Below are 141,730 nucleotides of genomic sequence, written 5' to 3' on the forward strand. Positions count from 1 at the left end.
TATATTTTTATAAATTAAAATATTACGTACATTTTAGTATATTAACTAAGGGGTTATTCGTTATTGTTTTCTATTTCCAGTTTTAGATTTTTTGAAAACCAAAAACAAAAATATGAAAATTAAAAAAAAAAATAGTTCCTAGTTTTTTGTTATCGGTTTTCAAAACTTACCTTTTTGAGTTAAGTATAACTAATTTTAAGTTTATTCTTCTCCTTATATCATACTAGCTTTTTATGCACGCGATGCGTGCGATGACATTTTTAGGCCTAATTATTACTAAGTAGTAAACAAAAAGAAAATGCAAGTTAGTATTTTAAGTTCGTTCACCTCCATTTTGTGAATAAGATTCTTTGAAATACAATCAAATAGTACTCCTTCTACATTTTGTTCTTTCTTTTACAGTCATTAACTCTTTGCATTTAAGTAGCATTACAGTATCTCTATTCTATATGGGAAGAGAGGGGGGACACCAAAATATTGAAATCCTATTTTACCCTCACTAAATACAACAAATTACATCCAATAAAATAAGAAAAAGGAAAAAAATAAGGGAAAAACAAAAAAAAATCAATAGAGAAACGTAGATCTTCACATCAATAACTTCTCCAATATCAAAACTGTATTTTTTGAAAAGCACAAACCATTATTTAGTGGGAAAATCCCATGATTAACTGCTAATATGCATTATGTAGTTAAAGGCTCCATAATCTTCTTCTTCTTTGTTCCAAAATTCATCATAAAACAAAAAAACAAACAAAGTATGATAAAAATAATACTTTCTTCTCCACTCTATTCCATAATCTTCTTCCTCTTCCACAATTTTGTTGCTCTACTTTTACCTCTGCAGAGTCAAGAGACATTGATTAAGAAACTCTTTGTGAAAAATAATCAGCTAATTCCATTGATCTAATTTTCTGGCATAGATAACTCTTCCCCAACAACTAATCTGACATTGTTTGTTTGGTATGAATTTACCAAGAACAACAAAAAACACATACATCAGGTATTAAATTATAATATAGATTTATATAAATTTTATAATGTAAAGTCCAAATGATGGATAGTAATTTTTTTCTGTTTGTTATAAGATTTGCTACATACTTTACAACAAAGAAATATATGATTGATAGTCATTTTTGTGTATATTTTGTAGAGGACAAAAGCAGAGGAAAATAAACGACCAAATATACTCAAAACATATCGCCACTCAAAAGCACTTGCAGAAACCATTAAAGAGGTATTTATTGACTATACCCCATTTGCGAAGCTTTTTTTTTCCGGAAATTAGCAAACAACTAGAAAAATTAAAGCATTAAAATCAAAACTAAAAAAAACCGGAAGTAAGATTATGAAACTATTAAACATTCTGAATTTTGCTAGAAATATTCCGTGATTAAACATTGTATATTCCTATACTACACTTCTATTTCCTTCATGTACTCATATTTTTTAAGCTAGAAATCAAAACTTTGGAAAATTAAATGAAAGAAGTTAAATTTGGGGGATCCCCAGATGTATAAAAATCAATATCTTAATTTCATAAGTTAGCATTTTCTACAGCAATTGAGGTTCCCAAGCGCATAAAGATCAAAATGTGAAAGAAAAAGTTGGTATTGTCACATGCAAAATAAAAAAAGAAATTATTTTTCAAACTCACCTACATGGAACGAATAGAAATTTTAATTGTTAGAGTTCCTATCAGGAGCAACCTCAATCTTCAGATCTTCAGAAATTCTGTAACTATTGATATTGGGGATAGGAAAGAGGGGGCTAGCCCCTAAGTCGAGAGAGAGATGGTGGGAATAGAAGGAGTAGGAGAGAGAGAAGATTAGAGTAGTAGAGAAGAAGTGTTAACATTTTATTTTAACAGGAATCTCTATAATGGTAATTACTTTATAAAGAATCATGATTAGTTATATTCATACACTATTCTTTGAAATTTTTTGAGAACTAAACTTCAATGATAAATTAAACATATTTTAAAGGGAATAGAGTAATCAGTTAATTTGATGTTGTTTTCATAGATCTCTACAATAGAGATTTACACCTTGATTATCTTCATACATTATGATACACTGTTTGTGGGAATATTATGTTTTTAATGACTTGAATTGTTCTTCTTTTTCATTTTTTTTAAATAAGCAATTGTTCTTTATCCACAACTTCTTTAAATTTGAAATGAAATTATTATAATTTGTACATAACAAGTGGTAGAGGATACCAAAAAATAGAAAAAGAAAAATAATTATGATGAGGATGATTAGTCATCAATCAATATGGACGTCTATTTAATCAGTCAACCCAAAAAAAACATACAAATTCCTTTCCCCATTTTAGTAGATAAACTACAATAGTAATAATAGAGATTAGTCTTAAATTATCCGAATCATAAAATAAAATGAAGATATTTTTCTCCAACAAACTTTGAAAATAATATTTATTAAAAATTATTCATAAATGTAATTATGCAATTAATTTGACATAGAAAATGATTTCGTGTAATACCCCGAATTTTCAAAGATTATTTTATTATTATTTATTAAGATTTAATATTATTTTCGCTTAAAAATTATTTTGTGATGATGAGATTTCATTTGTTAACTATATTTATTAAAATAATAATTTATTTTAACAAGTTTCAACTAAATCATTTACTTATTATTCATTTCATAATTAAACTCTTTATTTGTTTATGGATACCCTTATCCAAGTTGCCACCCATGTTGTCCATCCACATTAGTAATCCAAGCTCAAACATTAGTCCAAGTCCATGTATCATTTACCAAAAAGAAAAAGGTAAATTAGAACAAAATAAATAAAGGAGAAAGTGAAAATCAGTTTTTCACCATCCTTCCTCCGTCCTTCCTCTCCTTTCAATTCAACAGTAAATTAATTAGTTCAGCAACTTGCAATACTTGTCAGTAAAAATTTAATCTACCCAACTAATATCATATTTTAGGGGATAGCTTCACCTCCCTACACCATAGCCTCCATTAATGGGGACTTGATCAAGCTTAAAAATTTCTGACCAAATCCCTCTATAAATAGTGACTTCAATCTCATCAGATTCCTCAAGCAAAACCACTTCAAAGGTTTACTTCACTCTCTCTCCCTCTTTAATTTCTGAAATTCTGATTTTTAGAGATAAAATAAAAATAAAATTTCAAAACCACCGTTACCACCAACCCAGAACCGCCGGAAAAACTTCGAACCACCAGAAAATCCGACCACCCTCGTTCGCGTCGTCTGCCCAGCCTGAGTCGCGCCTTCCTTCGCGCGCCCAGCCAACCCCGTCGCAGTCCCCTGCCCAGGTTGTCGCGACCCATCTGTCGCCCAGCCCTAACCCGCGACCCTCGTCCTTCCTTCCTTCCTTCCTTCGCAGCCTCTGCTGCGTCGTGACCCAACACCCTCCCTCGTCGAATTCTGTCGCCGGCCAAAACCACCGCCAGCCCAAACCTCCTTCCCTTCCTCCTCTTCGTGCTCCTCTGTCTTTCTCCCTCCTTCGTTTCTTTTTCTTTCTTTTTCTGTTTATAAAACTAATTCAAAGAATCAGTAAAAGAGGACCCCCTTCCCTTTTTAATGATTTTTGTTATTTTACTTTTATTTTAAAACTAAAGCCCATAAACTTCCTAAACTAGCTACATTAATTAAGTCAGTGTATTTTATTAATCTTTTACAAACTTGATAACGTTTTCTGATTTTCTAAATTAAAACAAGGAGTAACATAAAGTTATTTTTTTATGTTTAAAATAGTTGTTTAAGTTAATAGAATTAAGGTTGAAGTAATTTTATGAATATTTAAAATGATTTCGTATATAGTGTGAAAACTATAAAACTTTATAAACTCTCTTAAGTTCATTAAGAATTTCTTTAAAGTTATTTGAATTATTTAAATTGTTTATTTTATAGAAAAGGGATTATTTAGGAACTAACTTAAATCTCGTTAATATTGTAGACTCCGATTTCGTAGACAAGGACTATCAAGAGTGCTAGCGTTCGTGAATTTAGCTTTGGGCACGCGTCACGAGGTAATCTCCGATGTCCATCTAAACATAGATCCCGCTAGTGTAAAATGAATTGGTTACATGATTATTATGTGCTTATAAAATTTATAATTATGGACTATAATTATGGACTCGAATAACAAATGGACAACGACTCTGTATTCTGATTATGATTTATGAATAACAACGATGGACGATGTACGATATGACAACGACGTTACTATAACGTTATTAAAAATCGGTTAATGTTATTTAATAATGATACGATTATTATTATATTATTATTATTGTTATTATTATTATATTATTATTATTGTTATTATTATTATTATATTATTATTGTTATTATTATTATTATTATGATCATCATTATTGTTATTATTATCACTTTATTCATGAATATTATTATCGTTATTAATTTTGAAGTTGGAATTGATAAGAAATTGTGATAACAAAATGATTATGAATCTGAGACGATAAATGAACTCAAGTGATTGAAAATATGAAATGAGTTATTGAAATCTCTATAAATGGATTGAGATTATGATGGATTAAATATGTTCACACTGGTTTGAACAAGATGACGTAAATTGAATAAGATGACGTAAATGTATATGTGAATTATGTGATGACGTGAATTAAAAGGTGTTAATCACGTAAAGTGAAATATCGGAGGGAAATGATGAACAGGTTGCCCTGTATGAGTGGTTCAGCGACCCCTACAGGTTCTTTGGTTACTATGCTGATTATTCTGTTAATGTCTTCCTTCTATCTTGATGTGATCCAAGTAGAAGGGGTGTGCACACTAGGGACTCTGTTATGGCCATTATGATTTTCGTAGGTGGTTACAGGGTTTCGTCCCGGCCTACAAGTAGGTGGTTACAGGGTTTCGTCCCGGCCTACTATGTTGAAGTAAGTGGTTACAGGGTTCGTCCCGGCTTACTGGCGTTCTCTTTCCTCTCCTTAAATAACTAGATTAAATGGAAGTAATGATATGATTATTCAGTATATATATATATATTTGTATATGTGTTATGACTTTCAAAACTATTGATATACTATTTTACAAAGTATTTTCAACTTAAGTATTTTACGGGATGGAGTTGGAATTACTCAGTTTATCTGATTTTTGGGAGCTTGTCTCTCTTGTCTCTTTTCAATGTATTTGTGCAGGTGGGTGATCGATCGGGGGAACAAAAGGGAGATCACTTAGAGTTGTCATCCACTTAGCTTATGATTAGCTTTCACTGGAACTCTGAAACTTTTAATTAATTAGTGATGTCTAATAAACAATTTACTTAGTTGTTTTGATTAATGAATTTGAGTTGGTGTGTTGTAACTTAGCCTTGCAATTATCTCCTTGGAAACAATTGCGGCGGTAACACCTCCCCGTCGGATCGAACCCTCGTAGATCCGTTTCCCCCCGAAAACCCGAGTTTATTCGAATGGAAAAAGGGTTCGGGTCGGCGGGGGTGTTACATTTCGCATGCATAGCGTGCTTATATGACTAACTTTGTTATTATATTGTTATATTATGAATATTTTTTTCTTAGGTTAATTTTGTAAATAATTTTTCTATAAATTAATAATAAATCTAATTACGCAACTAATTTAATTCTAATAATGATTTTACACGCATATACATCAAACTCAAAACTTATATAGAAAGAGCTAGATGTAAGTATGTAATAATTTAAGTCCATAAACTACTTCGCACGCATAGCGTGCATATAAAGTTTATAATTTAATGAAAGATTATATGCTATCAGAGAGTTATAATACTTATTCAAGCTAAAGCACTTATATGGAGTTTGTATCCCTCATGTATCAAAAAACTTAAATAAATAAATGGAATTGTAGATTGTGACGAAAGGATTATAGCTACAGATGTTTGAGTATTTGACACAAAGTTCAAGTTTGAATTGTATCACAACCACAAAAACAAATATCTCACACAAAGTTTTTATGCTTTCAAATTAGTTTAAAGTAGCCTATAAGCCTTCATTTTCAATTATATGTGGCTCTTTTGATGAATAACACTATAATATTATGTTATTGTACTTTGGTATCATATTGTTGTATTATTGAAACGTCTGCTTCAGCTTTGTATGTTGTACTTTTTCAAATATTATCCCTATTTTATCTCTATTTTATATGTGAAGAGGGGTAGGACATTAAAAAATTGAAAAAAAAGTAACTACTTACTTTAATTTTAAAAAAAAAATAGAAAAGGGAACTACCTATTAATTAAAAAAGTAAAAAAGGATAAAAAAAAAAAAGCATTACAAAAACAAAAACAGTCAACAATTTAAAAATCCCTAATTTATTATATATAATTAACTATTAATTTAATTTTCTATATCCCCTAAAAAAAATAATTTTCTATGTATTTTCGTACGCATCGCGTGCATATAAAACTAGTTACTCCCTTAGTTAAACTTATCTCTATTGAAGAAAAAAAAATTAAGTCCATATTATATGTTATGTTGAATTTCCAATGGAACAATATTATAATTTGGCTAATTTATACTTTGATCTACACTTGTATTTGAAACCCATATTATAATTTGGCTAATTTATACTTTGATCCACACTTGTATTTGAAACCCAAAATTTTGAGTGACGTGTTGTAGCCTGTAGGCACATCCTTCTATAATTTTAACAAAAAATATTTCACTACCTTTTCCACTACTTGGCAACATCAGTATAATTTCACTATTTTTGCTAATCATTTTCTCTCCCCTCTCACTACAAATCTACAAACCATATTTTCAAGGAACCTAGTTCATCAAACTATACACTATACAATAAGAAAATCAACCTTTTCAAGTATTAAGCAAAGCAATAGATCTAATTCATCAAAAATCCATTAGCCGTATCAACCACTTTTGAAGGAAGCAAACCAACTTCAGTTTTTTCTTGAGTCGATTTTATAACAAAGAAAAGGTAATTTCTTAAATCAACTAACTTCAGTTTTTTCTTGGGTCGATTATCTATCATCCCAAAATTTAATCCGAAAAGTATGAATCAATTTCAGTTTTTTTCCCCTTGCCTAACATCTAAATTATGATCTCACAAACTTATATTTAAAATTTTCATCAGTCTCATATTTAAAATTATATTTGAGATAGAATTCTAAGTTTTCATAAACAATTTGATATTGAATTTTTTTAAAAAAAAACAAAAATCGTTTCTTTTATCTTGTTTTCTGATTTAACATGAAAATGAATTAAATTTAAATTGTATAAAAGCCCTTTTTTTCCATTTCAAAATTTTACAGTTGTCTTGGTGCTTAATTTCACTATTTGTTTTCGCAAAATAATGTAATTTTTTTATAAAATAGTTTTAGCAAATTAATTTAATATTTTTTTTTTTCTGAAAATTGATTTTTGCAAAAACCGTTCGCGAAAACTTTGATTTTGGTTTTGTTTTTTCAAAATTTATTTGTGAAAATGGTTTTTTTTTGCAAAAGTTATGAGCAGAATTTTTAATATTGGATTATTATTTTTTAAAAAAAAAATTTGTTACTTTTATCTTGTTCTCTCATTTCATGTGAAAATAAAGGGTTAAATTTAAGTCCTTTTTAACTAATTGCTATCATTTCCCTTTTTTCTGTTAGTCGCTACATAACAATTGCTATTGTTTTTTCAACTAATTTGAAATAACTTGGAAGATTAAAAGAATTATGTACCTTTTTGGAAGTTTGCAATTCGCCAATGGACAAATGTGTGATATCCCCGTTGAAATTTTATGTTTTATTTACAGATTTTTATGCATAGCGTGTATTGGTAAAGAATAATTTGTAAGTGAAATTTGTGAGTTCTTGAGAACAATCATTTGTAAGTGAATTTTGTGAAATTTTTTTTATGTATTTACGCGCTACTATATTAGTTTTGGTTTGTAAGTTAATTTTTAATTTTTTGCAAAGTTTAGTGATATGTGGGATTTCTTGAAGGTGATTTAGAAAGGGATTTGTAAAGTATCCTAACATAAGTGATTTGGGAGTGATGTTGAAATTTAATTTCCGATAGCTTTGTTTGAATCCCCAGTTTTGGTATTGATATTATTTTTGTAATTTAGTAAGGGAAGGGGGGGGGGGAGGAGGGTAAAATAGTCAGTTCAAAAGAGGACACCATAGGTCCCCCCTTCCCTTATGTAATAGAGATTACTTTTATATTTATAGAACCAAAAACTGGAAATAGTGATAACGAACGGGTCCTTACAGTAATAATTCAAAATTTATTAACAAAAAAAGTAAACAAAATAATTCCACAATATAGTACAAATGGCTAATTGACATGAAACTTACTAGTTTTATATGCACGCGATGCGTGCGAAAATACATAAAAAATTATTTTTTTTAGGGGATATAGAAAATTAAATTAATAGTTAATTATATATAATAAATTAGGGATTTTTGAATTGTTGACTATTTTTGTTTTTGTAATGCTTTTTTTTTATCCTTTTTTACTTTTTTAATTAATAGGTAGTTCCTTTTTCTATTTTTTTTTTTAATTAAAGTAAGTAGTTACTTTTTTTTCAATTTTTTAATGTCCTACCCCTCTTCACATATAGAATAGAGATAAAATAGAGATAATATTTGAAAAAGTACAACATACGAAGCTGAAGCAGACGTTTCAATAATACAACAATATGATACCAAAGCATACAATAATATTATAGTGTTATTCATCAAAAGAGCCACAAATAATTGAAAATGAAGGCTTATAGGCTACTTTAAACTAATTTGAAAGCATAAAAACTTTGTGTGAGATACTTGTTTTTGTGGTTGTGATACAATTCAAACTTGAACTTTGTGTCAAATACTCAAACATCTGTAGCTATAATCCTTTCGTCACAATCTACAATTCCATTTATTTATTTAACTTTTTTGATACATGAGGGATACAAACTCCATATAAGTGCTTTAGCTTGAATAAGTACTATAACTCTCTGATAGAATATAATCTTTCATTAAATTATAAGCTTTATATGCACGCTATGCGTGCGAAGTAGTTTATGGACTTAAATTATTACATACTTACATTAGCTCTTTCTATATAAGTTTTGAGTTTGATGTATATGCGTGTAAAATCATTATTAGAATTAAATAAGTTGCGTAATTAGATTTATTATTAATTTATAGAAAAATTATTTACAAAATTAACCTAAGAAAAAAATATTCATAATATAACAATATAATAACAAGGTTAGTCATATAAGCACGCTATGCATGCGAAATCATTTTCTATGTTAAATTAATTGCATAATTACATTTATGAATAATTTTTAATAAATATTATTTTCAAAGTTTGTTGGAGAAAAATATCTTCATTTTATTTTATGATTCGGATAATTTAAGACTAATCTCTATTATTACTATTGTAGTTTATCTACTAAAATGGGGAAAGGAATTTGTATGTTTTTTTTGGATTGACTGATTAAATAGACGTCCATATTGATTGATGACTAATCATCCTCATCATAATTATTTTTCTTTTTCTATTTTTTGGTATCCTCTACCACTTGTTATGTACAAATTATAATAATTTCATTTCAAATTTAAAGAAGTTGTGGATAAAGAACAATTGCTTATTTAAAAAAAATGAAAAAGAAGAACAATTCAAGTCATTAAAAACATAATATTCCCACAAACAGTGTATCATAATGTATGAAGATAATCAAGGTGTAAATCTCTATTGTAGAGATCTATGAAAACAACATCAAATTAACTGATTACTCTATTCCCTTTAAAATATGTTTAATTTATCATTGAAGGTTAGTTCTCAAAAAATTTCAAAGAATAGTGTATGAATATAACTAATCATGATTCTTTATAAAATAATTACCATTATAAAGATTCCTGTTAAAATAAAATGTTAACACTTCTTCTCTACTACTCTAATCTTCTCTCTCTCCTACTCCTTCTATTCCCACCATCTCTCTCTCGACTTAGGGGCTAGCCCCCTCTTTCCTATCCCCAATATCAATAGTTACAGAATTTCTGAAGATCTGAAGATTGAGGTTGCTCCTGATAGGAACTCTAACAATTAAAATTTCTATTCGTTCCATGTAGGTGAGTTTGAAAAATACGTTTTTTTTTTTATTTTGCATGTGAAAATACCAACTTTTTCTTTCAGATTTTGATCTTTATGCGCGTGGGAACCTCAATTGCTGTAGAAAATGCTAACTTATGAAATTAAGATATTGATTTTTATACATCTGGGGATCCCCCAAATTTAACTTCTTTCATTTAATTTTCCAAAGTTTTGATTTCTAGCTTAAAAAATATGAGTACATGAAGGAAATAGAAGTGTAGTATAGGAACATACAATGTTTAATCACGGAATATTTCTAGCAAAATTTAGAATGTTTAATAGTTTCATAATCTTACTTCCGGTTTTTTTTAGTTTTGATTTTAATGCTTTAATTTTTCTAGTTGTTTGCTAATTTCCAAAAAAAAAAGCTTCGCAAATGGGGTATAATCAATAAATACCTCTTTAATGGTTTCTGCAAGTGCTTTTGAGTGGCGATATGTTTTGAGTATATTTGGTCGTTTATTTTCCTCTGCTTTTGTCCTCTACAAAATATACACAAAAATGACTATCAATCATATATTTCTTTGTTGTAAAGTATATAGCAAATCTTATAACAAACAGAAAAAAATTACTATCCATCATTTGGACTTTACATTATAAAATTTATATAAATCTATATTATAATTTAATACCTGATGTATGTGTTTTTTGTTGTTCTTGGTAAATTCATACCAAACAAACAATGTCAGATTAGTTGTTGGGGAAGAGTTATCTATGCCAGAAAATTAGATCAATGGAATTACCTGATTATTTTTCACAAAGAGTTTCTTAATCAATGTCTCTTGACTTTGCAGAGGTAAAAGTAGAGCAACAAAATTGTGGAAGAGGAAGAAGATTATGGAATAGAGTGGAGAAGAAAGTATTATTTTTATCATACATTGTTTGTTTTTTTGTTTTATGATGAATTATGGAACAAAGAGGAAGAAGATTATGGAGCCTTTAACTACATAATGCATATTAGCAGTTAATCATGGGATTTTCCCACTAAATAATGGTTTGTGCTTTTCAAAAAATACAGTTTTGATATTGGAGAAGTTATTGATGTGAAGATCTACGTTTCTCTATTAGCAGTTAATCATGGGATGTAATTTGTTGTATTTAGTGAGGGTAAAATAAGATTTCAATATTTTGGTGTCCTCCTCTCTTCCCATATAGAATACAGATACATTAAAAAAAAAATGAGTTAATCATACATTGAAAAACAACAAAGACAAAAAGAAACAATGAGTAAAGCATACGTTGGAAAATAAAAAGATAAAGAAAAATAGAAGACAATGGAAAAAAATAAAAACAAAAACAAAAAAACAAGAGTATAGTCTTATAGAGACCACCACAGTAAGTAGGGGCTAAATGTGTAAAACCATGGAAACCACCACGATCGCATTAAACTGTGATTCTATCTCTCTCATCCAAATTATCGGTCGTTTCCAGGTAATCGCGCTGCCCCTCTCATTTCTTCTATTCTTTTTAGAATTTTATTTCATAAATTTGGTTAAATTTGTGAATCAAATTGTAATTCTTGATTACGATTGTGATATCTTAAACCTAATTAGAGAATTCGAAATGATGAGTGAATTAGGGATGTAAAAGTTATCTTTAAGTTATGTGAAACAGATGTAAATATCGTTCATCCATTAATTTCATATAAAAATTACAATTGCAAATTAATTTTAGATTTTCAAAGAGATGCATGATAGTCAATTTACCTATATCCTTTTGTTTTAGCTCTTTTTTCTGCAAACTTGTGACTTTTTCGGGCTCCTATGTACTTCATCGGCATTTTAAAGTCTACTATGAGAGCTTCTAATAAAGCTAAATAAAATCGGCCAAAATAGAGACTGAAACAAAAAATGATTACACTAAACCCTATCTATCGTAAGTTTTTCGAAGCGCCATGTTTTAAGACATTCTACCAGTTCCATTAAATAAAAAATTTATTTACATTAGCATTTTCCTGTAATATAACGAGATGGTAAAAAAAAATTAAAGTCATTGGAAAACCTGAACTTGTCGGAGTTTTTTAGAATCTCGTAATCCTTCAATAGAGGAAATGGAAGGGATGAGAGAGAGCGAGTAAAAGATGAGAGGGAATGGAAGAGGTGAGGAGGAATGGAGGGGGGTTGTAAAAGGAATGAGTGAGGGAATGAAGGGGAAAGAGACGGAAAGACCCTTGTATTTTTGTACAAAAATACAGGGTGTTAGGGCCTGTTCTCTCCAGCTTATTTTCAGTTCAATTCAGTTCGATTCAATTCAGTTCAGTTCAGTTCAGCTTTGGACAATACTTTTAGGCATTGTTTGGTTGTATATAGGAAGTCATACTTCCTAGAAGTTATTTTTTCCATGTATTTGAAACTCCTAGGAAGTGTAAAATTGTGTTTGGTTGATAATGGGAAGTAGAACTTCCTATGGGAAGCTCTACTTACCTAGGGGGACTTAGGTAAGTAACTTCCTCCATTTTGGAGGAAGTAGAACTTTCTAGGAAGTGCAAATTCCCATGATTTTGCCAACCAAACAACTTCATATACTTCTACTTCCTAGGAATTTGAACTTCCCATGATTTGTTTTGTCAACCAAACAAGGCCTTACTCTCACATATCACTATTCATTTCAGTTCAATTCAGTTCAGTTCAATTCAATTCAACTCAGTTCAGCTGTTTTATGCCGAAGAGAACAGGCCCGTAGTAGGAAAAAATAGGGCGGCGTTTAGCAAATGAGTTACTTAATGATAGAAAGCGGGCAAATGTTATTAAGAAAGAAAGAAACAGAAGGATACAAAAACGTAAGTTGTTAACTCACTACTTCTTTTGCTCTCTTTATATCTTTTAGATTTTCATCATCAAACTACCTTCTCCCAATTCAGTAAGAACTCAGATCTTTCAAAAATATGACCTGCAATAGTTCAGCTGAAGCTGCTAATGGAGGTATTTAGTAGAAATTATAATGTAAGCTTCAAACATTGGAAACTCAGATCTTTTACATATTTTAGGGAGAAAATTCAGAGCTGAAAAAATTGATAGTCTTGGGTAATGGATACTATACTGTTCTTGCTTTATTGTTCAACTTTGAACAGGGTTTTAATTTTTCTCTCTCTCTCCCACTCGTAAGAATAATATATCTTAGATTATGTGGTCCTTAGATGCGCATACGCCGTTTTTATGTGTTGATTGGAATTTGGTTTATTGTTTATGGTTGTCATTGTGATTCTTTATTACTGTGGCTGTGCAATTATGGTAATCTCATTGTGGTTCATTTCGTAATTGGATTGTATAGGTTGAAAATAAAATGTAATTATGGATATGGTTATAGTAGAGTTGTAGAAAAGATTTAATTTTGAAATGCTCTCTTTTTTATTTCTCTAATAATCTTTTGTGACAATATCAAATAGAAGCCTAAATATTTGATTAGTGCTTTGCTTTCTAATTGGTTCCTTATTTGCTATATAGGGGGATAAAATCATAAAAATGGAACAAAAAAGCTATGTTGCCGATTTTGTGTAGTCTTATTCATTGGATACTGCTGGGTTTTATTTTTTCAAGTGATGTGAAGAATTAGATCAATTAATCACAATTTTGTAATTAGCTTTTCTTCATCGTTGTTGAAGTATATAGGGGATTCATTCATTTTTTTTCTTTTTCTTTTACTTTGCTTTGTTTTCATATTATTCATGCTGGTTCTAATTTCTCTACAAAAAAAACTTTACTTGCAGAGTCTCATACTATGATGGATCGAGATGAAAGCCTATTCTAGCTGTGAATAGTAGGCTATAATATTATGGGTCTGGATATGAGGATCAAACTTGGTAACTTTCGTGTAGATATGGTCTAATTTTTATTGCCTTGGAGTTTTAGCCTCTTTCCTTTAGAAAAATAAGTTGTAACCATTTGCTTCATGTTGGAATGAGTGTCTGAAAACAGAGGCATTCGACTTACATATCTGGAAAAGTATTTTGATTTTAGACTTTCAGTAATAAGAATGAGCGAAGATTCTCCTCCTGTTCCATGGAAATGGAGAAAAGTAGCCTATGGAGGTATGCAACCGGGTTTTGATGACAATCATACCGATGACTCCTTTCTCGAGGATATGGTCACAAATGCTAATGTTGTCAAGAGAGACTTATGTAAGGTGATCCTTGATTCGGTGTCCATCTCTCAGTATCTTTGCACTGTCACCCTTGTAGTCTTGGTCTGGGCTTCCACTCTTGCCTCAACAATTAGTTTTAAATCTCTCATACTTCTTGATGTAGCTCTTCTTGTTTCCGGATTCATAGTTCTCCTTTTAACTGCAAGGATGATTTCTCTCAAACTGTTCGCCCAATACATCCTTAACATTATGTATTTCGCAATTGGGTTGTATGCATTGTCTCCAATTTACCACACTTTGACAAGGTCCATTAGCTCAGATTCCATCTTGGCTCTAACAACTATGCTTATTGTCCTCCATCTGTTTTTACATGACTACACCGGTTGCACTGTAAAGGCTCCCGGTTCCGTTTCAAATCCCAGTTTAAGTAGCAATATCTCCTTGAATGTTTCCATCATTGCTTCGGTTTTGATTGCTTCCCAGCTCCCTTCGAGGCAACTTGTTTTCGCTATCGTGTTGTTTTCCTTACAGGTTTTCCTTTTCTCTCCTTTCATTGTGTACTGTATTAAGAGATACTCATTTTCGTTGTATCTCTCATTTTCACTGGGTTTGATGAGTCTTACTCTGGCATTAGTTTATAGACTGCAAGGGTTTCTCTTTGGCGTACTGTTAAGTTTGCTGGTTTTTATCACTTTCATCTGTCCTTATTGGCTTACCAGAATTCAGAAATACAAGTTTGAAATTAACGGTCCATGGGATGAAGCCAAGCTCTGTTTTGACGTAACCGATTGAGATTGGAGTGTACTTGGGGCCAAAATTGAGCTGTCTTAGCATTCATATCATTATGAAATCGCTTTGTGTCGGATAATCATCTCAAGACTCCTAACAAATGATGCTGTTGTAATTTTAGTTCGCAGAATCAATTTTTACTTGGGTGTTTAGATGATGTCAGGAGCTCCTAGAACTTTAGTTACCCCGTAAGAGCCGTAGAACATCTGGAGGACGCAAGATTTCAGTGATTATGCATGTGCAGATTTGATTTATACTTGTACTTGTAATTTGTAATATTACTAGTTTTTATTACGGGAAGAAAGGTACTTGGGGCGCCGCATTTTGTTGGAATAGTAATATAGAAGAGCTGTTTTTTTTAGTGAATATGGCTATTCAACGAACTATCTTTCCCAAATTGTCTAAGACACCCTCACTCATCAACTAGGTTTTAATTTTTTTTTCTTCTTGCAGTACTCAAGATGTGCATTAGAGAAATTTTAAATGATCGTGAAGTAATGTGATGTATGAAAGAACTTTCTAATGTACAAAACATTACTTATGGATTGTACAAAGATAGATTTTAGATGTAAAGGATCGTTTTTGGATGTACAAAAATAGCTTTTGGAGCTATAAAATCGGTTATATTGTACAAGAGTTTATGGGATTACAGTAAAGCTCATGGATGTACAAAGATAAATCATAGATGTATAAGAAAGAAACATAATAAATACAATAAGATTACAAACGTATACTTTATGTGAGTTGTTCTTCAATAAATGAACTTTCTCATATCTTATAGGTTGAGGAATGTTTGTAATTCTATGAAGATTAAAATATGATCTCATCTAATCACGAATTCTAATATAATGTCTTCTAACCACCAGATAGTTTCCTACCTTTGTATATAGAAGATATAAAAATTTAAACAATAGAGGATAGTTGAGGCAATATAATCTACGGACATTTCTATTACAAAAAGAATATTTATGTGCAATATTTCAGTACTATGAAATAGAAGGTCATACAATTATTGTGGACCAAATAATCTCTTCAGAAGAAAAAAACAAGTTTTTCATTTCTAACAAATTAGAATTAAGAGTGATAGGTTGTGGCAAAATAGAATACAGAGTGCCCTGCTAGGTAGTGGCAACTTGGAATTAAGAATGGAAGGTAGAGCAAATATTACTCACTACCATCCAATCTTCATATCTCGTATCAAAATTTTTCCTAAAATACCAAAGTTTTTAACTGTTCTGATATGATCTTCCTTGTGTTAACTCTTTGCAGTCTGTGCCCTGTAGCCCCGTCAGTCTGTATGGACATGGACATACCCTAGTCCTGCTTATCACCACCACTAGGCTTACTCGGGCTCGCCTTAGCCTTAGGTTGGGCTATAAAAGCAGGATCTGGTTCATGCTTATCAGAAGGCTCTTTCATTGCCATGCATATGTAGAATGCTAGCATCACATTAACTGATATGACAGCAAGAAACCCACTCAGCAGCGTCTGAGAATAAGGTGATATGTGTGAGAAACCTGTAAATTATGTGTAAATTAGTACTAACAGCAGTTGAGTTCTGTATCAAAGCCCAAGGCAATGCCAAATAGAAATGATTTTTTTAGCAGTTGCAGCTAAAGCAGTTCAGCTTAAGCAGCTAAATGCAACTGCAAATTCTGATATGTTGATATGCTTGTAATTTCAGGTGCTAAAAAAAAGAATAATCACAAAATGAAAATAATGCATCCTGGCAATGGCTAGATTAACAAGTGACTAAACAACAAATAAAAGCCTAGAGTATGAAGAGCATAGGGATCTTCCTAATATATTAACACTAGAACTAATCACATGTCTGATCAGCTTGGTGGAAACAGGTTAATCAAAGTCTTGCCAGCCCCAATAATACATGTGAGTTGCACAAAAAACGAACAATCAACATGGAGTGAGGTAGAAAACGGTTAGCTAGATCCCGAACCTAATATCTTCTACCACCTCTGCTAGTGATTCATTCATGTCCGGTATGATTTATGAGTTCTTCATAATTGTTGGGGATACAAGATCACCATATCCAAGATGGCACGAGGAAAACTGAATACATGCTCAGTCTCAGACAACAAAACACATGGGGTCATCACTTCAATGAGAAGAGGGTTATCAGCTAACTGTAAAATCATGCCAAAAGATACATCTCTCTAACATAGAGATCATCTAGTTTTTCCGAGACAAGAATCATGAATCCTTTGGTAACCAGAAGCTGCAAAGTGCGGACCTAGTGAACTGAATCCTAGTACTCCATGAAAGATTCTCACCATCATCCAATAAAAAACTTTCACCATCATGTCAATCTTCACTGCTGGGTATTGTGAGCCAAATTCCAGCACTCCATGAAAGAGATAGTCAACAAGTGGACTACATTCATCATCTCATAACTGACAGTTAACCTTTAATGCAGATGAAAAGTAATTACAAGTGATTTCTAGATTGCATTGACAAACTTCTGAATTTCAACAAAATTGGGAAAAAAGTACACAAAGGAGGGAGACGGGGGAGAGGAGATTGAAAAATAATCATGCCCAACAGAAACACATTCGCTTTAGGTTCATTTCAGCGTCTTATAAAAGCAATCAATATTACAAGGAAGTACGAAATATCGGTCTCAAATTCTCAAACAGATAGATAAAGAACAAGGTCATCAGATTAATGGCTTGCAAAATCATTTGCAAGTGTCTAAACAAATTTAGAGTAACCCCCAAATAAACTGTCACATGCTGTTGCAGCATGGCTCAGATCCTAAAACAAGTAGATAATTTCCAAACATCAATGTGGGAAGAATACCATAACCAATAGCTTCTTTCCATATTTAAGATAAGTTGATTTATGCTAATAGAGATTAGAGAGATAGAAAATCAAAACAAAGTTTGAGGCTTTATTTCAAATCTCAGTGTTACAGCAAGTTTATCTGGGCCATTGCCTCTTATCTACGAGTAAATTAAGGATAGAAAGACTTACCCGGGAACCAATCATGCTGAAAGCCGTATAAGATTGCAAAAGGGAATATCCACATAAATATTGATGCAACGAAAAATTTTCTCGTCACTTCTGCAATTTTTGCCATAACCTGAGAGCAAAAGGCCATCGAGAAGATGAAGAGAATAATGACCAAATATGCTCCTCCAAGATAAGGCAAGGGCAGCAGGATGAGAGTTAGATTTACCAGTGTTACTTAAAGCACGATATGTTCTGGAACACCTGCCCAAAATGCAACAGAACCTAATTAAAAAACCCATCCACATGTTCTAGATTGTAGTTAGTGGGGGAAGTAATGAATTAATTAAGACAAAATTATCATTCATCTTGATATATGAGTTCTAAAGTTCTTCAAATGCAGCTTACGTAGGTTACCTAAGGACAAAAACTCAGATGCGTTCATGACATAAACCTACTTAAGGTTTTCGGTTATTTCTTGTGGTTTCTCCCCCCCTCCTTCATACCAAGATCTTTCAATAAAAACCCAAAAGCTTATGCACTCAAGATGACAACAAATTGAAGAGGGATACAAAAGCACACCTTTTATTTCCCCTTTTACATAAATGTCATGTTACTTCGGAGGTGCATGTGTACCTCATGAATCTGTCCAACCCACTACCCTTCACCCGGACACACACGAACCTAAAGATCGGGAGATTACCAACTCAACCAACATCTTACGCTAATCTTAAGCTAGTGGCTGAAAGCCCAATATATGATTTATCCTTAACACACTCCTTCACAAGATTCCGCATCGGGTTTGAATTGTAGGAAATACACAGAAAATTCCCATACATTGGCCAGAATAATCAAATTATTGCAATGAAAACATCCAGAAATGCTGTCAAATGAAACTTAGTACCATTTAAACCTCATAAAACCACAGCACCCAGAATCATAAGCTAGTGAAAAAAGACTAAATTTATGTAATCATCTATAGTACTCCCAATTGAAATCCAATATCATAAGATAACGTCATATATTTACCATTAAGGGGTCGTTTGGTTCGAGATATAGAATGGAAAGGGAATGAAAACAAATAAAGGAAAAGAATGGTAACAACAATGATTCCCTGTATTAGGTCTTTGCTTCAAGCTATGTAATGGAAATGGCATGGTAACGATTACCAAGTAATGGACTTTGTTAGGGGAGGGGAAGGTAACAAATTATAGGAGTCTGTTATCACTTAGTAATGGTAATGGATTGATAAAGGGTTGAATCAAATAAGAAAAGAGGGAATTGATAATTGATTTTATTTCTTGAAGTCCAAAAATAGTGAACTAAACTACCTCTAAATAAGAGTTATAAGTCCTTAAATGGGTATCAAGTGATCTCGCAATAACAACAATAAAGCCTCAGTTCCAAAATAATTTAGGATCGGCTAACATGAACCGTCATAAGAAATCGGTATCAAGTGATCTCATCAATTTTGACAATTCTACTGAATAAGAAGAGAGAGAACTAAAACATAGTATCATAGAGCATGATTAAAATATAAATAAATGAAAAAAATTCACAATAGAAAGACGGAAGAATGATTGTGTTCTTGAATTGTTTGACTATGAAATATGAATCAATCACCTGATGTGAATATCATGCAAATAATAAGTGCGAAATCAATGACATAAAAAAAGCTATGAGACGCAAATAATTGTGAAACAAACCTTGGGTGTTTAATTAATTTTGATTCTTCACTTAATCTTGGGTACGAGTAATCATAACACACGAAAAATGCAATCCAAATACTGAAATCTTGTTTTCTGGCTGTGATTTTACTGGGTGGGGGATTTCAAAAGGAATTGGGCTTGCAGCTTGCTTTAATTTTGACAAACAACAAGAAATGGCTAAATAGATAATTGTTAAATAATACTTCTTCCATTTAGAAATAGTTGACATTTCTGTTTTGTGCACTATTCACATCTTACACTTAGACTGTCTTTGATGGAAAAACATAGTCATGTGAGGTCTTCTTAGAGTTGTCTTGATGTAAATTTTTTAGTATAAACTTTTTATAATTTTTATTTATTGATAATTAAAGATAATCATACATAGTCATGTGTGAAAGTTAGAAATGGTGCAACTATTTCTAAACGGAGGAAGTACTTCATTGTTAGGTTTTGAGATGAGTAAAAAAACACTCTTTTATGTTATGTCAAACTAGAAAATTGTTTCACTTGTTTCAAAATCGAGTACTAATCTTTGTTTTTCTAAAAAAAATGGGTTACTAAATGCAGCCTACTTTACTCAATGCAGTACTCAAAATCTTCATTTTCTCTTTAACAAAAATGATCTTATTGAGAAACATAAATTGTAAAATACCTCGTTGACAAATTTGAATTTGATACTCAATGGACGATTATTCTGACGTAAACGAACTTCAATCTGATGCAAGTAATTAGTTTTTTTTTTCTTTCGTAACGAATGAAATTCGTGCAATTTTCGTGAAATACTTTGAACTGTTTCATGCAATTCTTAGAAAACAGATTACTTTATTTCGTGTAAATTGAACGACATAAGTTAACCTATTTTTTGGTGATTGTATGAAACTGATAAAACTGCTTTGTGCAAATTGTATGAAAGAAGGTAATCTATTTCATATGACTTGCATAAATAAGCAACGATTCATTTATTTTCTTATCTCCTGTAAAAGCAATGATTCGGAATGTATAGTCTCACTTGTTCATGGAGCATAATTATAAAAGAGAGAACTAGAAGGCAATATCTATTGTTTGGCAGCATAAGAGCACCATCATTGATGATTGAGAAATAAGATCATCACACTCTCTTTCAAACTTTCTCTTTCTAAAAAATAACATCCTTCCCACTTATCTCTCTTACTTTTGGACCCCACCCAACTACTTTTTCTCTCTCATCACCCAACCACCATTATACAATATTTTTATTATTTACTTTTTAATGATATGAAATATTAATTGAACTTATGCTTGAGTTATTTAGTGCAAGCAGACCAATAATGTAAAAGACAATACAATAATACATAAAACAGGACAATAATGTAAAAACTAGTACACTAATGTAAAAGGCAGAATAATAATGTAAAAAGTTGTACAATAATGTAAAAAGCAGTACAATAATGCATAAAATCAGAACAACAATGTAAAAAGTAGTACAACAATGTAAAAAACTGAACAATAATGTAAAAAACAGTACAATAATGTAAAAAATAGTACAATAATATGTAAAAAGCATAACAATAATGTCAAAAGCAGAACGATAATGTCAAAAGCAGAACAATAATGTTAAAAGCAGAACAATAATGTCAAAAGTTGTATTAAGATGTCAATTCATATAACAAGTAAAGTTTAAAATTTACACAAGTACATTTTAAAACTTTTTTATTTATTATCTGAACTTAAACATACAAATGTGAACTTTTGCATAAACCTAAACATAAACTATAATTTAAACTTAAACATAAACTAAAATTGAAACTTAAAACATAAACTAAACTTGGAACGTAAACTTAAACTAGACTAAACATAAACTAAACTCAAACATGAACTAAAATTTAAACTTAAACGTAAACTTAAACATAAACTTAAACTCAAACATGAACTACACTTAAACATAAACTTAACTTAAACATAAACATAACTTTAAAAATTTCATCATTCGTCAACCATCTTGTTAGTGTCTCAATCATACCCTCCTCAAATGGTGTTCGGTTTTCCTTTGCATACAATGCTTGCAGCAAATCCATGTTCTTATGATACTCTTGCACTTTCAAGCTCCTGGTTTCCAGCGCTATTTCTTGTTCCTTTGCAGCAACCTTCCTTGTTTGAACCTCCAACCTTTTGTCTTCTCTTTCAATATCTACACTCCTACCCTCTAGATGGATCTGAACTCTTTCATTAAATGAATTGAAACACTCAATTGTCTGACCAGACACCCCTTTAAGCTTAATCTTCGCTTTCTTAACACCATAGGGTCGTGGGTCCACATCACCTCCTTCATCACTGGTAGGTGTCTCGGGCATTGAGTCGCTTCCATTATCTCATGTTATCCATATTTTCTTATGATTTTTGGGGCGACCATGTGGAGTTTCCATTGAATTTTTGACCCTCCAATTACGAAACTTCCTCAACATTTTCCGAGCATGTTCGAGGATGAACCTACCATGTTTCCTATTATGCAATAAATGAGTTTCTTTCATAACATCATTATTGTTTTGACCACTCTTCTTTCTTGCAAGAGCTTCATCATAAAATGCAACCCACCTTAAAACCTGTGGAGCAAGTCTACTCCAACAACCTTTCACCATATCCGCATTTCTTGGAGAAAATTCGGTTGGGTTTGCTATTCTTCCTGCCTCTAAAGCTTCCCAAACTTTTCCCCAGAAGGCGCCTTTCTTTTGGCTCGTCCCAATCACCTTATCAAGAGAAGTGTTCATAAATGCAGAGATATCTTCAACATGATCCCAAACCCTCTTACCACCAGAACTTGCTTCCGCGATAAGTGGGTTTTGCGATTGAGTGTGTTGTGGTTGTGGTTAAGGTGGTTGCTGAGATTGGTTAGCTTATAGTAATTGCGAAAATGATTGAGTTGGCTGAACAAAATCATCATAACCATCAGAATCATCACCTTATTGGTATTGACCACCATCATCATCAACATCATTGTTTAGAGATGAATCTTCTTGGTATTGAGAAAATCCATAATTAAGATGAGGTTGACGATATGAAAGGTTGGCATTTTCAGATGGAGATTCATGGTAGAGGTTATCATATTGAGGAGAATAATATTGAGAATTTTCACCCCTTTGATTCATATTTATTTGAGAGGGTTGACGATAATTTGGTTGTTTTTGAGAGGGTTGACGATAATGTGAGTGATTTTGAGAGCTATTTAAGCGATTTTGCTGCTTAGGCATTTGGTTTTTTGAGCGGTTTTGGGGTTGATTTCTTATATAATTACGATGATTAGGATCCATAATTATAAGAATATGAAAATAAAAGAGCAATGAAAGAAGAGTTAATGAAATAAATTACAACAACTAGAAGTAATTAGTGAAGATGAAAAAAAATTAAGTGTGTCCAACATATAGTAAAATGGGTCTATATTTATAGAGCTCGAAAAAATAGAGCATTTGGTTTACGTTTTTTTTATTTTATATTTTTCTAAAATATCACTGTTGCAAAATTTACAACGACTATATCTTTAATGGCCAATAGTAACCCAACACGTGGAAAGTAACACAAATGGCACGCTGCCATTCGCTGCCTCTCTTCCGCGTCAGCGCTGATACGCTATAGTGGAAAGCAATTTTTTTTGGCTTTCCCCATCTCTGACCCTAACCCTAAATCTAATCCTAATTAACCTCTAATGCTAATCCTAATCACTACCTCTGACCCTAACCCTAAATCCTAAACTCTAAACCTAACCCTAACCACCCTCCCACCCTCCCACCACTCCTGCAGCCCCCACCCCTTCCCCCGCCCCCACAGCCCCCTAATCACAATCCCAGAAATCTCAATAGTTAATTTCTTAACTTCCAACATCAACTCCTTCTCCCACTTGCTAGAGCAGCTGAGCAACACCATTACTGTGATCCAGACCGCCACCATGTCGGGGACTAATATGGCTAAGGTTAGAGCTACGCGGACCACCCTGAAAAACACCCATACATGGAGAAAATCGACGGGGGTGGGGCGATGGTTGCGGAAATCGACGAGGTGGAGGAAGGGGTGCGAAAATCAATGGGGGTGGGGAATCGACGGGGGTGTTGTGGGGGGTGCGGGAGGGGGCTGTGTGGGGGGGGGGCTGTTTGGAGGGTGTGGAGGGGGTGGCGGCTGCTGGGAGGGTGGGGTGGTGGTGGGATGATGAAGGAGGGTTACAGTTAAGATTAGGGTTTAGGCTTAGAGTTAGGGTTAGGATTAGGGTTTAGGGTTAGAGTAGAGTTAGAAGTTAGGATTTAGTTAGGTTAATTAGGACTAAGACTAACGATGATTAATGTCGTTAGTCATTAAGAGTATTTGAGTGTATTATTATGAAACTTAGCTAGGGGTACCCCGTGTATTTTGAAAAGTTGGGGGATTACCTCGTGAATTTTCTGAAAACTCGGGGGTTATTTGGTTAAAAAACCAAATGAAGCATACTATGACGTGTTAAGTATAAGAAATGAAAGTAGTAATTAACTTAAACCTCAATTTCTTTTTCTAGCTAATTCTAATGTATACCAATTTTGATTTGATGGTTGAAATGATCCAATCAATTTGATATTGTAATTGTAATTAAACTCAATATCAAACATCAATATTAATTTAGATGGAAATTTTGAAGAAATAAAAAAATTCTCAAAATTATTAACAAATCTCAACCACATTATTCTAATATTGAAGGAATTCAGGAATAAGTGATTTTAAAAGAAGTCAAGCATGATAGTTAATTTGGTATTAGTCATTAAATTTTGCATATTGATAGATTCGTTAAAAATTCTGAAGTACGAGTATTTTGTACTATTTTGAGCGAAAGGTTCAGAACACACGAAGGCATTCCTAGCATTATTCTAATCCATTTGTCCCCTATTTGGGTTAAGCCACCTAGTGTCGGTGTTGTCTTCATGTTGAGGGGGTCTATACGAGTTTTAAGCTGAACTCGGATCTAAGTTTTGACTAATTAACAAAACTAACTTAATTAGATCAACTCGAATGTATTTCCAATCAATTAATCCAATCCTTAGAAAATATATTCATTCCAATTAACTTGACCCGAAATTTGACCAAGAATTGATTTTGAGCCAAAAATTGACGACCTGAAATCATATTGAATATTGAAATGAATCGATCAAACTCAAATTAGTTACAATTTGGGAATCGGCCTAATTTAAATTGGCTCGAATTCATACTCACACATGCATTAGTAAGGAAATGTTAAAAGATTTTATGGTAGATAATCATACTGAAAAACATAGAGTATTACTATGAAAAAGAGAAAGTTAAATCTTAAAAGTCTAATTCCAGCACTGATTACATAAAACATCATCTATGATATAGAATTACATCACTCCAATGTCCAAACCTTGCACTTTGCATACAAGTCTATGCCTACACATTACTATAACAGTTATTACATCTTCCCTTGTATTTTCATAAGCCATCAAATGCAGAATGCAAACAAAGATTTTCCAGCAGTCCAATAACCATTAGCAACATATATACATCCATCACCAACTGATACACCTCCATATACTTCTGATCCAGTTTCATAAGACCACAAAATAACACCAGTATTGGCATCAATTGCATATATATTACCTTGCTTATCATATGATCCAGCAAACACAACACCATTAGCAACCGTTACAGGGCCAAAGCTAACACCACTACTAGGATTCGCGGTGGTCCATAAGTTTGTCCCATCTTGAGGATCCATGGCCACCCATCCTCCAGCTTTTGTTGTTGTGTTTGAGGGCTTAAGAGTGAAGTTCTTTGCATCACTATTGGCAATGTTGGTGTAGACTCTTTTTTCATCTGTTGCTGCTCCCCATATGCCTCCTCCTTTCATACCACCTGGTCCAGCCTCCTACATGATCATTACTTTGTTAAAACAATCGAGCCACATTATCTTTATTCATCTCAATTCTATTAATGCAATATTTATAATCCTCCTTTCTAAAAAGGTCCAATAATCTCATTTATGCATATTATCAGTCACTTGTGTTCCACATCAAACTGATAGTGTGACGCTGCATATATGAATTTGTAGTAACAACTTTATAGTATGTAAGCTCAAATAGCAAAAAAAAGAGGGAATCAAAAAACATATAAACATACCGTGCTCCATATGACATCACCAGTATCTCTATCCAAAGCCCAAGCAATCCCACTCTTTTGGACAGCAACTGCAACATCCTTACGACATCCTTTCACCTCAACACTCAACAACATCGGCGCCTCGCCAAAATCAGCATCAGGATTAGGCCCTGGAGGACAATTCGGGGTTGAAAGATTCATACACTTGGCAAACCATACATCATACCCTCCTAATTGTTGGTACCACCTAATATTGCCTGTGTCTAACTCTAGAGCCAAAATAGAGTTTTCATGGTTATCTGCCTCTATGCACTCCTCTGGATGTGTAGGAGTTGTCTGATTGTTTTCCCTCTCTTGGCACGTCTCGATTCGCTCTGGAGCTGAGTAAAGGTTTCCTGTGGCAATGTAGACAAGGTTCCTTGATATATCAATTGAAGGACTACTTCCCCATATTGCTGCCCCTGCATATTCTCCTTGCTTGCCTTTGTTGTCTGGAAGCATGTAGGTTTGCCATAGGATTTTTCCTGTTTTTGCATTCAGTTTTGCAAAACTGCCACGGAATGTGCAACATTTGTCTATGCTGGCGAGTTCTTCTAGTGACGATGTTCCTACATAGAATGCCCTGCATAATTTTTTTTTTTAAATATCGACTAACAACAATTTCTAAACTCTTACTACCTCTGTTTCTTTTAGTTGCAACGATTAGACATAAAGTGTGAATAGAAAATATCTAATCGTTGCAACTAAAAAAACAGAGGTAGTATGAAGTAGGAATTATAACAAAAGGCGATCTATAATATTTTAAGAAAAATTTATCATCAACAATGTATTTTTTTTTTTTGGTAATTAAGAGTAATATAACTAATCCCATCCTCATTTCACTTCACTTATATGTTATCACGTTCTTTTTTTTTCCTGCTTGTTCATATAATTTATGTTTGTTGGTATTTGTTGAAGCTATGATGTATAGCGCACACCACATGTGAGTGTCCCACATTGATTAATTAAGAGAGATGGATTCACTTTATAATGCAAAGGGGTTACTCACTTACTCCCCTTATTGCCATATGGTTTCAAGGTGGCACGTCCTTTGTATTGTGAAGTGGACTCTCTCTCCTTGTGATGGGTGCGGCCCAGGCCCATATTTAACATGGTCACATGTGAGGGAGAGTGTTGAAGCTATGATGATGATTGTTCAATTGAGTTAGATAATTTTTTTTGTATACATTAATAAGAATATTTGGTCAAAAATTTTAAAGTTTAACTCTCAAAATAAAATAAAAAAACTATATTTTGAGATAGAGAGTACATTAATTCTTATTGTTATAACATCATCTAAATATCAACTTTCTGTAATTTTTGCTAATTAATAAAAGAGTAATCTATAAGATTGGACAAATTATTCTTTTCTATGTATGGTTGTTCATATGATCCTTTCTAAAAAAAAAAAAAGGTAAAATGGGTTAATTTTTGCCAGGTAAGGAGTAAAGACTTTGCGCTGCGTGGATTAGTGAGATCTAATCAATGGGATTATTTTATAAAAAGAGTAATTTTTGCCAGGTAAGGAGTAAAGACATTGAGACATGAAACATCCATCTGCCCGATGTCGATGCCAACCCATTTAACATGATGGAGTTTTTTTTTTATAAACGTCTCCCTGATTCTCTAATCTTTGTACGTTTATTTTTTCCTAGAAGTGGCGTTACTCTCGAAATGAAGATTGGATCCACTAAAAATAAAATAAAAAGATAGGATCTAATATCATATATATGAAGAATACAGGTAATTTTTAAAGGGTTGTATAAGATAGTCATTAATTCTAAAAGAGTAAAAGAGTAAGTATGTCTATTTAATTCAACTTCGCTACCCTATCAAATTATTGCTTCACGAATTGGAGTAATAGTACTTCCTCTTTTCCTTCAAATATTATAATACTAGCCTTCATATACACGCGATGCGTGTGTTAATTTCAAAATTTGTTATTCTATTAGATACTCAATTCGTACTTTATTTATGATTAAACTTAATTGTGAAAAATTCAACCGTAGATGAATTTAGATATATTAATTCGCTAATGTAAAAAAATAAAAAGGTTATGAGTGATTGTTAACATTAATTTTTTTTGAATGAATATTGAACAGAAAGAACAAAAATAATGAGTTGGTTTAACTGAATTAAAGACTATCAAAGGTAGTGAATGTTCAGACTTTTCATGTGCATGTTATGTATGCCATTTTTTTATAAGGTATAAAAATTTTGTCCATTTAATTTTTGATTGAAGTATTTGATGCATATACCATTTTAAACTTGTTTTAAATGGCAAGTTGGAATGAGAATTTTTAAATGATTTGCTTTTGTAATTTTTTTCTTTCCATTAATTAGATCATTAAAGGTATTTTAGTCACTTCAAAAGAGGACAGCATACCTCCTCCCTTGACTTATATAATAGAGATATCCTATGTATGAAAAAAGTCACCTATTATTCCAATAATCACGTATTGTTAATATTTATTTATTTTTGAAATGACACGTATTCTTAATATTAACGTAAGAAAAAACTCAAACCATCTTTTTACTTGTCAATCACATTTATTCGAAAATAATAATTACCTAAATTATATATTTTTTTTCTAAAAGTCACTTTCTAAGATAGTGATAATATTTTTGCAAGTTGGTTTTATAACTTATAAGAGACTGTCTACTTTTAATTTGAAATTAGACAACCTAAGCTCAATATTAAGAAGAGCACGAACAACCTTTCCGAATATAATGACTAGTTTAATTTATTTAGTAACCAGTTTAATCCATTCAATAATCACATTCTTGCATCTATTCAGTGATGATTAGTTTAATCCATTTAGAGACTAATTTAATCCATTCGGTAAGACCCTCGAGTAATTTTTTAGAATAGTCTAACGTAGTAGTTTGAGATTCAAAAACATATAAAGGAAGGGACGACTAGGTTATTACTGTAAGATGTCTAGGGACAGTGTTGGGTTAGAGTGCAGCGAAATGGGCTTATTAGAAATATATAACATTGGATTTGTTCAATTTTATATTAAAATTAGACAACCTATTCTAATAATTTTTGTGACAATGATTTATGATTGAATTTGATAATATGCTTATATTAATAAGTGATGAGATAAGGATAGAAATTCAAATCTACTACAAATAGATAGAAGTATTTCTTTTTTGTGAAACTATGTCAGATCATGCACTTTCGAATAAAATTTTGGTTTACCTGACATTTTTAAAAATATGTTTATATTAATATCACTAATCACTATATTTAACATCATAATTAAGGCATGTTATCTTCGGCATAAAACAGCTGAATTGAATTGAACTGAATTGAACTGAAATGAACTGAATTGAACTGAAATGAATAGTGATATGTGAGAGTAAGAGTATTGTCAAGAGCTGAACGGAACTGAACTGAACTGAACTGAACTGAAAATAAGCTGGGGAGAACAGTCCCTTAATGAGGTATAAATGAGTGATGCGAAACAAACAAAAAATTGAAGTTGTGTATGCACATACCCGTTATAGTAAGTCCCAGACATGGTAATAACGCTATCAGGATGATTATCAAGCCTAGTCATCCACACAAGCTTACCAGTATCTCTTTTGAACCCAAGAACAACTGAAGGTCCATACATTCCAACAATTAGCAAATCACCAGCTATAGTTGGAGTTGCTCTTGATAAAACTAAGGTCCCTTTGAATAGAATTATTGTTGAATTGAGCCCTGTTAATTGGTGTAAATTCTGCTTCCACACAAGAGATCCATCTAATTGTTTTATAGCATAAATGTTACCATCAAAGCTAGAGAAATATATGGTTTCCTCAAATATTGTTGGTGTTGCTGTTGCATAACTTTCAGCTTCGAATTTCCATATCAACTCTAGATTTTGTGCTGTTTTCGGACTTATCTTTGTCTCTTGCTCTGCGAATCGCCGATTGTGAAGGTCTCCGCCATGGTTCACCCATTTACTTTCATATCTTGGCTTCTTAAGAAATTGATATATGCCAAATTAATATGCATATCAGCATATGGTGGGCAATGTATCAATATATCAACTATAAAGACATTATTTATGAGCTCTGATACACAGACACTCTATACGGGTCAACGTGTGGCGGTTACGACACTTCAGGACACTTTCAGATACTATGAATTTTCTTTTGAAGATAAAAAGTGAATTGAAAGGAGACCGGCATAGTTTTTTTTAACTAGAAGACATATTTTCCCTCTTAACCTTACTTTTTCCTTTCAATATCTATAAATCTCTCAAAATACACCCTAATCTACTATCAAAACTGTAAAATATCGTGTTCTCTAACGTTTTCTCCGCGTTTTTTCGCTTTTAGAATTTGCATTTCTCCGTGTCTACGTGTTCCGTGTCCGTGCAACTTAGGTTATGAGAGGCAGCATATATTCTAGCTATATTAGTGGTGTTTTTGGTGTAAGTTTTTTTTGCAGAAAATACAAATGACAGAAACTGAGAACAAGCTAAGAACAGGGAGAAGCTGAGAAGTGAGAAAGATACTTACTTGATCATAAGATTTTGCGGAAGCTGAGACTAGAAAAATTGCAACCAGCAAATTAAGTAGCAAAGGAACTACGCAATCTCGTCTCAAAGCCATGGAAGATCTAATAATGTTAGTCTTGCTACGTACAGTTATATTTATAGACTGAAAAGACAATATAAATTTACATAGATTGAAAAGCCAACATATAAATTTATAATCAACTATCCCTAGATACTTTTTTCTGATTACAGGGACTAGAATAGATCTATTAATCTATACTTTATACAAGCAGTATATAATATTACTTGAAACCATTAATGCGTTGACTAGACTTGGTGTAATAATGTATTAGTAGCTCGTTATCATTAATTTGGGAAAATTGGCTTTCTTACTTTTTTTTTTATTTTAAGGAAATTAAGGGGAAATTATATTAAATAAGCTTTGCCAAAGTGGTAACACTTTGAGAAAAAGAGTCAAACCAAACCAAACAATTTCATAGTTACATAAATAATCCCAACCAGTTAACAAATGGACTACAATATTACCCACTCGCTTAATATGAGAAATAAAAAAAAGAAACAAAATCCCCATCAACCTACTAACATCATCAAAGACACGAAATAACTAATGTTTGCATGTTTTTCACAGCATTAACCACCATAAGAGCATCTCCTTCAAGCTCAAGTCTATCATACCCGAATCTGAGAGCCAACTCCACTTCACATCGAGCAGGCCTCGTGTAAGGTTGCATCCCACCTTGCTGCTACTCTCTTTGTGCCCATCATCACAATACAGTCGCTGTGGTGATAAACAACCACCTCCAAACCAATCTCCCTAGTGCCTTTAGAGAGCCAATTGTAGGCCAACTGACAATAGGGGAACCCGCATCATTCAGACATTCACAAGCTTGAATACATTCCCTGCATGCTTGTAGCTAGTACTCCACCAGTGGGGCCATCAAGATTTTCCAACACAAAAATACATTTGTTGTTATAATGGATGTGAGAGAGAAACAAATATTGAATGCAAAAACAATAAAATCAGACAACATATTTACGTGGTTCACCAATTTGGCTACATCCACGGCAGAGAGAGGGAGAATATTATATTGTGAGAATTGAGAAGAAACCAGATTACAGAGAGAACAGAGTGTTTTTCGTAGTTAAAACCCTAAGATATAAATAAACTATTTATACCCCCATTCAGAAAACGCGTTTCCGCGTTATCGGGCAGCCGCCCGATCTGGCGGTTTTTACTTCTTCCAGACTTCGTTGCGCGCCCGATTGGGCGAGATCGCCCGAGTCGTTGTTCGGTGTCTCGCCCGATCGGACGACCAAGCCCGATGGGATCGGGCGAACTCTTTTTCACTCCAATTCTCAGCACAGTTGCGGGCCCGATCGGGCGGCCTCGCCCGACCCGATCGTGCGGTCTACCCGAAACCCACTTTTGACGCATTTCGTCGAACACATTCAAGGCATAACTTCTACAAATCTCCACCTTGCCTTGAATCCTGTCACAATAACCAGAAAACCAGATGCATTGATCACAACGCCCAGAATCTCCCAAACACCAGATTTGTCCCAAGAAGACAACCATACCAGATTAGTCCCTAAGGACCCAGAATTCCCCAAGAGGGCAACTAACAATCACGAATATTAAGTAAGTCCAAGCAATGTTGGAACTTACTCTGCGGAACCGGCTTGGTGAACATATCAGCAGGATTATCAGCAGTTCCTACCTTCTTCACCTTAATCCTTGTCTCACTCCTCAGAAAATGATATCTGACATCAATATGCTTAGTCCTCTCATGATGGACTTGATCCTTTGCAGACATATTGCACTTAAACTGTCACAGAACACAGTTGCTTGATCATGATGTAGACCCAAATCACTGATTAACCCCTTTAACCAGATCCCTCCTTAGCTGCTTCTGTCAAGGCCATATACTCTCCTCAGTAGTAGACAAAGTTACAGTAGGTGTAAAGTTGCTTTCCAACTCACCACAGAACCACCAAGAGTAAACACATATCCAGTCATAGACCTTCTACCATCACATCTCCAGCATAATCAGAATCAGAATATCCTGCAACTAAGCAAGCCATATCACCTCCATAAATGAGACCAATATCTGACGTACCTCTAAGTACCGAAAAATCCTCTTGACTGCCTGCCAATGCTCCTTACCAGGATCACCCATGAACCTACTAACCACACTGACTGCATGTGCAAGATCCGGCCTAGTGCAAACCATAGCATACATCAGACTCCCTACTGCACTAGCATACGGAACCCGACTCATGTACTCCTTCTCCTCAGCCGACTTAGGTGCAAAAGCCACAGACAAATGACTATTCGAAGCACTTGGAGTATCTATAGGTTTTGCTGTTGACATGCCAAACCTTGACAATATCTTCTCAATATAACCCTTCTGTGACAAGAAAAGTTTCTTCTGATCCTTCCCTATAAATTTCCATCCCCAAAATCTTCCTTGCTGCACCCAAATCCTTCATTTCAAATTCAGCACTGAGAAGTTCCTTCAATTTCTGAACATCTGACTTGTTCCTGGCAGCTATCAACATATCATCCACATATAGCACTAAGTAGATAAAAGACCCATCTGTCAGCTTGTTATGATACACACAACAATCATATGAGCTCCTGTTGTAGCCTAGCTTCATCATATAGCTATCAAACTTCTTGTACCATTGCCTTGGAGACTGCTTTAGCCCATATAAGGACTTCTTCAACTTGCAAACACTGTTTTCTTTTCCTGGAACCTGAAACCCATCTGGTTGAGCCATATATATCTCCTCCTCCAACTCTCCATGTAAGAAAGCTGTTTTTACATCTAGCTGCTCAAGCTCAAAATCCTGATGTGCAACTACTGCTAGTAGCACCCTGATGGAAGTATGTCTGACTACAGGCGAAAAAATCTCATTATAGTCTACACCCTCCCTTTGTGTGAACCCTCTTGCAACCAGTCGAGCCTTATACTTGACCCCTTCTTCAGATGTCATCCCCTCCTTTTTCTTGAAAACCCATTTACAAGTAACAATTTTTCTCCCTGAAGGCTTAGACACAAGCTCCCAAGTCTCGTTCTTATGAAGTGACTCCATCTCTTCCCCCATTGCAGCAAGCCAATGGGTAGACTCCGTACATGTAACTGCTTCCTATAGGTTGATGGCTCATAGACATCCACCTCTTCAGCAACCTGCAGTGCATAAGCTACCATATCTTCAAACCCATATCTAGTTGGAGGTTTACCAAAATTTGTCCTTATAGGACGTTCCCGTGCCAGGCTAGGCGCCTCCTCACTAGGCGTCGAAGATGATGGTTCTTCAGAACCAATGTGTTGATGATCATCACTCTCATCATGAGTGACTTGCTGCTCCACCTGTTTATCAACACTACTACTATCTGACTTCAATGGACATCACAGTAGGATTAAACATAGAATTTTCATCAAAGACTACATTTCTACTAAGTATAACCCTTTCTCAGATGGAGACCAGATTCTATAACCCTTAACTCCATCTCCATAACCCACAAACACTCCCCTTTTAGCCCTTGGTTCTAGTTTTCCTTCATTCACATGATAGTAGACATTACAACCAAAAACTCGCAAATCTGAGTAATCTGCAGGCTTACCTGACCACATCTCATATGGTGTTTTGAGATTGATCCCAGAATGAGGTCCACGATTTATCAAATAACATGCTGTATTGACAGCTTCTCCCCAGAACTTCAGTCATACCAGCATTAGAGAGCATGCACCGAGCTCTCTCCAGAAGTGTCTGATTCATCCTTTCTGCTACACCATTCTGTGTGGTGTATTTCTGACAGTGTGATGCCTAGCAATCCCTTCATTTTACAGAACTCATTGAACTCAGACAAACAAAATTCCAGACCATTATCAGTTCGTAGCCTTTTGATCTTCTTCCCAGTTTGATTTTCCACTAATGCCTTCCACTGCTTAAAATTCTTGAAAGCTTCACCTTTTGACTTCATGATAATCAACCAAGTCATTCTTGAATAATCATCTATGAAAGAAACAAAATACCTGTGACCTCCAAAGACTCCACGCGTGAAGGACCCCAACAATCAGAGTGGATATAATCCAGAGTACCTTTTGTTCTATGAATGCCCTTAGGAAACTTGCTACGATGTAATTTCCTAAGAACACAATGCTCACAAAACTCCAGGTTTGTGACCTTATGGCCACACAGAAGATCTGCCTTGGAGAGGATTTGCATTCCTCTCTCACTCATATGACCAAGTCTCATGTGCCATAGCTTGGTCATATCCCCTTCTGAACCTCAGACGATGCAATAGAAGCTGAACCTGAGATAGTAGAACCCTGCAGAACATACAAAGTACCACGCTTGACCCCCTTCAAAACCTCCTTTGAACCCTTGCAGACATACACAATTCCACCACTCCCTCTGAAACTGAAACCCTTACTGTCTAGTAGACTAAGTGAAATCAGATTGTTGGTCATCTGTGGAACATGCTAACATTTTTCAAAGTATAAAATATCATCATGAGTCGGATCTTGATAGAGCCTATTCCAACTATCTTACAGACTGCACTGTTAGCCATCGAAATATTCCCCCATCTACCTGCTCATAAGTAGTAAACCACTCCCTATGAGGACTCATATGATATGACGCTCCAGAATCAAGAACCCACACATCACTATATGTTTTCTCATTTGCCACTAGAGCAAGGTCATCCTCAGAATTCGAATTTTCTGCTGCAACAGCAGCAGAACCAGACCCAGATTTTTCTCCTGATGCTTCTTTTTAGGACATTCCTTCTTCCAATGCCCCTTTTCCTTACAGTAGTTACAGATATCATTAGGTTTAGGACCCCCTTTAGAATTTCCAGATTTCTTAAAATTCTTTTTACCATGTCCTTTACCACCACTACTACTGGCCACTAACCCAGAAGACTGATTTTCTGTACTACTACCAGATGCCTTATGGCGCAATTCCCTAGTATGCAAAGATGATCTAACTTCTTCTAGGGACACAGAATCTTTACCAACAATGAAAGATTGCACAAAATTTTCATACGATATAGGTAAAGAAACAAGCAGAATTAAAGCGGCATCCTCATCCTCCACCTTCACATCAATATTACGCAATTCTAATAAAATTGTATTTAATTGATCAAGATGATCTCTAAGAGGCATACCTTCCTGCATTCGCAGACTGAACAGACGTTGCTTCAAAAGCAACTTGTTGGTTAGAGATTTTGTCATGTACAAACTCTCTAATTTCAACCACAGACCAGATGCGGTTTCCTCCTCCGCGACTTCAGTGATTATGTCATCTGCCAGACACAACATAATCTTGAATGAGCTTTCTCCTCCAGAACGGCCATCTCAGCGGTGACTAATCCGTTGCTTTCTTTGCCAACGGTGCCCACAACCCCTGTTGCTTCAGTAAGCCCGCATCTTGATCTGCCACAGACTAAAACAATTCCTCCCAGTAAATTTATCGATTTTGACATTCACCCCAGACATCTTTCTCACACAGATCGATAACCAAAGCTCTGATACCAATTTGTTATAACGGATGTGAAAGAGAAACAAATATTTAATGCAAAAACAATAAAATCAGACAACAAATTTACGTGGTTACCAATTTGGCTACTCCACGGCAGAGAGAGGGAGAATATTATATATTATGAGAAGAAACCAGATTATAGAGAGAACAGAGTGTTTTTTGTAGTTAAAACCCTAAGATATAAATAAACTATTTATACCCTTGTTCAGAAAACGCGTTTCCGCGTTATTGGGCAGCCGCCCGATCGGGTCGGGCGACATCTGCCCGATCGGGCGGTTTTTACTTCTTCCAGACTTCGTTGCGCGCCCGATCGGGCGAGATCGCCCGAGTCGTTGTTCGGTGTCTCGCCCGATCGCGAACTCTTTTTCACTCCAATTCTCAGCGCAGTTGCGGGCCCGATCGGGCGGCCTTGCCCGACGGCGGTACCCCAAAACCCACTTTTGACGCATTTCATCGAACACATTCAAGGCATAACTTCTACATTTGTTGCGGCAAAACCAAGCAGCCCACATTAAAGAGCTTAAAGTACGAAGTTCTTCCCGGGAAGTTTTACTCACAAGCCATTTGAAAGTTCAAACAATCTGCAAACAAGGAACTTGGGGCATTGGAGATGAGATCAGTAAAATTACTAACCTGCCATATAGCTTTTGTGTGTTAGCACGCAAAAAGGGAATGTAAATTGTTTCATTTAAATCGTACAAGTAGATGAATCACAATTCACAAATAGGTCTTGAGAAAAGCCTTTCCCTAACCGCCAAGCTTCCCTTGTATGCTCTCCAAATAAAGTGGTTTAGCTTCGACTTAACTGTGAATATTCCATTGCTTGTTGGCCACCAAAAACGTTCGTCAGGAGGCCATAACCGAGATAAGGGGATATTCACGATAAAGTTCAACGTAATTAAATGCCTATATATAGATGTACTTTATTCACTTTTAAATACGACTAACAAAAGCTAAATAAATTCTAAGTATTTTGTCAAAGTTTGTAAAGTGTGTTCAAAATTTCTAAATTGTCTAAGTTGTCTTAAATATTGGAATGTCTATTCTTACCGAGTTGTAATTAGGGTAGAAAGAATTTGTATGAATTCCTAAGACTTCGAGCTAATCTTTTGTTGAAATAGTATAAAAATAAAATGTGATAAAAGGAAATGATGGTTTGGAAACTCTGAGTTTGTAGAAGAACTGATTGATTTTATTTACAAATCTCTATTATATAAGCCAAGAGGGGAGCTATGGTGTCCCCTTTGCAAAGACTTTTTAACCCTTCATCCAATAAAAATACTTACATATTAAGATTTTGAGATTTTCCTCAATCATAGTCCTTCCTAATTTAAAATATGTTTATCAAAAGAAGTTCAAAATAGCTAAAATAAACTTTCATAAAAATAAGTGTAGTGAAAGAAAGAGTTTATGATTGAAGAACAAATTAAAATAACTAAAGCAGTTTTCAAATCAATTACAAAATCAAAGACATAAATTTTAATTTTACCTAAACTTTGAAATGCAATAATAATACCAACACCCATTAACAAGTAATAAAAATACCAAGAAAACAACTTCTTCATCAAGTAATTTTTATATCTTGTATTTACACCAAACGATATTCAATTAAAACTAATGATTATTGTAAATTACATTCTTCAAAATTACATTTAAATGAAATTTAATGATAACCGCCAAAATAATCCACGCACGCATCGCGTGGAAAGAAGGCTAGTTAAAAATACATCAACTCATAAACTAAATGTATAAGCTGATGGATTTTATGTATGAGCTAATGGATTTTACGCATCAAATATATATATATATATAATATATATATATATATATATATATATATATATATATATATATATATATATATATATATATATATATATTATATATATATATTATATATATATAGAGAGAGAGAGAGAGAGAGAGAGAGAGAGAGAGAGAGAGAGAGAGTCGGGATCCGGTGAGAATAAAGAGTTATGTGAGAATAGATAGATATGTGAGAATAAATCACAACCGTTAGATCTTAGAAACCTAAGGGCTGCGATTTTCCCAGCTCTAACAATCAAACACATCATTTTTTGGCAATTTGATCATTCCAAGCGTGGAAAACAACAACTTTCAGATAAAAAAATTGAAAACCATATCTCTCATCATGGATCGAAGATTGCACACAAAAATCTAAACTTTTCTCTTTGATCGAAAACCAAGCGTGCATGCATTAAGTGTTTGTTCGATTCATCAATTCATACAACTTTTGGTGTTACTTAGCTGCTATTTTTTCAATCATCATCAGGTAAGAAATTCTCAAATCTGAACTTTTCTCAATCTGAAATTTTGTCTCTAATCGAAATCTTGATTGTTCCAGCTGAAATATAAACCTCATTCATGGTATTATTCTTTCAATAAAAATAATTCATGGAATTCAAATTTTTAGAACTGATGTGCTTATATTCTACTCTTAATTCATAGATTTCCAAATTGTAAGCTATTTTCACATCATTCAGTAGAAAATTAGGTGTTTTAAAGAATATACTCTATGGTGATAGGAGGTGACTGGAACTTTTGTTCAATCATGTTCTTCTATATATGTCGTTTTATTCAAGTGGGTTGCACTACTTCTTTAGATGGGTAATGGATCTGAGTTTGGGCCATATACATCACTAGTACACTACATGTACATCACTAGTACATTATATGTACATTAAATCTCATATACTAAGTAACAAGGATAGTGACACTAGAAGGAGAAAAAGATATAGGGAGATAAGGAAAAGGCAATTAAGAAAAATCAAAAGAAAAAGAGGTTATGCAGCACATGTGGAAAGATTGGATACCCATAACTTTTGAAAATGCCTGTCAAAGTTTCCTACTTGATTTAAGTTAAATAGAAACTCATTTCTATTATAACTTAATGATATTTATTCTGTTTACTGGTAGCAGGTCAGTCTACTAGTCTTTGAATGCTAATTTTTTGCTTTCATATATGTTATTGTTGCCTTTTTACTAATGTCTAATTTCTGATGTCTACTTTGTCTAATGTACATCATATCCTTATTGCATAAACATCACGTGTATATATATTCCAAGGCACACATTATAATTTTTATGGTTTTCATTCTTCCTATTTCAATACCTTTTTTCATATATAATAGAATAATGTATATAGATATATATGGGAAATAAAGAACCTGAGATGCTCTATTCTTGCTTATTATGTGAAAGAATGATCTTAGTTCTTGAGTTCCTAAAATGCTTTCGGCTTACTTAAGAAGATTTTTGTGTCATATATATGTAGATGTTGTTGATGATTGTAGCGGACTTGCTCCTGCTCAAGAATTTTGTTATTAGTGCAATGTGCAAAGTCATGCTCAGCATTCATCCAAAATTAAACTGGCAGGAATATTTGTGCAATTTTTAGGCAACTCCTAAGAGTCTATTTTTGGCATGGTTTTATAGAAGACTCCAAACTGCAAACAAATTAATACAATGGAGAATAATATGTAATCATATGTTTAGTGAATGTCTATGTTATAATATCAGATTTTAGTTAGTTTCTGCTCGAAAAGAACAAGGTTGGATTACACTTTGTATTTCGGAGTAGTGATGTTAAGCTCTTCTAGGAAATATTCGTAGCCTTGGCACTTTTGCGGATTGTTTTGAAGTCCCCACTTTTGTGATCCATAATTATCCTAATTTAGGAAAGAAAGCAACATTTTTCTTGCTTCGGCTATCACATGTATATGACACGTGTATGTCCTTGCTCGTAATGTTTTGCTTTTTATAGTCAGGTATTGTTGTGTTGACCCTTTTTTCCACTTGGACTTTGTTTTTTTTTGGCAAAGTGACGTTAGATCAACTGGCAACAGATGAAGATGTGTTTGTGATAGTAGTCAGCTGCGTACGTTGGCAGCGCATGATCAGAACAATAACTGCTTTACAGCCTGTGATTGCACCTCTGGTAATTTCCAACTATTGTTATATATTCTCACATAGATTCTACGACAACTTGGAACTACTTGGTGTTTGGACTACTATGTCAAAAACCTACCACTTGCAAATTACATGTATCGAACATGACATGGCAATTATGTTTACCAGTCCTTGAATGTACTTTTACTTGGTTCACATGAATTACGGCATGATAGAGTGGAGTGCAATAGAAACCAATTGGTATACTAATCGATGGCTTGAATGTACATTAAAGATGGCTTCAATGTACATCATTGATGGTCTGAAAGTACATCACTATGATCAAACCTATGGTATGATGGTGGCTTTATAGAAGTTTACTATTGTGTTTTTTCTCAATGTATGTGGATTTGTTAACTGCAAGCCATAGCTTGTCCTATGCCACGCTCGAAGTCACCTCAACTAAGAATAGTTAGAAGCTAACATGTCAAAATTTTACTCTTCATCCTTTACCAAACAAACTGGAATAAAGAGGTGAGCGAAAAAGTTTTGATTTACTACCTTATTACACGTTTTATCTAAAAGTCCTGAATTTGGTGATATGTGCTCTTGTAATCTAAAACTTCGCACATTAGAATTAGTCAATAATATTTGATAGTATGCAGTAACCTGAGCACTTGATGCTTCATTACTTGGTTGTGACAGTTGATTACGTGGAAGAGAGGTTTAGTGTTAGACTAATGCTACATATTAATACCTAATTCTGTACTTATGAGGGGTGGTTGGCTACGTGCAAAGTGTGATCGGTCACCGATGTATTTAAATCCATATATGAAGTTTCATTATAAGCTTAAATAATAGTTGAAGTTAATTCTCGTGTAATGTTGATGCTTTGAACCACTTAGCATGTGAAGATGGTATCCTTAAGTTCTAGTCATTTAATTCCTCCCTTTAATTGTATGAATACCTCTCCAACGGACCTGATGGAAATCTCATGGTTTTTGTTGTTACTGGAAGCCGGTTACTTATGTAGCATTGTTTATGGAATGTTGACAGGACTCTGAACTTCTGATTTTATGTTTCATGGTGGTAAGTAGGAGTGAGATATAAGCTTAAGTTAGTTGGGAAATAGAGTGCGAGGAGCTGTATATATAATTGTCCCATGGAATCATAGATGAATTTTAGAGCATGGTAGACTGGTTGTAACCGCAACTTCCCCCATTCTCAATGATTTTGCATAAGATCAGGCGTATTTGGCAGCTTCTTTAATTACTAATTCCATTCACTAGCTTGATTAACTTTATTCATGTCTCAGATGCAATTCTGTCTTGTTAATTGGTTCATCGTCTTTGGCCCCCTAAAGTGTAAAACTAGTTTTCCTGTATCAAACATAATGGGGTATTTGATTAGAGGATGTGTTTTGTGAATCCTCCAATACAATTTCGGAAATGACAACCATATGAACCATGAATGGAAGTGTTTTGACAGATATTCCTCAAAGAAGGAGAATCCGTTTTTAGATGGTAAGCAATAATAGGATTTGGATAGTCAATACCCTAAGATTCTAAATCTTTCGAAAGATCAAATTGCAACATGTAGATGGTAAAATGCGATGTCACTTACTTTAACAAACCCTACGATTTGAGCTTCGAAGCGGGGTTCCCTGCATCAGATTATAAGAAATTATTATTATATTTCAGTAAGCATGTTATCTTTTTTTTAAGGAGGTAATAAAATATTAGTCTTTTGTTCTTTTTTATCTCTTTTTAGCTTGATTTATCTTAATGCAGATTTACTATATGATAATATGTTTATGCAGGGATGGGCAATATTGAAAGCGTCATTGGAGACCAAAGTTGTGCTGACTTTTGTCTTCCTAACTAGAACCATGAATTAAGATTTCTTAGCACTATTTTTGAAATCAAGGAAAGTTATTAAATAGATATTTGAAGACATTAGCTACGACAAGAGTTGTTGGATTGTAATTCCTTTGTACTTACTTATCAAATATTTGTATATATAGATATACTATGTATGAGTGTTTGTAATTAATAAAATCCTTTCTGTTTCTCTCTTTCTCTCTTTCGTTTGCTTTCTTCCCTTATTATCTCTCTATTTCTCTTAAATTGTTGGGTATGATTTCATTATCTAACTTGAGCTACTGTTACAATATATCTAAACATCTAAAGATCAAATCGAGTGCCCCAACAATACTAATTAATAGTTTGAATAAGCCTCTCCTCTCCACAAATATGATTTTATTTGGTTACTAACAATACTATGTACAGTGGAAAACCAAGAACTAGTGTCGATCGAGATACCCTTATATGTTTGGTGAAGAACAATTAACTGAATACGAAAAAGGTGCTACAAAAAAATTGCCGAATCTTGCACACACGCTCTGTAAGAGACATGAATCATTATGTTTCCTAGAGTACATCACAGTGGCTTAAAAGTACATCACCAATGACTTAAAACTACATCACCAATGATTTAAAAGTACATCACCAATTACAAATCTTTTGTTTTAGAATCTGAAACACATAAAGTAATAGCAACAACAAAGTTTGATAAACACAACTACAAGAAGGGAAATTTTTTTTTGATCTCAAATCTCATGCACAACTAAATTCCAAAAAGAAACACCCTGCATACATGAAATTCTCTGTATATATAATTTAGAGATTCTAAACTTGTAAAAGTCTAAATTTTTTTCCTTTCTTTACAAAAAATTTGGCAAATTTCTCCCAAATACATGAAGGTGTTCAAGTCACTCGCTCATCATCACCTTAGCATTCTTGAAACATAATTGTTTTGACCATCCGAAGTCATCCTTGAAGATCTTTTCTTAGGCTAGAATCCTATGAAGAAGTTCCTTTCCCCATAAACATTTTTGAGTACATCATTGCATAAATACCGCCATGAACAATATGAATATGCTCATATGATCTCCAATCTCCAACACATTTTGATTAGCTTTAGGTTGAAATTGATTATCTTTCCGGCTCTTGGATCACCACTTGACGCCAAAAGGTTAGAAAAAGTCGTAGCCTGCGAATGCAGATTATTAATGGTACAATAAACTATATTAATAAAAACACCTGCAATAAGACAATAAGGTAAGATATTAAGTATGGTTATTGTCTTGCCGACACTGAAACAAGGCACATACATAATTAATCTTTAAATATTGATCAAAGTAGGAAGAAGCAAGCACTCAAGTAACCAATAATTCTGAAAATAAGCATAGGTTGCAAATAGAACTTGTTGAAGTAGAAATTTCGAAAGGTCGAAAAACGTAAAGTGAAATAACACCGCATCGTTCCAAAGCTATTCTAAGGCAAAACTCCTTCCTGCATTCACAAAAAAAATTCTTCTGTATTTTGTTTCCTACTCAGCTATAATAAGTCAATCTGTACAAATACCAACACATCATATTTAGCTAGCTAAAAGCTAAAGACACACAGATGTGAAAGCCATATACCAATACATCACATGTACATCAAATCTTTACCACACATACATCATAGGTACACTATAAGTATATTGAATCTCATATATGAGAAATTTCAAATAACATTGAACCATTGTAATTTTCTGCAATAAAAGACTCAAAAGCACCTATATATTTTCTTATAGTGTTGCTCCATCGACAATTCAGTAATCCTAGGCACAAACTATAGTAAAAATCTAGAGCCACCAACCTCATGTTGAAGAATATTTCACCGCTGCCTTCACACAAACCTTTTCTTCTCCAAAATTAGAAACCTTTTTTTTAGCATTAACTTATTCATCTTGACTAACTTCTAGCCAAGATTTTGATATAGTATTAGTTACAGGGTAACTATTCTATCACTTAAGATGATCGATTGCAACTAGGGTAAGAAGAGTTGATTAGCTATGCATATGCATGCTACGTGGGAACTAAACAACCCCATACCTTTAATTCGGATCAGTCATTCCAATTTATATAATAGACCTGGAGTATTGATGACAGCCTAGGGTAGCAACAAATAAAGTTATATCCTTATTATGGGATTGAGACATCGCTTACTTCTATACGATGAATCAATATATAGGGATCCCATATATTTAAAGTTGTTAAAACTATAATGTTTCTCACACGATTTGATGCAGAGCAATAGGTAATGCAAACTTGGAGATTGGCCTTCAAATATCCCCAATTGCATATAAACAAACCGAGGACATCTCCATTAAGGATCATACGAGAATTCTTATTGATGTAATTTCATTCACTCAAATCTTAGAACATAAATGCTTGTCAATTCGAGAATTTGTTGGAGTTTCAGCTAATTCTTGGGAAAATATAGCTAGTCTGTATTGTTGTAAATTCTGTTCTGTGTTATTATATCATAGGGAGAACTTGTGCACCAAGAGATGCCCAATGCGAGGTTACAGAACACCAACAATTAACTCATATAAAAATATTATATCATTGCCAATAGGTCTGAATTAATTGGTTAATTATACACCAATCTTAGTTATTCTAGTCACTTAAAGTATATTGGTAGCTAGCTAGAGTTATTATAGTCCACCTGAATCCATTAAAAAAGAAAAAGAAAAAATAACAGTTTCATAAGATATGTGCAGCAACATTTTTCAGTAGCGATCTGCTTATCAAGCTTACATCCATTGATAAGATTCTAAAGAAAGAGACCTAGCATGTTATTCTGACTATTTCAAGAAAGGTTAGTAAGGAATTGAATTGCAAATATGGCACCAAGACTTAATTCGAAACTTGACTGACGAGGAGCAATAATTTTGTACTTAGAGCAATTAAAAAGGATGTGAGGCCAAAGTCATATAAATAAAGCCTACTTGCATCACAGAATTAAGAAATTCTTATCCATATCTGGATCTTATCTCATGAGCAGTGGCATCAATATTTGTGCTTCTACTTCAAAAACTCTTCCAGTGCTCTTTATCAAGTTGATGCAAATAACAACAACATAATAAGCTCAATAAGTTTACTCATAGGTAACATATTCTTGGATTGCAGAACTTATTCAAAAAAAGTGCACTCTAAATTCAAGGTTTAGCCCTTTCCCACTATTACAAGAGACACAACAGCTAGAAGCCTAGAACAATATGCCCATATTTTTTTTTGCTCCTGGTTAAACCATCTGGAGTCTCACAATCAGCAAAAAGAATGCATCATCCAACTAGTTTTTGTCGAATTTTTATTTTTATCTCAATATGACTGTCGAAACTTCCAACTTAAACAACCCTTTTTACCTTATCAATAATCTCAAGCTACTTATCAGAATATTATTAATAATCTATATTTACATTATCAATAATCTCAAGATACACATTAGTTATCCATAACTCATTATTAAATGATATAACTAATGGTGGCTGAATAATACATCACCAATGGCTTAAATGTACATCACCACTATCTTATAAGTACATCATCCATCACCACTAGCTTAAACATGGAGTCAAGCTAAAACACATAAACACCATATTACGCAACAAGTATGGAAGTTTAGAGCACTTCAACTTTTACCTTATAAAGTTCTAAATCCAAAATGAGATAAAATGAAAAACTAAAGCAAATAGGCAAACTTAGAATAATCACATTTTCATAGCTTAATTTCAAAATAACAACCTCAAATTATGAAATTGAAACCCTAAATTCTGAGATATAACTGAAAAATAGAGCCAAAAAAATACTAGTTTGAATCTTGTTCGAGCTTCAATGCAGAAGTTTGGATCTTGCCGAGCTTCAATTGAGGACGAAATTGCTAAATTGCTATAGTAAGTCGAGCTACTTGAATTTGTTTGAGCTTCAATGGAGGACGGAATTGTGGGTTTTTGCTATAGTAGGTGAAGCTACTGTATGTTAGGAAGTGATTTTTTTTTTTTGCGTTTAGTAAAATGTAATTGTGAGCCGTTTGATTAGAATGATCCAAGGGCAGAGGTTTATTCTCATATAACTAGGTATTCTCACATATACATGCTATTCTCACATGATTAAATCCATACTCTGGTCCAAGGGCGTCTTACAAAGCCTAACCAAAGGATCAGCCTCACATGCTCCCAAAGGACCCACCAGTTCCTTATTGAGACAAAACAACTTTACCATAAAAAGGGGACAACTTTCCTCATTACCAAGGTGTTCCCCAAAAGTGTTTCCTGTTTGGGAATCCCTCAACACTATAAATACCAACAATCTCATCAATGAACAGGTATTGAATTCCCACCTAACAAAACCAGAGCATCTCTCTCTCTAGACGCACTCACTTTCTCTTTCTAGCCTGTCATTAACTAGTTTTCCTTGTTTTCCAAGACTTCAATCGACAAGACTCGGGATTATATTCCAACTCGAGATTTGACTCTCACCCGTAATACATTACTGTTTTGACTAGTTTCTTACCCGAAACAGTTTGGTGCCGTATATGGGGATACTACATCTCAAAGTCACATATCGAGAGCAACATGGCACCCCAAAGGAAGACAATCTGAGCTTCTCTCTCGCGTCAACCTACACCGATTTAGTCCCAACAACCCCACGTGCTAGTCGAATCCTTGGCTATAGACGATGAAGGATCAACCCCCTAAAATGAAGAGCACTCCATCCCCTAGGAACCATCTCACTCGGCTCCCGTAACAATGGATGATATAGAAAGGATAACCTAGCAGCTGAACGCTAATTTGCAGCGAAGTTTACAGGAGCTCATAGAGCGAATCCCCCAACTAAATCAAGGGGCACCCTGAGAGATTACTCAGGCAGAAGAACGGGACATGAATGGTCTCATCGCTCACGTTCCTACCCGGGACGGCCAACGAGCGAGGAGAGAGATGTCCCGACAGGCTAACTCTGAAAGGACACTGAATTCGGACGACCGACGGATCATCGAGGAAAATCACAGGCGAAGGATGGAGCAGGATGATAATAAATTACTCAACAACAAAAGAAGAGCAGTCTGAGAAAAGACTCATCTAGAGGAACAAGCTCACTCTCGGATCCCCCAGAGGAGGAGAGAAGGATCCCCCCTCAGGTCCAAGAAGACAAGGGTCGAGGACGAAGGAGACTCCGGACACCCCCCGAAATAAGACTCCCGTCCTAATCAACCGAGGAGTACTCAACTTTATGACTCCTTTCAATCGGGAGATCATGGATGTCCCTAATTCGGGAAAAGTTTAAAGTACCTTCGATCGAGCCAATACTCGGGTAACAACAATCTTGAGGATCATATGGCGGCTTATAAAACCCAGATGAGTGTGCAAATTGGGTGCAATGCCTCTAGGTGTCGGTACTTCCCAACAACCCTCAAAGGATTGTCCCTCAGCTGGTTCTCGGGTCTCTTTCCTGGCGTTATCACCAACTTTTCAGTGTTAGAAGCATTGTTCCACCAACACTTCATCGTCGGACGCTGACATAAGAAGACAAGCATTCACTTAATGTATATCAAGCAGCATGAGCACGAAAGCCTAACTGACTATATCAAGAGGTTCAGTGAAGAGTTGTTGAAGATTTTTGATCTTCAAGATGGGGTGGCTTTCACCGCCTTAATGTCGGAACTCTGGCTTGGAAAGTTCAGATGGTCCCTGGTGGAGAATGAAGTCACCACCTTCACGAAAGCCATGAGTCGGGCTCAAAAGTTCATCAAGGCCTTAGACATTTGCAAGCCTGTCGGAGAGAAGTCAAAGAAGAGAAAGGAAGAAATCCCTTACCGGGAATCCAACAAGAGCGCAAAGAACAACCAACAACTTCTCTTGAGAGCTGCGGATAATGGCAATGATCCCCGTTTCAACAGAAACAGACACGAGATCTACCTTGACCTGAAACACAAGTCAGTATTGCCCATTCCTCCCCCATAAGAACCTCAAAGGAAAGGAGGGATCAGAGACTATGGTGTGAGTATCATCGGGAATGTGGCCATACCACAAAGGACTGTCGGGCACTGAAGAAGGCCTTAAATCACTTAGCCGATCAAGGAAAGTTGAATTGATACATCAAGCACTCACGAGATGAGAAGGGAACAAAAAATGACAGTGATAACACCGACGGATATGTCAGGTGATAGCAGGAGGCCATGGCTCGGGCGGCCCAATTGGTCGATCCTGCAAGGCTCGCCTTCAAGCAATGAAGAAGCATGTTTTAGAAATTGAGCGAGTGAAGGTGGGGTGTCCAGTTAACGTTTGGGGAGCCTGACCGGCACATTCATACCGACTCATCCACATCCCAAATCAGAATGAAGACAACTATCATATAATCTTGTACCGTGGTATGACGACCCCCTCGTGATAGAAATGAAAATCGCCAACTCCTAGGTTAAGAGGATCTTAGTCGATAGTGGTTTCTCAGTTTACATTAGTACCCTAGACTGTTTGCGCAAGCTTAAGTACACCGAGAAGGATGTTACCCGGACCAGCCAGCGACTAATAGGCTTTGAGGGGAGGATCTGTCTATCCTCTCGGGTTTGTGAAACTGGCGGTAATACTCGGGGGAGAGAGGGAAGGGAAGAAGCCTACTAGTAGACTATCTGGTGGTCGATACGCCGCTACCTTACAATGCCATCATGGGTAGGCCCACAATGAACAAGATCAAAGCGGCCATCTCGGTATACCAGCTACTCTTATAATACAAACACAGATGAAGGACAAGTCAAGAAAATATATGGGGACCAACAAACTGCCCGAGAGTGTTATACAAACAGTTTCAAAATGAATACATAGGAGGAACTTAATGAAAAGAAGAGGAAGAGAGAAGACCCTGTAGACACTCCACTGGTCTCGGGGTCTACATTTCTGAAAATCCGAAGTCGTAGAGCAACCCCAGTCGCTCAATGAGGATGAAGAAGTAGTGATCGACGAAGACCTCGGGCAGGTGTTGAGGATTGGCACAAGCCTCAGTCCCAAGATTAGGGAAAAACTCAGCAATACCTTGCAAGATTACAAAGATGTGTTTGCCTACTCCACCTCTGACATGCAGGGCCTGGACCCCAACTTTGCATCCCACGAGTTCAATATCAAAGAAGGATTCCGCCACATCAAGCAGAAACCAAGGCATCAAGGGCTTGAGAGGAATGTAGCAGCAGCTGCAGAAGTCAAGAAGTTGCTAGAGGCGTGAATCATTAAGGAGTGCTAATACACAGAGTGGCTGGCCAATGTGGTACTGGTAAAGAAGGATAGCGGAGCTTCGCGCATGTGTGTTGACTTCACTGACTTAAACAAAGCCCGTCTTAAAGATAATCAACCCCATCCAAATATTGACAGGCTAGTAGATTCAACCAACAGTCACAAGCTGCTCAGCTTTATGGATGCCAATGCAGGATACCATCAGATCCTGATGGCGGAAAAGGACCAAATACACACTACATTCTTTACAGCTATTACTACAAAATGATGTCCTTCGGGCTAAAAAACGTAGGAGCTACCTACCAACAAACAATCACCAAGGTCTTTGAGGAGCAACTCAGGAGAAACATACAAGTATACGTGGACGACATGACTGTCAAGAGGAAGAGGAGTGTGGACCACATCAGGGATCTGGCAAAAACTCTAAACACCCTACGACGCCATGGCATGAAGCTGAATCCGAAGAAATGTGTGTTCGGGGTGAAAGGGGGGAAGTGCCTCGGGTTCCTGGTGGATGAGAGGGGAATTGAGGCAATCCCCGACAAAATCAATGCAATTTTGAACATGCCCTCTCCAAGAAATGTAAAAGAAGTTAAGAGGCTCACATGGTGCCTAGTAGTGTTGGGCCGCTTCCTATCCTGCTCAGCGGACAAGAGCCTACTTTTCTTCAGAGTGCTCAAGAGGAACGAGTTTGATTGGATAACGAGGCGGAGCAATCTTTCCAACAGCCGAAACAACACTTGGCGACCTTACCCAAGCTCATATCCCCCTTGCCGAGGGAAAACACTCTACATTTATCTATCGGTCTCAGAATATGCTCTCAGCTTCGTGCTTGTGGCAGAGAGAGAAGAGACTCAACACCCGGTTTATTTCATCAATCATGCATACTGAGGGGATGAAGCTCCATATAGCCAGACGGAGAAAATAGTTTTTCCGTTAGTAATGGCAAGTCGAAAGTCGAAACCATACTTCCAAGCACACCCCATCAAGGTTCTCATCGGACAGCCTATCAGGAAAATGATCGAAAACAAGAATCACTCAACGCAGCTGACCGAATCGGTGGATCAATTAGCGGATTTCGGACTAAAGTATGAGCCTCGAAGAGCAATCAAGGCCCAGGCCTTAGCATATTTCATTAGTGAATGGAGCTCCCGACCCATTGATAGAGAAGAGATAGTATCGTGGGAACTACAAGTAGTCGGCTCTGCCACCAAATCGGGGAGTGGTGCCAGACTGGTAATCACCCCCCACTCGGGGATAAGATGGAATACGCAGTAAAATTCAACATTCTGGCCTCTAACATTGAGGCGGAATACGAAGCCCTAATCCTCAGTCTCTAGATCTGTATCAACTTGGGAGCCTAGGCAATAATGGCCAAATTCGATTTGCAACTTATAATGGGGTACGTCTAAGCGGAGTACGAGGCTAAGGAGGATAATATGAGGATGTACCTCAATAAGAAACAGATCTCATCAGGCAGATGTCCTCATTCAACATTCATCACTTCTCGAGATCGAAAAATTAGCAAGCAAATGCGTTGGCTCGTATGACAAGCTTGGCGGAAGGATTCACGCCACGAACCATCATCTGGGAAGTCCTAGAACAACCGAGCATTAAATCACTCCAAATCCACACTTTAAATAGAAAAAATACCTGGATGGAGGAAATCATAAGCTACCTACGGGACAACACGCTACCCCTGAGAGAGAAGGAAGCAGAAGCCTTAAAGAAGAAGTCGGGACGGTTCATTTGACATGAAGGGAACTTTTACAAAAAGTCCTACACTCACCCTTTGTTGAAGTGTGTTACATCCTTTGAAGGTATTACTGGCCTACGCTCAAGGAAGATGCCATTGAGTTATTAAAGAAGTGTCCGAATTGCCAACTCCACGGAGATATTCCTTGGGCCCCGACCAACCCCATTACAATAACCATACAAGAAGTTTTACGTTTTGATAAGTGGGGGATGGATTTAATAGGACCCTTTCCCGCAACATCGGGGCAAAGGAGGTTCCTACTTGTAGCCATCGACTACTTCACCAAATCGGTAGAAGCAGAACCACTTGCCTCCATCACCAACAAATAAGTTCAGAAATTCATATGGAAGAACATAATCACTCGTCTCGTTATTCCGAGGACACTCATCTCGGGTAACGGGAGATAATTCAATAGCGGGTTAACACGGGAGTATTGTTCTAGATTCGGGATTCATAGGTTGTCAGCAGTTTCTCGAACGCAGACAAATGGTCAAGCAGAGGCTGCAAACAAAGTATTGCATAATGGGATTAAGAAACCATTGGAGGGGGCCAAAGGGTCCAGGATTGACGACCTCCTGAGAGTACTCTGGTCAGCAGGAACCATAGTGAAAAAGACCACGAGACATTTGCCTTTCAACCTAGTCTATGGTAGCGAGGCTGTCCTACTGGTTGAAGTTGGGATACCTTCCGCGAGGATGATTTTCTACGAGCACGACACGAACGAGGAGGAAAAGAGGGTGAACCTTGATCTACTACCTGAATCAAGAGGCAATATCCTGCTTAGATCAATCCCCAACAAGCAACGAGTGTTCAGACAATTCAACCTTCGGGTGAAGGCCAGACCCATTCATATTGGCGACTGGATAGTTATAAAGGTCGAAGCAACAGGACTGGCGCATGTAAAGCGAAAGCTCGGGACAAAGCGGGAAGGACCTTACAAAGTCATATAGGTGATCAAACCGGGAACATACCAACTAGAATCTCTAGAAGGAACCCCGCTAGTCAGGCCTCGAAATGCAGACAAAATGAAGAGATACTTCAACTAAACAACTCTAATGTAACTTGGCCACACTTGAGCCATCATTTGTGTTAGGCCACATTTGAGCAACACTTAGTTAACCACAACTTGGGCTAACCTGCTATTCCTTATTAGAGGTGGCGGAATATTTTGTAAACCTGGCCACACTTGAGCCTACGATTTATTTTTAACATCACAACTCGGGCAACCTGCAGTACTCATTAGAGTTTGACACTATTACAATAAGTAATGAATAAGTTGGTTTATGTTATAGTTGCATCAAATGAAATAAACACACTATTACTCGGGAATTATTCTCAGGGAAATTTCATCCAAAATAATATAATTATCATTGAATAATATAATAAAAAGTACAACCTAAAAGACCTCAGGGAACAGAACTCCCGGAGTATGAAATTTAAGTACAAAAGAAGAGAGGGATCTAAGCAGCCAGAGCCTTGTCGGGGGAGTTATCAATACTACCCGTACCATCTTCATCTTTGAAGCTTTTCCTCGACCGATGAACTTTGGGGTAAGCTCCTTAAGTAGGAGTAATAGTAGGACTCGGGGTAGCGATACCAGAAACAGAAGTCCGAGGGTTTGGCTACCCCGCATCTACATTGGCTGACTAGGGGATGGCACCAGAAGCTTTAGAGGTAGAAGTTTGGGCTACCTCTTCCTTCTTGGCTGAATCCTTCTTCTGGTACACCTCTTTCTTTTTCTCCTCAGCAACACGACGGTCGAACTCAGATTCGACGTCGTTCCAATTAAGAGAGGAGTCGGGACCAATAAGGATTCCCTTGAGGCGCTCCTTTGTCTCCCTAACAGCCATGTGGTAGGAGTTGGTGGCCATTTTGCTAATGAAAGCCAACCCCTCGGGAATCCTCCAAGGACAGCGATTCCTCCGACTGCCCTTTCTTGAGTTGGGAGCAGGCCTTTTGCAGCTTGTGCCTCAAGCCTTTGGCCCTCTTTTCAGCATCGAAAAGTCAAACCTTCAGATCCTCGACCCTCTTCTGAGAAGCATTATGCTTAATGAGGACGGCATCAAGGTCGACCCTGATCTTCTTATTGGACTTCTTCAGCCATTCACCTCGTTCACCATCGTCCGAGCTTTCTCAAAAGTCTCCTTTTGATCATTAAGCTCGGTGTTGAGCTTAACGATTTCAGCCTCGTGGTCAGAGACCTGGTTGGTCAGCCTATCCACCTCCTTGGTGAAGACAACAACACCCTCCTCAAACTGAGTTCGGTGGTTGAGGACGGAGTTCATGCGAATGAAGGTCTAGAAACATAAATTAAGCACGTTAGAAATATACAAAAATACTGGATAGAAATATAGTCATACCTGATCACTTACCTCAAGCCAAGGCTCGTAAAGAGCGCTAACTTTCCCGTCGCCTAGGGCCGGAAGGGACTCATCATCAACGTTGGTATAGATCGCCTTAACAACGTTCTTTACCCTTGCCAGCTTCCGAGGCCTAGTGATAGAAGTAAAGGGCACGTTGGACCCAATCTGGTCCTCCCGGGATCACTTCTGGAGAGGCTCCTCGAAAGCGATCAATTGATCATCGAGCTCGACCTCGGGTTTCCTCTTGCTGTCGGAGGAAACACCCGAAGAGGCCCTCTCCGAGGCCTTAAACACAACTTTTTTTGATGGCCTGCGCCTTCTCCATGTTTCCCTTTAACTCCGGGAGCGGACGTGAGGCCTTTTGGCCTTCTTGGTGTTGGTGTCCTAAAGACAAAAAGGAAGAGAAATGTTAACACAAGGCGGGATCCAATGGAGGTGTTTATCCAAGAAATATGACATACCTTCGGAGGCGGGGGTTCGATATGGTCTTTGCATCGAGTTCGACCATGAGTTTGGCAGCCAAAGCAGCACTGTCGATAAACCTTTCCGCCATCGTTGGGTCAAGTCGGTGTCGGGCAAGAGATGAAACAACGAAAATGTCAAAATTTTAGTATTAAAGTAAATCCATACATATTTGATAAGGAAATTACCCTTATTGCAGCTACGACTGAATCCCACTGCTGCTAGGAACATCTCGTTTCGCATCTCATAGCGAGTGGGCAACCAGTTCGAGGGAACATAAGCAAGGTCCCTTGCTGCTGTCCTCGGGGTTGTGGAAAGATCGATTCCCACTACCGCTTCCTCCTGAGACATCTCAGGGACCGTCTGGTTAAGTCGAAATTGAGGCCCATCCTCGGGAGGAAGAATAGGGATCCTCCATTGACTACTTGTGTAGATATGGTAGAACGTCCGCCTGAACCCTTTCTTATTGGAGGTTGCGTCCCGGACCACCTTATAGCCCGCTCAAGACTAGAAGCAAAACCATCCCGGACCATGGACATCAGCCAGGCCAAGCATAAGGGTAAAAAGGTTACGCCACATGCGCATGCTCGGGGAGACACCGAGAAGCTTGCAAAAAGATATAAACCCGTTTATGGTCAACCAACTATTGGGAAGTAGGTTGGTAAGTATCAATTGGTAGGGGTTCAAGAGGTCCTTGATGAAGGGGTGCAAGGGAAACCTGAGGCCCATTTGCATGCTCTAATGGTATACATACACACACCTTACATGAGTGGTCAACACCGACTCAATATGCTTGGACCTGACGGCGAAGAAAGGGTCCTGGATCCAAAACTTGGTCCCTATATATTTAGCATTCCGCTCCATGTAATTTATAAAAATGACGTCGGGATAATAAGAATGGGGACCACCCTCGAGGTCTAAAGGAGGGAACTCTTGGCCAGAGATAGTCGGGACTTTGTCCTCTGCCTCCTCTGACACCATGACCACCATGTCCAAAAGGAGCCAGTCCAGATAGCTAGAGTTACAGGGCCTATGGGCTACATAAATCTCCCAAGTACCGGGAACCACCCTCTTATCCTCTTTGCTTAATGAGTCTAAGGGGGCTAGGCAAAGGAACTACCTCGGGAATCAAAGAAGGGTCCTCGCATGATACCTGAGTGCTAACCAAAAACCCATCAATCCCGCGAATCTCTTAGGATAATTTATGAGGTGGGGAGGCGGGATCATGGGGATCAGACTCGGGATCCATCCTAAAAGCCTACTGTAAATATGAAATATGGAAATCAAATTATTTTCTAAGGAAGAGCGTACCTTCTCAAAAAGTCACAGTCGGGAATGAACTGATATGGGCATTTAGAGGACTTGAGATCAGAGCAAAGAAAGAACAGGAAAGTGTAGAGAGAGAATGGGGAGGTATAGTAGAGAGAGAAATCACAAATGAGTGGAAGTAATGAAATGAAGCTTCTCTCCCTCTATATATAAGTACTCCCCCCATCTCTACGTTACGACAACCCCTGGACCACCTTGAACGGGCTTTAAAAATTTTGGGCTACAAAGCGAGAGGCCCTTGGGACACAGCCTCAAGCTTAAAGCCCAATTATCCCCAAGGACCAACGTCAAACGGTCAATTGTCAAAGGTCAACGATCAAAGATCAATGACCATGGTCAACGGTCAAAGGTCAATAATCAATCACTTAACACCGACCAAATATTTTGACTATCTCCAATTCTTCCCGAGTACAACATTAGTCAGAACTAAAGAAACAATAACCCGTTTATCCATGTCGGGGTTGCAACCATGGAAGCACATAAATATCCAACTTGGGATCCTCATAAGAAGGGCTCATAATCTCTCGAGTTGGATCATCATCACTTGGCTAGTCCAAAGGGCTCAACACTTAGCCAAAGAATGACTAAGTACCATCACGCCCAACTCGGGATCCTCATAGGAAGGGCTCATTAGCCTCCGAGTTGGATCATCAACACTTGGCCAGTCCAAGGGGCTTAGTACTTAGCCAAAGAAGGGCTAACTACCATCATACCCAACTCGGGATCCTCAAAGGAAGGGCTCATCAACCCCGGAGATGGATCATCACCACTTGGCCAGTCCAAGGGGCTCAATACTTAGCCAAAGAATGGCTAAGTACCATCATACCCAACTTGGATCCTCCTAGAAAGGGCTCATTAGCCCCTGAGTTGGATCATCACCACTTGGCTAGTCCAAGAGGCTCAGTACTTAGCCAAAAAATGACTAAGCACCATCACACCCAACTCGGGATCCTCATAAGAAGGGCTCATTATCCCCCGAGTTGGATCATCACCACTTGGCCAGTCCAAGAGGCTCAGTACTAACCAAAGATGGCTAATCATATCAATACCCTTACACACTCGGGGTTGTTTTGGGCGGGACTACCAAAGACCATCTCGGGGATGATTTAAGCGCACTCCTGGGGAAGGATTATTCCTTTATCTCGGGATTGCTTAGGGTCTGCTCCCGGGAAGAATGGTGTCCTTTATCGGGGTCACATAGGTCCTGGCCCCCAAAGCACTATTTCGGGGCTCATTTAAGCGCACTCCCCGGGAAAGAATTTTCCCTTCTCTCGGGATTGCTCAGGGTCAACTCTTGGGAATAAGGGTGTTCTCTCTCTCGGGGTCACGCATGCTCTGGCCCCCAAAGCACTATCTTAGGATTCATTCAAGCGCGCCCTCGGGGAAGGATTTTTCCCTTCTCTCGGGATTTTCTAGGGTCAGACCCTCCAGGGGGTTATCTCGGGATCCACCCGGTTTTCAAGGATCATACACTACTTGAAAATTGCGCTGAACAACAGCCCTGGACAAGAAGTGTCGTCTCACAGTCAGTTATCCAGCGTGGGGCTAATTATTTAGATCCATACTCTAGTCCAAGGGTGTCTTACAAATCCCATCCAGAGGATCAGCCTCACATGCTCCCAAAGGGCCCACCAGCTCCTTGAGATAGAAAACATCTTTACCATAAAAAGGGAACAACTTTCCTCATTAACAAGGTGTCCCCCAAAAGGGTTTCTTGTTTGGAAATCCCCCCAACACTATAAATACCAACAATCTCATCAATGAACAAGTATTGAATTCTCACCCAACAGAGCTAGAGGATCTCTCTCTAGAATCAATCACTTTCTCTCTCTATCCTGTCACTGACTTGAGCGTCGGAGGGGCTTTCCCGAAAAAATCCCCAGGCTAGTTTTCCTTGTTTTGCAGGACTTCAAGCGACAAGACTCGGGATTATATTCCAACTCGGGATATGACTCTCACCCGTAATACATTACTGTTTTGACTAGTTTTTTAGCCGAAACATTTCTAAATTGATATATTTTTTTGTATCATTTTATAAAATTTTGCCTTGAATGATACATTAGATATTTGTTCTTTTTATTTTCTTTGCAGATATGTTGTCAAAGTTCATAGTACTATTCACAACTTAATTGATTTTTTTTATCAAAGCATATTAAAGATAAGCAAAGGACTGATGTGATATTGATTTGTTTTGGAGGTATGCTAAATATGAGAGCTCGCGAGATAAAAAAAATGGTTTGTTTGAGTTTTTCCTTAGGAATTGTAACACAACGGGTCATATTTTGAACTTACTAGTGGGAAATAGTTTTATGTTATAGCTAAGGATTTTGCTCATTTCCTTAGTATCCCTGATATTTCTTTTAGACGTGTTGAGTGTATATCCAAGATTAAGAAGGTTAGAAATTCTAATCAGGATGTGGTAATGAAGTGGAATCCTTTTCTTGGGTTAGGGGAGAAAAATTCTATGTATTTGATATGTGAGGTACTTTTAAATAAATTTGGAGAGGATAAGGATTGTGGTGATTTATTTAAAATGATAATTGCCTTTCTTATAGTTTTCTTATTTATTTGTTCTATTGTTAATCATTTATTGAAATTGAATATAGTAAAGTAATTGGAGGATGTATATAGGATTAAGGATTTTGATTGACTCGATATATATTAGATTATCTTTGCACTTCAATTACTTTATATCAAAATAGTGATTGAAATTATGTAACTGGATGTATAGCTGGACTTTTGATTTCCTACACTCATAAAATTTAGTTTGGTGAACCTGTGTTAGAAGTATGATCAACAAGAAAACCGGATATACCACCCCAAGGCACGGAAAGTTACGCTTTTCGATTAGTTTAATTTTGCCCCTATAGGATCAACGGGTTAACATGAAATAACTAATGAGATACAATGGAGTAAACAATTCACAAGATGATCTTCTATATGAATCAACAAGAACTTTTGTGTTTGTTGTTTGTGAAGAATACTAGAGAGAAAATAAAGAAGTTTCTCTCAAGCAAAGCAAGTTTTTAAGGACATGAAAAACTGATTTTCTTTTTCCACCCCTTTATATGAATGATAAAGGTATTATATAAATATTACCCTCTTAGATTAGAGTAGTAATTGCCTTAATATCCTCTTAATCCTCTGATTAATATTTCCAATCATCATTAAAAGGATAACGTACACAATACAACATTTACCAACCGTTTACGCAAAATTTCACGCTCCGAAACAGTATGCACATCACGACCCGCGATACAGATCGCGAGCCACGACAGCGCGCTGGTCGTGACCCGAGACGGGTGGCACGACCAGTGACAACACCCTAGTCGTGACCTACGACGGATGTCGCGACCAATGATGAACTTCCCGTTTCGCTTGATGGTTTCACGTGTTTTGCGTCTTCTAATCTTAGCATACTAGACCTCCGCCTCTTCTAGTCTAGAACCATACGAACTTATAAAACCCTTTACTCTATAAGTGTTCCAATAATCCTCCTCCTATTTATAGGATAATTTTTAAAGGTTGTCCAACTTGCTATAAATCACAAACAATACATGCTCATGCATCATGGAAATATCTTACGATTGAATCTCCACTTAGTAAAAGTAACTTTACAATAATTGGCAGCGAGGACGGGCATATTGAGCTTCTTGGGGAGCACGGCCTTTGAGATCCTCTCTACGAACGGTGATGCCGCATAATATCAGGATGCTCCACGATGCTTGGTGTTGGAGCTCCAGGGAGCTGAGACATGAGCTTCATTAGACGCTTGTTCTGCCTCCCGATCAGGATCAGGCGCTTTTCCATGAAACCTTCTTCTCCTTCGCCAGGATTCCTTTCTACGTCATTCGAGGGCTCTTCGTCCTCGGGCTCCACATCATCTTCGGATTTGGCACCATCTGAATCAGAATAATTTTACATAAGAGGGATGTCATCCATATTGGCACGACGCTGGGCCTTTGAGGCTTTGGATGTCCCTAACGCCTCTTGCAGCTTTTGAAGCTTTTCCTGCGACTATGAGAAGTCAGAGGATAGACGCTCATTTTTTTTTTTTTTGGTGAACAAAGCAACCATCTTACATTACCATATTAATAATAGTCTTACAATCATGCCGACACACATCCATACAATAACTAGGGGGAGTGGGAAAGCTCCTAGTTACATTCAAAGTACCATCATCCTTCCTACAGTTTTTAGCTATTACATCAGCCGTTGCATTAAACCTCCTGATGCAGTAGTCAATCCTCGCTCCCGGGATCTGTTTCCATAACTTTCTGCAAAGGTACAACATACTCGTATATTTGTTAATGTTAATGTTAGGGCATTTTAAAAGATTAACCGCTACTTGACAATCGGAATATAATATAACATTCTTGTACTTATGACAAATAGCAATAGATAACCCAAGATAGATGGCCATCATTTCCGATAATAGAGGATCTAGAGCGAAGGACCTTCTGCTGAATCCCAAGACCCACTTCCCTAGCCCATCCCGGACCACCCCCCAGCCCAATTGGAGTACACTTACTAGAAAAGGCAGCATCCACATGGATAGCGGTATCGAAGAGGTTCAAGTCACTAGCTATTTGGAAAGGGGTTCTTGGAGAGGGGAGATCATTTGATATTCTTAACCATTCAGTGATGGCTATTAACGCTTTTTGGAGGATTTGCTTAGCGTCCGTGGGACGCCCTTTGTTAAAGCTACAGAAATTTCGGTCTTTCCAAATCTCATAACAGATATACGGGAATAGTTGGGCCCACTCAATCCCTTGCATCTGAGGCTCCATGCACATATTTGCTTTTACCCAGTCTTGAATGGGGCCACTTCTAGGTATCTGGGATATCTGGCAGTTCCAAACCGGGACAGAGAAGATGCAGTCCCGGATAATATGAATGGAGTTTTCGTACGGATGTTTGCAATGGGGGCAGGTTGAGTTGGGAGTGATTTTCCTTAATGCTAAAAGAGCCTTGTGTGGGATACGATCACAACATAGAAGCCAATGAAAAAACTTTATTTTTGGTTCAATTCTACTCTTCCAAAGCCAATTAAAGTCCACCGGGGGCCGAGCTATAAGATGCGCATACACTTTAGCCAACGAAAAGCCGGAATGATCCACAAAGGTTGGTACAAGGAAGTCCTCTAGGTCGCTATCTGGGACAGGGAGGCTTAAAATTCTCTCTCTAACAAAGTCAGGCAGTTCAATAGAGTTTGTACTAAAATCCCACTGTCCCCCTATTACCAAGTCTTTTACCTTTCTTTCCTCCTCCTCATCATCTCTCAATGGTCCCTGAATGAAATCTCTGATAGGTCCAATACCCAACCAATTATCCCTCCAGAATCTTACACGGTCGCCATTTCCTACAGTCCACACACTATTACTCTACAAAATATCCCACCCCTTCCCTATATTTTTCCACAATACTGAACCATTTTTAAACTTTGTTGCGTGATCAGCATGGATATATTTGGATTGGATACATTCCTGGGCGAGGTTCGGGGGGGGGGGGTGAGATACTTTCCACCCAAGCTTGGCCATGAATGCCAGGTTCATTACACTCTGGCTCCTAATACCCAAACCCCCGCAATCTCTAGGCGTAAAAGTCTTATCCTTTCCCACTAAATGGATTTTCTTCTCCCCCCACAGAAAGTCATTCGTAATTCGATCTAGATCCTTAAGGATAGAGGTAGGTAAGACACAGGCCTGTATATAGTAAGCGGGAATGGTCGATAGGGTTGATTGAATTAAACACAGCTTTCCGGCTTTTGTTAAAAATTTTGTTTTCCACATTCCCAACTTCCTCCTAACTTTTTCCACTACAAACTGAGTCTGGGCTCTGGTGGGTCTTTTATGCGATATCGGGAGACCTAGATACATCCCAAGGTCAAGGTTTTCCCTAACATTTATGGTTTCGTCGAATAAATCTCTATGGCTCTGGTCCGTGTTAGGAGAGAAAATCAGTTTACTTTTTAGCTCATTTATTTTCTGGCCTGACACCTGACAAAACTTCTCAAGCGTTTGTCGCACCGCAAAAGCAGTATCCTCGTCCACCCTCCCAAAGAGAAGTAGATCATCTTCAAAGAGAAGGTGCGATATTGGTACCTTCTTTCTCCCTACCCAGAATGGAGTCCATTCCTTTCTTTCACAGCTCCCAAGGATAGCTTTCGAGAGGGCCTAGAGGCAGATATTAAACAGGTAAGGACACATAGGGTCACCCTGGCGCAACCCCCAAGAATGGTAGAAAGTGTCAGACTTCCTGCCATTAATCAACACAGCCGAGGAAGCTTTCGAGACACACTCCATAATGAAGTTCACAGAGGGTAAAGACAGGTTACACTCAAGAAGGCACTCTCTGACAAAGCTCCATTCCAGCCTATCATAGGCTTTCTCTAGATCGATTTTCAGAGCAAACCATTTACCTTTCTTTTTATTCATCGAATGGAGAATCTCTGAGGCGACAACTAAATTGATGTCACGCCCTCTACCCTTTATGAAGCTATTTTGGTACTTGGAGATCCAGATAGGGATGTGGGATTTTAGCCGGTTGAAAAGAATTTTTGTGACCAACTTATAAAAAGTATTACATAGACTAATTGGCCTATACTGCTTGATGGTTTCGGGGGATTCCTGCTTGGGGATTAAACAGATTAGGGCTTAGCTTAGGCCTTCGGGCAGGTAGCCCCTCCTAAACCAGTTTCTAATAGACTCACAGACATCATTCCCCACCACTCCCCAAGACTTCTGGAAGAATAAAGGATGAAAACCGTCGGGCCCCGGGGCTTTTAAGGGTTTCATAGAGAATAGGGCATCTCTTATTTCCTCCATTGACGGGGTGTCCCTAACATCAAGGCAGGAGGTGTCATCTAAATCAACCTCCTGCCTCGGGCATTGCACCTGCTCCGTGGAATACAACAGGGTATAGAACCTAAGGATGTGTCCCTTAATCTCCAATGGGTCAACTATTTCATTTCCCACCTCGTCTCTAAGGCAGAGGATCCTATTGGAATTTCTTCTAATGATAACGCTCCGATGAAAGTACCCAGTGTTCCTATCTCCCTCCCCGATTCTATCCATCCTACTTTTGGAGCGCCACAGGAGTTCTTCTTGGTCAAGAATTCTCATAATATCATTTTGAAGGTCATTTTCAAGGTTTTGATGAAACAAAGATAGAGGATAATCCTGGAGGTGTAACTGGACCCCTTTCAGCCTTGCAAGGAGGTGTCTTTTCCGTGCATGGACATTCCCAAAGGAGTTATGGTTCCAATCCACCAGGGCTATCCTAGTGTGATCAATTTTTCCCCCAAGAGGATTGGTCTACTAGGCCAGGCCTGCCTAACTACATCTAAGAATCTACTATCTAGGGTCCACATCGGCTCAAACCTGAATGGTTTCGGCCCCTCCATAGGGCGATCATTCTCAAGTTTCAATAAAATAGGGCAGTGGTCGGAGGTAACCCTAAGAAGATGCCAAAGGTTATGGGCCGGGAACGCATTAATCCAATCATCATTTGCCCAGCCCCTATCCAGCCTTTCATAAATCGGGTTATTGCTACGATTATTTGTCCAAGTATACTTAGGTCCATTATACCCAATATCAAGCAAGTTATAGTTATTCATGATATTAACAAACATATTAGTTCTATGATGCGAGATATTTCGGCCACCAGACTTCTCATTTCTATTTGTTACTTCATTAAAATCGCCTAAAACTAACCAGGGTTTGTTAACATTTAGGGAAAAGGACAAAAGTTCATTCCATAAATCTTTACGCATGCAATATTTAGCGCTGGCATATATAGCAGAAAAAAGAAAAGAAGTTTTCATATTACGTACCTCCAAAACCCCATGCACTCCTTGGACACCTTCCCCAATCTTTTGGAAGTCAACCACATGTGAGTTCCAAAGGAGGAGGATGCCTCCGGCAAAGCCCACAAGATCCACAAGAAACCAAGAGTCCAGCCCCAGCTCCTGAATAATGACCGCGGTCCGATCCCTCGAGACCCACGTCTTCACAAGCACCACGAGAGAGGGTGTATGATGGTGCATGAGCAGTCGAAAATTCGACACAAAAGATGGCCTACTAATTCCCTTCACATTCCAGAATAGGATCGACATTCCTTTGAATAAATTGGGGGTGGCCATGATCCTCTTAAGGAACCCTTCATTTCCGCGCTCCCACGGATCAACTTCTTGTCTGGTTTTGGGACAAATCCACAGCTTCCGGTGAGGCCACGAAAACCATCTCTGCCTCGCGCGGGTTTTTTCTCCCTTTTGCCTCTTCCCAAGAGACATTCAATTCCAGTTGCTTCATGGGTCTTTGTAACCGGGCTATAATCAGTGCATCCGTGTTGCTCATGGCTTGCACACGGAGCTGCATGTGGTTCACCAATACCACCGTTCGAGTCATGGTAAATACGGGAGATGGGTCCAACCAAGGGCCGATATTCATAAGGAGTTCTCGGTCCGCCGCTTCGTCCTTCACTTCCCTCTGTAGAACCCATTGTATGAATAGTCGGAATAGGGGTGGGAGATATGCTGTCATTTGGAAGTGAGGGATGTGAGGAAACATTATTTCTGAGTTTGCATACATGATTAAGGGTTTGTACACTTCCGGAGTGAGTTTCGGGTTTAGCATTAGAGCTTTGACCTCCTTCAAGCTGATGTCGGCATAGATCTCCGGTGACTCCGGGAGCAGGAAGTCTACGAAGCCCGGATTATTCAACTCGGGCATTAGGGGCCTCATTGGCCGGGCATACCTTATGAAGGAGAGGTCCTTCACAATTTGGATTTTTGGGTGGCGGGAGGATGATGGAGGGGTGGTTGGTGGGGGGGGGGGGGGCTGGGGAGGGGGTATAGGATTCCATTTGGTCCATATGTGTTTTTTCTTTTTGTTTAGAGTAAATGGGGGATATGTTTACGGGTATAGAGGAGGATGGGGCTGGGTTTTTAAAAGGAAGGGATGGTTTTTTCGGGAGGGGTTGACATGACTCCACTATTTTACTTTTCTCAGAGGAAGTAAAAATAGCCTTACTAGGGGACAGCAAGGGTACAATGAGAGAAGGGTCAGGCAAATCCGCAGAACAACTCCCAAGAAGATTTTGGACTGGGGGAGGGATTTCTTCAATGGTATCTGAACATCCGGCATTTTGAAGGAGAGAGAAAGAGTTGAGATTTTCTATTTTTTCGTGATTTGCAGGATTAGCAGCCCCCTTTTCGAGAGTTGTCAACTCTTCATTTAATGCAGCCGCCTTTTTTCCTTTTGAGTCTGCTGGATTTTTGGGGGCCCAAGATCTGTTGGATATTAGGGGTCTACTTCCCTTTTTGGAACTTTTATTTCGGTTTTTATCACTTCGGTTCACCACCTTCGTACACCTTTCCTCCTCCTTCAACTCTCTACTTTGCGAGTTTCCGGTGATCTCAACCTCTTTTTTTTCCATGTTTTGACGAGAAGGATAGCCCCTCTTTGCTTGGCCCACACGATTACAGATAGTGCAGCACCACGACCCCTCCACGTAGGCCATTTCCTGTGACACTCTTCCAATTCTCACTCTTCTAGGCATGAGTTTACCTTCCTGCATCAAGACACAAATTGCCGCAAATCGACGTCTACCACCCTTTATAGAGTGTGAATCAATTTTAATAATTTCCCCCACTCCATTTCCTATTTTTTCAAGCATATCCCTTCCGTAAAATTCTATTGGTAACCCCGGAAGATGAATCCATATGGGAACTTCTCTAATGGTCGCTGAAGTAGCTTGGAATCCTGGTATCCATTGTTGCACCCATACCAAACATCCGAGAATGAAGTATGGACCCCCTGCCAAAATGGAAGATTTTTGACTTGGGGATGAACACTTCACTATATAGAATCCATTACCTACCGCTATTAAGTCTAATGGACCTTGCTAATTCCACACTTTGCCCAGTTCAACTTTTAAGTAGTCATGGGAGAATGACCGACCCAGAACTTTGCATGTAATAGCTAATTCCCAAGGTTTAGCAATATCCAGGTATTCTTTTCGAGAAATGGGGATAAACACCTCTCCTTCATTTAAAGGAGTTGACACTTCAACTGCAAACGGGGGTTCAGGAAGATTTAAAAGGATAGATTCAGACATTAATGCACCTGAATTTAGGGAGACAGATGATAAAGCATCTCTAAATGACAAAGGATTTCATGCTTCTGCAGAGTCATTAATGGCTTGAGAAAATTCCCCTTCCTCTATTGACAGATATGGGTCAGGGGGACGTGGGTCAGGATTAGCAGTGAGACGAGGGGATGGGGGTGGGGACCTTGGTTTTACTGCCATCCTATGGCTTGCCGGTGAAGCACAGGTTGGGGGAGGGGGAACTTTCGGCCGTGAGGGCGGTTGGGTATTTTGGGAGGGTTTTCTCTCTCTAAGACTTTAGGGGTTCAACTTAACCATCATTTGCAGTAGGGGAACTTAAAACTTTTCAAATCTCCATCACTTCACTAGTTAACTTACACAGTTGATAGACGCTCATTAACTTGCTTCATTTTGAGCATCTCTGCTCTCATTTGGTCACATAACCTCTGCATTTCGTCGAGACTTGGCGTTCTAGCCATTGGATGGGTTTGAACAGTAGTTGATCTGTTTATGCCCCACGGTGAGCGCCAAACTGTTTATGCTAAAATTTGCCTACTACGACAGAATTAAAGTTAGGGACGATTTACCCAGATTATGAATACGACAATGCAAAGAATGAATGCAAAGGGGGATAAAGGGATGAACACACAAAAACGGTTACGCGGAAAACCCCAATGAAGGTGGGTAAAAACCGCGGGTGAAGATGGTTCCACCAATCGACTATCGAGGACGATCGTTCCAGATGAGCGACAATCGTTACAGCTTAAGTTTTTTTCTCTAAGTACAAGTGTCAAATGTCGTCTCTAGTTGGATAATCATCTTTTTTCCTTGTCTTTTGTATATCATATGCCGTATCTTTTCCTTTGGATTTTTCTGATTAAATGCACTATTAATTTCCTAAGCAATTACAATAATAACCGCTCCTTGATTGTAGGAGATTCTCTTGATCAAAGCTTCCACTGACGGAATCTACTTCCTTCCTTCATGTAATTGATTTTCCCAAACGGCTGTATTTGTTGAATTATCGCCGGATAAAGCACCTTCCTTTCTTGGACAATCGGTTACTGATTTTAGTTGACTTAGTCTTCGCATCTTCCCATCGCGTCTTAGATGTCAAAGTCACTATGTCATTACGTCATGTCATCCTACAAAAATCAGCCATAAGAATTACTAAGTGACAGATAAGATTTTTTCCACTAGTATATTCACATACAAGAACACTTGAGACTTATAAATCCTAAGGTTCACTCTAATGGCGTTGCATAACTGACAAGCCGCCTCAGATTGCATGGCGTCACTTTTAATAGCATGCGCTTCACGAATTTCATTTTCGTGACAAATTCTTTCATTATACATAGTGAATTGAAGTTAGGTGATGGTTGTGAATTTGTAAACAAATGAAGAAAATTGGTCTGAAAGATCTTGATTTTTCCTAAAATCCTTGAAAAGAGTGTTAATGGAGAAGACAAGTAAAATGAAACAATAAAAGAAGAAAACACGTGCTCTGCGTGATATGTTTTATTTTGGGTCATCTTTTATTGGGCCCACTTCAAAGGGCGCGTGACTTGGAAGCCCATCTCAAGGGGTGTGTTACTTAAAAGCCCATTTCAAAAGGGACGTAACTTTTTATTTTTCAGGAGACAGTAAATCTTTTTTATAAAAAGGGGTAAGTGTAATAATCTTGAGACACTACTCATCTCTTGAAACAACACCCCCCAAAAAAACTCTCATCTCCTAAACCTTCTCAAGAAACCTTCTTCTCTAGAAATGGATGCCCCTCAATTATCCGTCGACTCCTGCATTATTAGGACTCAAGAGGTCAACCCACAAGAGTTTGACCAGCCCTTCCTCCCTCCTCTTGTGATACTAGAGGAGATATAGCAGGAAGAAGAGGAAGAGGAAGAGGAAGAGGAAGAAGAAGAACAAGAGGAGGGTGTTCCTCCACCATCAGATGAATATGATGATGATGATGAGGAGGAGGAGGATGAAGATGACGACGAGCCCCCTTCCCGAAGGAGGAGGGTTTATAAGGATCGTATCCCAGAGGACACCTCTAGCTGTGAATACCGTTTTTACCCTCTTGGCGATGACTCCAGCGATGTTACTGTTGGAGAGAATGATGGCGCCTCTGAAGAGGATTATAATGCCTATAAGCCAAGGTCTCCAAGGGACTAAATTTATGCCTAGGATTTAGAATTCAAAAATTCTTAATAGGTTGTAATTTTTATTTTAATATAAAAATTTCAGCCTTAGGTTGTAAATTTTTCATTATTATTATGAATGGCAAACTCGAGAAGTGATATGAAACATCAAAGAGTTAGTAGGCAGACCCAATTTTTCCCACTAAGGGTCTTAACTTCAGGTGATTAAGGTTAGTTACAAAATACGTTATGAAGGTTAAAATAATTATATAATAGATATACGATTTTAACTATGAAATTATTCAGTCCTAGAACTTTATTCTACAATCAAAACCTTGAAATGTTCTTGAGAATTGATAAGTGCATATAATTCTATATTTTTAGTCCCTAAAATTAGTCTTATAGTTATCTTCTATGTGTTATTAACGATTATTGACTTTTATTAATAAGTGAGTCATTTATGTCCATATTATATTTTTGTGAATAATTAGCTTAAACAGTGTGCTTTTTTTTATTGTAGGTTATTACAAGTAGACAAGAAAATGAAAGTAGAAGAAAATGAAAGTAGAAGAAAATGATGCCGCCCAAAAGCAATATCTTATTAATTGAAGAAAATAGTGCAAGCCCAAACCAATTAAACGTGAGAAGTAAAAGGAAGCGAAATTCATCGTGTTTCTTACTTCACATCTCATGGGAAACTTCAATCAAAGAAAGTAGGAAACTTTCTTCCTTCCTTCATTCATTATAGCAGAGTAAGATAAAATAGGAGATTTTCTTATTTCCATTTCAATGACCAATTCGGTAAAGGAAAGAGAAATTGTTCCCTTGATTCAAGATTCTTCACCGAATTCAAGAGTCTAATTTAGGGAATATGGAGCATATGAAATTTTTTTTTCATCTCTGCAAGTAATTTCCCTAAAAATGAAAATTGGGGAATTCTAAATTGGGTATATATTCCCTAATTTTTACCACAATAATACACAAGCAGAGCGACAGAAATTTAGAGTTGTGAGAACAAGGTAGTAATACAAGAAGATCTGAGGCTACGAGATTGAGGAGTACTGCATGAGAGTGGTCGACATTTGTGGAGAATCAAGTGCAGCGGGGTCCTTGGGTTAATCCGAATTTCATAAGTTTCTCTCTTCTTTATTCCTTAATTATCTAGTTCTTGTGATTGAACTTGGTTGTTATTATTGTTAATTAGATGTTATTTTGATTTGGTTTCTAATTTCTGATTTTGGTCTAAGTGTTTGAACTATGAGTTTATTCATATTTCAATATTAACTTTTGAATTAATCAATTCATGTGTTAATTTGTGTTTCAATTACAAAAGTTTAATCTCAATTCTTGTAGTAGTGCACGATTACTTGTATGAAGTTATTAGACTTTGCTAAATTTCTATTAGGCGCGGCGTTTAATGGTAATTTAGAGATAATGACTTAATAATACTAGTTTGAGCGGTTCATAATTAGTCTTATTAAGTATACGAATTGAACTAATAAAACAAGTTTATTGGGGTTGTTTATATTTTAGCAAGATTCTAAGTTTTTTAGTGAGCAAAATATTGAATTGACCGCGGCGGTAATTCGACAACCTATTTACTAAACTTATTATTGAACTACACCAAATGACTGAGATTAAGAAACTTAGTTGTGTCTAATTTATCCATGATCGAACCTAAGTTTTGTTGGTTGCTTGTTTGTCACTTGTGAATAGTAGAATAGTATTTATTTTTCTCTAAACTCATTTATATTAGTTATTTAGGTATGATTTCAAAACCCCCCATTCTATGTTCATAAGAGTAAATAATGTTATACTAGTATTTATATTATTTATGTGCATAATAGTTTATTTTTGTTGCGAGTTAAACTTTGAGAGTTAGGAATTTTAATAATCTTCTTGTGGGATCGACCTTTTCTTACCATTTTACTAGTTGTTAATATTTTTGAAGGATTAAGATTGGTATTATAAATTATTAATTTGTGTACGGTAAACGACAAATATCAAATTTTGGCGTTGTTGTCGGAGAGATATGTTTTAGTTTCCTATTTATCAAAGTTTGACTTACTCCTTGTATATTGTTGTATATTTTTGCAGCATGGCATTAAAATTTCAGTTGATAATTTTAGTCTCTAAAGTTCCTATTGTTTAACCATGTCTGTAGTATTTCTCTGACTATGATCTGTTAGTTAGAGTAAATTACACTAGTGGTTTTTTTGTGTCTTGCTATGCTATTATATTTAGTGAACTACGAAACATTTCACGCGCTTGAATATCATATTTGCTTTGTTTCATCTTGTGTCTAATAAGTGTATTAACTTTGCTCAGTTAATAATGGATCTGCATGATTATCTACTTGTGTTCCATTTTGTCCCACAAATGCCTTAATTTATTTAAGTCTTAAAGTAGTGAGACATGAGGAGGTTCACATACATATCCTTAATATAGAGTTTCTGATTGCTTAGGAGTTTAGAGAGTCTGATTTTGTCTCTAGTGCTCATTTAATCTCTGATTTTTTTACGAGAAGTGCTAATTTTCATATCCTTAATATCAGTCTGGTATTTTGCTCACCTAGTAGTTTGAAATTTTCATTCATTTATTTCTATCTTTGCCTATGACTCAAATCATTAGTAGAGTTTGTAGTCTGCTAGTTTAAGTTGGCATCTTATATTGTTCATGTCCATATCATGTTTCCATACAACGTTTTGCATGATATTAGCTTGTTTCACATCCTGCATCATATTTGTTGGGAGTATCTCTGGTATTCTTCTAGAATTATACTCTTTACTGCTTGATTTTTTTTCAATACAATAAACAGCGAACATTGGTGCTCTGCCTGCTAGTATTTTTGCTAAGTGATTTTCAGATTCGTGCCTATAACTATAAGAATAAAACATGGAGTAATATGTCAAGGATTTCTGTATATCCCACCCTTTAGAATCCTGTAGCATCTTTTTTTTTTTCTTCCTATCTAATAGACAATGAATTTACTCCTTTTAAGGCTACCACTAAAGCAGACTAAAAAAATTAAACAACTTAGAATTTCATGCTAATGAGTATGTTCGCACAAATTTTATGCATAGCTACATTGCACAAACCTTCATAAAAAGTTATGTTAATGTCTAGTTGTCTCCAAGAGTAAATATTGGCTCCATCTAGGCTGACGTCTTGTTAAAAAAACAGGGGGCTTCTCTGTTTCTTATTGTGAGAATTTAAGTAATAGTGCTTAGTTATAATCTCTATAAAGTATAAAAAAAAAATATGTGTTTTCAGTTGGTATAATTCCCTTTCTTCTAATTTGTTTAAATGCTTTTGAATATGGTACTAAAGTGGAGCAGTTGTAGTTAGACCACATGTGAATGCTCTTACTCCTATAGGCCAGATTTGTAAGTTGTTAATTTTATTGGATAATGCTGCTGCCAGTTTGTAGGTTTAATAGGCTGCATTTCCCCCTCTATTTTCATGCCTTTAACTTACCTTACCTTCATTGCATAAGTCAATTAGTAATGATTTGATTAGGTGGACCTTATATGTGTGGTTTGATGTTATCTTATATGTCTTAGGGCCTGATATTAGTTTCAGTAACTGACTGATTGTTGATCTCGAAAATAGATTCATGATTCTTGTAGTTATGCTCTAATTAAGTTAATGTTAGGGAAACCACACTATGTTCTGTTTGAGAAATCATTTTTATCACAGAGCACTTATAGTGACATGTTGTTCTAAAATGGGAATCACGTCATAGTATTAAGGAAGTATTATAAAGTATAATTTTTATTAACACTCTATAAGAGAGTTAAGTTTTTTTAGAACTACTTGATTATGAAAACCAACTGAACTAAAGAAGATGAACTATGTGCTTATGAAGTAAATTAATGGACTTACGCTTCCTGTTTATAAAAGTAAACAAGCCGGTTTTCTTAAAATGTTAAACTCGCAGCATGAGTATAATCGAGTAAGTTGTCCTTATTTTTGCACTTTAAGTTAAGTGGGCTCTTATGGTTCAAGTAGTTTTCAAGTAATCTAAATTTCTACTATTAATATCTGCGAGTTATTACGTGCAAATATTTATTCTTTATTCGATATATTGAGGAACTGAGATGATTATTATCAAAGATGAACTTCATATTTCCACTTTCTACTTCTCAGTTTAATTATTCTTTGCAAACAACCTGTAAATCACTTGGAGTATATAATAATTCTTCATTTTTCTGTTTACAGTACATGAACACACGCTTATGACGTGAACAATTGTTGTTTGATCAAGAAATAAAGCGGACAGCCAGAAAAACAAGGAAAGAATTCTTATAAAACAACTAGAAGAATGTCTTTATCTTGAGAACTTATTCAAAGACAAAGAAGAGATCGGTGATGAAAGTGACCTTGAAGGAGCTAGCTGCACCTAAGCTGGATGATGAACCACTTGGCATCGTTTTTCCAACCTTGAAAAAACCTCTAAAGTTAAACTCAGGTTTTCCATCCTTTTACCAAAATTCTATGGTCGTGGAGGTGAAGATCCAAATCGATTTCTTAAAGAATTTTTGGTTGTGTGTTCTTCTATGAAACTAGAAGGTATTGATCCTAATCATGTCAAACTACATTCTTTTCCATTTTCATTGTTTGACATAGTTAAAGATTGGTTGTATTCCCTTCCACCTGGATCAGTTACTACATGGGATGCACTACAAAAAGCTTTTCTAGAAAATTTCTTCCCTGCAAGTGGAATTGGATCCATTAGGAAGGAGATTTGTGGTGTCAAACAACATTCTAATGAGTCATTATATGAATATTGGGAACTTTTTAAGCGACTTTAGGCTTCTTGCCCCCAACATCAAATTAGTGACCAACTTCTTATCCAATATTTTTATGCGGGTATTTTGGGTAACGATAAAAATTTAATTGATGCGGCTAGTAGGGGTGTTTTAGTTGATAAAACACCTACACAAGCTAGACAATTAATTATTAGGTGGTTTTGATTTTTATGAGGGTATTTGTTTTGATTTTCTCACTCTACTGATGCTTGTCCTACTATGCAATCTGAAAATGCGAATGCATTAGGTGGCTTTTCCGGCCAGCCCCAAACAAAATATGACCCCTTTTCACCAACTTATAATGAAGTTTGGAGATACCATCCGAACTTAAGATATGGACATAGACCTCAGTTTGCTCAAGCTAATCCTCGACCTTTTGTTCATCAAAACCCTCAATCTCAACCTTCTAACCCTTCCTTAGATTTCTTAGTGAAGAATCTTACCACCCAAATTCGCCAAGTACATAATTAGAATGTTGAGTTTCAAAAGAAAACTGATTCCCATCTCCAACAACTTGACACCCAGATTAGTCAAATTTGTACTTCTTTAAGTAATATAGAAAATCATGTGTCAGGCAAACTACCATCTCAACCTTTGTAGAATCCAAGTAAATAAGTTAATGCAGTCTCAGTAGAAAGAAGAACCACAATGGCTGAGCCTTTTGGACCTTTGAATGCACATGAAGATAATGAAATGCAGAGAACTAGAATTCCGTTATTAGATGCAATAAAGGTGGTTCTTAAATATAGTAAACTCTTGAATGACTTTCTCACTACATCTGACATACACAAAGGAGAAGAAGTTTTGAGACCTCTTAGTATACCACCCCCAATGTGTGAAGACCCTGGATCATTCTCAATTCCATGTAGGATAGGTGAGACTATTTTTCGACAATGCGTGTTAGATTTAGGATCGGCAGTAAATGTTTTCCCCTCTCTTTATATGACATGTATAAGATAGGACCATTAAATACTTGTAGTGAGATACTTACTGTATATGATGCTAGTAGTGTTTATTCTATCGGATTATTAGAGAACATTCTCGTTCAAGTTAAGCACATGTGCTTTCTAGTTGATTTTATTGTTATCAATGGAATCCACATTTCTGAGATTTTGTTAGGGAGACCATTCCTAAAGACTTCAAAATCATTAATTGATGTTGCTCACGATTGTGTCATTCTTGAGAGCAATGGAGAGAAACTGAATTTGAATGTATTTGAACCGGAAGGTTCTGATATAGAGTCAGGTGCTACTAATTATGTTGCTTATTGTCTTGTGCAGCTTGGAACAGAAAATTTGGAGATTTTACTAGAAGAGATGGTGAATGATGTCGTACTAGAGCACATGTTAATGAATGCTCTAAATGAAATCAATTTGCTAGAATGAAGATAGAAGTACGTCGAGCCAATGCCGTAAACTAAAGGCGCTACGTGGGAGGCAACCCATGATTATTGTGATGGCGACCATATTGCGAGTCTTGTTCCACGCTTACTGGTAATCTAGCCCCTTGGCCGCACATATTTACACACACCACATTCCCTGGTCTAGTACATTATTGACAGCAGTACCACAGCACAATACCAAGACATTTTCACCTGCTCCCATCTTCGTCACAAAACCAGCTAAGTCTTCTCATTCTTTCGGACAATGAAGAATGTAAGTGCGGGGGAGATTGATAAGTCCCTATTTTATATATAATTTTAGCCCATTATATTAATCTTTGGTATAAGTTCTGGGACTTATAATAGGTTTTCTTCTTATATTTTAAAGTTTTAAGAGTCAAGTTACTTATGCAATAAAGTTGATAAAATATGAAAAAATGAGCTCAATAAATTACTTGCCTCATTCTAATACTACTTATACATGCTAATTTGGTTTATCTAATATTTATAATAGTAGTATTTGTTTATTATGTAAATAATTTATTTTGGAGCCTAAGTGTTTATTACTTTATTAAATTATTTGTAGGAAAATTGAAAGAAGAAAAAAGAAAAGCCACACTCCTACAACAAACCTAAGACAGATGACAAGAAGATATTAAAAAGTGGGCCAAAACCCATCATCAAAAAGCAGATCCAGCAGAAAATAAAAAGAAAAAAATAAACCTAAGACTAAGGTGGACAGCAGCAATAAAAAGGAATCCTACGGAAGACTTCATGGAAAAATCATGCAGCATTGAGGGACGAAGACGAGGAGATTGAGACAGAAGTCTCACAACAGCAGACGCTACAGAACGCAGCAACAGAGGCGACGAGAGTTCATCTGTTTCGGGAGTTTATCCTGTTTCATTTCCTCTAATTATTTCAATTGTTAATCTTTGTTTAATTATTATGTCAAATTTTAATTGTTCATCGTTATACAATTGGGTTAATTTAGATATGTGTTGCTAAATTTAATTGTTCTAGGTTAGGGAGGTAGTCTTTTATATTTCTATCAATGAATTGAATTTGTTGTTTGGGTTTGATTTATTATAATTGCAATTTGATAATCTTGGTTTGTTTGATATAATTGATTTGGCCAATTGATTATATGTTTAAGATATTGGATTATTAGCGGAAGTGAAATTTCAATATTAGTTCGAGGGATTATTAAACTCAAGTAGTATAATTTAGGAATAGTTATACACTTGGGTGGTCTTTTATATGAATTTCTTGTTCATAATGGGTTTATATTAATTGTTATGACCACGGAAGTAGGCGTAAGATTAGTATAAATACACGTTTTCTACCTTGGAAGAGGAGATAATATATCATAGGAAGTTCGATCATTGCAACCCAATATTATTTCAACCCAACAATTAGTTTAATCTCATGATAGGAAGTAAAAGGGGAAACCCAAAACCTAGAACTATCTCTCTCATATTTGATTCTTACCTATTATCCGACCTTTTAGAGTATAGTTCTTATTTTATTAGTCAAGTTTATCACCACCAATCACTATTTCCGGATCGTCTAGATAATATTAGTATCTCTTAATTTGGTAGTTGATTATACCTCCTTGTGGGAAACGATATCTTGCTTACCCTATATTTATTTTAATTGACCCGTACACTTCGGTATTTTAAGGTACATTTAGGACCGACCAAGTTTTTGGCGCCGTTGCCGGGGAGGCAATAGTTCAATATCATACTAGAGAGATTTTTAATATTAGTTTAGACTTTATTTTCTTGTTAGCACTTGTTTTATTTTTCTTTATAATTTTTTTTATTGCCTCTCATAAACATTTTGTTAGAGCTATCTTTGTGTTCTTGAGTTATTAGTATTAATTTTTTTTATTAACTAGTTTCTTTGTCGAATCACTAGTAGTTGTGTTTCTTAATTATTTAGCGTAGAAGTTGCTGCATATTTGGTGATTTTTCTTTCTTTGTGCTTATAGAATTATTAAGTTAAGTTCAATATTTCTGATATTTATTAGTGTATGCCACGTACTAATCGTGCTTTGGTTTCTTTTGATCCTGAGATTGAAAAAACAGCGCGTGCACTAAGGAAACAGAAGAGGTTGGAGCAAATACAAAAGCTGCCAGATTTTGATTTGGAGTACATCTTCTCTGAAGAATCTGACAATAAACCATTAGAGATGGGGGATAACAACAACGAAAAGCCACTACGTGACTACGAATGCCGAATGCTAGTGGAGGCCCTTCAAGTATTGTAAGACCTACTATTTCTGCTAATAATTTGAGCTTCGCCCTGCTTTAATTCAAATAATTCAACAAGACCAATTTAGTGGCCTAGATAATGAAGACCCTAATGAATATATAACCACTTTTCTTGAAAAATGCGATACTGTTAAGTTAAATGGAGTGACTGACGATGTTATTCGACTTGGTTTGTTTCCGTTTTCACTTAGAGATAAAGCTAAAATGTGGTTAAAATCTAATCCACCTAATTCATTTACAACATGGGCTACATTATCTCAAGCTTTTCTTAGTAAATATTTTCTCCGGGAAAAACTGCTAAGTTTAGAAATAATATAACTAGTTTTGCTCAATATGATGGGGAGTCTTTATATGAAGCATGGGAAAGGTTTAAAGATTTACAACGTAAATGTCCTCATCATGGTGTTCCTGATTGGTTACTAGTGCAAACTTTTTATAATGGTCTGAATGAATCTATTAGAATCACTATAGATGCTGCTGGAGGAGGTGCAATAATGGGTAAAACTACTGAAGTAGCTAATAGGTTACTTGAAGAAATGGCTTCTAATAATTATCATTGGTCTAATAATAGGGGTAAACCAAAAAATGCTGCTGGTATGTATGAAGTAGAAGGAATTAACATGTTAAATGCAAAATTTGACAACTTAGTTAATTTGTTTACTAAAATGAGTAATGTCAATTCTATGTCTACTACTATGCCATGTAATTTGTGTGGAGGTGCTCATTTAACTACTGAATGTGCTAATGTGGAGCAAGCTCAATATGTTTCTAATTTTAATAAGCACCCACAAAATGATCCCTATTCTAATACTTATAATCCAGGCTGGAGAAACCATCCTAATTTCTCTTGGAGGAATCCAGGCCAACAAAATGTTAATGATAATTCACAACATCCCCCTGGCTTCCATCAAAAACAACCCCAACAAGAAATTAGACGATCTTGGGAACTAGCTATTGAAAAATTAGCTAATGCTACTTCTGAAAGAATTGAAAAGTTGGAAACTAAAGTTGATCAAATGGCTATTTCTAAATAGAAATGTAGAACTTCAACTTGGACACAGTTAGCTAATGCCATCAATTCTAGAAGTCAAGGAGCTTTGCCTAGTAAAACTGAAGTTAATCCTAAATAACATTGCAATGCTGTCACTCTTAGAAATGATAAGGAGTTAAGTAACATAAAAAGTACGATGAAAGAAAATGAGGTCGCCAATGAAAGTGAAAAAGAGAAGGAGAATTATGAAGCTGAAAGAGATCCTGAATTAACACCTCTTCCCCTAGTGACACCTTATGTTCCCCCTATTCCTTTTCCACAAAGACTTAAACAAACTAAATTAGATAGTGAATTTCAGAAATTCTTGAAAATGTTTAAGCAATTACATATTAACATTCCTTTTATTGATGCTTTAATGCAAATTCCTTCTTATTCTAAGTTTCTTAAGGAAATTATGTCTAAAAAGAAGAAGTTGGAAAAATATGAAACAATTGTTTTTAGTGAGGAATGTAGTGTTGTGATTCAGAAAAAGCTTCCCCCTAAACTAAAAGACCCGGGAAGTTTTTCCATTTCTTGCACTATAGGTGATATTAAATTTTCTAAAGCTTTATGTGATTTAGGTGCAAGTGTCTCTCTTATGCCTTTATCTATTTGCAAGAAGTTAGGATTGCATAATATAAAATCTACTACTGTATCTTTTCAACTTGCCGATAGATCTATTAAATATCCAATAGGAATACTAAAAAATGTGCTAATTAAAGTCGATAAATTTATTATTCCTGTTGATTTTATTATTCTTGATATGGATGAAGATATAGAGGTACCCATTATTTTAGGTAGACACTTCTTGGCTACTGCTGGAGCTAATATAGATGTTAAGAATGGTATTTTAACGTTTGAAATTGGTGAGGAGAAAGTTCACTTTAATATATTCACTTCTTCTAGAAACAATTCACAACAAGATCTTGTTTGTCAAGTTGATATAATTGAAGACATGACTAAGAAGAAACATATAACTGATGCTACTAATGCTCTACTTGAAGTGTGTTTGAGTAAAACAGGTACTCCTCCTAAGCTTAAGAATGAAAAGGTAAGAAAGGTTTTTCCTCTAATCAAGGAATGTTTTTCAGGGAGGAAAAAGGGTGAATTCAAAACTAAAGGTGAGTCTCCTTTGATAACTAAGACGACCACTAAAGGAGTGACTAACTCCTCGATTGATCCTGGTTAAACGGAACTTGATGGAAGTCAAGCTATAGACTCTAAACAAGCGCTACTTGGGAGGCAACCCAAGCACTTTGATTGTTTATTTTTCTCATTTAGTTCTCTTTATGCTTGTTCCTTTTGTTTTTCTTTTGCAGATACTAGAGACTGTAATGAGGCTGTGGGATAATTAAGATGAGTCTCTTATGCATGTTACCTGCTTTGTTACGTGCTGCTGCTACATGCTGCTGCTACGTGCTGCTAGGTGCTGCTGTAACCTGATATTGTTATGTCCTGCTACTTCCTTTTACTATGTGCTGTTGTGAGCTGTTGTGGGTATAAGAGTAGCTCACTCGTTGTCGCTCTCTTACCGCATTGGACGTGAGAAGTCGTCTTACACCCCAGGTTGTTTCTTTCTAAGTCTTTCATATTGCCATGGTTATTGCTACAGTTTTCGTCCCCTTTCCCATATAGTTTGAGTATATTTGAACATTGAGGACAATGTTTATAATAAGTGTGGGGGAGAGGCTTAAGCCTTGAATTGCTGGGTTTGATGTATTGTTGTGATGCTGGAATTAATTTGTGTGAAGAAACAGGTCTAGAAAATCTTATTGGATATGCCACATTTTAGGGGAGGTGCTGTCAAAATTTATGCAAAAATTTTAATTTTCATGTCTGATATTGATTTAAAGGCAAATTCCATTAGCTTAATTTGACTGAAAAGAAAAAAAAAATCAGTTTTTAAAATTCAAAAAAAAAAAGTTTTTCTAGTTTTGTTGCAAACTAATGGGTCTTTAATTTTGACTGATTCGGAGAATAGCATAGTATCATTGTTCAAGTGTTTGGCAAGTGATAAGAATGGTTATTTAAGATTTGATTGTGATTTACTTGGTGGACATTTATAACCATTGTGAGACTTTTGAGCCTTGTAGTAGACTAAAACATCTGTATTAGTCTCTATTTTTTTTTGAGAGTGTGTGTTTGTTCCTGGTGAAGTATAAACTTTTGGATTTGCATTGGTTTCTTCGAGACTACATTGAAACATGAGCATATATTAAAATGATAAAGGCATTTGTTTTTGTTGAACCATATTTAGTTTAAGCCACCTACATAATCATATATCTTTCTAAAGCCCCTCTGAGCCTTAAGCCTATTTCTTTTGTTTAAACCACATTACAAGCTTATTCCCTAAACACATGACTTTTACCTAATCTTTGAGCTAGTGGAATATATGACATGATTATAATGGGGTTGTACGTCATACTTCTATGTGTAGGTGATTATATTAGTTTCCAACTATAATTTTTCTCAAAAGAAAATATCAAAATGAAATGAAAAATATGAAGGAAGAAAAGAAATGACAAAATATGAAAAGAAGAAGAAAAAGAAAGAAGAAAAAGAAAGAAGAGGTTGATATTGAGAATAAAAATGAGTTCGGAAAAGTTTATTATTAGATATATATGACAAACATTTGAGTAGTGGAGTTTTGACTGTGACCATTACAATTGGCCTTGTTAGAGATTGTGTACTCCACCAGTCTCAAAGATTTTGACCACCAAATACTAAATACTTCCTACCCTTTACCCGAGCCTTACATTACAACCTTACTAAAGCCCTTTTGATTTTTTCATGCTCTATGTCTTCTTAGTGGTGGAGAATTGAACGATATGGAAATTTAAAGAAGAAATATTTCATTTCGAGTCGACTTTTTAGGTTATGAGTGATAATTATTATACCCTAAACACATGAGTGATTATAATATTTTATTTTTGTTTGCACAACTAAAGGAGGGTTCACCAAGTTAATTACTCAATTACTCAATTCTTGAATATGGTTGTGGTAAGACTGAATGGAAACACTATTATATGAAGTACTATGGTTTTTGAAGAGTTGGTTGGTCTTTGGCTCATTCCTTGTGACGTCTAAATAATATTTTCGAACTAAAATTATTTTGATAAATCATATTTTTGGTGTTTGTGAAAACTTTCAGTTGAGTTATGGCTACTTATAATAGGATTTGCCTGAAAAGTCAGTCAATTGGAAAGTTAAAAATTTATAATGACAAATAGATGCTAGTATTATAATCCTACTTTGCTTGAGGACTAGCAAACCTTAAGTGTGGGGGAGTTGATAAGTCCCTATTTTATATATAATTTTAGCCCATTATATTACTCTTATAATTTTAGCCCATTATAAGTTCTGGGACTTATAATAGGTTTTTTTTCTTATATTTAACGTTTTAAGAGTCAAGTTACTTATGCAATAAAGTTGATAAAATATGAAAAAATGAGCTCAATAAATTACTTGCCTGATTCTAATACTACTTATACATGCTAATTTGGTTTATCTAATATTTATAATAGTAGTATTTGTTTATTATGAAAATAATTTATTTTGGAGCCTAAGTGTTTATTACTTTATTAAATTATTTGTAGGAAAATTGAAAGAAGAAAAAAGAAAAGCCACACTCACAACAAACCTAAGACAGATGACAAGAAGATATAAAAAAGTGGGCCACAACCCATCATCAAAAAGCAGATCCAACAGCAAATAAAAAGAAAAACAAAAACCTAAGACTAAGGTGGACAGCAGCAATAAAAAGGAAGTGAAAGTATTGGGTCAGACCGTCTGACCCAATACCTTCCGTCGGACGGGCTTAACCGATCAAAAACGTGCGGGTTTTTTTTTTCATATTTGTTTTGTTGATCAGCAGCTTTGTTTATTTTTAGAAAAAACATTTAACGGTTATTAGGTCATTATCTTTTTTCGAGTTTGAAACTGTTTTTTGGATATCTGCTTGATTCTCGCTAGTTTTAAAACTGATTCTTCTTCTTTTCAAAGAAACCGATATATTATTTACTTATTATTTCTAGAATTTTTCTGCTTCTCTACTTCTCTGCTGTTGAAACTTAGCGTGTTTTTTTGTTCGTAATTCATTACTGTTGCATCGCAAATATGGTGAAGAGGATCAGAGATGATGATTCTAGGTATAATTTCGTTTGATTTTTGCTGCAATTTTTTTTTGTTTTTCGAATTTTTAGCGTTTTTGTTGTTGTAATTGTAATGTAGCCCGAAGTCGAAGAAGGTGAAGAGTGTCGCATCTTCAGGAAAATTTTTGGCACTGTCTACTGCTGGGAAGAAGAAAGAGAAAGATGGTGATTATGATCCAAGGTAGATTTCAAATTCTTAGTGTAGTTGAGATATTTATTTTGTTTTTTTCTATTTTTGGATGTTTTCAGTTTATTAGTGTATTTATTTCATGTTGTTAGGGTTTGTGTTTCAGTTTTTGTTGTTTTATACACATATGTTTTCAGTTGTTGTTGTTTTTCAGTTGATATTTATATTCTTTCAGTTGATTATAGTATTCTTTCAGTTGATTATAGTATTCTTTCAGTTGCTACTTGTATTCTTTCAGTTGATGTTGTTTTTCAGTTGATATTTATATTCTTTCAGTTGATTCTTGTATTGTTTCAGTTGGTTCTAGTATTGTTTCAGTTGCTTCTTATATTCTTTCAGTTGATGTTCTTTTTTTGTTTCATTTAGACATTTCTACCTTTCTTTTGGTGTTTTTCATTTGTTTTTCTTTACTTTTTTTTAAAAATAAAGATGTGTAACTGAAAATGAAGAAGTGTAACTGAAAATGAAGTAGTGTAACTGAAACAATGTAAATTGTAACTGAATATTTTTAGTCTCATTAGAAACAATGAAATAAAGAGTCATTATACTAAATGAAATAGTAAGAAGACCAACTGAAAAATAATAAGTCTAACTGAAAAATAAAGAAGTCTACTGAAGCACTATATAGACTATCTAAAAAACAAACAAGTCTATCTGAAGCACTATATAGACTAGCTGAAAAACGGAGAAGTCTATCTGAAAAACAAACAAGTCTATCTGAAGCACTATATAGATTAGCTGAAAAAACGAACAAGTCTATCTGAAGCACTATATACTAGCTGAAAAAAAACAAGTCTATCTGAAGCACTATATAGACTAGCTGAAAACGGAGAAGTCTATCTGAAAAAACAAACAAGTCTATCTGAAGCACTATATAGACTAGCTGAAAAACGAACAAGTCTATCTGAAGCACTATATATACTAGCTAAAAACGAACAAGTCTATCTGAAGCACTATAATTGACTAGCTGAAAAACAAACATGTTTAACTGAAGCACTATATAGACTAGCTGATAAAACAAACAAGTCTAACTGAAGCATGCAAATTTTTCAATGAGAATTTTAAGTGTAATTGGAATAGAATGAAATGAAAGAATAATTATACTAAATGAATAATAAGGACTAGCTGATAAACAAACAAGTCTAAGTGAAGCACAATAAATAAGTTACTTTGAAGGACTGTAGAGACTAGCTGAGAAACAAACAAGTCTAACTGAAGCACTATATAGACTACCTGAAAAACAAACAATTCTAACTGAAGCACTATATAGACTAGCTGAAAAATAAACAAGGCTAACTGAAGCACAACAAATACTAGCTGAAAAACAAAGAAGTTACTTTGAAGGACTGTAAAGACTATCTGAAAAATAAACAAGTGTAACTGATGCACAATTAATATAAGCTGAAAAGCAAACAAGTCTAACTGAAGCACTATATAGACTACCTGAAACACAAACAAGTCTAACTGAAGCTATATAGACTACCTGAAAAATAAACAAGGCTAACTGAAGCGCTATATAGACTACCTGAAAAATAAACAAGGCTAACTGAAGCACAATAAAGACTAGCTGAAACACAAGCAAGTCTAACTGAAGGAATATAAATAGTAATATAACTAACTGAATCTCGAGTAGCTGAAAAATAAACAAGTGGAAAATAAGCAAGTGACCTTTGTATTGTTTCAGTTGATGGTGGTGTTCTTTCATTTGCTCTTTGTATTCTTTCAGTTGATGGTGGTCTTTTTTCAGTTGATGTTTGTATTCTTTCAGTTGAACTTTGTATTCTTTCAGTTGATCTTTGTATTCTTTCAGTTGATGTTGTTTTTGTTTTCAGTTAGTTTTATGACAGGCTAAAGTCGTATCACCTAATCTAAAATAACCTAAAGTCCACTAACTAGTAGTCAGGGAAGTCAGGATCGAATCCACAGGGAGAAGTTATACTATCATATCTGAACTCTAATATTATACTAACGAAATCAGATGAATGGTTGTTTTACTAAGCTAAACAGGTAGCAGAATTAAATATGAAGGTGTAAATATATCAATAAAGTACTAGAACCATGGATCACTATGCATACAATTCGGGAAAACAAGGATAAATGATAACCACCTAGTAAGTCAACTGTCTAGGGCACATGTAATTTCTCTCGAACATTACCTCCCTCAAAGATCACCCAGCCGCTCTCGCATAGTCAAGGGTCACTTTGCCTAATAATTGAAAGCCTATACGATATCTCTCCTCTCGAAGTAGATTCAGTATTGCAATAGTAGAAATATAAATCAGGCCTAACTTATAATCCTGGCATGAAGAATCAATCAAAGGAAACAATTGAAATACCAGATAATCAAACTAATCTATCAATCCCTCATTGCATATATAGATCTCCACAATTCTAGTATAGAACTACTCACTCATAATCATGAAAACAATAACAGAATCATATAAAAACTCATACTTTGAAACATGGCAAATAACTAAGAAAACAATATAATTAACAATGGAAGAAATAACAAAGAAGTAAAGAAGAAAGATTACCGAATTATATTGAACTATGAATAAGCAAAAGGTTTGATCTTGAATTGAAATCACAAAGCAATAAATTAAGGTTCTTCAAACACTCTATGGAGAAAACTAATAATAAAAACTAGTCCGAGTTAATAATTCTGATTTTTCTATTTATACAAGCCCTAAAACAATAGAAGAAAATCTCGAAAGAAGGGCCCGTAATCATTAAAAACCCGCGTCTCGTCAGTCGCCCGATCGGGCCAAAGTCGCCCGATGAGATCGGGCTCCAACGCGAAGAAAAGGGCAAAAACTATCAGTCGCCCGATGTGATCGGGCTGACACGCAATCGGGCGGTCTTATGACATGGCAGGCAGAGTAGCTGGAAGGGTGCCCGACGTCGGGCCAACTCGCCCGATCGGGCGGAACACCGAAATACGACAGGGCGTTGAACGCCCGATCGGGCCCGCAACAGAAACTATGAACGCGCTTCTTCGCCCGATCGGGCTGGGCCGCCCGATGCTATCGGGCCGATCAGTATTTTCTCGTTTCTTGTTCTTCTTTGCTCAAAGTCCCGGAAATCATCATCGGATCTAGAAACTCGGCATCTAACCCCTCTAATCCACTGTGCAATCATGTAAAGTAGGTAATAGCTTCCAAAACCTACAATTCAATACAAAATAGCAAACCACAACTAGATGGAGAGAGTTAGTACCAAATGGCTCATAAGAGCACCATATTCACAACTTTTAGCACATAATTAGGGGAGAAAACTCTATATAAAACCATAACATCAAACTCCCCCAAGCTAAACCTTTGCTTGTCCCTAAGCAAAGCACAACATGAATATGAATAGAATTTACTTCACCCCTCAAAGTATGAAACTCAAACATTTTGACCTCAAAAACCTTCAAGCAAGCAAAGTTCAAGTTCAGTTGATCAGACTACTTTTGACTACCAATCACTTAAGCGGATTGTCCGAAATAGCAGCCATACATAACTTGCACATCTTGAAAAGGGGCTCACCAGGATGTCACTCCTCTCAATTTTTGTGGCGAGCATAGAGTGTGCCCGAACGCTCACCAACCCAACCATAATATCCCTTCCCTCTCACACTCTCATGTGTTTAGAAAAGGTAAAATGTCGCTCATCCTACTCAAGTCGACTCGAATAACAAACTTAAACTTCAACTTTGGCACATTGACTCTGTATCATTCAATAAACATTCAAACAAGTGCTCAAAAGGTCTTTCTGAGGGTTGTAATGGGGCTCGGGTAAAGGTAGGGAATTATTTGGGGAATGTGGTGGAAAAGCCGAAAAGGGGAGCAATCAACACTAGTAGAACTAGGTGTGGTAAAAACAACTTCCATGGTCTCAATCACATACCCAAATAATGACCAACTTTAGATTTTTCGAACCAATCAAATTGTCTCCTTGATAGTTTTCAGCAAAAAATGTATTGTTCTGATTTTTTTACACTTTTCTCTCTTTTCATGACCCGTGACTTCTTTATTCTTTTCATGTGTTATTTTCTATTTTTTTTCTGTGTTTTTTTTTTCTCTTATTCACTTCACCTCATGTCAACATAAACATGTTATTTTCAATCAACCCGAGAATCAACCACACAACATAGTTCTATCCTAACAAATGCTCCCCCAAGCTAGGCTTGGGACAATAAACATTGAAAAGGCTCAAGGTATGTAATGTGGCTTGAATAGATCCAAAAACTCATTAGGCTCAGCGGGGCTAGGAGGAAATGATTCTTTTGTAAAAATTCTGAGGCCAAAAATCAAACAATTGACGCCTTTATCACAGCACAATGTTCAAAGTCATCAGAAATCAACGAGTACAATGCCAAAGTCAAGATAAGAATGATATGAGGAACTAACACACAAGGATAATTCGGACATAAATATGCATCCAAAGGCTCGAATGAATCCTTACAATGTAACCAGTTCAAGCATGCAGTTAAAGTAGGTGTTTTATCATCAAAATCTGCTCAAGACCAAGGCAATCAAAGATCACATCACAACATCCCAATCACGAATGCCCGACTATCCAGTATAATGAGTTAAATCATTTTTCAAGGCAAGGTTTGGGCACAGGGAACAATTAGACTATTCATGTTCAACTCGTATTTTTGGTTTTTTCAGCAATATTTCAATTTTTTTTGTTGTTTATGAAAGAAAAAAGTTAATTAATTAACTAACTTAACTAGCCTAAGAACACTTAGCATAACCTACTAAAAAGCAATAATAGTGAGAGTGATACTTATAGAAATCCTCCCCCAAGCTGAACGTGGCAATGACCTCATTGCAACAAGAGGAAGGAAATACATGGATATCAGTCATCCATGTGCACGTCCTCACTAGCCTCATCTCCATCCACCTCATTGTCGGGCTGACTGTAGCTCGGGTTCCAGGTATACCAAGAGGGATGTGCATCATGCTCAGCAATGCGATGCAAGCGGCAGTTCTCGTCATACATCAAGTACAAAGCCAGGTGCTGATCGTTGGCTAGTGTATCGACCCGCTGACTAAGATTCTGTAGAAGAACACCATTGGCATCAACCTGCTGGCTGAGGCCCTGGATAGCCGTTGTATGGTGTAATGCCAGTATCCATGCGATGAAGCAGGGTCATCATTTCCTGAAAATCAAAGGAAGGAGGAGCAGTAGAATATGGGGGAGGGGGAGCATCAGAAGATGAGGGAATGTCCTCAACATGGGGACGACGATAATAGGTACGCTCAAAGATCTGGGGGCGAGGGGTGGGAAGTCAGACCTGCAATGGAAGGTGATAGTGAGGTTGGCCAGGTTTGATTTTGGCCAAAGGGTTGGCAGGTCAATGGAACGCATTCCGTTAATTTGCCACTTGTATGTGTCAACCCGTTCTAACCAATGCAGGCGAGTGAGATAGGCATAGTCCAATAGGGTAGGGCCTAAGGCTGGCTGATATCGAGTCTCGTCAAAGTCTGGAATGGCCCTAGCAAAAAGAGTGACTAGCCCCCCGTTCACGATGGGCCGAGAGGAGAACCTATGATGATAGTGTTGCAGGGTAAAATCAGTTTCGTCCCCAGTTATGGCATAGTAAACGTCCCTATGATGATAGTCAGGGGGGTGCCCAATCTCCCCCCGGTTAAGGACACGGAGTATGCGAGCAAACTCCGGGAGGGTGAGGGTGAAGTCTCTATTTAAACAGCCTATAGGAACATGCGAAATTGGTCCTGAGCGAGGGTGGGTCACATTCAAGCTACTGTAGAATTCATACACAAGCACTGGATATGTATTGACATGAACAGGATAAAGGGGTTCCATACCAATGATTTTCATAAATTCCTTAAATTCATTATGAATGCCCAATTTATCAAAGAATTCAATATCAAGGAACGTGGTAGGACTTACCTCGCGCCCCTTGAGGCGCTGAAATCGTTCCCTTTGTTCTTCCATGGAGAAGATGACTTCCGGGAAAGTCTCATCTCGGGGAATTTCCGGTGGTGGTGGTGGTTGTGAGCCCGTTGTAGATTTTCGTCGCCTTGTGAACATGATGCTAGGATGTGCAAAATTTCGAAGCTTCAACTCACTCTCTAATGGGGAAAAGATGGGGAAAAACTTGAAGCACTCAAATCCTCACTTTAATGGTGGAAAAATGAAGAAGAAGAAGGGGAGAGATAGAGTGGGAAAAAGTGAAGAAATAGACTGAGAGATGAATAGAAAGTGATAGGAGAGAAATTGTAAGAATTTGAAGATTTGAAGGAGGGTCTTCAATGGTGGAAAGGGGGGTTTGGAGAAGAAGATGGAGAATTGGGGGTTAGGGTTTGGGAGAGAGAAAATGTAAGAGGAAGTGAGTGAAAAGAGGGGAAAAAACCCCTTTATTTTTACCAGCCGGACCCCGAGCCCGATCGGGCGTCCTTGCCCGGTCCCATCGGGCGAGTTTTTTTTTTTTTTCTGAAATTTGTCTGAGTTTGGTTGCGCGCCCGATACCATCGGGTTTCTGTCAATTTTTCGCCAAAAGAGTGCTGGTTGCGGGCCCGATCGGGTGTCCACGCCCGATCGGGTGATTTTTTCCTTCTTCCCAATTTCGGTTGCGCGCCCGATCGGGCTGCCTCGCCCGATCCCGTCGGGCTGCCTCGCCCGAGCCCGTCGGGCTTCTGCAAATTTGTCGTAACTTTGGTTGACGGTACTTCGCCCGATCGGGCGTCCAGGCCCGATCCCATCGGGCGACGCACTTTTTCCTTGTTTTTTTACTTTTCGTTGCGCGCTTGATCGGGCATCCTCGCCCGATGTCTTCGGGCTTTCCCCAGTAAACAGTGGCTCGTGTATTTTATTTTATTATTTTTTTTTTTGAGTGGATTTCCAAGTGGTAAGCACTCCGGCACACATGTAACCTGAAGAGGAATATCAGTACCCTCTCACTCTCTCACCAAACTACAAAAAAAAGACAAAGTAAAAAATAAAAAACTAGAAAAAACTAGAAAGAAAAGGAAAAAATCGGGTTGCCTCCCGATTAGCGCTGGTTTATAAAGGTCCCGCACGACCATAATGCTTCATCCCTCAACAGAAGGGGATGGGGGTTGAAGGTATAACTCCTCCACAGATCCAACAGGGATTCCGGTATAGTACAACTTCAGACGTTGTCCATTAACTTTGAACTTCTCACCTGTTGCATTCATAACCTCAATAGAACCAAACTTGTTAGTGTTAGTGACAGAAAAAGGACCAGACCACCTAGATTTCAACTTACCAGGAAAAAGCTTTAGTCTAGAGTTGTACAGTAAAACCTTGTCACCAATATTGAACTCCCTACTCAGAATTTTCTTATCATGCCATCTCTTAGTGCGCTCTTTGTAGAGACGCGAACTATCATAAGCATTTAATCTAAGTTCATCAAGCTCATTGATCTGCAATAAACGTTTTCTCGCTGAATTTAGCATCAAGGTTCAACTCTTTAACCGCCCAAAAAGCCTTATACTCTAGTTCGACAGGTAGGTGGCATGCTTTTCCATAGACTAGTCGATAAGGGGTGGTACCAATAGGGGTCTTAAAAGCAGTTCTATAAGCCCATAAGGTGTCATCTAACTTATCACTCCAATCTTTTCTCGATTTAGCTACCACTTTCTCCAAAATAGACTTTATTTCCGGTTAGACACTTCTACTTGCCCACTTGTCTGAGGGGTATGCTAGGCCAGTCCTATGGTAGACACCATACTTTTTGAGTAGGGCTTCAAAGGTTCTTTTGTGAAAGTGGGATCCCCCTCACTAATGACAACTCTTGGTACCCCAAACCGTGGAAAGATAATCTTTTTAACATTTTCATGACAACCTTAGAGTCATTGGTCGGGTGCAATAGCTTCTACCCACTTAGAGACATAGTCAACAGCAACAAGTATGAAATTGTTGCCTGAGGAAGAGGGAAAAGGACCCATAAAATCAATACCCCACACATCAAATAGTTCAACTTCTAGGATGGGGTTTGGGGCATCTCATGTCTACGGGAAATATTTCCTGTTCGTTGGCATGCATCACAAGACTTAACAAAAATACTAGCATCATGAAAAAGTGTTGGCCAATAAAAACCAGATTGAAGTACCTTTGCTACTGTTTTGGAGGCCCAGCATGGCCTCCACATGGAAGGGAGTGAGAGTGCTTCAGAATGTCATGCACCTCCCACTCTGGGATACATCGCCTGTAGATGGTGCAGCACAGAGCTTGTAAAGCAAGGGTCATCCCAAAGAATTGTTTGGCATCATGGAGAAATTTCTTTCCTGCTGGTAGCTCAGCTCTGGAGGGGTTTGTCCACTCACACAAAAGTTGGCGAAGTCCGCATACCACGGGGTAACAGAAGTGACTGCCAGGAGCTTATCATCAGGAAAGGAGTCGTCAATGGGAAGACCTTCTTCCATATCTTCATACTGCAAGCGGGACAAATGGTCAGTCACTACATTTTCTGCACCCTTTTTATCTCTGATCTCCAAGTCGAATTCTTGGAGCAGCAAAATCCACCGAATGAGTCGAGGCTTGGCCTCCTTTTTGGCGAGGAGGTACTTCAATGCAGCATGATCAGTGTAGACAATGACTTTAGACCCAAGCAGATAGGTCCTGAACTTGTCCAAGGCATAGACCACAGCTAGCAGCTCTTTCTCTGTAGTGGCATAATTGACTTGAGCTTCATCGAGTGTCTTGCTAGCATAGTAGATGGCATGGAGGATGTTGTCTTTTCTCTGACCAAGGACAGCTCCCACAGCATAATCACTGGCATCACACATAATCTCAAATGGGAGGGTCCAATCTGGAGATCGAATGATAGGAGCAGTAATCAGAGCTTGCTTATCCTGTTAAAAGACACTAGACACTCATCAGTAAACAGGAACGGGGCATCCTTGAGGAGCAACTGAGTAAGTGGTTTAGCAATTTTAGAGAAGTCCTTGATAAAGCGGCGATAAAATCCCGCATGACCAAGAAAACCTCTAACACCCTTAACATTCACAGGAGGGGGTAATTGCTCAATCACTTGAATTTTTGCTTTGTCCACCTGGATGCCTCGTTCAGAAATAATATGACCAAGTACCACTCCTTCAGTAACCATGAAGTGGCACTTCTCCCAGTTCAAAACAAGGTGGACATCCTCACATCTTTTCAGTACTTTAGTCAAATTCAGCAAACATGCATCAAAATCAATGCCATACACACTAAAGTCATCCATAAATACTTCCATGATGGACTCAATAAATTCAGAAAATATGGCCATCATACAACGTTGGAAAGTAGCAGGGGCATTACATAGGCCAAAGGGCATCCTTCATATGCAAAGGTACCATAAGGACATGTAAAGGTGGTCTTCTCCTGGTCATCTGGGTGGATAGGGATTTGGAAGAAACCAGAATAGCCATCTAGATAACAGAAATGAGAATGACAAGCTAGACGTTCCAACATCTGATCAATGAAGGGAAGGGGAAAATGGTCTTTCTTAGTGGCAACATTTAATTTCCTATAATCAATGCACATACGCCACCCAGTAACTACTCTTGTAGCAATTAATTCATTTTTCTCATTTTTAACTACAGTAGTACCGCCCTTTTTAGGAACCACTTGAACTGGACTCACCCACTTAGAATCAGAAATAGGATAGATAATCCCAGCATCAAGCAATTTCATAACCTCTTTTTTGACAACTTCCTGCATATTCGGGTTCAAACGACGCTGACCTTGTATACTAGGACGATGATCATCCTCAAGATGAATTTTATGCATGCAAAAGTCAGGGCTTATGCCTTTCAAATCATCAACTATATCCAATGGCCTTTTTATGTTGTCGCAAAACAGACAAAAGTTGAGACATTTGACCATCATTTAATGCAGCACTAACAATCACAGGGCAATTTTCAGAATCATCCAGAAAAGCATACGCAGAGAAGGGGGAAGGGGTTTCAGTTCAGGTTTCTTTACCTCTACCGGTGGAGTAGCACATACTAACCGTTCATCCTCATGAGTGGTAGTACCATCAAGCTCGACACAGGTAAAAGCTGCTTCCCAAGCATCCACTTCAGTAGTCCGGATAATATCATCACCTGTGGAAGAGGTAAAACAAAGCAAAGCCTCCAGTGGATCCCGCATAAGGGATTGAGGCATGTCATCATTAACCAGCACATCAATGACATCTATTCTGTAACAGGCTTCCTCTAGCATGGGACTTTTCAAAGCATTGGTCAAACTAAAAGTTACCTTATCATCCCCCACAGTCAAAGTTAATTTCCCATTTTTACATCTATGACAGCTCCAGCAGTATGAAGGAATGGTCTCCCTAAAATGATTGGGATTTGAGTATCCTCTTCCATGTCAAGCACAACAAAATCCACAGGAATGTAAAATTTACCTACCCTCACAGGAACGTCCTCTAAGATACCTAGGGGGTATTTAACAGAACGGTCAGCCATTTGAAGAGTAATGTTGGTACATTTTAAATCTCCCATGTCAAGCTTTTTACAAACAGTCAAGGGCATGACACTAACACTAGCACCTAAATCACATAAGGCTTTGTCAATAAATATGGTGCCAATATTACAAGGGATGGAGAAACTCCCCGGATCTTTCAATTTAGGAGGGGATTGATTTTGCAAAAGAGCACTACATTCTTCAGTAAAGGCAACAGTTTCTACTGCATTAAAGGCTCTTTTCCTAGTCAAAATTTCCTTCAAAAATTTAGCATATGCAGGTACTTGAGTAATGAGTTCAGTAAATGGAACAGTTACCTGAAGATTTTTCACTACCTCCATAAACTTACCAAGTTGGTGATCCAGCTTATTCTTTGATAGACGAGTGGGAATGGAACCTTGATCGCAGGAGTGGTGGAGGAACTGTTTTCAGGTACTGTCTGCTTCTCTGCATTTGTGTTGGTGGTAGCCTCAGGAGCTGACGAAGTTTCAGTTATGTCTGCATTTTTTTCTGGCCAACCGGACCATCCTTAGGCATTGGGGACCATCATAATGTGTTCCACTCCTAAGAGTGATGGCATTGGCAGTGTCCCTTGGTTGCATTGATTGTGAAGGTAAGGCCCCAGGTGGCCTACTAGCAGAAGAAGCCAACTGAGCTATTGAGTCTCCAACATCTTGTTATGCGTGCCCAAATTTTCCAGTTGAGCTTTTGTGTCAGCTTGAAAAGCATTGAACCCTTCTGCATCTGGAACATCATATTCTTCAACTCTGTCATGGCTGGGTCAGGAGGAGCAGGCTGTGGAGGTGCTTGATTTCTCTGAAAACCAGGTGGAGCTTGTTGTGAAGGTTGGTATTGTTGACCCTGTTGTTGAGGTGGATATGGTTGTTGAGGTTGAGGGTTCAACACATTAGTACTCCTATATGAGAGGTTGGGATGTGTCTTAACCCAGGATTGTAGGTGTTGGAATAGGGGTTGAACTGGTTCCTAGGTTGTGACTGGAAAGCATTGACGCCTCACAGTTATTTCCCAAGCAGGACACTCTTGAGAGTTGTGCCCAGATATTCCACAAGCATCACATATATGCACATTATAGTTAGAAGCACTAGCCATCGCATTAACACTCATATGGGAGGAATCATTACCTAACTTCAGGGAGTCAATTTTCTGAGTTAGAGTAGCTAGTTGCCCAGACAGTAGAGAAATGGCTTCAACATCATGTTTACCACCCTTTTTCAAAGAGGAACGAATGGTAGAGGCTTGATTAGATGCTAGCTTCTCCAAAAGTTCATACCCTTCCTCAATTGCTTTATCCATGAAGAACCCACCAGATGCTCCATCAATTACCCGTCGTGTGTCTGCATCAACTCTAGTGTAGAAAATCTGACACAAGTACCACTGGTCCAACCCATGATGAGGACATAGACGCTGCAGATCCTTGAACCGCTCCCAAGCTTCATATAGAGATTCACCAGGATCTTGGGTGAAAGTAACTATGGCATGTCTCATATCTGCAGTTTTCTGGTAAGGGTACCACTTGATGAGGAAAATCTTGGAAAGTTCTGGCCAGGTGGTGATGGTGGAAGGCAGCTTATTTACAGAACAAAGCTTTATCGCGCAGGAGAAAACCAAATAGAGGAGTTTCATCTCATCAGGAGTAACACCAGCTTGCTTCTGAGTAGCACAACACTGTAAAAATCTCTGCAGATGCTGATTTGGGTCTTCAGATGGTAACCCAGCGAACTGATTGTTCTGAACCATATTCAAACATGAGACTTGATCTCAAAATTTGTAGCAGCAATAGTGGGCATCCGTACCCCAGTAGGCACGTTATCAGGAGATGGTTGCTAGTCTCTGAAGGTTCGAGTAACATTCTCACCCATGTTGACAGTAATAGGTGAGGTGGGGTTTCTTGGTGTGGGGAAGATGGTGGAGATGGTGTCTTTTGGGAGGGTGTCCCTGCAGACAGCTTAGCTTGTTTAGTTTTCTTTCTGAGTCTACGAGCGGTCTTTTCAATCTCTGGATCGAACGGGATGAGATTTGGAGATTTCAATTTCCTGCTCATACACCAAAAACACTAAAACAAACGTGAGATGCTCCAAAGAACAGGTGTTCTTCAGAGTAGAGGTTAGTTTAATACTATAATTCAGACAAAATAAAATAAACCGTCTCCCCGGCAACGGCGCCAAAATTTGACAGGCTAAAGTCGTATCACCTAATCAAAAATAACCTAAGGTCCACTAACTAGTAGTCAGGGAAGTCAGGATCGAATCCACAGGGAGAAGTTATACTATGTATCTGAACTCTAATATTTACTAACGAAATCAGATGAATGGTTGTGTTACTAAGCTAAACAGTAGCAGAATTAAATATGAAGGTGTAAATATATCAATAAAGTACTAGAATCATGGATCACTATGCATACAATTCGGGAAATCAGGATAAATGATAACCACCTAGTAAGTCAACTGTCTAGGGCACATGTAATTTCTCTCGAACATTACCTCCCTCAAAGATCACCCAGCCGCTCTCGCATAGTCAAGGGTCACTTTGCCTAATAATTGAAAGCCTATACGGTATCTCTCCTCTCGAAGTAGATTCAGTATTGCAACAGTAGAAATATAAATCAGGCCTAACTTATAATCCTAGCATGAAGAATCAATCAAAGGAAACAATTGAAATACCAGATAATCAAACTAATCTATCAATCCCTAATTGCATACATAGATCTCCACAATTCTAGATATAGAACTACTCACTCATAATCATGAAAACAATAACAAGAATCATATAAAAACTCATACTTTGAAACATGGCAAATAACTAAGAAAACAATATAATTAACAATGGAAGAAATAACAAAGAAGTAAAGAAGAAAGATTACCGAATTATATTGAACTATGAATAAGCAAAAGGTTTGATCTTGAATTGAAATCACAAAGCAATAATTAAGGTTCTTGAAACACTCTATGAGAAAACTAATAATAAAAACTAGATGAGTTAATAATTCTATTTTTCTATTTATACAAGCCCTAAAAAATAGAAGAAAATCTCGAAAAAGAAGGGCCCGTAATCATTAAAACCCGCGTCTCGTCAGCCGCCCGATCGGGCCAAAGTCGCCCGATGAGATCGGGCTCCAAAGCGAAGAAAAAGGCAAAAACTATCAGTCGCCCGATGTGATCGGGCTGACCCACCCATGACATCGGGCGGTCTTATGACATGGCAGGCAGAGTAGCTGGAAGGGCCGCCGACGTCGGGCCAATCGCCCGATCGGGCGGAACACCGAATACGACAGGGCGTTGAACGCCCGATGGGCCCGCAACAGAAACTATGAACGCGCTTCTTGCCCGATCGGGCTGGGCCGCCCGATGCTATCGGGCCGATCAGCATTTTCTGTTTCTTGTTCTTCTTTGCTCAAAGTCCCGGAAATCATCCATCAGGATCTAGAAACTCGGCATCTAACCCTCTAATCCACTGTGCAATCATGTAAAGTAGGTAATAGCTTCCAAAACCTACAATTCAATACAATATAGCAAACCACAACTAGATGGAGAGAGTTAGTAATGGCTCCTAAGAGCACCATAATCACAACTTTTAGCACATAATTAGGGGAGAATTCTCTATATAAAACCATAACATCATTTTATTATTTGATTAAACTTTCTTTCTTTCAGATGTGATAAATCATTGTCTAAGAAGAAAGGCAAAGTTGATTTATCACCAATCAAGTTTTCATTTTCAAGATCTAATCCCGATGAACAGAAAGACACATTTGATAGATCGTATGTTTTTTTCATTATTCTCCTTTTATATTATATGATTGTTTTTTTTAAAAAAAATTTATTTTTGTTCACTTTTGTTAGGAATTTCACTGAGCAAGAAATGAAGTCAATTAGTCTACAAGTATTGTCAGACTATTCCCATTTAAATGAAGTGGTTAGTAATTTGAGTGATGAGCAAAAAAGAGACATTAGGGATATTGGGTTTGGGAGTCTCTTAGATATTAGGATAAAGAAGTTTTGTCCTAATCTGAATTTGGAGGTGTTGTTGAATTACAATGCATCTGGAATGATGTTTTCAACAAAGAATGGTAAACTGATTTTTAATAAGTTTACCATTAGTGATGTTTTGGGTTTACCTGTGTCAGATAGACCAGTAGAGGTTATAGATGATGACACCTTTAGGAGGAAAGGTATTCAGATAGAGGCTGGAAGTGCCAGGAAGGATTGGCATAGGTTTCTTGGTATTTCTGACCCCAAGAAGCCATACATTGGTAGAAAAAATTGGGATGATTTGTTTAAGAAATATCAATCCGGGGATGATTTGAAGAAGTTATTTGTTATCTTTTCCTTGTCCAAGCTTCTATGTCCTATAGCTGATTTAGGGCCTGTGCTGAAATGTGCCAAGAGTTTAGAAAATGCATCTACAATTTCAAGCTATGACTGGTGTGGATATATTAAGAAGTCTTTGTGATGCTATTTTGGACTGTCATCAGTCTATTATGATGAAGAAGAATGAGCTTGGACAGAAGAAAGTAACATTCAAGCTTCGGGGATGCATTAACGCTTTGACTTTTGCTGTTATTCACAACTTCAAGTGTCGTAATCTGGATTATTCAAATGTCAGTAAGCCATTTATCACTTATTGGCAGGAAGAGAAGGATTTGAGTAGTGTTGTGAAGCAGTTTGAGATCAACATGGATTTTATTCTGCCGGTGAAGCGTGAAAAACAGAAGGTTGAGTTTAAAGCTCCTAGTGTTAGTGCTGCTAGTAGGGAGCCTGGTTCTCCTATAATGAAGGTGGTTGAGGGTCCATAACCTTAAACTAGGCAGCTTATTATGGATCTTCCTCATAGTTTGATGACTGATGAGGAAATAGATGCTCTTGATGTTCCTGTGAGTTTCATTTATCTTATGTTTTTATTTTTTTTACTCTTGAACTCTAAGTGAAGACTGTTAACCTCTAACTGAAATAATGTCAGTTCTAGCTGAAGAGCAAATAAGTCTAAATGAAAAGTAAAGAAGTGTAACTTAGAAATAAAGAAGTCTAACTGAAACTATCTAACTGAAGAGTAAATAAGTCTAACTGAAAATTATATTAGTCTAACTGAAAAGTAAATAAGTCTAACTGAGAAGTAAATAAGTCTAACTGAAAACAAAATAAGTCTAACTGAAAACTAAAGAAGTCTAACTGAAGAGTACATAAGTTTAACTGAAAACTAAATAAGTCTAACTGAAGAGTACATTAGTCTTACTGAAGAGTACATAAGTCTAACTGAAAACTAAATAAGTCTAACTGAAAACTAAATAAGTCTATCTGGAAACTAAATTAGTGTAACTGAAAACTAAATAAGTTTATTTTTATTTCATTTAAGTTTTCATTTAATTGTTGGATTCTTTCAGTTGGTCCTTATATTTTTATTTATGTTGTTTCTGTGTCACTATCATATTGATTTGTTTGTTTATTTTGTTTTGATCTTTTAATTGAAGGAATATGTGAAGAACATGCACAAGTTGAAGAGGAATGCGCTTGCTAACTGTCAAGTGAACTTGGAGATTGCCCAAAATATTCGAGAGGAAGGCGAGAAGCTGTCTCAAGACAGTATTTCTCTGGATGACAGTGAAGTATTTAACCTAGATTTTCTGAGTCAAATTGACGACATATGCAAGCATCGTTTTGAAGCGAAAGACAGTGCAAACAAAGTTGATCCTACATTTTCACTATTGGTGAAGCGGACTGTTGAATTGGAGTTTGGAAGAAATGAAAATGTTCCTGATTTGGATTCTGGTGTTCATGGAGTTGAAGAGAAAGAAGGAAGTAAGTTCCTTTCATTATATTGTTTTCATTTTGTTGCTGTAGTTTTGTAATCTGGTTGGAATAAAAATTTTAGACTCCAACTGAAAGAAATGTTTAAATGAAGAAGTGAAATAGCTAACTTTGAGACTCTAACTGAAAGAATAAAAAGACCAACTGAAAACTTTGACAGTCTAACTGAAATAATATGAACACCAGCTGAAAATGAGATGAATACTAAATGAATTTTTTCACTTCAATTAAGTTTTCATTTGATTGCTGGATGTTTTCAGTTGATGTTTTTTTTTCATCTGGTGGAAACATTCTTTCAGTTCATGTGTATTTAGTTGTTTTTTTTATGTCTTGAATGAAGATGATGAAAAAGAAGAAGAGGAGGATGAGAAGAAGAGGAATGTTGATGATGATCAGCATAAAGATGATGATGATGATGATGATGATGATGATGATTTTGATGATGATGATGATGATGATGATGATGATGATGATGATGATGATGGTGATGATAAGGATCACCAGAATTATAATGAGACAAAGGATGATGATGCTGATGATAATGGTGATGCTGGTCTTCAAGGAGATGAAGACAAAGGAGGAGATAAGGATGCTGGTGTTCATGGAGATGGAGAGGAAGGTGGAAGTAAGTTCTTCTTATTGTATTGTTTCAGTTTGCTTAAATGAAAAAGTTAAATAGCTAACTGAAAGAATAGAAAAACCAATTGAAAAGTCTGATATTCTAACTGAAATAATATTAATACTAGCTGAATATCATATAAATACCAAATGAAACTTTTGGTATTTGTTTTTATTTAATCTGGTGGAAAAATTGTTTCAGTTTGTCAATGAATTCATTCATTTTTGATTTTGTGTTTTTCAGTTATTGTGTATTTATATTTTTTTTTATTGTTTTTGTTTTTGAATGAAGATAATGAGAAAGAACCAAAGGAAGATGATAAGAAGACTGGCAATGCTGATGATGATGGTGATCTTCAAGGAGATAAAGAGAAAGGAGGAAATAAAGAGTTGGATACTGGGGTTCATGCAGATTGAGAGAAAGGAGGAAGTAAGTTTCTTTGATTTTATAGCTAATTGAAAGAATTCAAAGACCAACTGAAAAATGTGATGCTCTAAAGGAAATAATATCTTATAAATAGCAACTGAAATACTGTTTCAGTTTGTAACAATATGAAAACAAACTGAAAAATAAATAGGGCTAACTGAAGTACTATAAAGACTAGCTGAAAAATAAACAAGTCTAACTGAAGCAATAAGAAGACTACCTGAACAATAAATAAGTCAAACTGAAAGAATATTTAGACCAACTGAAAACTTTGATACTCTAACTGAAATAGTATTAATACCAACTAAATATCATATAAATATCAAATAAAACTTTTTATATTTATTTTTTATTGTTTTTTGTTTTTGAATTAAGATGTTGAGAAAGAACAACCAAAGGAAGATGATACGAAGACGAGGAATGCTGATGATGATCAAGTTAAAGGGGCTAAGGATAAGGATAAGGTGTAGAGATTTCTATACATGTCCCTACTCGCACCGCTGCTGGTGTTGATCTTCGTACTCCAACTCCTCCTCCTCCTCCTGTTGTTGATGCTGTTGAGAATGTATATAGAAGAAAGTCTTGGAGAGTTGATTCTTCTGCTAAAAGGAAAAAGATTCCTGATTTCGATGGCCCTTCATTCCAACTATTAACTCCTAGTCCTGTTGTGTGAGGATTTGCAGACAGTGCAGAGAGTGGTGAGGGTGTTGGAAGTTCAATTCCAATCATCACTCCAGTAAATGTAAAATATCCTCGAGTAAGTATAGTTTTAGTTTGTGTTTTAATTTGTTTATTTTTTTTGTTTTAGTTAGTGTATGTTTCTTGTCATTTAGTATATCCTTTTATTTCAGTTAGTGTATGTTTGTTGTCAGTTAGTGTTTGTTTTTGTTATATAGTTTATGTTTGAGTTAGTGTAAGTTTCATGTAGTTAGTGTTTGTTTCTTGTCAGTTAGTATTATTTTATGTTTCAGTTAGTGTATCTTTCTTGTCAGTTAGTAATAGTTTATTTTTCATTTGGTTTGTGTTTTGTCAGTTAGTATTGTTTTTATTTTCAGTTAGTGTATGTTTATCTTTCAGTTAGTATATCTGTCATTTTTTTTGATATTTAAATTGAATGCAGGGTGATGGTCTTATTCTGATCAATCATCATACAAATCCTACATACCTCAAAAACAATCAAAGTCAGAATTTCCTTCAACACCTGAATTATTGAAGGGGTGGGACTATGACCATACTTCAGAGAAATCTCAGAAAGTTTTGAGAGTTAAGGAACCAGGTGATGATTATGACGATGAAGGTTTGGAGGACCTCATTGACAGGATTGCAAGTCAAGGAGTTGGTTCATCTTCTGACAAGCCTAAAAAAGAAGAGGATGAGAAGGAAGCTGGTGTTGGTTCATCTTCTACACCAGGATTGCATGTTGTTCCTGTCAACAATCATGGCATAATTGTGTCGAAGTTTGCAACAATATAATAAGTATTTGAGTGATCTGTCTCCTGAGCAAGGTTGCTGGTTGATTATCTATTTTACTGAGTATGAAGTGTGACATTTATGTCATTGGATTATAGATTCTGAAGAAGTGAAGATGAAAATCAAATTATGCAAAGTGAACTAACAAGTGATCTCATTGTGGATTTTGATAATCCTCATAGCAACTATGCGGTTCAGTTGTACAAATTCAACTTAATTAGCATGCCTCGTCAAGGTTGGCTCACCAGTGGAGTAATTGACGGATGCGCTTCATGTTCAATAGGCAAGAAGAGGAATCACCTTCTCAACAAGGAGATTCTGGTTTAATATTATGCCTTTTGTAAGTGTTTATTGTTATTGCTTATTTTATATGTTTGTTTTCATTTGGTCATTATTTTTTCAGTTGGTACTTTTGTTTTTCAGTTTGTCATATTATGTTTTTCAGTTGGTCATATTATTTTTTCAGTCTAATGAAAAGTAAATAAGTGTAACTGACAACTAAATAAGTCTAATTTTTTTTTTATTTTTTTTTTATTAGGAAATTAAGTTAGCCCAAGAGCTAACCCCTACTAGGCTACTAGCCTGTGGGAACTACCAACACATTGGCCGGTAAGACATGCATAGCATGCTAAGGAAATACCCCAGCATAAATGCTGGGGGTAAGGATCGAACCCCTGACCTCAAGGGCCAAGGGGGAGCGCTCTACCCACTTGAGCTAGCTCCTATCCTTAACTAAATAAGTCTAATTGAAAACTAAATAAGTCTAGCTGAATAATAAATAAGTCTAAATGAAAAAAAAAAAAAAAGAAGTCTAACTGAAATAGTGAAAATGCTAACTTAAAATTTCATTAGACTAAATGAAGTAATATGAAGCCCAACTGAAAACTAAATGAGTCTAACTGAAAACTAAACAAGTCTAACTTAAAACAAAATAAGTCTAACTGAAAACTTAATAAGTCTAACTAGAAACTAAATAAGTCTAACTGAAAACTAAATAAATCTAACTGAATAATAAATTCGTCTAACTGATAACTAAATAAGTCTAACTGAAAACTAAATTTGGTCATATTATTTTTTCAGTTGGTCATCTTCTGTTTTTCAGTTTGTCATATTATGTTTTTCAGTTGGTCATATTATTTTTTCAGTTGGTCATCTTCTGTCTTTCAGTTTGTCATATTATCTGTCTTCTTTTGTTGTAGAACTTTATCAATTGGATGTGTGCTGAGAAGGTAAAAAAGGTTCATATTATGTAAGTTGGTCATATTATGTTTCAGTTAGTGTATGTTCCTATTTCAGTTAGTGTATGTTACTTGTCAGTTAGTACTAGTTTATGTTTCAGTTAGTGTATGTTTCTATGTCACTTACGGCCCGTTTGGTAGTCATTAATAAATTGTGGTAATGGGAATGAATTTTAAGTGTAATTTTATTAGGGAAGCAGCCTGAAAATCTCCATGGGGAGGCATTTTTTCTCCATGGACAAGCAATCTCACCCTTAAACTTGTGTTTTTGTCTCCAAGGGGAAGCAATTTTCATTAGCACTCATTACACCCTACAAGGTGGTATTGGATGGGAATGAAAATTCAAGAAGGAAAGTGGACACTTTAGGATAAATTAGCATTACCATGTTAATGGACAATGATATTTTTCACAAATTTACACACAAATTTATTCCCATTACCACCATTTATGACCAACTACCAAACGGGCCGTTAGTGTATGTTTCAATTTCACTTAGTGTATGTTACTTGTCAGTTAGTACTAGTTTATGTTTTCAGTTAGTGTATGTTTCTAGTTCAGTTAGTGTATATAAATGAGTTGGAGTAATTTACATTTCAGTCATTGTTTTCAATCTTTCAGTTAGTGTATGTTTTTGTTTCAGCTAGTGTTTTTAGTATCTCATTTAGTTTTTTGTTCTCTGTCAGGTAGACTTATTGCTTTTGCATCTTTTGTTTATCTTCCAGATTTTTGTTCCTGTTCACAAGGATGATCATTATACTGTCTTGGTGCTGAACAAGAAAGCTAAAAGGATTGAAAATATTGACAATCGTACAGACATGAAGGATATTGATAGATATAAGCATGAGGATTTTAAAGGTCTTACATACTTTGTACGTACCTTTTTATGAGCATTTGTATTTTTTTTTGTTCCATTTTATTACTTGTTTTTTAATTGTTGTTTACTTTTTGATCTTCAAATGTAGTGTCGTGCTTTTGATTCTTTTATGCAAGTTAATATGAGATGTCGTGATTTTGATCATCTCCACCATTGGCAAACATCAAGTCTTTATTTCCCTTGGAGAAGCAAGGACAACAATTTTGATTGTGGTGTCTATGCAATCAAAACCATGGAGCTGTATGATGGTCATACTACTAACTATTTTGCACTTGTTGACCTAAAAAGGGTATGATTACTTTATTGTTTTTAGGGAGTATTTTTACTTGTTAGATTTCTGTTTTTGAAAGTTTTTTAATAGAAAAGGGTATGATAGCCAGTTAGTGAAGGACTTGAAAGACTAGCTGAAAAACAAAGATGTCTAACTGAAGCACTATAAAGACTAGCTGAGAAATAATTAAGTCTAACTGAAGCACTGTAAAGACTAGCTAAGAAATAAACAAGTCTAACTGAAATACAATAAATACTAGCTGAAAAACAATCAAGTCTAACTGAAACACAATCATTACTAGCTGAAAGCATTATAAGGACTACCTGAAAAACAATGAAGCACTATAAAGACTAGTTGATGTTGTTGGTTGTTTTCAGTTAGTTTTATTTTTTAATTGTTACATTTCTATTTTTGAAACTTTTTTAATATTGTTGATTTTATTATTTTTCAGGCAGCCACCAAAAACCTTGAGCGGTGCAGGCTTGCGCTTCGTCTTGTGGACCATCCTGTAAACAAACTGAGAGAGAAAGTGAAAAATGACTGTTATGTTTGGTCTGCAAACAAACCTCAACTGATGGCAAGACAGAAGTTAAGGAAGGATAAAGAGGCTGTTCTAGATAAATTAGCATGTAATCGATCAAAGATGACAAATAGAAAAGAAGCACACGTTTTACGGCGAAGGAGGGATCATGAGGCGCAAGTAGAAGAGGTGTTGAATAATAATTTTGGAGACAAAGTAAAAATAGAGCAACTGTTGAAATTTCGTTATTCTTAGTTGCCAAACTGTTTTTTTTTTGTTTTTTTATTATAATGTACAGTAGAAATAGCACACCATTAAATTTTGTAATGTACATTAGAAATAGCACACAACTCATTTTATATTTTTTATATTTATAATTGTACATTTACACTTACTTTGAATGGAATACATTTGTGTAAATGAAGTTGTTTGAAAATTAATTGGAAAAATACAATCACCAACTGAAAAATGAAAAATCTAACTCATAATAATAACTGTATGACATATATTTGTAAATATAAATTTTACGTCTAACTGAAGCACTGTAAATATTAGCTGAAAAACAAACAAGTCTAACTGAAGGACAATAACGACTAGCTGAAAAATAAACAAGTCTAACTGAAGCTCTATAAACACTAGCTGAAAAATAAATAAGTCTAACTGAAGGAAAATTAACACTAGCTGAAAAATACACATGCTAACTGAAGCACAATTAATACAAGCTGAAAATTAAATAAGTCTAACTGAAGCAGAATTAACACTAGCTGAAAAATACACAAGTCTTACTGAAGCACAATTAATACAAGCTGAAAAATAAATAAGTCTAACTGAAGCACAATTAACAATAGCTGAAAAATACACAAGTCTAACTGAAGCAGTATAAAGATTAGCTGAAAAATAAACAAGTCTAACTGAAGCACAATTAATATGAGCTGAAAAGTAAACAAGTCTAACTGAAGCACTATAAACACTAGCTGAAAAATAAACAAGTCTAACTGATGGACAATAAATACTAATATTACTGAATTTCGAGTAGCTGAGAATACAATTACTGATGCCTTATCTTCATTTTACGCTTCTCAAAATAAATTTGAATACAATACTAACTGGAATACAATTGAAAACTAATATTATTTATACACTATTCAACTTCAGGTACATTTGGGGTTTTTGTTCCATATTCATTCGGATGCCTTGTCTTCATTTTACGCTTCTCAAAATGTCCTTTTACTCTCTTGTTTCCCTTTGCGGGTCTTCCTTTTGTCTTTATCACCTCAGGATTTTCAACTATCTGTCTTCGTAGTTCTTCGTCTTCGATTTCTTGTTGTTTTTGTTGATCGGTCTTGAAATCTTCTTTCACTGATTTGTATAATTCCTTCAACGACTTGTCACATAATGTTCTTGCATCCTCATGTGATTGACATATTGACACTAGGTTGTAGAAATTCTTGGTTATTGCATGTCTCCATGGTGTCCACAACAGTGCATTTTGGCTTTGGTCCTTGTCTGTTGTAATAAATGTTTCTTAGTCAATTATTTCATTTGACTAACTAAATTTTTCAGATAGGTGATAAATTGCTTCAGGTGGTGTGTTAATTGTTTCAGTTAGTTAAGTGTTAAACCCCACACCCCCAAAACCCCCCACCACTAATATCCCCCCTCCCACACACAAACAAAACCCCCAATTAATTTTCTGTTAGTAACATTAATGGATCAGTTAGTTATACTAATTTTTCAGCTGGAGCCTTTTTTTTCAGTTCACAAAGTAAATCTTTCAGGTGATCAGTTAATTGTTTCAGTTGGAGTCTTCATTTTTTCAGTAGTTGCATTAATTTGTCAGTTAGTCATATTGATTTATTTCACTAACCTTGAACATTCTCCCATACGGCTGACTTTGCAAGTCTTGTCCATCTCTTAAGGATATATTGTTTTGAGATTTGAAATATGCTGAACATGTGCATGACCCTTATTATGTGAAAGCAAAGCATCCCCGTCTCTGTGAAGCATTGACATGAGCACACTAATTCTGTTGTAGCCTCATCGTATGGTACTGTATATGAATTGGTGAAATCTTCTTCTGGTGAGACTTCAAACAACTTCAGCTCTGAGTTTTCTGTTGCAAATGCTCGTAAAAAGGATGCCATTGCCCACTCATACTCTGTTTCAAAGTCATTATACCGTGCTAGTGTGTATACATCAACTGCATGTTTCAGAAGCTTTGATTTGGATTTGACAGCTTTGGGACGTTCGGTTCTATTCTGGAAGTTGTCACTAGTTTCATTACTTCTCCATCTTTTCACTGTTTGCTCAAATATATGATAGAATTCAAACAGGTTTGTTGTTGCTTTTGCATTGAATGATATTTCCTTATTTGTGACTTCACTTCTTTGTGATGATAAGATTCCAGCTGAAAACATATCCCTATTTAACGCGGTGCACCACTTGTGTCTCTGATCATATACTTGATCGAACCATTCCTTTTTCTCGTGTCCATACATTTCCATCATTTTCGCTCACAATTCTTCAAAGCCTGATTCATTTTGACACCCCATCAAGCAGTTCTTGAACATGTTCTTGAAGTCTTCATTGGTCTTGAGGGATCCGAAGTGGCTTACAAAGTTCTTCTCTATATGCCAAAGGCAAAGCCTATGTCTTGAATTTGGGAAAACCTGTTTTAAGATTAGTACATATTATGCTAGAAATCACTTTCATTTGAGTGCTTGTGAATCTAATTGAAATAGTAAATAAATAATATGAAGACCAACTGAAAAATAAAGAAGTCTAACTGAAACAAGTTAAATGCTAACTGAAATCATAGACAAATGAAGTATATGAAGCAAATGAAAACTAAATGAGTCTAACTGAAAACTAAATAAGTCTAACTGAAATAAATAGTCTAACTGAAAATAAATAGTCTAACTGACAACTAAATAAGTCTAACTGAAAACTAAATAAGTCTACTGATAAATAAATAAGTCTAATGAAAATAAAGAGTCTACTAAATATGAATGCTAACTTAAAATCATTAGACTAAATGAAGTAATATGAAGCAACTGAAAACTAAATGAGTCTAACTGAAAACTAAATAATCTAACTAAAATAAAAGTCTAACTGAAAATAATAAGTCTAACTGAAAACTAAATAGTCTAACTGAAAACTAAATAAGTCTAACTGAATATAAATAAGTCTAATTGAAACAAATAATCTAACTGAAACTAAATAATCTAACTGAAAATAAATATCTAACTGAAAAATACCTTTTCAATTGCATTGCCCATTGCCTTATCTTGATCAGTGAAAATTGTCTTTGGCTCTTGTTGGCACATTGCTCTCTTGAATGTTTCTAGTAGCCATTCAAAGCTCTCTTCCTTTTCATTAGTTATGAAAGCACATGAAACATTGTTGTTTTCCAATGGCAATTTATGCCAACAAATGGTGCACATATCAGTCCATATTTGTTTGTCCTATAGTTGTGTCAAATATCATAACATCTCCATATGCTTTGAAGTCCTCCAACATCATTGAATCTCGCCAAAAGTAGCTGACAATGTTGTTATGTTCCCCAAATTTCAGCCTGTAGAAGAATGCAGGATCATCATCCGCTCTTTGCTGAAGTAAGTCCAACACGCTCTGCATATCCTTTCCTTCAACCAATCTTGTTCTGTACTGTGTGATATAGTTTAGATGGTCCCTTTTTGTGTGGCCCACTACTTCTTCTGATCCAGCCTCATGACACAAAAAGTTGTATGCATGCATTGGCTTTATGCCAGATTCAACCATTGTTTTATTAGTTGTCCTTTTTGTTCAGTTATCTTCCTTTCTGATTTCATATGATCTTTTTCTTGTTGTATTACCAACTCATGGTTGTGCTGCAACTCATGAGCTACTACAACAAAGTCTTGACCAGGTTTTTCTTGCTTAAATCTGACCATGGCTTTGCATGCTGTTCTTGTTTCATTGACTACTCTTTCCTTTCTTTCCTTGGTTGGCTGCTCAACATCTGGTATCTGAACAGTTTTTTTTGTGTGTCTTTTTCTTTTGGTTCTGTTATTTTGTTTGTTGATTTTGAGCTCCTTCCTTTGAGCAAACCAAGTAGAATTCGTATATTGAATTATCAATTCTCCTCCTCCTTAGAGTTTGTTTCCTAATACTAAATCCTAATGCTCTTGAGTGTGCTTGATACAAGTTGTAACCATCTTTGTGATCTGTAACATGTCTCCCTATTAAACTGCTACTGATATTTTCGTCATTGATGTACTTGAGATATTCATGTTCAGCTGTTGAGTTCATTGACAAAAAATAAGGACACTAACTAAAGAAAAAAGCACTAACTGAAAACTAAACAAGTGTAGCTGAAAATATTGTAATAGTATCAAATGAAAGAATAATTATACTAAATGAAATAAATTAAGGACCAACTGAAAAAAAATAAGTCTAACTGAAAATAAAAAGTCTAACTGAGAAATAAATAAGTCTAACTGAAACTAAATAAGTAACGAAACTAGATTCTAACTGAAAACTAAATAAGTCTAACTGAAGAGTAAATAAGTCTAACTGAAGAGTAAATAAGTCTAACTGAAAACAAAATAAGTCTAACTGAAAATTGAATCAGTCTAACTGAAGAGTAAATAAGTCTAACTGAAGAGTAAATAAGTCTAACTGAAAAGTAAATAAGTCTAACTGAAGAATAAATAAGTCTAACTGAAGAGTAAATAAGTCTAACTGAAGAGTTAATAAGTCTAAATGAAGAGTAAATAGTTCTAACTGAAAACTAAATAAGTCTAACTGAAAACTAAATTAGTCTAACTAAACACTAAATAAGTCTAACTGAAAACTAAATTAGTCTAACTAAACACTAAATAAGTCTAACTGAAAACTAAATAAGTCTAACTGAAAACTAAATAAGTCTAACTAAAACTATATTAACTGAAAACAAATAAGTTTAACTGAATAAATAACAAGTCTAACTGAGTATTAAATAAGTCTAACTGAAAAAGAAGTTAATGAGTGAAAAATAGACTTTTGTTGCAATGTAAATGCTAATTTTATACATACTAACTGATACAATAGAAATTCTAACTGAAAATGAGTAAATGCAATTGAAAATTAATTTTAGACATACACCTGTTTCTTTGTCTTCTTTTCCAACTGATTCTTCATGTAATTTATTTCTTTTTTTTTTTCTGATGTGATATCTGTGTTACGGTTTTCATTGTTTAGTTCAATTTGTAATGTGAGATATGTGTCAGTATTCTCATTGCTTAGATCAATTTGTAATGAACTTCCGATTTGTGAATTCGAATCTTCGGTTGACATGCTTGGTTGAACTAGATTTGAGTAGTGGAATGTTCAAATGAGATTTAATTGCAGTGAGAAAGTGGATCTGTTAGATATGTTTCGGTTGTTTTTGTTTTTGAACAATGGCGGATGAAGCGGATGAAGGGGATGAAAGTGTTTTTTTGTTTTTATTTTTTATTTTTTCGGTCTTTATTAACGCGCGCGCGCGTGCTGCTCGTCCGATGATAATGTTGTGTCGGACAAGTCCGACACAATACGTTCTCAAAAAGGAATCCTACGGAAGACTTCATGGAAAAATCACGCAGCATTGAGGGACGAAGACGAGGAGATTGAGATAGAAATCTCACAACAGCAGACGCTATAGAACGCAGCAACAGAGGCGACGAGAGTTCATCTGTTTCGGGAGTTTATCCTGTTTCCTTTCCTCTAATTATTTCAATTGTTAATCTTTGTTTAATTATTATGTCAAATTTTAATTGTTAATCGTTATACAATTGGGTTAATTTAGATATGTGTTGCTAAATTTAATTGTTCTAGGTTAGGGAGGTAGTCTTTTATATTTCTATCAATGAATTGAATTTGTTGTTTGGGTTTGATTTATTATAATTGCAATTTGATAATCTTGGTTTGTTTTCATATAATTGATTTGGCCAATTGATTATATGTTTAAGATATTGGATTATTAGCGGAAGTGAAATTTCAATATTAGTTCGAGGGATTATTAAACGTCAAGTAGTATAATCTTAGGAATAGTTATACACTTGGGGTGGTCTTTTATATGAATTTCTTGTTCATAATGGGTTTATATTAATTGTTATGACCACGGAAGTAGGCGTAAGATTAGTATAAATACACGTTTTCTATCATGGAAGAGGAGATAATATATCATAGGAAGTTCGATCATTGCAACTCAATATTATTTCAACCCAACAATTAGTTTAATCTCATGATAGGATGTAAAAGGTGAAACCCAAAACCTAGAACTATCTCTCTCGTATTTGATTCTTACCTATTATCCGACTTTTTAGAGTATAGTTCTTATTTTATTAGTCTAGTTTATCACCACCCATCACTATTTTCGGATCGTCTAGATAATATTAGTATCTCTTAATTTGGTAGTTGATTATACCTCCTTGTGGGAAACGATATCTTGCTTACCCTATATTTATTTTAATTGACCCGTACACTTGCGGTATTTTAAGGTACATTTAGGACCGACCAGAGATGCATGCTTATTCGATGTGGTTTAGTTGGTTTTCTGTAAAGAAAGAAATATAAATGTCCTACTTTGAGAGGACATGCTGTCATGATTTTTCAGTGAACTATATGCTTTAGGCTAGTATGAGTTATCTTTCTATTGCATTTGCGTAGTAGTTTTATTATTGTTTGTCTCTGTTTGCTTTAGTTTTACAATTGTTGCATTTTATTTAGGATTTCCACCTCTTTATTTCCTAAGGAATGACTATTATTAAAAGTTGATAAGAAACTCTAATCTACCTTATTTTGGAAATAACATAAAAAAATTTTGAAATAAAAGATTTGTGAAATGTTATATAATTGGAATATAAGAGTCGAACTTGAGAGATTCATAATATAATTGAAGATAAAAAGTATCTTGCTTCTCTTAAATAATATGGCTAGATAAATAGACGAAGTCTTGTGAGCTTCTGAGCCTATTAGACTGACACATCTGCATCAGTCTCATTATTTCCTTTCTTGTATGATAGTTCCTCAATGAAGTGTGGCTCTTGAACTTGAGTTGGTACTCTTTGAGACTTTTGTGACAAATGCTATGAAGAAATGATTTAGGCGTCTTGCTCATTTTTTTTAGCCTCAGAAATTTTCTTTCGTATAATATTTCCCGTTCTTTAGCCCTTTTGAGCCTTAAAATCCTTACTTCTATATTAACTATACATTACAAACCCGCGGCCTCCTACATATTCTACCCAAGCCTAGCTAAAGGGAGTTGTATTAAGTTGAGTTGTATTCTACATAGGTTGAAGGTTCCTGCTTGATACTCGCCAAATTTTCGAAACCTATTGCAATACAAGGAATTTTGCCTTCCCAACTAAGATACAATCACAAAGTTGTGTTTCTTCTTCAGAACTATCTCTAGCAAGGTGCTTGATCCTAACACTTTATAACTTGCAAGCCGATATAATAGAGACAATGTGCCAATTTAAAATGTACTTCCCACCATCGTTCTATGACATCATGCCTCATTTGATAATTCATCTTATCAGAGAAATTAAACTTTGTGGGCCCGTTTGTATGAGGTATATGTGGCCTTTCGAAAGACATATGGGTACTCTGAAGGGTAAAGTGATGAATCCAGCCAGACCAGAAGTAAGTATTCTCCAAAGAACATTTGCTGAGGAAGTATCTGAATATGTAAATCAGTATTTAGCACGTGCGCAAGCAATTAATGTGCCAAAATCTAAACATGAAGGAAGGCTTAATGGTTGTGGTGCAATTGGGAGAAAAAGATTGTGTCTTGATGGAGAGTTAAAAAGAAAAATAGAATTGATTGTGTTAGAAAATCTAAAACAAGTTCATCCTTACTTAGATGAGCACATGACTATGCTTAGTGTTCAGTTTCCATTGAAGAAGGTACGTGAGTTAATGATTGAGCATAATCGGAATTCGTTGATTGGTTTAAAGAACGAGTTATGAACCAATTATCTGACACTCCTAATGATGTATCGGATACGTTGAAATGGTTGGCATATGGGTCAACTACATTTCGGAGACCATGATACGCAATGAACCAGATGTCTTGATCAACTACATGTCAAATTCGATGAAAGCAAATCGACAAATGCGATACATCATATGTGCGTACATTGAAAAGTATGTTAGTTAAACTAAACTTTACTTTGTTTTATCTTTATGAACTTGTAATTATATATATGAACATCACATTTTCTTGCATGCTTTAGGGACCATTGGATTCTTCTCGTCCTTTCTCTATCCAAAAATACGGTATATATATTTGATTCGCTTCGGAGAGATAGATCCTTAGTTATGAAGATATCTTTGCATAGGTAAGTTAATAATTGTTATGTATACATGTTACTAAGTTTACATGTATTTTATGATATTTTAAATAATTTATAAATGTTTGTAGTAATTCTTTTATTGTTACATATTTTTTGTACTTAGTGCATATACAAAATTCACGCGCCTTGAAGGATCCAAAAAAGGAACAAAATTGTCTTGGATAACTATATGGGTAAATCTCTTATGGTTTTGTATTTGATATAATATGCATTAAATTTGGTGTAGTGTGCTCAAAAAAGGAGAGAGATGAATGTGGCTATTTCGTGATGCGATACATGCTTCTAGCATCCGCTTTTTCTATGATTCAAATGATTTGAAAGAGGTATATGTATGTTGTAAATTCGTTACTTTACTCCATATATGTATGCTGTAAATTCGTTACTAAGTTAACATATTTATAGGATTTTCCTTCAAGTCTTGAGCCATACTCCATAGATGATATAAACAAACTCAAATAACTTTTTGCGCTACACTTTGTACGACTCGTCGAAGAAGAAATAACAAATTAACTTGTCAGTGTTTGTAGTAGTTGAACATTATTGGTTGATTGCAACATTGGTTGCTTGTTTGAGATGTATTGAAACATGTTTTGTTGATATATATAACTTTTTCCCAGCAATTTTTTGGGTTGTCCAAATTATAAAGGAGACTCTGTCGAATTTTTCGCTCAAATTTGTTTATATAAATGTTTGTATAGTTTTGACTCATGAGGTTTAGTAATATGGCAAAAAACAACCAAAAAAAGCTGGAAAAAAACGAAAAAAAAGATGAAAAACTATCATCTGCGTCGCACATAGTGCAATATTCGACACAGATGCTCACTATTTGCGTCGCACATGGGACAAGGTGCGATGCAGATAGCTCTCCTCAAGCCCAAGGCTGAGCAATTTGCGTCCCATGTGGCACAATGTGCGACGCAAATTGCTCTGCTCGCCAAGCTGCCTTATTGGGCTTGGGGAGAGTTATTTATGTAGCAACTTGTGCCACATGCAACGCAAATTGCTCTCTCTTCGTATGACTAATTGAGGGTCATGAGCGTCGCACTGTATGCTATGTGTGACGCAAATGGTTAAAAGATCTGCGTCATTTTCACATACGACGGAGATCATTTATTGGTCATTTGGTTCGAGACTTATGCCATCGGACCCAAGTCCGACGTAAATAGGGGTCTGAGGTCCGACACAAATCGACCTTTCTCTACTAGTGTAATTTACTTTCCCCCAACAAGAAAAGAAATGAACTTTGTTGTTTCTAAGATCATGTAGTTGAATGTCAAGATTAGGTTAAATTTCGAGGATTGAATTACAAATATTGAAATCAATTTGTATTTCTAAAACCAATCTTATGAAATGCTACACTTTTGTCCATGTTTATTGGTTTTTCTATGTAGATGCAAATGAGTAGTAAAAGTTGTTTGTCAAACACAAATATGTCATACCTTAATGGCAAACATGTTATCAGAAAAGAACTAGACCAATCTAACAGTAATACTACCTCTGTTTATTATGATGGGGATGATATTGATAGCGTTGATGATACTGGTTTTGTATAAAAGCTAGAGGAAAGATCGTTCCTTATTTGTCATTCGTTTCCTAGTAAGGCTCGTGGAATACTGGTAAACCATTTCTTGATCTCAGCTTAAGTACTTTATTCATCGAATTTAGTTGTAAGATTTTTATATTCTTCACTAAGTTGTTATATATTTCTGATGAAATGGTTTTTTCATTGGCATGTTTAGACCCACTTCATTTGCCAACAATGAATCATATCTATTTGACTTTGTTGATGAGCCTTTATAATTTGTTCTTGAGGTATACTGGTTTTACTTTCCTATTGCGTTCTGATCACCTTACTACATGTATACACTTTGAAAGCTTTTTGCTTAGTTGGGGTAAGATGGAATATTCAAGTGGATGCTGATGATATTGATGTCAATGTCGATTATTTCAGTGTAAAGGTTGTCTTATATTTATATTCTAGCTCACGTACTCGTTGATCTTCAGGTTTATGATGATGAATCTTCTCAACATCGAATGATTTATACTTTTATATGTCCATCAATGACTTCTCTCTGTAAAGACCATCTTGAACAGAAGAAAAAGCCTAATGAGGCGAAGTCTCAATGATACTTTGCTCTGTTTATTTTGTTACATGCTTCTGGAACTCTTTAAATAACACTTCGACATTTCGTGTTTTACCTTGTTGAATTGTGAAGGTCTTCTGTTGCCAACTGCCTTTCTTAAATCCTTTCTACAAATTGAAGAACCATCTTAACCATGGGAGAACTAGCACCCACAACTTGAAGGTAGGTTGTTATTAGCATATTGAAAATATCTCACAATCTTTACAAAAATCAATTTTCACAAAAATCCATATTCAAAGTATCATTTCCGTTAGTCTGGTAAAAATTTATTCTTTCTATTAAGATTGAAATTATAATTGCGATGCATGGTTCCGCTATCATTGGTTTGCTACATCTTTTATTTTCCTACGCAAATCATAGTTTCGTTGAAAATTTGGTACTTATGACCACTATTCATGTTGAGTGTAAAACCTACCTGAACAATTTAAAACTTAAATTATTAAGTACCAACGTTAGCAGAAGTTGTGCATACCAGGAGTATTTGTACAAATAAAGAAAATGACATTTGTTAAGTAGGCATTCTTATTAAAAGAGCAGTTCCTTACTTAAAGGCCCTCTTTTTCTGATGCTTAATGATGAAAAAGGTGATGTTTACTTTTCATTAGTTATATTTGTGCCTAAAACACATTTCACTAATTGATTATGTATGGAGCATAAGTTTAGATTTTCTGTTACATTCATCAGGAAGAAGCATGTATCTTTTTAAATTTACTTGTGGTGCTTTTACTTTGTCTTTGAAATTTTCATGTTGTAGCTCTTCTTTTTCATGGTGTAGCATATGGAAAGGAAATTAATTATGTAGTGATCGCCGAAGGGTGTCATAGGTCTCCAAGAAACATCATGTCAAAACTTCTCCATAAATCTATAGTTATGTATTCATGGAATACAAGTTAGGTTGGAGATGCTCAGTTTGTATCTTCTTTATGCAGATCCTCCACTGGTGTGTTCAAATCATAAGGCTGATTGCAAACAGTTGTCTAATTTTAGTTTGCATGATGGTAAATCTACCTCAGCAAAGATGGAAAGAGGTTGGTAGAGTTGGAAATTCTTGTTATCATTGGTTCTTTTTATGTTTATGATAATTTGAAGCTTCTCTGTCAGTGTACTATGTCCATTTAAGTCCACCAATTGCCCTTTATATTCCACCGCCAACTGATCTACAGCACCACAAATTTCGCTCACATAACTGCAGCACCACCTTTGACTCTGTTTCAATGGGGTTCCACTAATCACCAGTACCTAGACACCAAAAATCCTATATTGACAAATTCACCCCTAAAGATCAAGATCCGCCAACTGATGGTTGACTTAAAGGCGAATAACACATGATTCTCAATTTTCTCTCTTCCTTGGCATTTTCTTTCTCATTCATGGTACTTGGATGATCCATATGTCTTCAAACTAGTATCTGAAGCTTCTTGTGGGCGTTGTTGAAGCACTTATAAAGATGATAGAGGTGGTGTTGTGTTAATGTTGAGTGTATGTTGAAATTTTGAACACAATAAGCTCAGAGCTAAGCTAGGCTCATTCTTATTAACACCCTTAGAATTGTTCTAGAATGAGAGATTATGGTACACTCATTTTGTATTGCCAATTACACAATATTAACCTTTTGCCTTTGGGTTTAGCTTTGTACTCTCTATGGATGCTTTAGCAACATGAATTATTATTGCATCAATGTTAGTACGTGCTAATTAGTTGATACGGCAGCGACAAATCCTAGTAGAACTCCTTTTTTTGTTGTTGTTTAACAGTTATTAAATCAAAGTTGTGACTTTTTGTTTCGATGTATCCAATATCTTTCTAGCTATAGTATCATTAGTTGCTTGTAGCTAGCAACTATTTATGGCCTGAATACGAGATTATATTTGAAAGGTGCAACTCAACAACGAAAGTCAATGTAATAATACTATTAGTTCACTAATATCCATTTAGGGAATGGATGGCAATATGAAGTCAATAATATTAGAAGGCTTAGATGTAGGTAAAATCATGACTCATGCTTTTATTTTCCTTAATATTTTCTAGAAATTTTCTTTTTTATTAGATACCCCCCTTGATTCAGAGGGTGACAATGAAAAGAGGACTTTGGCCTCTTTTTAGAGCATATACACCATCTTGCATATGAAGCCACAAACTTGTTGCTTATAATTCAGACCTCATTGAAATGGTTTCAAATATTGAGACACAAAGTAAGAGTATTTAACTAAAAAACACCTGCAAATATTCTGCAATTCACATTGATAATTGATAAGTCATTTTTATATATAGTTTTTAGGTGCATTTAGATTGCATTTTAGAGCATTTAGTTTCATATTTAGGTTCATTGTTGCATTATATTCTTAAGTTATGCTTGTCTAATCCTATTCGGTATGTTTTCATGTTTTTGATGAATTTCAGGCATTGAAGACGTATTTGGAGTATGATTAGCTAAGCTTGAGGATTAGGAGCACTTGGAAAGAAGCTATAATGAATACGGATTGTATGGATATGTCATAGTACGAGTTTGAGCAAAAACAAAGCGGAAAATCATTAGAAGAAATGTGAAAAAGAGTCATGTCTACTCTTCTGATCATAACTTTTGATGTGATTCTTAGAATCGAGTAATTGCACCAGATTCGGAACTAGACTTGAAGATCTCTCCAATGACAGGTGGCACGCCCCGAGTAAACTTCTAGTCAAGGAGTTATGCCTTTCGGAAGATTGCACTGTTTTTGCTGGAATTTGTCACGCGTACGCGCGGGTCACTAATCCGCCCATTAATGATTTATTTAAGACTTTACTTATCTTGTAAATTACTTTCATAGTCATATTAGATTATTGAATATTATTTAGGTTAGTTTTTCATTCTTTCTCTCTTTTCTCCCTTCACGTTATTTTTCTTATGATTATAGGTTTTAGTTTTCTCTCCTCTTTTTCTCTCTAGTTTTTAGTTGTAAACCCTAGTTTTTATTCTTCTCTTTTAATTCATGATTTTCATTAATATCTTTCCTTGATTATGCTTTTCCTTGCAGATTTAGATTTCATTATTTATTTCATGATAGAGTAATTTTTATCTCTAGGGTTCGGGAATTCATGTTTATATGATATGATTATTGATTGATATTTATTGTAGTTATGTTGATTAGTTATTGATTTCTGTAATTGATTAGTGTTTTATTGTTAATCTTGAAACCTGATCAATTGTTTGATTAAATATTGTTAATATTGAGTCATAGGTCGAGAGATAGTACTCTTTAGAGGCTTACCTACAATTAGCAAATCTGATTATGTTGAACGACCGTACTAGCATATGTTGATTTGAGAGTGTTAATGCCTGACCAAGGATTAACATGTGCTCTAGATATCTGATTGATTGAACTATTTGATGATATTTTGATAGATTATAGTTATAAACATGGTTAACCACTACCCTAGATCCTTTTTAGTTTGATTTTCGTAGTTTGATTAGTTTAGAACTTTAATTCAAATATCTGTAATCTTGTTTAGTTTTCCCCATAATTTAGAAGCTAGATTAAAACGAACATCTCTCTTGGGATTCGACCCTACATAACCTACTATATTGTTAGAAGGTTTGTACTGCTTATTAGGAGCGGGAGTTTACGTGTAACCAAAAAAATTGTATTGATTTCTTAGTTGGATTAGCATATTTTATCTCATTTTAGTTGCATCTATGGGACTACTACTAATTTTGGCGCCGTAGCCGGGGTGACGGTATAGTTTTATTTAGTTTTTATTGTTGGTAAGACTAAATTGTATATATTATTTTTTTTCTTTTGTGAATATTTATATTTTTTTTTATAATTTTCTTTTTGTAACATGGAGTCATGCTATTTTGATGACGGGGATAATTATTTTGCTAGGCAACATAGTAATAATTTTTGGAATTCTCATATTTACAGTTTTGATGCATCATATCAAAATCCTCCCAATTTTTGCATGAGTTCTCCTGAATTACCTCATATGTTTAGTGAACCCCATATACATGTTAGTAATTCTAGAGCAATTTTTTCTTTTCCTTAGTATGAGAATGAACTGTTTTGGAAGTAGTATCATTGGCTTGGTGATTTTATTGGTCATAATCATGGAATTGAACTGTGGGATATGTGTCTAGTGATTTATGAGGGATTAAATGAAGAAACTAGGATGGTGGTAGAATCTATGTGTAGTGGAGGATTTCTATTTCAATCACCTGATTATTGTTGGGACTTAATTATGTGGTTGGCTAGGGATACTTATGAGTGGGAGATGTCTTCATCTGCTCTTTCACCGCAAACTTACATGACACTACCCCCTTATTGTTCTAATTGTCAGCCTACTTCTCATGATTTTTCTTCATGTGATGTGACATTAGTAGATGGTTTGACCCCTCTTTCCAATTTGAATGCCAATCTGCTCAGAATTCTAGCCCCAATCCGTTTATTTATGATGATAATGAGGGGTGGATAATAAATGAGAGCTATTGTGATGATGAAAAGATTGAAAGAACGACTAATGTGATGGATGTTTTGCAGGAGGAATAATTCATAGTTAAAATTTTCTCTTTGGAGGAAATCAAGGTGAGCGTGAGTGATTTATGAGTCTTTGTCGGTACCACCTACTGTTTTTTAGTCTCATTTTCCATTCTCTCAAAAACTTGATCTTATTCCTTCTTCCCTTATATTATATCCTCCAATCTCCATCGTTACTTCTTTCTCCCCTTTTGAATGATTTTCATGATAATGTAAATAATGTACAGTTAGTTTCTTTTCCTTCTTTTGAGTGATGTAAAAAGACTAATAATTTTTCTTTTACTTCTTCTTTTAAATATAATTTTTCCTTTGATTTTTCTTTTTGTAGTTTTAGTAATTCTTGAGTACTAACTTTTTTTCATTTTTTCTTTCTATTCTTATATAATATGCTCTAAGATGTCTGCAGGAACATATGATAAGCTTCTTAGGGCATTGAACTATTATGAATGATCTACTAATCTTAAGCGGTCATGTAAGACTTTAAATAAGCGCTTCTTGGGAGCTAGGCAACCCGAGTTTTAACTTAGTTTATTTCTTCTTTTCCTTACTTTTTATTTTGATTTTTTTTTCATTCTTTTTGTGTGATTTTTGGTGTGTTTTTGTTGGTTCTTGTGATTTTAGGTGAAAATTGGAATTGAAAAGGATATTAAAGAAAAAAAATAGAACAAGGAGCATTAGCACTGTAGTAGTGCCCAATAGGCAGTAGTACCACGGCCCGGCCGTGGGCTTCATCCCCACACCACGCCTGGCCCGTGGCTCCCCTTTCCATCTCATTGCATAAACCAACGCCGGTCACCTCCTATTCGCACCACCACCATCAGCTCACAGGTCCTTCGGCACCAGCAGACCACCCACTGACCCCGCACACCAGACCCCTAGCGACCCCCTCTTGGTACTCGCACCACCAGTAGGCCCTACTCATTCTCGCATTCTTATCGTTCCTTCTTTAGCCACCTCTTCAGCGTACAACACAACCGACCACCCACAACCTACCCCACTCGCCACCGCGGGCGTCCATGCCACCGGAACGTTCGCCGACATCCTTCTTTCCGCCCAGTACCGCGCCGCACCGCACCACACCCATCCCCTAACAACAACATTCGTGCTGTCCACCAATTCTTATCCCCACCTGCTCTCCGCCTTGCCGCAGCCGACCACTTTCACCTGTGCACACCATCTTACTGCGTTGTCCAGCAGCCGCCGCAAATTCCAAACCCCCCTGATTTTTTCTCGTCTCTATCGTTTCTTGATTTGCTTTCTTTACTTTCTCATCTTTTAAATTTTTTTTTCTCATTTTCTTTTTTATAATTCCTTTTCTTTTATTTTTCTTTTTGATTTTCCCATTTTCTAAACACTTCTTTACATTTTGATTGATGGTTGTTATAGGAATGTGCAAGTTGACAACAACATAATTCAAGTTCGTCTTCAAAGAGTGGTGCTATGTGATTGTAGAGCTTATTTGACTCTTCTTTGGGTTGTAAGCCTTTCTATTTTATATTGTTTATACTCTTGATAAGACTTTTAAGTTTTTGCTTCGATTTTTGTTTTGATGCCATCTTGTTGAGAATCTTTGAACACATCAATTAAATTTTTGGATTGTTGGAGTTTGTGTGGTTTTCGTGGTGTGTTCTGACTTTTGGTGGGAGGTGTTGGTGTCCGGTGATTGTCGGAGTTGGTTTTGGTTCCTATTCTAAACTGGTTTATGTAATGAGGATACTGCAAATTCTAGCTTGGGGGAGGAATATTTTATCATTTAATTGCTTTTTAGTGTACATTTCATTGCTTTCATAGGATGTTGCACGATTTGTACTCCTTATTAGAAGCGAGAGTTTGCTTGTAACCAAAAAAGATTGTACTGCTTTCTTAGTTGCATTAGCATATTTTATCTCATTTTAGTTGCATCTATGGAAGTACTGCTAAGATTTTTGAAAACCTTGTTGATATTTTACTACATTTGTTAAGTGTCACTGGGCAGTAAGACCCTACTCCAAACAAAAATTGGAACACTAGACACACCAAAATGTCCTTAATCCGGAAGCATTGAATAATGAGGGGAGATCAATATATCTAACACCAACCTGTAGAAAAGTTTAGTTGGTTTCGTATTTCTGAGTTAACTATCCTAAGGGGATGAGTGATGATTAATATGTGAAATTTGTAATTTATTTCCTTGAAAAAATCTGGCCATGTTGTATCGTTCATATGCCGGTATGCCCCATGATTTGGTATATATCACTTGTTATGTTATCTGTTGTTCTGTGAAGGGGCACCCCAGAGCATCATATGGCCTGAACTCAGCTTTGGCTGCGAGAGGTGTGATTGTGGAGGACAAAGTTTTCCTGAATTTGAATGCCTCTGAACTAAAGCAGAAAGGAGCAACAACTACAGGTGCCAAATCGTCTCCCCTTATATTCTCCCCGTGTTTTCAGCTCAAAAGCTCAACAACTTCTACCTTCATTTCATCATTGCAGAGTCTCTGTCAGGACTTCATATTTATTTTAGAGGAACTGTTTTTGGAGGAAGCTCCGAATTTTCAAAGTCACAATTCGGTAAATTATTGAAAAATGCATGTATAGACCATCTAGGCTTTTCAGTTGACATTATCGATGAAATAAGTTACTTATATTGTGATATTCTAATGGAATTTAAAGTTGAAGGTGGTCAATGATGTCATAATGTTGAGATTTTGGATTTAGATGTAATCTGTGTGTATTTTTTATTTAGTCGTTGTGTGCTGATTTTGGATTTAGGTCACTAGTCATATGTCATCAATCCCAGACATTTTTATTCATGATGGAAGGAGGGGAATGATTATGGAATACTCACCCAAATAAAAGAATCAATAGGCCCAAATCACAAATTAGTTCAGTCCATCAAAACTCAATTATGTGTTTTTGAAAATTAACAATCCATCAGTTATTTTTCTTTAATAGGTCCAGTTGACAACAGTGATCTTGTAATCAGTGCTCAAGCTCTAATTAGCCTGTTTTTCCCCAAGATCACTCATCTCTTAACTTTTAAAAGTGTAAGCTGTTAGCCTTTCTTCAATCAACTCAAACAAGGAATTATGTTTTGCTTCTTTGATTTCTTTCTTCTTTTTGTCATTGTATTGAAACAAAGTCTAATGTTAGCCTCCCTGCCACCTGCGACTCCCCACCCCCTCACTGCCCTGCCACTGCACACACTCACTGCCCCCTCCGTGCACTGCCATTTCCCCCTTCCCTGCACTACCACTCCCCCCTGCACTGCCTCCCTTCTTGCACCCCTCCCTCACTGCACACACCCCCTCCATGCCCTGCACTCCCTACACTCACTGGACACACACCCTCATTGCCTTGCACTCCCCACACTCACTACACACACCCCCTCCCTGTCCTGCACTCCCCACACTCACTGCACACACTCACTACCCAACCTCCCTGCCAGAACCATGAACGAGATAAAAACCCTAGTTTTATCATATCACGTCTTAAGACATTATTGCAAAAATTAGAAATCAGTGAATCCTATTAAAAATTTAACATTTTGAAAGTACACATTGTAGCTCTAGCTTCCTAAAATTTTCAATGCCAGAACCATAATCATAAAAACTTAGATTTAAAAATCTCCAGTAAATAACAAATGAATTCCACAGACCATAGACTCTAACAAAAATAAAAACAGAAGTAATTTTGGAGAAAATTCAATCAAGTAACCATGTGAAGTGAAATAAATAAGAAAAAAAATTGCCCAAAAGAAATCTACTTCACCAGTGCGCTTTCGCAGAACATCGACAATGGTGCTTTGGCAAAACAATCTATCAGTCAACAACGAATTTGAACATCTCTGGACCTTCCAATGAGAGAATAATTGAGGCGTATTTATAACTAACCTGGACACAAGATAAATGCTCTATCTTTCCTGTAATTTAAAAGTTGGACAGCTGGGCTAGAAAAAGCAAATTAGTTAGTATATCATTGTTGGTAATTATCTAATACCAAGGAAGATACTACTACCACGCATATCTGATCTAGTACTCCATATATTAGAAAAGGTCACTACAAATAAGAAAGAGACAATGAACGCTGCAGAACTCTGTATAACCAAGCTAGAAGTTATTCAACGTATTAAAGAATCAATTTTAACACTAAAAGAGAAACTGGAAAGCATTGAAGAAAATCATGAAATAATTAAAAACGAAGAAAGAAAAACAAAAGGCATAAACAGATAACTATGGAATTTAAATAATTAAGGCGTCATTTTAGCGATTTAGATTCACGAATTCGGTAGAGGTTGCATCGGGTTTGAGTTTTTCAAATTCGAAGGGGCTTTTTTCGGGAGAATTCACATGCGTGTTTTTTTTTTTTTTTGATCTAAAGGAGAATTCACATGTGTGGGTGGGAATTTCAGGGGTTTAGGATGTCTGTATATTTCAATGAGAGAGAATGGAAAGGCTATGGGGAGGTGCATTTCTTAAACATTTGGTTTTTGATGTTTTGGGAGGGGAGAAGTTAAGTTTTAGAATTTCACCAAAATTTTGAGAGGATAAAGTTCGCGTGCGGTTCTATGGTATATTTCACTGGTGAAAAAATGAATTTATTGTAATAGTACACTATCTATTGCAACAACATTTCCTGTACCATTGCAATAGATATAATTTTTGTCCATAAACTTTAAGTGGCCATTGCATTGGGTACCTACTGCAACGACACTAGTTGAACCGTTGCAATAGCTCTATCTACTGCAACGGCTTACCAAGTGTCGTTGCCATAGACCTTTTTAAACTGTTGCCTTTGTTAAAAAATGTAGTAGTGTTCATAGCACGATTGTTTCGCAACTGATTGTTTGTGGTAAGATTGATTGATCTCTCTCTGGCTCGATTCAACATTACTATGCAGACACCTTAACCTAAATGAGCTTTTGTGCCTATAAACTGACGTACTTGTGTTAGTTCTGTTCTTTCATGTGTGATTAGTTCCTCGGTGTTGCATTGATCTTGACTTTGACTTGGTACTCCTTGATATTTGATAGTGCATACATTTTGGTATTTGAGGCGTTTCATTGATGATCTTAGCTCCAGAGTTATTCTTAGTTTCATATTGTCCTTCCTCTAGCCACGCTGAGCCTTTTTTGACTTTGTTTGATTCATGCCTACATTACAAGCCATTGGTCTCATTTGATTCTTGTCTCAAGCCTAGCTTGGGGGGACGAGTATTAGTTTTGGTTTGGTTTGTATTGAATTGAAGTAGTGCTCTATTTGTGGTTGGAAGACTGAAAAATATGTTTAGTGAGCTTGAAATTAAATGAAAGTTTGTAAAAAAAAAAAAAACAAAAAAAGTGAAAATGAAATGAAAAAGAAGTGAAAAAGAGTTTGAATAAAGTGAAAAAAAGGGTTATGATTGAATTTCTTGAGTGAAAAAGGTTGTTGTATATTTGGAGATTGTTGGTTGTTGCACGGATTTTGTGACTTTCTTGGTCATGTTTTCAGTTATATGATGCTCCCCCTTCTGGTTTTTCCACCACAATTCCAAATTATTTCCATACCTTTAACCTACCCCATTACAACCCTTAAAAGTCCTCTTGATCATTATGTATTGTATTTTGAGATTAAGTGAGTCAAAAGTCAAAGTTAAAGAGTATTTCTTCATCTGAGTCGACTATTTAGGTTGAGAGTCATTATTTAACCCTTAAACACATGAGAGATTTGAGTGCACATAACTATAGTGAGGTCTGTCAGGTTTGGTTAAATAGCTTGGGAGAGATGGTTGTGGTATGATTAGAGATCGATTGCGATACATGATATGCTATGCGCTTTGTTCGAGATTGTTTCGATGCTTGGTTTATGTAGTGATTATATCTTTGTTTTCAATTGAGTGTTTAGCCCTGTTGTAGCCTATATTGTAGGTTGTCTAACTTTTCGATGTCTATGTCTTATTGCTTGAGGACAAGCAATGGTTTAGCTTGGGGGATTTGATAAGTCATATTTATATATAGTTTTTAGGTGCATTTAGGTTGCATTTTAGAGCATTTAGTTTCATATTTAGGTTCATTGTTACATTATATTCTTAAGTTATGCTTTTCTATCTCTATTCGGTATGTTTTCTTTTTTTGATGAATTTCAGGCATTGAAGACGTATTTGGAGTATGATTAGCTAAGCTTGAGGATTAGGAGCACTTGGAAAGAAGCTACAATGAATAAGGATCGTATGGATATGTCATAGTACAAGTTTGAGCAAAAACGAAGCGAAAAATCATTAGAAGAAATGTGAAAAAGAGTCACAGCTACTCTTCTGATCATAACTTTTGACTGGATACGTAGAATCGAGTAATTCAACCAGATCTGGAAACTAGACTTGAAGATCTCTCCAACAATAGGTGGCACGCCCCGAGTAGACTTCTAGTCAAGGAGTTATGCCTTTCGGAAGATTGCAATGTTTCTGCTGGAATCTGCCACGCGTACGCGCGGGTCAGTAATCCGCCCATTAATGATTTATTTAAGACTTTCCTTATTTTGTAAATTAATTTCCTAGTCATATTAGATTATTGAATATTATTCAGGTTAGTTTTTCATTCTTTCTCTCTTTTCTCCCTTCACGTTATTTTTCTTATGATTCTAGGTTTTAGTTTTCTCTCCTCTTTTTCTCTCTAATTTTTAGTTGTAACCCCTAATTTTTATTCTTCTCCTTTAATTCATGATTTTCATTAATATCTTTCCTTGATTATGCTTTTCCTTGCAGATTTAGATTTCATTATTTATTTCATGATAGAGTAATTTTTATTTCTAGGGTCTGGGAATCCATATTTATATGAAATGATTATTGATTGATATTTATTCGTGATTTGATTAGTTATTGATTTCTCTAGTTGATTAGTTTTTTATTGTTAATCTTGCAATCTGATCAATTGTTTGATTAAATATTATTAATATTGAGTCATAGATCGAGAGATTGTACTCTTTAGAGACTTACCTACAATTAGCAAATCTGATTATGTTGAGCGACCGTACTAGCATATGTTAATTTGAGAGCATTAATGCTTACCAAGGATTAACATGTGCTCTAGATATCTAATTGATTGAACTATTGATGATATTTTGATAGATTATGGTTATAAACATGGTGAACCATTACCCTAGATCCTTTTTAGTTTGATTTTCGTAGTTTGATTAGTTTAGAACTTTAATTCAAATATTTGTGATCTTGTTTAGTTTTCCCCATAATTTAGAAGCTAGATTAAAATGCCCATCTCTCTTGGGATTCGACCCTACTTACCCTATATATTGTTAGAAGGTTTGCTAGGATTTATTTTTGACAGGTGTACGACAACCTATCAATAATGAACATAGTATTACAGGAAGTAAAAAACAGACCCCTCCTTACTTTTGGCCTTCTAACCTATAGCCTTCTTGATTTCTACATTATCCAAAATTTACCTAGTCATAACCAGAACTACCCTTTATTGGGTTTCTTTCATCTATACATATACTTAAGGATGCCTAAGGTTTTTTTCTTACTCTTTTTCTCCCCGAAATAAAAGGTTATGACGCACAACATATACCAGACTGTCCAAAATAAAAGTTAAATAGTTATATATGTGTGGTGTTCTCTTTGTGACACTACAAGAAATTAGGTTTTGGGCAACAAAAATATTCGTCGCCCAATGGGACAATTTCGTTGCACAAAGGTTTGGGCAACGAGATTTTTGCGCGCCAATTTCGTCGTCTAAGGCTCGACGCCCTTTCCATTTTAGGCGTCGAATATCATGTTCGTTGCACAAACTATAGTTTGGGCGACGAAATGCTTTCGTTGCTCATAATGTTATTTTGTGCTACGATTTTTTATGTCGTTGCCTAAACTTGACACAGTTTTGGCAACGACAACTTAACTTTTGTTGCCCATATTATAGAACTTTGTGCAACAATCACTATTTATCGTCGCCCATTGTGTGTTATAACCTTACCAGAATGCTATCTTGGGCAACAACAATTTCGTTGCCCAAAGTACTTCGGACTACGAATTGTTTTACATAATTTTAAATCTCACGCTTTATTCAAATAACAATGTGTAATACCTATTTAGTTGCCCAAATATTCATATATAGGTATATAAACTTATTAAAAACAAAAGTATGATATAACAAAAGAAGTATTCATGGAATAGCAAATTGTAGACAGCCGGTGGAGTACAAAATAATCTTCAAATTCAACATCCGACGTAACTTGAATATCTTACAAAATTCAAAGTAAATCTAAAAAAACTAATAAGCACTACCCATAATCTACAAAGAAATTCACATAATCCAAGCCTTGTCATACTTCATATAGCTTTCCTTTGCTAATTTGGGAAGATAGTGACGACCCATTGTTCCTGATAAAAGCAAAAACGTTAAAATTAGGGACCCGTGTGAAAAAAAAATGGTGTGGGGGAGGTGATCTTTTTACTCTTCCGCCCCAAAAAAACACAATATGTCGAGATGCGCCCATCAGATCACTACATCATTCAAAGCAATACAAATCAATCAATCCTGAAAAGTTCACAAATATTTCAATGTTCTCTTATGCATCATAAGTTCAGAACAGTAGCACAAGGTTCAATATCTAGAATTTTCTACATTACTTACTAATGCATTCTCGAGACTCTAAGTTGTTGCACTAAGACATAATAATGGATAGAGAAAATTCCTTTCACAGAACATCATAATTAATCGAATAGTAAACTAAATTTTAATCATATACTCTTATCCCCTAACCTATAAATCATGTGGGAATTTCAATCCTGCAAACAGAAAAAGAACTGAAAGAGATTAGAAATTTATGAACATAAAAGGCAGGTGATTAAACATAAAAATTATAGCAGGCAGTGCAGCAAGTAGCTCATATACACACTGGCATATGCTGCTGCAGCTCTACAACCTGCATATAGCAGCTACCGATGGATGGTTAGAGTAAGGTTTCAGTTCCACTCCAATGCATGCATTGCCTAACCAGATAAATGTTCATTGAGCATAAGACTAACTCTATCAGCTTTCTCAAATTAAGCAAACTAAACAAATTGCCAGTTTAATATGCCTGTGCACAATTGCACATCAGGATAAGGCAGAAATTAGTCCTAAAGTAATGCTAGGCATTTGATAAATACCTTAGGAAATCCTTTGCAAGCACTATATAGCTGAGCAAGTTGATGCCTGTCTCCTTCAATGGCCGATAAAAATTTATAACGGGTCCCTGGAAAAAGGAGGATAGAGCAATCTTTTATAGAGAGAACCCAAGGAGGTGAATGGCAGACACCATTCTAGAATTCTTCACACACAAAAGAGGGGGGAGGGGGGGGAGAGAGCTTGTTTATTAGATGAATAATACAGCTCCCATATAGCAATCATCTGACAAGGATAATGCTAATCATACATATCTTTTGGTGACAAGCTTCGAATTGATTCTCCAATTACATAGGAGTAGGACCAAAAGCAAACTCTGATAGAAAGCTTCAACCATAACGTTGATGTTGAAAGAAATCATCAGACATCTTGTTTTATGTCACATTTCTAGTTCCTGCGGTATCAATATCAAGTTTCTACAAGAACAAATTTACAAGATCCACTACAGAAATAAATGACATATATTAAGCATGTTTTGTTCTCTCCAATTTTCTACTCATTGTAAAACAGCACTGAAGACAAAGGCTTAGGCTGAGCACAGGGGATACTAGCTTCACACCCCATAACTAACTGTAGAAGGCATAACCATACAGCAATTACAGATTTTGAAGTAATAACAAGCTTAACACAGAATCTCCTTGGTTAACTAAAAGATCATATTGTAGTTATATTCTTTGTTAACTAAATTTTGACTAGCATTCTCTGACTGTTGGTTTCGAAACAATTAAACAATTGCTAATCTTAAGGAAAATTTCGCACGGGGCCTAACTTGCTTGGAGAGGGGGTATGATAATCAAATTGCTAATAAAAGACATAGCAAATAAACAATAACAAATAATGCAAAAAATCACTAAAAATGAACACAACAGAACTTTTTACGTGGAAACCTCTAGATGGGGAGAAAACCATGGGGAAACCGGTGTTCCACCAATCCTCTATAGTATCAAAGAAATACAAGCTTTATCTAGAATGTGTTTTCATGTAAAAAAATATTAATAACGTCAAATAAAGAGGACCAATTGCAAATTTATATGCAATAAGTCACCATAAATATTTAGAATTCAAAACTATTCTTAATTAATTAATCACAACGTTTTTACCTCTTTGGGCTGTAAATATAAACCACACTATCTACATGAAAAATGCAACATTTGACAAAACTTGTAAAGATTCATACCTCTATTATATAGTAATTATGAATGATGATCTTCCATACATGGATTCCAATGTCATTGATCTCTCTCTTCTCTCTTCATCATCTATGGTTGATAATGCAGACAAACAAGTACTACCACCAAATCTGAGACGAATCCATTGTATTATAGAATTATTAGCAATGTTGTAATCTCGCAATGAATAAAGATGCATGATCTCTGCAAAAACAGGTTGATAGGATAAAAAGAACGAAAGAGAGACAGATCTCGTTGGGTGGCAAAGTTTTTACTTGTTTGTAAAAAACATTATTTATTATTATCTCACATTCGCACTCACTCCTAGAATAGAACCCTTATATCCAGAGCCCCACAGGCCACATCACATTTATAATACTTGCTCTATTTTTATTTTAATAACAATCCAGACCTTTGCCAAAGAATTGAACTGCTTATTTTTGATATCTGCCTGACCTCCATTATTCATCCACCTCTAATCGGAAATTATAGAGTTATAAACATTACACATAGTCAAGACTTTGCCAAAGAAAGTGGTCCTACATACTTCCTTTCCCACATGATTTTCATCGCTTCAATTTAAGGGTCGTTTTTTTATCACCCAATTGCTTATGTCAACTGTCAAAGGCGTTTAAGTCTGCACTAGTCTCTTGGGGTTGCATTCAGGTGATTATGAATCATGAAAATGCACTTCCCAAATTAGATACTTGCTATTAATCCTTCTAATTTTACTAAATGATTCAGAATCTTTTAACAAACTATGTTACATTATAATGTATAAAGACTTATAAAGGTGATGATATTATACGCGATTCGATCTCAAATATCCCATAATACATCAGATTTGGGGGAAGGTAACTATCCTTCAACCTTTCAAAGCTTAGTGCTTTGACCCAAAATTTCATAGAAATAGGGGAATTGAATACCTAAGTAACCCAGAAATCAAAGAAATTGTAGAAAATCACTTCAATAAAGAAACACCATTGAGGGGAAATAGTAACCCAGAAAGCAATCAAATATAGGTAAAAAATACAATTTGATTTGTGAGTTACCTTGCGGCCGAACCTGCCGCTAGCCTCGCCGCTGACCTCCACCCGCCTCACCACCTGCAATAATTAAAAAGTTAGGGTAGACAGTAGAGCAGAAACTCGTTACGCATCAAATGAATGATCCAAAAATCAAATTTTCCTTCATAACTGAAGAAAAGTCACCTGAAACCCGTTATGATGTCGGCGGAAGCAGCACCGAGTCGCCAGAAAAAAAGAAAGAGTTTGGCAGACTGAAGAGGGTGTGAGATGAGCAGTTGAATGAAGACAAGTCTTGAAGAAGTTATAAGTACAAAGAACGTGATTTCGTGGGAATATATTAGAGCGGGTTCTTTTTCGTGATTTTTTTTCAAGTTTGTGCAACAAAATATAATTTGAATTGGCCAATTTACCAAACAAAGGGCAACAAAATATAAAGTTTCGTCGCCTAATTTTGATAATGGGCAACGCAAAATTTATTTCGTTGCCCAAATATGAAATTGGGCAACAACAACAAATTTAGTCGCCTATAATTTACACTAGAGGCTACAAATTCAGCTCGTCGCCCTTGTTTTCAACTATGGGCCACAACATTTTGTTTTGTCGCCTTTAAGTTTCAATTTCGTCGCCCAAAACCTATTTTCTTGTAGTGTGATTTCTTCCATTTATAGGCGTTAATGAGAATCGGAGCATCTTATACTAGTGATTGTATTGAAAGGCTTCAGAAAAGAAAGACAAAGAAGTTAAGACTTTAGATAGGGTCGACTATATATATAGTGATCAAACTTTTCAGGGAACTTCCTCTATTTTGGATTGCTAATTAGTTCTTATTTTTACTATTGTAAAGGCTTTGGGAAAGTGATGGTAAACCAGTATGGCCAGAGTCACATAGAAATCCATCAACAACAAACATTCCTCAGTGTACCTACTGTAATGGCCCCCTACGATTTGAATTGCAGGTTAGCCCTTACAATGATTATGTACATGTCTATAGCCACTTATCACTGATTGTAAGCTACTTTAAATTTATGATAAGATTGTTTTTTCATCTTTATGCTCTTCATAATTGCTACTATGAACTTCCCATACCCTCGCATATTATTTCTTTAACACCACAGGTAATGCTGCAACTTCTTTATTTTTTTAGTGTTGAGAATGAGGTTGATTCCCTAGATTGGGCTACTATTGCTATCTACACATGCGAGTCGTCTTGTGACTCTGTTGTCGCTTATATGGAAGAGTTTCCTTTGGTTCAGCTTTATTCATGAATGAATCATGATGTATTGTAGTTTTTCTTAATCCTTTTTAAAACAAAATTTGATTGGCACCAAGTATTTTCAAGTTAATAGTGATTGTAACACTCCGTCTTTTTATAATCATAATATAAACAAAATAGAACATTTTATTAAAGAAATGACGATAGCGGAAATATCGCCTTACGTAAATATCACTCTAATCAAAGGTTAAAAGTACACTAAATAAAAAACTAAAGTCCAATTAAAATAATCCAAAATATCCATAAAGAGGCAAAACAACCACATAAATTCAATGTAGTAACTACAGATAAAATAAAACGTCTGAAACAAAAATTCTAAATAGCCTTTCTCTCATTTCCCATAACATGAAATAATCACTGCAAAATATATTAACAAACATGCACAATAAGTGGGGAGTAACTAACAGCTCTCACAACTCAATTAGGATCCACATAAGAACTATAAAAGCCTTAACAATCAAGTCATATATCAATATCTCACAAACAAAATTCAGATAAATACTTACAACAAAGACAATACAACATGCTAAAGATAAATATGGCAAACAAAACAGAATAAAAAAAGGAACTAATAAATATAAAAATAATATCAAGGATAAATAATATAAATCATCAAAATCTAAATAAAATCATAATAAGAACGATATAAACGATAATGATAACGTGTCCAAAATAATCTTCTTAACACGTTTCAGGAGGAACTAAATGTAAGTGGATCGCAATCCACTGTTCCTATTTGTTTATAGTATTAGTTTCTTGCAAATTTATGTTTTTCTAGGTATTGGAGGAGGCAAAGAGAATTTTTAGAAAGAATCTTTCTTAGTAATATTAAATAAATAGTCTAGAGGGCTATGATAAGTAAAGTTTTGTTTTGTTTAGTAACTCCCCTACGAAAAATATAATTAGTAGAAAATATAACTTTAGACTAATAATTATATTTTCCCATAATTTTAATTTAAGAGATGAGATGCTTCAAATTTGTTCATAAAATATAAATTTTAAGTTAGGGTATATTTATACTTTTAGACGAGCATGAAGTCCTTCTTTCATTGGCTCATTCCGTATACTAAAGTTTTTCTATAGAAAGAAGTTTGTAAATTGTAACCCTAAAAGGATGGCCATTGTTTAATTTAAGTTATAGATCATCAGGAGAGAAGGTAAAAACACATTAAAAAAATTAGGATAGAGAAAAAAAAGGAGGAAATAGAGCATTGATCCGGATCATTGTGATCCAAAATGGAGAAAAAAAAAACATCATTGTCCATGTGGCGCATGGTGGGAGATTGAGAAATCTACAAGTGGGTCCTACATCTACTGCATGGCAGAAATCTAAGTACTCCATATTTGATTAATCTAACTGCTACCATTGCATTCAATTAGTAAAAAAACAGCATCTACTATATTTTTTTCGATAAATAGAGACTAATATTGAGCTACTTGTACAAATCTAATTTTTTAGCTCATTTTATTATTGAAAACCATTTTTTTTCTTTCCAGCATTTATCCACCCGACAAAAATAAATTCTCTCATAATAAAGATCGGTTATGAATTATAAATCATCTTTGTTTTATATAATATTTTATTATTAATATATTTTCTGATTAAATATTTGAATTGATAGTATTAAGTTAATTACCATATTACTTGATTAAGTACAATATTACCAAAATTAATTTTTGCTAATATCATTTAATCACAACGCATAAATTATTTACACTAATTAATTATTAATTGATACTTAAATAATCCATACTAAATAAAAAGATGGGAGAGGAGATTGTGGAGAGATAATATATGATGGAATATGGTAAAAAGTCGAAAAGATAATGTGAATATCTAAAATTACAGATCATCCATTAGAGGTGAAAAGATCATAAGAATGAATGAGGTGGAAGAGGAAGAAAGTATAAAAAAATTTGATGATCCAAGATTTTAGATCAACCATTCAGTATCCTCTAACACTTGAAGTCTCCATAATCCAATCTGTAGTAATTTCGAGATTGCAAGGAAAATGATATCTCTCTACATAGTACGTATTATAGATTACAGGTACATATTCCTTCACTATAATTTTGTTTCATTTCTGCAAATTCCAATTGCGTATTTCCTACAAAATTTGAGTTACTTATCGAAGAAAAAAATTGAACAATTTCTTCGTCGATTCCATTGAATTGAAGACTTAATAAGGAACAATTAGACTATTAAATGTTACGATTTAATTTTGGCAGTTTACCATACAATATTTAAGTAAGAATTTAACAAAATCCAGATTTCTTTGATCTAGTAGTAGTTTTACCCTTTGGTGATCAATAAAAACTCATAATTTACTTGCCCCAACAAGAAAAGAATGAAACTTTGTTGTGTTATAAGATCATGTAGTTGAATGTCAAGATTAGGTTAAATTTTGAGGATTGAATTACAAATATTGAAATCAATTTGTAGTTTTAAAGCCAATCTTATGATTTGCTATACTTTTGTCCAATTTTATTGGTTTTCTGTGTAGTTGCAAATGAGTGGTAAAAGTATTTTTCTGATGAAATGTTTTTTCATAGGCATGTTAGACGCAATTCAGTTGGCAACAAGAAAGTCATATCTCTGTGACTTTTGTGAGGAGCCGCTACAATTTGTTCTTCAGGTATACTGGTTTCACTTTCCCGTGTCGTTCGAATTGCTTTACCACATGTATACGTTTTGAAAGGTCTTTGTTTAATTGGGGTATGATGGAATATCCAAGTGGAGCTGATGATATTGATGTGAGTGTCGATTATTTCAATGTAAAAGGCTCTCTTATGTTTATATTCGAGCTCGCCTACTTGTTGATCTTCAGGTTTATGATGATGAATCTTCTCAACATGGAATTATGTTTTCATGTGTCCATCAATGACTTGTCTTCGTAAAGATCAACATGAATAGCAGAAAAAGCCTAATGAGACGAAGTCTCGAAGGTACTTTGTTGTGTATGTTCATTTTTTACATGCTTTGGAACTCTTTAAATAACATTTTTACATTTCGTGTTTACTTTGTTAAACTGTGACGGTCTTCCGTTACCATCTGCTTCTCTTAAATCCTTTCTACAAATTGAAGAACCATCATAACAATGGGAGTACTAGTCACTCACAACTTGAAGGTAGGTTTCAATTAGAATATTGAAAAGTTGATGTTTACTTTTTATTGGTTATACTTGTTCCTTATGAAACACATTTCACTAATTGATTGTGTATGGCACATAAGTTTCTTCGGGTTTTCTGCTACATTCATCAAGAAGAAGCTGGTATCTTTTGATTTCTTCGTTGCGCTTTGACTTTGCCTTTGACATTTTCATGTTATAGCTCCTCTTTTTTCATGGTGTGGCACATGGAAAGGAAATCAATTATGTAGTGGTTGCCGAAGGGTGTGCTATTTCTCCCAGAAACACCAGGTCAAAACTTCTCCGTAATTCTATAGTTATGTATTCATGGAATATAAGTTAGGTTGCAGATCCTCCACTAGCATTCAGATCATAAGGATGATTGCAAACACTTGTCTAATTCTATTTTGCATGATAATAAATCTTCCTCAACCAAGATGGAAAAAGGTTGGTTAGTTGAAAATTCTTATTATCATTGGTTCTTTTTATGTTCATGATTATTTGAAGGTTCTCTGTTAGTGTAGTATATGCTGTGAAGTCTACCAATTTCCCTTTGTCTCACACCTATAACTGATCTGAAGCACCACAAATTTCGCTCACATATATATGGTACCACCCTTGGCTCTGTTTCAATGAGGTTCCTCTAACCACCAGTCTCTTGACACAAAAGATCCTATATATTGACAAATTGACCTCTAAAGGTCAAGATCCTCGAACTAATGATCAATTTAAACGCGGATAACCCATGATTTTAAATTTTCACTCTCCTCTACCAATTTCTTTCTCATTCATGGTACTTGGATAATCCATTTGTCTTCAAAAATGGTAAAGAAAGCTTCATGTGGGTGTTGCTGAAGAACTCACGGAGGAGATGATAGAGGTGGTGTTGTGTTAGTGTTGAGTGTTGTGTTGAAAGTTTGAATACAACAAACTCGGAACATGAGTTGAGCCTAGCCCTTATTAACACCTTGTTTTTGTTCTGGAATGAGAGATTGTGGCATACTCATTTTTGTATTGCCAATGACCGAACATTAACCTTTTGCCTTTGGGTTGAGATTTCTACTCTCTATGGATGCTTTAGTAGCATGAATTTTTATTATATCAGCGATAGTACGTGCTAATTAATTGATACGTGTTGTATAATATGAGCATTATAAGAGGGGGGTGAATTATAGTGAGAATAAGCTATACTTTTTGCGGAATTAAAAGTAAACTTGGGAACAAACAATGGGAACACGAGACATTTAACGAGGAAAAACTTCCTAGGCCTAGTAGGAAGAAACAACCTCGACCACAAGGGATTTTAAACAACTTTCCACTATAATAGGCCAAAACAACTCTGATTACAAACCTATTACTTTTCTCTCGATTCTCAACTTAAGTCACTCAACTCAAGTTCCCAACGACAGTTCCCACAACTAACGTTTCTCTCAAACTTCACTCGAAGTTCCTTTCTCTTTCTCTTGCTTCACTCAAAGCTTCTCACACTTACAAGAGTTCACTCAAACCCTTTTCTCAAAAATACACTTTGTAAAATAATGGAAGAGTAATAAACTTGATTAATGTAAGTATGAATTCTCTTAAGGAAAAGGCACTGACACTTTAGATAACTTAAGACAAATTAGCTAAGTCAGACACTCATTTGGTGTGACTAATAAAAGTCAGACACACTTTTTTCAAATGAATTAGGCGCCTATTTATAGACAATTAAGACAAGACAAGACATGTTCTCCACCACTAATTAAACCATTATCACATGATCTCCATGATTTTAATCAATTAATTAAATGAAATTAATTATTCCATGCTGTTATTTCCCTAGGAACACTACAAGAGGGGGGTGAATTGTAGGTGTAGAAATAAACGTAACTTTTTGCGGAAATTAAAACTTAAACGAATAAACAAGCTAAAGGAACACAAGGGATTTTACGAGGAAAAACTTCTTGGGCCCAACAAGAAGAAACAACCTTGACCACTAGGGATTTTAAACTCAACACTTTCACTAATTAGGCCAAACAACTCTGTTACAACCTAATTCTAACTCGAGCCCTACCTTGAGTTCCTAAACTCAAGTTCCTGAACCACTGTTCCCTTAACAGCGGTTCCTCTCAACTTCACTCGAAGTTTTCTCACACATACAAGCTTCACTCAAAGCCTTTCTCTTACAGAACTTCACTCAAAGTTCCCTTACCCCAAAAACCAAAATACAATTGATCGAAATAAGCTTAGTGGAATTAAAGTAAGAAGGCAAAGAACAAATGGCTATTATGAGAGAATGAAGGCACTGACACTTAATAAGTTAAACTCACTTAATTACTTAGTCAGACACAAATTGAACTTATCTAGACTTCTATATTTATAGTGTTAATCATGAAGAACGTGGGATTAATGTTCGAGTACACGTTTTAATCCATTTACCCATGATGTTCCTTCCTCTAAGGAACACGTTTTACATCATGTCCCATGATCCCATGAACTATAAATGAACGTGGATAAAATGCAGCCATTACTCCTAAATAATAGGAGTTCCTTGAGCATTATTCGAAAATCAGTTTGTACAAACTCTTTTTATCCTTAAATCTGAATTTCTAATCTTTAAGAAAATAATATCTTTGAAATAAAATCTTTCTAACAACCGGATATTTATTTTCTTAATTTCCGAAAAATAAAATCTTTTCCAAAACAGATTTTCTTTTTTAAAACTGATTTTATCATTTGAAATTAGAAATAACTAATTTCCTATAATCTAGGCATGACTTACTCCATTATCTTTTAATCGTTATACTAAGTACACGCCTAAGTCTAGTTCCTTATATTAGTTCAGTTCCTTTAACATATTTGCTAAGTGCCACTGAGTTTGTTCCTTACAAAGGAACAAACGCTTCATTCTCAAATATTCTGCCACAGTTCCTTACCATTCTTTCTTTGTTCCTTTACATTGGAACTAGAAATAAAACGCCTAGCTTCTATTATTCTTGATCCAACGCTTGCTCCAGTATCAACATAGAAACTTCTTTACTTAGCCTTTGAAATCCTCTCTTGACTTCTTCATTGACTTCGTATTCTCCCAGTTCCTTGCATTGATACCTTAGACACCATACACTTAAATAATTCATTAGTTCACTACTTAGTTTGTTCCTTTGTTTCTTTGTCATTATCAAAACTAGGGTTCAACACATGCCATGTAAACCAACCCACTAATCCACTACTTCACTCCATAAGGGGAGCAGTAACATATTACGTGGTTTTACAAAACTTGGAGAATAACTAAACTCAATTAATTTAATTAAATACTTGGAGGGTAATTAACTAAGCCACTAAATCCACTAACTACATAAAACGTGTAGCAGTAGGTTTAGGCGTGCAATCCAATTTTTAGGAAATAAATTAAATACTTTAGCTAGTTTTTAGGAAAAAAATCTTTTTCAAAATATCTTTAATAAAACCGGAAAAATAGTTTTATATTTTAAAATCCGAAACATATTAAAAATCGGAAATATATTAATTTTCAAAAACTAAATCTTTTAAATAAAATATAAAAGATAAAAGATAAAAAGATAAAATTTGAAAATCAGTTAAATTAAAATCAGAAAATCTTTTTAAAATCTTTTCCTAACAAACTTAAACTAAATTTCTAAAATAATGGATCTTAGTCAAAACATCCCTAAAAACTCTAACAACTATATTGGGCACAAGTTTAACTTAGGGGCACAATATTAGAGTCTCTTAGGAGTTCCTAAAACAGTTTTAAGTCTTGTTCCCTAACCTTGTTCCTATAGTGCCAGGTCTGTTCCTTTCATGGGAACATAACCAAGTTCCTTTGAGAATTCACCACGAACTTAATTAAGCTTTTACTCAACCTTAACATGAAGATTAATTAATCAAGATCGAAGTAAAGATGTTCGAGAGATGAAAAATCAAGCATGGAATGAAGATTAGAATACATTAGGGTATTTATTAATCTTCATGTTTTTTTTTTCGTCAAAAAAAAACATGAAGATTAATAAATACCCTAATGTATTCTAATCTTCATTCCATGCTTGATCTTTCATCTCTCGAACATCTTTACTTTGATCTTGATTAATTCTCCGTTTTAATCTTCAATCAAGTATTCTCTTAGCTCGAGCATGAATTACCTTGCAACAACATAAATAAAATATACTATGTCTTTTGTGGTTAGGTCATCTTCAAAACTCAAGGGTCAACAATTTCCCCCTTTTTGAAGATGACAACAAAAGACATATAATACAATAAAAAGTAATACACATAAGTCATATAAAAAAACAATTTTAACAAAGTATGTAACCAAGTTAAATTAAGTATTATAGACTCGTTAATCTATTTTGTAAAGAAGAAATATGAGAACATAATCCATGACAAAAAAATTGACTCTGATTGCCTTTATCTTTCCCCCTTTGGCATCTTCAAAAACATTAGTCCACGATTTCAAGAACATGAATATTATATACTAAAAACATCACACCACCAAACTTGTGAGAAACAATTTGGTTAGTATAAGCAAATAAAGCATTCAACTCTCAAAACCGCAATCCAAGAATATTAGCCATTCATTGAGACGCACACATGAAAAAAGATTAAACTTAGAATTATCAAATCAACAAGTTCCATTGTAGCATGATTAAAAGAGAAAGATAGAAAAGACAGAGATTAAAAAGTTCATGTTCCCACACAAAAAAAAACAAATTAAACTAAAGAGAGTTTAAGATTTAGGAGAGGGAGGTTGCTCGACTTCTTCCACCACATCATGAAGCTTAGCCATCACCTCCTGATGATTTTTGGCCAAAGTGTGATTACCCTTGAGCACAACATCTTCCAACTTCAACAACCTAGAGTTCATTACTTGAATGGAGGAAGAAAGTTCACCAAGCCGACCCATGATCACTTGTTGTCTGTCCAAGGCTTTGTCAACTTTGATAAATTCACATGCAAGTATGGTGCAATTCACGTTGATAAATGAACATAGAATTACAAGAAGTTAAAAACACACCCCTACTTTTGGCATTCTAACCAATAGCCTTATTGAATTCCACATTATCCAAAATTTACCTAGTGATCACCTAAACTACCACGTATTGGTTTTCTTTCATATATAAATATATTTAAGGAGGCCTAAGGGTTTCGTCTTGCTCTTTTTTTCCCCTCAATAAAACGTAATGACGCACAACATAGACCAGGTTGTCAAAATAAAAGTTAAATAGTTACATATGTGTGGTGTTCTCTTTGTGATTTCTTCCATTTATAGGCATTAAGGAGAATAGCAGCATCTTGTACTAGTAATTGTATTGAAAGGCTTCTGAACAGAAAGACAAAGAAGTTAAGACTTAAGATAGGGTCGACTATATATATAATGATCAAACTTTTTAGGGGACTTCCTCTATTTTGGCTTGCTAATTAATTTTTTTTTTACTGTTGTAAAGGATTTAAGAAAGTGATGGTAAACCATTATGGCCAGAGTCACACAAAAGTTCAACAACAGCAAACATTCCTCCATATACCCACTGCAATGGCCCCCTACGATTTGAATTTCAGGTTAGCCATTGCAATTGTTTTGTACATTTCTATAGCCACTTATCACTGATTGTGAGCTACTTTAAATTTATGATAATATTGTTTTTTATCTTTATGCTCTTCATAATTGCTAATTATTGCTACTATGAACTTTTCTTACCCTCGCATATTATTTCTTTGACACCACAGGTAATGCCGCAACTTCCTTTTTTGTGCTGAAAATGAGGTTGATTCCCTAGATTGGGCTACTATTGCTATCTACATATGCGAGTGATCTTGTGAATCTATTGTTGTTTATATGAAAGAGTTTTCTTTGGTTCAACTTTATTCATGAATGAATCAAGATGGACTTTAGTTTTCTTAATCCTTTTTAAATCAATATTTGATTGGAACCATGTATTTCCATGTTAATAGTGATTGTAACACTCCGTCCTTTTTATAAACATAACATAAACAAAATAGAACATTTTATTAAATATATGGCGATACCGAAAATATCGCCTAACGGAAATGTCAGTCTAATCAAAGGTTATAATTAAACTAAATAAAAAATAAAACCTAATTATAATAATCCAAAATATCCTTAAAGAGGTAAAACAACCTCATGAACTCCATTTAGTCACTATAAGTAAAATAAAACGTCTGAAATAAAAATTCTAAATAGCCTTTCTCTCATTTCCCATAGACATGAAATAATCACTGCAAAATATATTAACAAACATCCACAAAAAGTGGAGATTAACTAACTGATCTCCCAGCACAATTGGGATCCACAAAAGAACTATAAAAGCATTAACAATCAACTTGTATATCAATATCTCGCAAACAAACTCCAGATAAATACATATAACATACTAAGGATAAATTGGGCAAAGAAAATAGAATAAAATAGGAACTAATAAATATAAAAATAATCTCAAAAATTTAACAATATAAATCACCAAAATTTTAAATAAAATAATATTATCGTGATTCGAGATTCCTCTCGAAATTTTGTAGAAAGGTCCAATTGAATCTTGGGACAACCTTAAAGATGAGTACAACCTTTCACCACCCTGCAACTGATGGTCAGACTGAGAGGATTAGCCAAACCATGGAGGATATGTTGAGAGCGTGCGCCATTGCTTTCCAAGGTAGTTGGGAAGACCAATTAGACCTGATTGAATTTTCATATAACAATAGCTATCATGCCAGTATCAAGATGGCACCTTTGAGGCACTATATGGACGTAATTGTAGAAGTCCCATTTGCTGGAATGATGTTAGTAAGAATGTATTCTTGTAATAAAATTTATTGAGAAGACTGTAAAAATGTCAAATTAATTCAGGTTTGAATTCAAGCTGCTCAAGACATGCAAAAGAGTTATGCCGATTTAATGTGACGAGAAGAAAAGTTCGCAATAGGTGATAAAGTGTGTTTTAAAGTATCACCAACTAAGGGTGTCATGAGATTTAGGAAAAAGGGCAAGTTGAGTGCGAAATATGTAAACCAGTATGTAATGTTGGAAAGATTTAGGAAGGTAGCTTATAGGTTGGGTTGCCAATGGAGTTTGAGAAGATGCATGATGTGTTTCACATTTCCCAACTCAAGCGTTATATCCCTGATGACCATCATGTTCAGGAGCCTGGGAGGATCTATATTGATAGTAGCCTCACATATGAGGAAAGACTTATGAAGATTCTTGACAAAAAGGTGCATAGTAGACGCAATAAGGATGTCCATATCGTGAACGTACTTTGGTCTAACCATGAGTCTGAAGAGGCAACGTGGGAAGCCAAAGATGAAATGAAGAAGAAGTATCCAGAATTGTTCATTGAGGTGGGTTACGAGGGCGTAACTCATTTTCTTTAAGGGGGTAGTGATAGCGATTTTAAACAAGCTATAATACCCTATTCTTGCAAGTGTACAAGACTTAGTAGTAAGCGATAAATAATAGGGTATCGTATCCACAAGGAACAATTGAGTAATATTAACTCTAATTTCTACTAATTTTATCATAAATAGTGATATAAATGATTTGTTTGTAACTTAATTAAACTAATTTGAAATAAATAATGAACTATATAAACTTAACAATAAAAAGTGAATCGGAAACAGACAATAATATGAAATCTAGGATAGTCGAATCCACCACTACTAATATGACTAATAGAAAAATTGGAATGAGAATTAATAAGTTTATCAAGTACCCTAAACTACAAGCTGGAATACGCATAAAAATAGTATTGCGATTAATTAGGTGACATAACTTATCTAACCAAAGCATAAATTATTCAACTTCTTAACCACAAATCATCAAACACCATTGCATAAATCACACTTTGAACGACAAGAACAAAGTATGTAAATTTTATAACAATAGAACCAATAATAAATTCTACAAGAACAATTATCAACTTATATTGCAAACAATAATCAACCCAATAATAATCTCAATAGTTATGCAATCATAAACTAAATATCAATTCTCAAACACCATTAAACTATCAATTCATACTAATAGGGTTTCATCTCAATCCTAGAAAATTAACTTAACTACTCATAATTGAAGAGAACATCACCCAATTATTAGAAAACATGGTCGAAAATCATATCGCAAACTTCCGTCGTCACTGTCGCCGCCTTCCTCCTTCGTCTGCTGCTTCGTCTCCTCTATCCCTTATTGATGCTTTTCCGTCCCCTCTCATTTTTGGTTGTGTTCTGCCTTTTCACCCCCTTTTCTTATTGCCATTTTTTTATTTGCCTTTCCTTCAAACTCCCTTTTTTTTTTTCTGACTAGTATTAGGACCTGTGCATAATGCACGGGAGTATTAATTGCTTGATAGCATAACTAATGAGCAATAAAAAGAATCAAAATAACGAAACATTTTTAAATAATCATATATGAAGGCATCAAATCGTTATTTACACAAATGA

At 35.7% G+C, this 141,730-nt stretch overlaps 6 protein-coding genes, 3 long non-coding RNA genes, 2 other non-coding genes and 1 pseudogene across 18 annotated transcripts; 6 read left to right on the plus strand and 6 right to left on the minus strand.

Moving 5' to 3' along the window:
* Positions 1 to 429: 429 nt before the first annotated feature.
* LOC130590028 (uncharacterized) lies at positions 430 to 2,136 on the minus strand. Its single transcript, XR_008967617.1, has 2 exons — positions 1,658 to 2,136; positions 430 to 841 (listed from the first exon to the last, which is right to left on the minus strand). It is a non-coding gene; the product is annotated as an uncharacterized LOC130590028 (long non-coding RNA).
* Positions 2,137 to 9,886: 7,750 nt separating this feature from the next.
* On the plus strand, positions 9,887 to 15,337 carry LOC104903674 (phosphatidylinositol N-acetylglucosaminyltransferase subunit C). Of its 5 annotated transcripts, none has more exons than XM_048636442.2 (3): positions 9,887 to 10,080; positions 10,897 to 10,961; positions 13,809 to 15,337. In XM_048636442.2, exon 3 carries the CDS (start codon positions 14,075 to 14,077, stop codon positions 14,972 to 14,974), a length of 900 nt encoding a protein of 299 aa, XP_048492399.1. In that variant the 5' UTR covers positions 9,887 to 10,080; positions 10,897 to 10,961; positions 13,809 to 14,074; the 3' UTR covers positions 14,975 to 15,337. The 5 variants fall into 5 exon arrangements, with proteins under 5 accessions (XP_048492399.1, XP_057247709.1, XP_019107438.2 ...); XM_057391726.1 differs by lacking the exons at positions 9,887 to 10,080; positions 10,897 to 10,961 and adding exons at positions 11,006 to 11,533; positions 12,714 to 12,881; XM_019251893.3 differs by lacking the exons at positions 9,887 to 10,080; positions 10,897 to 10,961 and adding exons at positions 11,006 to 11,533; positions 13,546 to 13,673.
* A 322-nt stretch (positions 15,338 to 15,659) lies between these two features.
* LOC104903676 (hypothetical protein) lies at positions 15,660 to 19,812 on the minus strand. 3 transcript variants are annotated; one of them, XM_010691758.4, is made up of 4 exons: positions 19,642 to 19,812; positions 18,165 to 18,199; positions 17,960 to 18,068; positions 15,660 to 16,488 (listed from the first exon to the last, which is right to left on the minus strand). In XM_010691758.4, exons 3-4 carry the CDS (start codon positions 18,063 to 18,065, stop codon positions 16,286 to 16,288), a joined length of 309 nt encoding a protein of 102 aa, XP_010690060.2. In that variant the 5' UTR covers positions 18,066 to 18,068; positions 18,165 to 18,199; positions 19,642 to 19,812; the 3' UTR covers positions 15,660 to 16,285. The 3 variants fall into 3 exon arrangements, with proteins under 3 accessions (XP_010690060.2, XP_048492405.1, XP_010690058.2); XM_048636448.2 differs by lacking the exon at positions 18,165 to 18,199; XM_010691756.4 differs by having other exon boundaries at positions 17,960 to 18,199.
* A 1,890-nt stretch (positions 19,813 to 21,702) lies between these two features.
* Positions 21,703 to 23,014, minus strand: LOC130590034 (glutathione S-transferase T3-like; annotated as a pseudogene).
* A 1,898-nt stretch (positions 23,015 to 24,912) lies between these two features.
* LOC104903677 (hypothetical protein) lies at positions 24,913 to 31,146 on the minus strand. The gene is made up of 4 exons (XM_010691761.4): positions 30,307 to 31,146; positions 29,293 to 29,762; positions 25,771 to 26,371; positions 24,913 to 25,519 (listed from the first exon to the last, which is right to left on the minus strand). The coding sequence occupies exons 1-4, from the start codon at positions 30,397 to 30,399 to the stop codon at positions 25,094 to 25,096; spliced, it is 1,590 nt and encodes a 529-aa protein (XP_010690063.2). The 5' UTR covers positions 30,400 to 31,146; the 3' UTR covers positions 24,913 to 25,093.
* An 11,270-nt stretch (positions 31,147 to 42,416) lies between these two features.
* On the minus strand, positions 42,417 to 45,754 carry LOC125493266 (uncharacterized). The gene is made up of 2 exons (XR_007269774.2): positions 45,465 to 45,754; positions 42,417 to 42,865 (listed from the first exon to the last, which is right to left on the minus strand). It is a non-coding gene; the product is annotated as an uncharacterized LOC125493266 (long non-coding RNA).
* Positions 45,755 to 67,630: 21,876 nt separating this feature from the next.
* Positions 67,631 to 74,334, plus strand: LOC125493262 (uncharacterized). 2 transcript variants are annotated; one of them, XR_008967523.1, is made up of 3 exons: positions 67,631 to 68,169; positions 71,258 to 73,502; positions 73,815 to 74,334. It is a non-coding gene; the product is annotated as an uncharacterized LOC125493262 (long non-coding RNA). The 2 variants fall into 2 exon arrangements; XR_008967524.1 differs by having other exon boundaries at positions 67,631 to 68,150.
* A 148-nt stretch (positions 74,335 to 74,482) lies between these two features.
* Positions 74,483 to 81,046, plus strand: LOC104885048 (uncharacterized). The gene is made up of 2 exons (XM_057392053.1): positions 74,483 to 80,682; positions 80,765 to 81,046. Exon 1 carries the CDS (start codon positions 76,692 to 76,694, stop codon positions 77,721 to 77,723), a length of 1,032 nt encoding a protein of 343 aa, XP_057248036.1. The 5' UTR covers positions 74,483 to 76,691; the 3' UTR covers positions 77,724 to 80,682; positions 80,765 to 81,046.
* Positions 75,804 to 75,910, minus strand: LOC125493937 (small nucleolar RNA R71). Its single transcript, XR_007270260.1, has one exon. It is a non-coding gene; the product is annotated as a small nucleolar RNA R71 (small nucleolar RNA).
* An 11,658-nt stretch (positions 81,047 to 92,704) lies between the features above and the next one.
* LOC125493954 (small nucleolar RNA R71) lies at positions 92,705 to 92,811 on the plus strand. The gene has a single exon (XR_007270277.2). It is a non-coding gene; the product is annotated as a small nucleolar RNA R71 (small nucleolar RNA).
* Positions 92,812 to 94,982: 2,171 nt separating this feature from the next.
* LOC130590137 (uncharacterized) lies at positions 94,983 to 95,787 on the plus strand. Its single transcript, XM_057392126.1, has 2 exons — positions 94,983 to 95,081; positions 95,163 to 95,787. Exon 2 carries the CDS (start codon positions 95,182 to 95,184, stop codon positions 95,770 to 95,772), a length of 591 nt encoding a protein of 196 aa, XP_057248109.1. The 5' UTR covers positions 94,983 to 95,081; positions 95,163 to 95,181; the 3' UTR covers positions 95,773 to 95,787.
* A 1,680-nt stretch (positions 95,788 to 97,467) lies between these two features.
* On the plus strand, positions 97,468 to 98,417 carry LOC130590109 (uncharacterized). The gene is made up of 2 exons (XM_057392067.1): positions 97,468 to 97,749; positions 98,035 to 98,417. Exons 1-2 carry the CDS (start codon positions 97,468 to 97,470, stop codon positions 98,200 to 98,202), a joined length of 450 nt encoding a protein of 149 aa, XP_057248050.1. The 3' UTR covers positions 98,203 to 98,417.
* The last annotated feature ends 43,313 nt before the right edge of the window (positions 98,418 to 141,730 follow it).

This window comes from Beta vulgaris, chromosome 9, assembly GCF_026745355.1.
Source record: "Beta vulgaris subsp. vulgaris cultivar EL10 chromosome 9, EL10.2, whole genome shotgun sequence".
Classification (NCBI taxonomy): Eukaryota; Viridiplantae; Streptophyta; class Magnoliopsida; order Caryophyllales; family Amaranthaceae; genus Beta; species Beta vulgaris.

Coding starts and splice junctions, on each gene's coding strand:
- LOC104903674 (XM_048636442.2), top strand. CDS start 14,075: ATGAGCGAAGATTCTCCTCCTGTTCCATGGAAATGGAGAAAAGTAGCC.
- LOC104903676 (XM_010691756.4), bottom strand. CDS start 18,086: ATGGCCTTTTGCTCTCAGGTTATGGCAAAAATTGCAGAAGTGACGAGA. Junction 16,489..17,959: donor TCAGCATGATTGGTTCCCGG/GTAAGTCTTTCT, acceptor CATAATTTACAG/GTTTCTCACACATATCACCT.
- LOC104903677 (XM_010691761.4), bottom strand. CDS start 30,399: ATGGCTTTGAGACGAGATTGCGTAGTTCCTTTGCTACTTAATTTGCTG. Junction 26,372..29,292: donor TCTGGGACTTACTATAACGG/GTATGTGCATAC, acceptor AAAATTATGCAG/GGCATTCTATGTAGGAACAT. Junction 25,520..25,770: donor GTGATGTCATATGGAGCACG/GTATGTTTATAT, acceptor ATGATCATGTAG/GAGGCTGGACCAGGTGGTAT.
- LOC104885048 (XM_057392053.1), top strand. CDS start 76,692: ATGAAAGAAAATGAGGTCGCCAATGAAAGTGAAAAAGAGAAGGAGAAT.
- LOC130590137 (XM_057392126.1), top strand. CDS start 95,182: ATGAAGTCAATTAGTCTACAAGTATTGTCAGACTATTCCCATTTAAAT.
- LOC130590109 (XM_057392067.1), top strand. CDS start 97,468: ATGAAAAAGAAGAAGAGGAGGATGAGAAGAAGAGGAATGTTGATGATG. Junction 97,750..98,034: donor AGATGGAGAGGAAGGTGGAA/GTAAGTTCTTCT, acceptor TTTTGAATGAAG/ATAATGAGAAAGAACCAAAG.